The following is a 119,102-nucleotide window of genomic DNA, read 5'->3' as shown; positions in this document are numbered from 1 at the left end:
GACTAAGTAACTGCCTTAGGGAACACTGGGTTTCCTTTTGGGTTGATGGAAGATTCTGGAACTCCATGTAGGTATGGCTGCACCACATTATAAATGGACTACTTTCTACTGAAGTGCATACTTAAAATGGTTAGTTTTTAAAAACTGTGGTAAAATACACATTACAGAAAGTGACCATCATGCCAGGTATAGTGGCGCACGCCTGTAATCCCAGCGGATTGGGAGGCTGAGGCAGGAGGATCGCAAGTTCAAAGCCAGCCTCAGCAACATTGAGGCACTAAGGAACTCAGTGAGACCCTGTCTTTAACTAAAATACAAAATAGGGCTGGGGATGTGGCTCAGTGGCCAAGTGCCCCTGAGTTCAACCCCTGGTACCCACCCCCCCAAAAAAAAAAGAAAAAAAGAAAAAGGACCTGGGGTATAAATTGGTGGTAGAGCCCCTGTATTTAATCCCCAGGACTTAAGAAAGAGAGAGAGGGGAAAAAAAGAAAAGTTACAGTCACTACTGTTTTTATTTATTTATTTTGGATACTGGGGATTGAACCCAGGGGTACTTAGCCATTGAGCCACATCCCAGCACTTTTTATTTTATATTTGATACAGAGTCTTGCTGAGTTGTTTAGGGCCTCACTGAGTTGCTGAGGCTGACCTCCAACTTGCAGTCCTCCTGCCTCAGCCTCCCAAGTCACTGAGGATCACAAGCATGCACCACCATGCCTCCCTTCGCTCCCATTTTTAAGTGGACTGTTCAGTAGTGGGAAACACATTCTCCTTGCTGTGCAGCTGTCATCACCCTTGGTCTCTAGAACTTTTTCATCTGGCAAAACTGAAACTCTGTGCCCATTAAACAACACTCCATTTCCTCGTGCTTTCATGTTTCTAGATCTGACAACTCCAGGAACTCACAGAAATGGAATCACACGATTGATCCCTCTGTGTCTGGCTATTTGACTGAGTATCAAGTCCTTAAGATTTGACCATGTATTAGCATTTGTCAGCCTCTGCTTTTTTGGGGTGGGGGTGGATAAATTCTACTCCGTGTGTACACCACAGTTAGCTTTTTTCCCCTCTCTTTCAGTACGGGGGACTGAACCCAGGGGCACTTTATGACTGAGTCACATCCTCAGCCCTTTTTATATTTTGAAGTTGCTGAGGCTGGCCTCAAACTTGTGATCCTCCTGCCTCAGCCTCCCAAGCTGCTGGGATTACAGGTGTGCACCACAGTTTCTTTATTCACTCATCATAGGTCGACCCTTGAGTGGTTTCTGCCTTCAGGCAGTGATCATAGGTGACTAATTAATTATCTCTTTGAGACCCTCCTTTTAATTATTTTGGGTGTAGACCCAGAAGTTGGGATTGCTGGATGCTATGGTCCTATGGTAATTATGCTTATTGTATTTTTAATTGATAGTATGTGGGGGGGGTACTGGGGACTGAACCCAGGGATTCTCTACCACTGGGAACATTCCCAGCCCTTTTTATTTTGAGACAGGGTCTCACTTAGTTGCCTAAGCCAGGCTCAACCTTGGGATCCTCCCAGGTAGCTCTGATTACAGGTGTACACCATCGAATTTGGCATGTTTTTAATTGTCTGAGGAAATGCCATACTGGTTTCCATAGTGACTGTATCTTTGAACATTCTCATAAAATGGTTAATTATATGTCACATGGATTTTACCTAAATTGAAAAACAATGAAGTAAAAAGAGGGCAGAGGTCATTGAAGGTCACAGTCAGGCCTTGGGCTTCTCCTGGGAGCCCCCATAGGTTGGGTGCGGAATGATTGGACCTGCCCAGCTGCCGTACTACCTGGGGGAATCCGAAGGCTAATTTGCAGGGAGGCCAGGCCAGCTGTGTGGGGCCACTGTAATCCAGCCAGGGCTGAGAGTGGCTTGGGTTGGGTTAGCAGCCGAGGGCAGACAAGATCCTGGATCTGTTTTCAAGGTAGAGTCAGCACATCACCCAAGGGTGTATGTGACAAAGGGAGGGACCAAGGGGACCTCAGGGCTTTGGGCTCAGGAAAAGAAGGAACAGGTTGTCCTTGACTGATGTGAGGAAGGAAGACTTGGGAAGGCCTCACTTGAGTGAGGCCAGGAATTCCAATTTGGACATGTCAAGCTGGAGATGCCACGAGATACCCCAAGAGCAGGTAGGAGACATTTGTATCTGGGGTTCAGGGACATCCACCTCTGGTGGTGGGAGGGACAGAAGGATCCTGAGAAGAAGTCACAAAGATTCCAAGAAAAAAAAAAAAAACAACAAAACAAAAAACAAAACAAAAAAGAAGTCACAAAGAAGCCAGGGACAGGTGGAGATTCAGATACGGCCAGGGTCAAATGCCAAAAGTTAAGGGACGCCGGGGCCTGAGAACTAGCCCCCAACTTCGTTAGTGGGAGCTGCCTCCCCAAGTGAGTGATTTCTGCAGTGTGGCGAGGATGGGCTCAGGCAGAAGAGACTGGGTGGAGGGAGGGAGTGCAGAAAGCTGAGAAAACCTTCTCAGTTGCTGAAGAAAAAAGAGCAAGCGGGTTTACTTAGTGCAGAACTCAGGGGCAGGATGTCTCTTTGTTAAACACCTGTAGTAAGTTGAACAGTGGCCCCCAAAAGACAGAGCATCTGAATGTGAACTCACTTGGGATGAGGGTTTTTGCAGATGTAATTAAGGTAGAGATCTCAGAATGAGCTCATCCTGGTGTAGGGTGGGCCTTAAATCTAATGACAAGTGTCCTTTAGTAAAAGGAGAAATGAAGAAAGAGGAGACACTGAGACCCAGTGAGAGCCCGGCAAAGACTGACCTCTGTGTGCTATGGCCGCAGACCTAGGAACGCCTGGAGCCTCCAGAAACTGAGAGGGAAAACCCTTCCTGGAGTCTCTCCAGGTCCTGCCACCTAAGGTGAGTCCCTCTCACAAAGCTCTGCACCGAAGGGACATACCCCACCTGTGGGAACGAGGACTGTTCTCATCTTGAGCAACGCTTTTGGCAGTAGTTGTAGGGATGCAGGGCAAGCCAAAACAGAGAGGAACCCTTGTTGGTAGTGACCTTTGGTGTAAGAATTCTGGATTTTGGAAAAGCTGGCTAAGGGAGGTCATCTCACCTCCCGGCCTAGTTCTTTTACCACTCTCTAAGGACTTCCACGCCCCAAACCACAGCAGGACTAGGAGCCTCCCCCGCTAGCCGCAGGGCACAACCACCAGGGACAGAGACCATTTCCTCTGTGGTGTTAAAGCAGGAACCAGAAGCCAGAAGGCTGAGGACCAGCACGTGGAGAAGCCCAATTGTTTCCTTAAGAGGAAGGGATTTCAGGAGCCTGAGGGTCGAGGGTCAGCTGCTTTATTTTCCTTCACCCAATTCTCTGCTGGCCCTGCCCCCTGATCCTTGTGCAGCACCCTAAGCCAGATGGCACGAAGCCTCCGGGCTCAGGTTTCCCATCCTGACCTTACCCCTCTCTCAGGAATCGGGTTCTGTTTACAACTGAAAGGCAGAAATGCTGCCAAGTCTGAGGTGTGAGATCACCGAGAAATAAACATTCCTGCCTCCTGGGAGCTTAGCAAAACAAGCCTGGCTGCCCCGGGCCCTGCAGCAGACAGTGGCCTTGATGACAGAGAGCCCTGCCTGGCCACAAAGTCCCTGTGCCAGTCTCACTCCAGACAGGCTGCTATCTGAGCCTGCTTCAGTTTCCCTTGCTGAGAAACAGGAATGGCCATACCACTTGTCCTGCTAGACATCGTAGGGCAGATGGGAGCACAGTGTGCAGCCAGTGTCTTCCTCTGAAGTGAGGCTGTCCAGGCACAGAAACCCAGACCAAGGTTCGTGGACACAGTGCCCCCCCAAACCTCCTGTTTCTTCCTTGTTCAGTCTGGGTGCATGCTGGCCAGCACTCTCAGGGGTGAAGCCTAGGATTTGAATGTCTGTCATCTCTAGTAAGAGACTCCGTAGTGGACTCTGGTTGCAGGATACAACCGTGTGTCAAAATCTCTCCCCTATGGATTAGATTGAACAAGAGATATAATCTAGGGTTGGAACAGTAACGTACATGCAGCTGAAACAAATGCACTACTAAAAAAAGTCAAATTTTGTATATCCAAACTATTATCAAGAGAAAAGTAGGGAACAGATAATAAACCTAGAGAACCAAGAGAAATGTCCATATGAGAAATGTCTATCTGTGAAGGGATTTATGGAGGCTTCTATCATAATAGTCCCAAGCTGGAAAAAACCCAGATGTCCACCAACAGACTATAGCCACAGGGCCTTGTGGAGCCAGCCAGCCGCCTGTGGTGAAGTTTCCCTGGCACATAACTGTGTGCACCTACTTTCCCTAATGTGGACTTGAACATTTGCTATGGAGACCACATGGCCCATAATGCCTCAAATGTCTACCAACTGGCCCTTTGCAAACCTGTCAACTACTAAATGGGACAGATCAACAAACTGTAGAATACTAGTGCATAAGGGGGACAGATACGTGCAACATGGATGAGGTTCAAAAGTTGCCCACAAGAGCAACTGCTTGTTGTCCCAGCTGCTTAGGAGGGTGAGAGGAGCTAGCTGCTTGAGCCCAGGAGTTGGAGGCCAGCCTGGAGACAGCCCACTTCAAAAGAAGAAGGGGGAAAAAAAAAAGGTTCAGGTTAAGTAAAAGAAACCATGTTTAAGGTATTCCATTGGCAACACCTTCTGAAAGGCAGGGACAGAGGACAGAAGACAGTGGGTGGGTTGGGCAGAGGGCAGTGACCCCAAGGGGAGGAGGGAACTTTTTGGAGTGAGGAAAATGTCCCATATTTCTATTATGGCATCAGACAAATACAACTACATGTATTTGTCAAAAGAAATCAAGGAAAGCACTGTAAAAAGGTTAACGTATGGTGTCTATAAATTATATTTCAATTAAAAAATGCAGACAACCAACCCATATCTGCCCATGCGCGTAGGAAAGGGCACTAGTGAAAATCCAAGGGCAGACCTACAATTCTTAGCCGTCAGCCGCCCCCACCCGCCACCATCCATGTCCCTCACGCAGCCAAGAGAGAAACCAAAAGGAGGTTCACGTTGTCTCCAGTAGGTACCAGCCTCTTGGGGTGCTTGTCCCGCCGAAGGCAGACACCAGATACACTGTCCCAAAGCGGCACAGTTCAGGGAGCCCCTGACCCCGGCAGAGGCACGGGGATGGAGCTCAGGGAAGCTGCACAGGGAGAGTCACAGCGCGGGGTGCAGCAAGAACCCTCTGGCTGGGTGGATCTGAAAGGGCTTGGCTGCAGCGGGGCAGGGGGACCGAGGAGTGACGCCGGCAGGGCCAGGAGGGGAGTAGGGCTCCTAGGGAGCACCGCAGAGGAGGGGCGCCCCTTCTGGGGAGAGACCTCGTTCGGGACCTGAGACCCTGGCCGAAGATAAGACCCTTCCCCAAAAGACCCGTGACTAGAATGAAAGACCCGGAGGTAAAACCCCTCCTCCGATGCGACCCCCCGGGGAAATGTGACCCTCCTACAAGACATCTCAACACCCGAAACGCGAACACCGCCCTCCCCCGCCCACTTTCGAGGCGCGCCTACCCCGCCCCGCAACGCAATCCGGGTCCCGCCCTTCCCTCCTGCCCTTCCCTAGCGCCGGCCCGGCCCTTGCGTCCGCTGCCCGCAGCTGTCTCTTCATTGGCTGGGAGCTTTAGGTGGAGGGCTCAGGATTGGCTAACGTTCGCATTGCTCCCGTCCCTGGCCCCGGCGCAGCGCGCGATTGGCTGGCACGGCGGGATCCTTCGGGACTGGCCTGGGCGGCGCGGACCAGGCCTGAGGCGGCGGCGCGAGGCAGGTGAGCTCCGCTGGGTTGGCCGGGGCGGGGGCGGGGGCGGGGGCAGGGTCCCCCCCCTCGGGGTTGCACCTGTGCCCGGGGCGACCCTCACAGTGGGCGGAGACGGTGGCTGCAGGACCGAACTGCAGAGCCGCCAACGGTCTCTGTCCCGGCCCGCCCTTCGCCCCTGCTCGCGGCCAGGCCGCGGCGCCCTTGTACCCCCCTTCCCCCCGGTGCCCGAGGCGTGCTGGTGCCGGAGTCCGGCCCCTGGTGCCCAAGCCCGGCCCCCAAGCGCGCTGGTGCCTGACCCGGGTCCTCGGTTTTCTGAGCGTCCTGGTTCTGGAGCCTGGTCCCTGGTTCCCCTTGAGCGCGCTGGTGACCAAGCCTGGCCCCCAAGCTCCCAGTGTCCTAGAGCACCCGAACCCGACCCGGGTTTCCCCGGGAGCCCTGGTGCCCAAGCCCCGCTCCAGAACCCGGACCCCGGTTCCCCGAGCTCCCAAGCCCGGTGTGACCCCCCGCCGGAGCCCGGCGCTGTGGCACAGACCCACGGTCGCAGGTGCTTGGCGGGGCGCTGAGCGGGCTGGGTCGCCTGTCCCGGCTGCCTGCCTTCGCGCGCGCCCTAGCTCGCGGGCCTTGGCCCGCGTTGTCCATGGTCGCTGTCCGTCGTTGGATGCTTCCAAGTGGCGGTGAGTCTGAACACTCGTGGCCGTTAGTTTTGGGGAGTGTCTTCTGGCCTGTCTACTGTGGGATTTCTTTTCCTTTATTTTTTTGGGGGCGGGGTACTGGGTATTGAACCCAGGTGTGCTTTACCACTGAGCTACACTTCCGCCCTCTTGAAAAGATTTTTTTCCTTTCCTTTTTTTTTTTTTTTTGGACAGGGTTTTGCAAAATTGCCTAGATTTGCCTTGAACTCGCGATCCTCCGGCCTTTCAGGGCGCTGGGATTTTAGGCGTGCGCCACCGAGCTAGGCTTCTTGGTGCAAGAGCCCTAATTTATGTTCTGTTTTCCCGGCTAGATTACCTCGGTCTTTTCGAACAGGTGTGCACCTGCTTGTATTTTAGTTTGGCTACTCTATTTTAAATTCTCTTGAGCGTTTTTCCCTTTTGAACGGTGACCTTGTGGTCTATTCATAGACTCCCTGCCCGATCTTATCAACTGGGGGTGATGGCTGGTCAGTGAGTCCCTAGGAACCTTCCCTGTCATCCTTTTTGGTCTTTTCACCGGGTTTTATATTCTCAGGGAAGGGCACTCGAATCTGCCTCACTTGAGAGTTGAGGGGAAGAGTTGTCAATGCAGAGAAGCATTGAGTCTAGAGGAACCTCAGTTTACCCTTCATTTTGGGGGGGTGAGAGCAGAAAGGGGATAGGCATGGTAGCTCGCAGTTTTTTTTCTGTATTTTGGTAAAATGCACATAAAATTTACCATCTTAAACATTTTGAATTGTGCAATTAGTTGGTATTAAGTACATTCATGGTGTTGTGCAATCAACACCACTATCTATTTAGTTCCAAAACTTTGCATCACCCTAAATGGAAACCCTGTAGCCATTAAGCAGTCAGGCCCCATTTTTCTTTCTTCCCACCCCTTGGCAGCCACTAATCTGTTTATTGCCTTTGGATTTGCCTGTTCTGGACATTTCTTATCATTGGAATAATGCAGCATGTGGCCCTTTGTGTCTGCCTTTTTTTGAATTAACATAATGTCTTTGAGGTTCATCATGCTGTAGCACTTATCAATATTTCCTTCCTTTCTATGGCTAAATAATTTTACACTGTATATATATACCCAATTTTATTTACCTAACCTCTGTTGATGGACATTTGGGTTGTTTCTACGTGGTGGCTCTTAAGAATTAGTGCTGCTGTGAACATTTGTGTGCAAGATTTTATTTGAGCACCTGTTTCCACTTTTTGGAGTATATTCCTAGGAGTAGAGTTTTTAGGTCATATGGTAATTCTCTGTTTAACTTTTTGAGAAACAGCTCTACCTTGGAGCCCACAGAAAGTTTTTCAAAGTGGCTGCACTATTTTACATTCTCACCAATAACACATATGAGAGTTCCACTTTCTCTACATTCTTGCCAGCATTTGTTATTTTCCTTTTTTAAAATTGTGGACATTCTAGTGGGTGTGAAATGGCATCTCATTTTGTTTTGATCAGCATTTCCCAAATGACACTGTGCTGTTGAATATTATTTCATGTGTTTTTGTATATCTTTGGAGAATGTTTGTTTCTTTTTCCTGTGTTTTAATTGGATTATTTATCTTCTTGTTAAATTGTAGGAATTATTTCGTATTCTGGACACCAAACTCTTACCAGATATATGAGGCTGTCTCTTAGTGCTCAAATTGATGGAGTTCAAATATCTATGTTTCCTTTGTTGCTTATAATTTTGGTATCACATCTGAGAAACCTTTGCTAAATCCTAGGTCACAAAGACTTAGCTGTTTTCTTTTGTGTTTTATAGTTTTGATTCTGACATATGGGACTTTGGTCCATTTTTAAATGACTTGGGGCATGATGTGTGTGTGATAGGGTCCTAACTTCATCCTTGTGCTTGTGGAAAGCACCATTTGTTGACCCCCTACTGAGTGGTCTTGGCACTCTTGTCAAAATCAGTTAGCCATAGATGTAGGATGGTTGTTTCTGGGTTCTGAATTCTCCTGCTCTGTTGGTCTATATGTCTGTCCTTTTGCTAGGGCCATGTTATTGTGTAGTGAGTTTTGAAATCGGAAAGTGTGCTTCCTCCAACTTTATTCTTTTTCCAAGATTGTTTTTTACTGTTTAGGACCCATCACTGTTCCATGTGAATTTAAGGATTAGATTTTCCATATCTGCAGAAAAGGCCATTGGGATTTTGATAAGGATCATAGTGAATCTGAAGATTACTTTGGGAATATTGCCATCATCATAATATTAAGTCTTCCATCCTTCAGTTTGGAAGGTGGGACTTTTAAAATTTCTTTGAACAGTGTTTTGTGGTATTCAGTGTACAAGTATTATACTTGCTTGGTTAAATTCATTTCTGAGAGTTTTGTTTATTATTTGCAGTACCGGGGAGCTCTACCTCGGAGCCTACTTCCCCAGCCCCACCTGCGCTTTTCTTATTACTATTATTTTATTTTGAGACAGGATCTTGCTAAGTTGCCCAGGCTGGCCTTGCAGTTTTTGATCTTCCTGTATCTCTGGAATTATAGGTGTGTACCACCATACCAGCTTCTAAGGTTTTTATTCTTTTTGATGCTCTTGTAAAAGGAATTGTCTTAAATTCACTTTCTGATTTTTCAGTGATAGAGTTTAAAAGTACAACTGTTTTTGTGTGTGGATTGTGTATCTTATACCTTTGCTGCTTTTGGTTATTAGCTCTAGTAATTTTTTAAAGGGTTTTCTATATATGAGATCATATCATCTGAGAATGAAGGTGGTTTTATTTATTTTTTTCAGTTTGTTTGCTTTCTCCCAACCCCCTTTTTCTTGACTAATAATTACTCTGTCTATAACTTCTAGGACAGTATTGGACTGCAGTGGTGACGTGACAGTGGGCATCCCTGTCTAAATCCTTATCTTAGGGGGGATCTTTTGACCTTTCACTTTTGAGTGTAATATTAACTGTGGGCTTTTCAGGGATGCCCCTATATCGTTGAGAAAGTTCCCTTCCATTCCTGGTTTGTTGAGGGGTTTTATCATGAAGGAGTGTGGGATTCTTAAGTGTATTTTCTGCACCTGTTAAGATGATCATGTGGTTTTGCCTAATTACGTCTTAAATAGTCTTTGAGGATTTAATTCTTCCTGTATTTTGGTTCCATCCTCCACCCTGGCTTCCAAATGTAAATAAGTGCAACAGTTCTTGAATCTTGGGGGGGTGGGAATGGGTCCTGTGGTGAAAATCAGATATTTTTCAGCATTCCCCATTGCAAGTTTATTATACAGCTTATTCTCTGGCTTAAGTTTTTTGGTTTTTTTTAATGTTCATTTTTTAGTTGTAGTTGGACACAATATCTTTATTTTTTTTTATGTGGTGCTGAGGGCCTCACAAGTGCTAGGTGATCGCTTTACCACTGAGCCACAACCCCAGCCCCTAAGTTAATTTTTATTCATCTAATTTCCAAAAGTTTCTTTGTTGTGGCTCTTTGCTTTTTGTTTCCATGGATATATGTCTTTTAAAAAACAGCCCTCTTTTGAAAGGGTGGTGGAAGAGAGTAGAATCTGACATCTGTGTTCATCACATTTTTAACTGGAAATTCCTGGTGACCTATTTTCAAAGAATGCTGGTATTTAATGGCGTATGTTGTCAGCTCATAACCATTGTCTCTTGGTTCTGAGTTTATGACAGTCGAATGGCCTCCTAAATAATCTGCCTATAGCCTTTCCAGATCCTGGAAACAAGCCAACCTGAATTTGCTCACAATAAATGCAGGCACATTGTTAGGAGAAGTTGGGGTTGGGGTTAGTGGTGCCTGAGGAGGCCTCCATTCAACCTTGTGGCTCGGCTCACTCTTCCCTGGTCTTCTCACAGGAGGCAAATCCAGGGAACTATAGGGATTTCCTAAGGTCATGGGCATGTGGTCCTGAGCCCTCCAGAATTCTGTGAAGTTTCAGAGCAGGAGGTTGTGGCCCTTTGTTCCCTGTAAGAGGGTTTTTGATATTTAGTTTTTTGAAATCGGCTCTTATCTTTTTTTCCCCCCTTGCTCCCTAAATTTGGAACTCACTGCTTTTGGGGACTACTTGCACACTCAAATTCAGGTAGAGAATCTGGGAATGCTAGCTCTGCATGTGAACAGTTTACTTCATTGGCCAAAATAAATGAGGAGGTGACAGATGAAAAATACGGAACATGGTACTGCTGCCTATAAGGCTGTTTATTATGTTATAGGTTATAATTTGCTCTATTTCATTAAGCAGCTTGTATAACACAATAACCAGTTTTGCTGCTCAACTTTAGCTGTAAGTAAGCACACTTCACGTGGTCCATGGTTTTCATTTGGTTGCTAGAGGCACCAGTGAATGACTATAGATTGCAAATTTCAGTGTAGGAGATAAGATCTCTGTGAATGGTGCTCTTTGACCTTTGTGCAAAATTAAATTTCAGGTTATAAGTTGGTAAAGGTGCTCATTCTAGACCAGTGGCTGCCAGTGGAAGTGAGAGGGTTCCCTTGGGGCGCCGTGTGGGGTTTAAAAGGAAAGCAGCCCATTGTCTGGCTGCTTTTTTCTTAGTCATTCTGTTTACTCTGATTTTCATGATTGGAATATGGGAGCTATATCTGGAATATGAAAAACATCAATTTCTGATTGCTTTATTTGCCATTTATATTCATGCTGCAAACCTCTTCAGTACTAGAGAGTACTCACCTTTAGCCTGGTGCTTCCTGTTTGGAAAGACAGAACAGCAAAAGGGAAGGGTGATCTAAAAAAGGTATGAATGGATGAGCTGTGTTCATGAGACAAATAAAATCCTGTGGTTGCTGTTCTTGTTACCATTCCCAGTTATGGTTGGAAATGAAATGGCTGACCCACCAGTTTGGGCTGCATGAATCCATTAGGAGGAGGAATAAAGAGGCCCCTGTGCACATGACCGTTCTGCTTTCATAAGTTCTTATAGCACTTTGAACAAGATTTTCCCAGAGTGTAATCAGATAAGAAGCAGAGAGTGGTGGGGGAGGTGAGTCTCCTCAGCTTAATGGCAAAGCAAGTCAAGTGCATAATGATGAGTACTCCTGCTTTGTAGGCACTTACACTGTTTCCCACCACTTGGTGTTAGACCTGCAGGAAAACAGTGCACAATTCCTGCCCTTGGAGTTCAGAGTCTAGTTGGAGATACTCATTACTCAATAGTGGTTAGGGTTTGTGTTAATGAACAGAAATGCTGGGAAGCATTAGCTAGGCACTTCACTGGGCTGGAGGCTGGGGTCCAAGGGGCTTCCTGAAGGTGATGTCACTACTGAGCCTTTAGGGTGAAGAGGTAAGCCATCACTTGGGCATAGCTAGACCCAGGGATGGGAAATAAAGCGGCTAGAAAATATTTCTTTATTAGAAAATAAAGCAGCTCTTTGTAGGTCAACTATTCAGGTAAGTTTATAAAGGATTGGCTTAAGGGGGAAATACTGGAGCTAGGAAGTCAGTCTGAGTGCATATAAGGGGCTGGCCAGAGATGGCAGGTTGAGGGGCAGGATGAAGAGGAAGAAGCAGGCTTTTAGGGTGATGAGACAGGGGATGAGTGGCTTGTTGGCAAGCCTGGTGGAAAGGTCCAACAGGAAATAAAACCAGATGCAATCCTCCCTGTACAAACTTGAATTACAGATGAATCAAATAAATTATAAATGGCTTAACATGGACAAGTCAGAGCACTGAGTAGGAAACTGTGTTATAGATCATCCCTTTGCTCTTGGCTTAGAGCACCTTTCTAGAAGCAGTACATGAGCCAGGGAAGACCAGGCCAAGACAGTGACAAGGGGCATCCCTGGCATGTGTCATGTGGAAAGGGCTAATACCTTACATGTATCGTGGTCCTCTAAGGAAATGGGAATTAGAAACCCCTAAGAGCATAAGAAATGCAGTAGGCCCAGAAACACAAAAGGAAGATTCAAGTCATTGATAATTAACACACGCTATCAGACTGGTGGCATAGGCTCATGGATTTAGTGGCCTCATGGCAGTCCCATATGCAAGGCTACTCCCCTAGATGGGGTCCTTGCAGTAGAAATTTTGTGGGTAGTCCTTCTAATTGCACTGTTCCTGAGGGAATTCATTACACTCTAGGTTTCTGTCTAAACTATGAAATATTTCTGTATTCCAAAAGGCCCTTGAACTTAACATGTACAAATCTGGAATAATTTGATCTTGGGCCCTTTGTCATTGTAAGAGGAAGTGGGGTTTTATTAGAAAGTTTGGAGCCCTTATCATTAGGAGATGCACACATGTGATAATGCCTCTTCATACTAAAGCTCTCTTCTTATACCTAGAGCTGTTTTCTTGATGCCAACAGCCCATATAGCTTAGCCTCTTCCTGTTGGTTCATCATTTCCAAAAGTGTGTAGAAACGGTACAGCATGGTGAGAGGTTATCTGCCACTGATGATGACTCATTTTTTGTTCTTGTTCCATGTACTGAGGTGGGCAGTGCTAAGCAGGTTGAGTGTTAAAGGGCTCCTTTGGCTGCACCCTGAGTTGAGCTGCAATTTGTGTTTGCAGTGGCATTAGAGGTGAAGGCACTGTTGCTGTCTGGCTCATAACTAGAGCCCTGGCCTTGCCTTGGGGAGAGTAAAAGAACCAAGGGGTCTGGCTGCCCCACATCCCTTAACATGGGAAGATGGATTTATCACAAATTCGATATGATACATTTCTAAAGGTTTTGTTTTTTATTTTTGGTGCTGGAGAACCCTGGGGCACTGTACCACTTAGCTGCAGTCCCAGCCTTTTTTTTTTTTTTTTTTTTTTTTTGTAATTATAGATGGACAGCATGCCTTTATTTTGTTTATTTTTATGTGGCGCTGAGGATCAAACTCCAGAATTGTGCACCACTGATCCTGACTTAATACTGATTTTACTTAAAGGGCTGCTCAGAATTTTAGTGTATCTTTGTAAAGGACATAATTAATGAATTGCCTGATAGCAGTCTAGCTGCTATAGAAAACCAAGCCCTGCAGAGGTTAAGGATTTATGAGGATGGAGTTACAAGCGTGTACTCACGGATGTGTGTGTGTTGTACTTGTGTGTATGTCGGTGTTTCTTCAGAAGATTAAGTATCTGCCTAGCAGGGTCAAGTGAGCATCCACTGTAGGCTGTGGTGGGGATCAGGAGCTCATCCCCCCCTGAGGGATGGGGCCTATGGCAGATACCACTGCCTGGGGAGCTGGGAGTAGGGCCTGGGTTTTGTGCCTTGGATTACAGTGAGGACTAAGAATGCTATTATCTTGGAGAAGCTCTAGACTTGAGCCTCAGGGTTAGATCTGATCAGGGAAGAACTAATGTCACTGAATCTCACCCCCAAGCGTTCAGATGTGTCTGTGAGGAGCCAGTGCTGTGCGTCTGCCTGAGCTGTGTGCACTAACTGATGTGCTTATTTAGAGCAGCAGCGAGTTAATCTTCCACTTTGAGGATTGCTGAACTAGGAGGGAAATGTCATCGTTGTTGTTGTTGTTTTTTAATTTAAAGCATAGATTATTTAACGTTATTCCATTGTATGATTATGGTTAGCATTTGAGTATTTGGCCTCTATCAAGTACTGCCTTACATGCATTATGTCATTTAGTCCTTTAAAATTTTATTTCATTTTATTTTATCCTACAGTTTAATGTTCAGTCTTATACAACACTGAAAATGAAAATATTCTGAGTCCTTATCATGATGTGTTTAGAGGGAAAGAAGACAGGAAAGGAAAGAAGCTGGGGAGAGAACGGTAAGAAGGAAGGACCAAGGATGTGGGGAGAGTTTAGTTCTGTCTGGCACTTGAGAGATGATGTGCTGGTCACCCTCCCTCCTGGATTCTGAGCCCACACCTCCTCCTTTGTATGAGTTTGTTCTTTTTGTCCTGGAGGGGTGTGTGTGTGTGTGCGCACATGTACGTGTTCTGGGATATGAAGGGTAGCCAGAACATCTCCTTACGCCTCAGGTCTGGTCGGGCTAGGCCAGGTCAGGTGGGCCAGGCTCTATGTTCTCATTTACAAGTGTTAGGAAATAAAGTGATGGACTCTGTACATAGTGTTATGCTTTGATGTGTTTCATGGGAGAATGTAAACCCAAGATCCATGTGATCCAGGTGGAGTTGGAATAATGAAGAAAGAGTAAGTCGTGATCACATGCAACAACTGCTGAGCCGTGAGTGTGAGGTCTCTTCTCCACAGTTACCTTCTTATTCTCGCTGTCCTGCCCTAGGCCTGGCTGCCTGAGTCACCACATGTCCACGCTGGTTCTCTGTGGTGATGTGGGCTTTGTCATATTTGTAGTTCCATTAATCAAACTTTTTCCAAACTTCTACCAACTGCATCTTGCCCAACTGTGGGTCCTTTTCTGCCTCCCTCTTCTGTAGGCTATTGTGTCCCAAATAGGAAGTAGAACTCATGACACGTGGCTGCTTTGGTTCTTCAACAGATTTGATTCAGAGTTGGCAGTTACATTTCTCCTTAGATTGTGGGATGGGGCTCTGCTGTATGTGGCCCAGGTTGATCACACATCCCACTGACTGCAGGAACCTTGGTGGTTGCTGATCCTGTGTGTCGCCAGATGCTCAGGTTCCTTTGTTACCCTGGGTCTCTCATATGGCCACACATGTGAGAACATGTGATGTATGTGGGTACTTTTGTCCCTGGCACCCATCTTCTAAGAGCTACACACTCTCCTGTGCATGTCTTAGCCTGAGCCACGCCCACCCCACTTGCCTCACCCAGGGAGCCTACAGGCAGGGTTGTCAGCAACAGGGCAGAGGAGGAGTCCAAGTCCATGCCTGCACACATGTGTCTGCATCACCCAAATGTTGGGACACCTCCAGTGCCTCCATCTCATGGTCTTAGGGCTTACAGGCATCTGCATTCATTTGCTTATGACATTGTTCTCAGATTTCAGGCATGTGAAGCCAGTCCCGTTCACTAGTACCAGTGGACTCTTGATTAGAAGACACTTGGTCGGAATCAGTAAACTTTTATCCTTAGGTTAATGGTGGGAAACAGTGCGGGCACAGTGAAATATGAAAGTGAAAATCACTTTGGGAAATGAAGCAGGAAGTTTGGTTTTGATGGTGAATAAGAAGGGATGAAAACAAATCAGTTGGCCACCTACCCTAAAGGATGAAGTGGTAATGGGATATGATATCATTACTCATCCCAGTGTTATGGTTGCCTAGTGAATCATTACCAAACACAAGGGCAGCCAGAAGCCATTATTACATTGCTACTGGGGTGTGGCTCTGTTCCGAAGGGCAGCGGGAGTGGGGCTCTCTTAACAGCTCAGAGCAAGTGTAGAGGCAGAACACTCTGTACCTTGACATTCTCTAGGTGTTGATTAAAGTAGGAAAGGGGAGATTGAGGCAGTTAAACAGGTATTAAACCTTACATGAATTAAGTAAGGATAGTTAATTTTACTTGCAAAAAAAATTATTGTGTAAATGAATAGAAAGCCAACTAAGAGTGGTGCACTGTGCTCGTCTAGTGTGTTCTGGTAGCATTGGTGGGCCAGGTGCCCCAAGAAGAACCCAAGAGTTACCAGGTGTTCTTCATGTGCAGGAGTTTTGTGATATTTGTTGAAATTAGTAGATGTGCTGGGCACAATGTTGGCACCTATAGTCTCAGGTCCTCGAGAGACTTTGGCCTCTTGAACCTGGTTCTCTTGAACCAGGAGTTGGAGGCCAGCCTGGGCAGCATTGTGAGACCCTGTTTCGAAAAAGAAATTAGGAGATGCAGTAACATTTATACACACATTCGCATACACACACGGTGTTCTTTATTTGTATATGAGTGTTTAATTTTCAAAAGTATATTTGTTGGGCTAGAGGTGTAGCTCAGTGGTAGAGTGCTTGCCTTGTGTACAGGAGGCCCTGGGTTTGATCCCCACGACTGTAAAAGAAAGGAAGGCGGGTGGTGGTGGGGAGTTTGGGTAATATTTTTTTAAAAATTATACACATTAAAGAAGTTTTGTCTTAGTTTATAGAGTTCAGTCATTTATATATAAATACTTTCTTGCCTAAGATATTATTTAGATTTGTTTTTTTTCTTCTTCCTTAGATTTTTCAACAACAGGTTTTTGATTTACATTACTACTATGAGGGCTCTTAAATTCAGAGAGAGGGAGGGAGAAAGAGAGAGAGAGAGAAAGAGAGTGTGTGTGTGTGTGTGTGTGTTTGTGTTTTGCATGTGTGTTCTCTTGAGTGAATATTTTTAGCCAGTGGAAAGTTTGAGTCATTCCAAAGAAATTAAAATGGCAACCTGAAGAACAATGTGCTCACACACACACACCCTGCCTTTTCTTTTTAAGGGATTAGTCCCAAGGCCCTGTGAGCTACTCCCCAGCCCTTTTTATTTTTATTTTGAAATTGGGGTCTTACTAAGTTGCTGGTGCTGACTTTAAACTTGTGATCCGCCTGCCTTGGCCTCCTGAGTCACTGGGATTACAGGAATGTGTCACTGTGCCCATCTCACTACCCTTTAATTAAAAATAATCTGTTTTATGAGGGGAGTATAATCAATGTCCTAAATTTTTTTTTTTAATTCATCCCATAGTTTGTTTTCTGATTCTGAGGTGCTTGTGAAAACTTCAGCTATCTAGTAAATAAAGTATTATAATGCTGCTTTCTGACCGTGGAATAATTAGTTCTATCTTAGATAATAACAATAAAACTTTATTCCAGAAGACTAAGAACATTTTGACACCTTCAGGAATTTAAAAATCTATTTCAAAAAAGGGTTCTGAGTACTTTGAATATTTCTTTGAAAGTGCCAAGTTTTCTAAGTCCTGCCCAGTATTTCTCCCATGACTTTTCTGTGGGTGTAGTGGGGAATAGATATGGCAGAAGCTCTGGGCTTGTAACGGAGAAAACTTGTCTCCTTTGTTAGAAATCAAAAACCACTCATGGCTCATGTCATCAGAGTTCTTACCACCCTTTCTCTGCCTCTGCAGCATGATCTGAGACGGCGAACATGGACTTCTCTCGGCTGCACACATATACCCCACCCCAGTGTGTGCCGGAGAACACCGGCTACACCTACGCACTCAGGTGAGGTGCATCGCCCACTGGGGCCTGGCTATGAGGCCACATGTTGCTTAAGTTGGTGGAGATATAGAGACTGGAGAGCACCGCCAGCTATGGGTTAGAAGGTGAAACTGAAGAAACCTGCAGCCTTCACGTCTCATTAGATTACAGAACTGACGTGTTGACACAGAGGCTGAGTTAGCTTTGCCTGTGCATGAGCACCCAGTCATTACAAGTGACCAGCAGATTTAGGCCCTACCTGAGGGCTGCGATCTCAGGAATAAGTCTGTGGCTGTGACCAGTGTTTGGGGATTTATACAGATGGGGTGGTGTATGTGATAACCTGGAATAGGGTTTGCCTTTAGAGAGCCCACAGTTTGAAGAGTGTGACTTTTGTTGGGTGCTATTTCTTTTTAATTCATGTCTGATATTCTAAAGTTTGACAGTTGAGTCTTCAAAGTTGCCCATCCGCCCTGGCTAGTTTGGTGAGGATCTGACTAGCAGGAAGGAAATCTGGGCACCTGGCAAGATGCATCAGGCTCATGGGGAAAGTGCTTTTATATCATTATTCAGTGGCTTGTTAAGAATATATGAAAAAGGGTGAAAATGTGAAGGAAACCTTAAGAAAATTAGCAAGTGTTGTAAGAAAAATACTTCTTAACAGTGTTGGTTAAAGCTCACATTTGACAATCGAGCTTTTGTTCACAATTCCAGGTCTCAGTGTGTTCACATGAAGCCTGTCGTGTGCCAGCTCAAGTTAAACTGTTCTCTATTCCTGTAGTGGAGCATAGAAAGTTATTCTTGGTAATTTATTTTTAGCTCTTAGGACCTATTCTAAAGACAGTTTTAGAAGGTGCTATGTGTAGGGTCTCTACATTGGGAAAGCTACCCTTACTTTCCGTTAAATTTACAGCCTTTCTTCAGTTAGACCTTCGGGTAAACTTGTGGCCAGGTGGAGTGAGAAATGGAGGAAAGGTAGGCAGGGGCTGGCCAGGTGTGGCCAGCCCAATTGGTGAAGGGGAGGGGTGTGGCACTGAGTGGAAATTGTTTTATCCACAGGATTGGCTGAGAGTCTGTGTAGATACTGATGGTAAGGAGAGTTGGAGATTCTGGAGAGAGGGCAATAAATGACAGAAGGAGGGAAGGTTCTTCGAGAGTGGAAAACTTGGTTCAGAGCACACAGGCTTGGTTGTAGGATTCTCCTTCCATTGCAGAAGGAAGGAAGAGTATGTGAGTCAGGTTCCCTAGAGGAACCAAACCAGGGTAACGTGTGCGTGCGGGTGTGTGGAGATAGACTGAGGACAAGGAACTGGCAATCCTGAGATATACAGGTGAGTCAGCAGCTATGATGGAGAGCCAAAGGTGCAGCTGCAGTTTGAAGGCAAACAGACTAGCAGCCCCAGAAAAACTCATGTTCCAGGTTGAAGGCTTAGGGCTGAGAGGACTCCCTTCTGCTTTGGGAGTGTCTGCCTTGTGTTCTGCTCAGGCCTTCACCTGATTGGATGAACCCACCATGTTGAGAGGTCCTGCTGCTTTCTGGGTGTTCTGATTCAGATGTTAATCTCATCCAGAAGCCCCCTCCTAGTCACACAGAAATTTTACGACCAAATATTTGGGTACCTCATTGCCAGTCAAGACAGCACACAAAACTAACTACCACAAAGATTTGGAAGCACCCTGAGACTGGCTGTTGTGTGGATCTGGTGGGGGTGAGATAGCATTCTTCCAGTGTTTGGCATTTCTGGGAAGGAAGAAGCGGGTCTTCCAGATGGAAGGGAGGAGATGGTGACATCGGAGAGTGGTGGAGAACAGGTAGCCAACAGATAGCTAGGTGCTAAGAAGCTCTACAGAGTGGACATGGGGATGGGGTGCCTGCCTGGTGGGGAACTTTTGAGACACAATTCAGAATATAGGGGTCTCCCCTGCCAGGGCTCTGTGTGTGCAGCTTCCTCCTTAGACAATTGTAGCTCCTCTTTTGATTGTGCAGGGGTGGTCTCCACTATTGGGCACCTTGGCATGTGTAACACCTGTCTTCCCCAGGGACACAGATTACTCGGTCACTGTTTTGACTTGGGAAACTTGCTAGCCACACAGGACAACGTATCTCTCTATTTAACTGCATTGGCCTAATGGCCACATGGCAGGTACTGGAAGTTACTTTGTCGTGGACTCACAGTTTTGCTTTCATCTCTAGCTTTAGTGTTAGACCCAGTGTACTGTGGATGGCTCTGGGGCAGGCCTTCCCTTTTCTTCTCATGTTGACTCATTCAGTGACATCCTGGCCTACTGGGTTAAATTTCATGCCATGGTCACTCCTATTATTGCTCTGTCAGGCCTGGTGTCTACTAGCATGTGTCCACTGATTTCCATACTGTCAACATAATTCCCCACAGATGGGGATTCTTATGGATAGCTCGTCCTCAGGGAGCTTCTGGCCATGAAACCTAGACATCTGCACCTGAAGGAGGAGTGGTGAGGATGTACGTATCAGGCCCCTGTTTGCTGGTTTTGTGCCACCCGCCTTTTACTCTCTAATGAAGTTGTTATATGATAAAATACATGATAGATCATGTATTATTTGTTCAGTTTGTTTCAGCCCTGGGGCTATAAACTTATTTATCTCTGGCACATTTTGTTCCTTCCAGTTCAAGTTATTCTTCTGATGCTCTGGATTTTGAGATTGAGCACAAATTGGACCCTGTATTTGATTCTCCAAGGATGTCCCGTCGTAGTTTGCGCCTAGTCACCACAACCTACAGCAGCGGGGATGGCCAGGCTGTGGACCTGCACTCCTGCACCAGCAGGGCTGCCTCCCTCCAGGGTGGAGCTGCCAGGTGAGCACTGCTTGTCTTGTCTTCATATGACTTCCAACACCAGTTAAATAAAACCAAGCTTATAAGTTCTTTTGGTCTGTGAAATCATGCAGTCCCTCTTGAATTTAACAGTATGTGTGTGTCACATATACAAGCTCAAGTGCATCCTACAAAGTCATATCTTTGCTATGAATAAAGACTGAAACTAATTCTGGAATATGTGAGTGTGTCTGGGATGGATATTTTGCAGAATAAAGCTGGTGTGGTAGAGCTCTGGAGAGGCAGCTCACCCCCTGTGGCACAGATGTGCTCCATGTCCTCCAGGGAAGGCCACTTTGTCCTTTGAATGAGCTGCACTTCATCTGCACGCCAAATGTTGAAGGGAAGGAGGCTTGCAGAGCATCATGGGCTCCACAGCTGGTTTCTGTTGTTAAGATGTGTTTATTAAGACGTGTGAGTTGATGGTGAGAGGTACAGTTTGGGTACTTTCCTGTGTTTGATTGTCAAGTGCATTTGCCTCTGAACTTTCTGTCCCATCACAGCTCCTGTTCCAAGAAGGAGCAAAGTTTGCAGAATCTGTGCCACTTAGAGACAGTGAACCTTTATGTTGATCACAGGAGGGTGATGGGACTACTGGCACCTCACCATGCTGCCCAGGGACCTGTTAGTGCTCCCCATGGCTTGTCTGAGGCTGTTCTCTTGAGGAGTCAGAGGCCTCTGTAGAGCCCAGTCAGCAGGTGCTTGGCAGCAGCTGAGAGCCAGTTGACTACAGTGTAACCCTCAGTGCCAGGCTCTTCCAGCTGCACTACAGCCTTCAGAAGCCATTGGGGTTTCTGTGACAGGAGACCAAGCTGTGGCTTTACTGTGCTCAGGCCGTAATTCTTGGACGCTGCTGTCAGTGCTGGTTTTTTGTCCACCACTAAGTCTCAGGAGGGAAGAATCTTGTTCCATTGGCCTGTATGTCCCCACTGCTAACTCAGTGCCCCAAGGGTTTGTACGCTATTTTATTTTAAGGGCTTACTCTTTTTGTCATTTGTGGTTAATATGAATGCAGAAATTATCTTAGGTTACAACTTATTTTTGCTGTACTTAGTTCAATCTTTACTAATGACAAAAAAACAGGAGGGGATATTTGTATACAGTTGCTTTTTTAGAAAAGGAAAGGGTTTGAACTTATAAATCATATATTTTTAGGTCATTTTTATTTTTAGGTTATTTTATGTTTAAATTACTTTGGATCACTGGGTCTAAAACCATCTGAATTGTTTTGTGTTTATGACTTTAGAGGCACTTCTTGGGCTCTGCTTACAAATCTTTTTTTAGGTGAATAGATATTTCATGCAGCAGGAAAGGCATAAGAAAATGGTTTAACCTTAAATGCTGTCTTTATTCTTGGCCACAGATTTTGTGTTGGTAAACTAATCATTTTGTGTTTATTAGAAAAGGTCTATAAACTTGTTTTTTATTCCTTTCTGTTTAGAACAGCCAAGCAGCGCAGAAGTGCAAGCAAGCCAGCATTTAGTATCAACCACCTGTCAGGGAAGGCCACATCCTCAGGCGCCATCCAGGGCAGCTCTCGCAATCTGCGAAGCACTACAGCCCCGCGGCCACCCGTGCTGGACGAGTCTCTGATTCGTGAACAGACCAAAGTGGACCACTTCTGGGGTGAGTCACTGCGAGGCATTATGGGCTGTGATTGTTTGGGGAAGAAGGCAAAGTATGGCCAGGTGGTTAGTTTGCTGTGCTCCAGGGGAGCATTGGTGAGGTCAGACTTGCTCCAGACTCAAGTAGGAATGCACTGGGCACTGTCCCATCTGTTGCCAGATGCTTAGTGAGGGTGTAATTGCTTATTATGATGTGGAAGATTACGTGATCAGTCAGAGTAATCCGATAACTTTTTCTAAATGCATGCTTTTGTAGGATGTTTAAGCAAAGGCAGTATAAAAATCGTGACCAGCATATTTCTAGAAAGCTCTAAGCAACAAATCAGCCGGGTTATTTTCTGAGTCATAAGAGTTCTGGTGTGGAGAAAATGGCACTGAGAAGGAGCTGGATGCTCTGACGATGCTCACCCCATGGGGGGCTACAGTGCCTCTGGGGCTGAGCAGGGGGTGGACCTTTTGGTGAGGAATGAGGAGCTGCTTGTCAAGTGCAGCTTGTGTTCTGCTTGACCCTTTTGAGGCAGTGGAGGACCAGATCAGTCCCAGGAGTGCTGTGTGCTGATGTAGAGAGCATGGGGTTGATGTTCACTCCTTTGCTCAGCTACTGAGGCCAGGCAAGAGAGATACAGTGTTGATGGTTAGTTAGGAGGCTGTGCTTCCTGGGTGGGTCACTGAGAGTGACCTTACCAGTCTGTTCTGCACTTCCTGCCCCCTCTTTGGGTCAGAGTATGTGTTGGTATGTGTGGGCCTTGAGGCAAGCCTCCACCTGCTTGCATCCAGAGAAATCTCTGTCACTGTAGGAGATGAATCTTGACCTGGGCCATGATGCTGGCTTAGCACCCATCTTAGGCTTTACTTAAGTTTAACACCCCCACCCCCACCCCTATGGGTTTTGTTCTATTCAACAGTGAAAAAATGTGTTTTTTTCAGGTCTTGATGATGATGGTGATCTTAAAGGTAATTATTTTAGATCTTCTCTCTGTATACTTTTCAGAATAGAAGTTGTAGTTAGTAATTTCTCAATTGTGATAAACAGGTTCCATCTACTTTTTGAAAACTTTAGGTGGAACTAAAGCTGCCACTCAGGGAAATGGCGACCTGGCAACAGACGCAACCACCCACAACGGGTACATCTGCAGGGACTGCAGCATGCTCTCCCAGCGCACAGAAGCTCTCACAGCACACCCCGCCTCCCAAGGACTCTCGTCAAGAGTTTATTCTAGGGATAGGAACCCAAAACGTAAGTCTCACTCTTAAAGTTAGAAAAAGGTTCAGTGACCACAAGTTTCCTTGTTCTAAAATTGACTTCATGAAATCTCGGTATCTGCACTATTTCTGTTGTAGACTTGACCTGAAATTATCCTCTGTAAATGTAAAGAAATACACCCAAAGTTAGCTTTGTCGTACTTATCCTCTTTTAGCCTGCACTTCATGTGGTTTGTATTTATACCTAGAAGGATTTAAAATTCTGTAAGTTGGGACTTTAGGTAAGCAAAGGGAAATTCCTACTTCAGTGAACTCTAACAAGCCACTTCCAGATGTATTCCTTCTTTTTTAGGAAGTGTGCAGATGTTCAGATGTGCTTGAGTAATAGCACTTTCACCTCTGCTGCCAGAGTGTCTGTGCCACTGTTGACAGAGGAGGTGCTTTCTATGGTCACTGGTCTGGTGGTCATGACAGTGGTTGGGGTTGTGGTGTCGGGACAGTGGGGCTTTCTGGGCTCGTAGGGAGACAGCCATAGACCCCCTTTCCAGGTTACAGGTGTAACTGTGGTGTCGCAGGAAGCTTGGGGACTCTATACCTTTCATGACCCTGTCCTGAGGTCACACCTATGGCAGGAAGAGACAAGCCCTGATTGGTGGGAGCTGTCTCCTTCTGAATTCTTGTGCCTGTCTGTGGAGCCCCAGCCTGGCAGCCTGGAGAAGCAGGATGGCCCAGAGGTGGGCATGTCTGCCTGTGCACCGCCCCAATGCTCAGTTTGTACTTTCCAGTGACTAGACATAATGAAGGATGGTAGTAGGACGAAGAATATAGTCCTCATTTATTTCTAGTGTCTTTTAAGTTATTTTTCAGGTCTTATTCTGCTGTGGCATTGTGGACACTGTCAGCATTAATAGAACAAAATAAGAAAGCATGAAAGGGCAAGGAGTAGATGGCAGAATCAAAATGATATGTGAGTTTCCTAATAATAATTTGAGGACCACGTAGGCTCAAATACGTCAGCACACGTTACTTGAGTGCTTGTGCTGGGCCCGCACTCTGCACAGGTAATCACAACAGGTGGGCCGACAGGTGCGGTCAGCTTAGGAAGCCTGCTGTAGGTGAAGGAGCTTGGCCCTGAGCCTCCAGTGTCTCTAGGAGTGCCTGGGGTATCAAGCACATGAGCTAACTTAGGTTGTCTCCTTTTCTAAGCGGATTCTTTTGCTTTTTTAAAATGACTTAACATTCATATAACATAAAATTAACCATTAACCATCCTAAAGGTACAATCAAATGGAATTTAGTGTATTCAGAGAGTTGTGCAGCCAACACCTCAGTTCTGCTTTTATGTACTATGAAGAGAGATACCCTGTGTCTTCACTTAAATGCTGTCATAGTATGTATGTCATTTCATAACCATTTTCATCTTACATATGTTAGTTGAGATTAGCTTCATTTTGGGGGGGTACTTATCACAATGTTTGTGGTTGTGTCTAAATTTATTCAGTTCCTGAGAATTTTTTTAAGCTTTTTTTTTATTTATATGTGGTGCTAAGGATCAAACTCAGGGTCTCGCACATACAAGGCGAGCGATCTACCGCTGAGCCACAACCCCAGCCCCAGGTTTACTTTTCTATACCATTAAAAACATTGTTTCTTCAGTGTGTTTGTTTGTACATGTGTATTTGTGTGTAAGCCTCTCCTGTAGACAAGCTGGAAGTAGCAAGAATATGTTATTGATTATGTGCAATTTTAATTTAAATACAGTTTTCCAAGCGAGGCGTGGTGCCACACGCCTGTAATCCCTATGACTCAGGAGGCTGAGCCAGGAGGAGCACAGGTTTGAAGCCAGCTTTGACAAGACCCTGTCTGAAAATAAAAAATAAAAAGGAGGATGTAACTTAGTGGCAGAATGCCGCTAAGTTCAACCCCCCAGTGACACTAAATAGACATTTTTATATTTACTTTCATTGAAGGCCAGCCCAGGTTCCTACTATGGAATAAGGGTCCCACTGCACTTCTTTTGCTTTTGGTGCTGGGGTTAGAAGCCAGGCCTTGCACATGCTGAGCATGTACCCTGCAGTGAGCTGCACCCGCTGTACTTATGCCAATTTTCATATTTTTGTCCTGTTTGAATCTTGACAATTGATGGAAGAAAAATGAAGTTTAATGTTTTTGATTATCAATAAGAGTGACATGCATTACCTCTAATTAAATTTTTGTCATTTTTGCCAGTGGGGTATGCCTATAATTCCAGCAACTCTAGCTGAGGCAAGAGATTTACTACGTCAAGGCCAGCCTTGGCAAGACCCTGTCTCAACATGAAAAATAAAAGGCTGAGGAGCGCTTGGTGATAGAGCACCCTGGACTCAATTTCTGTTAGTGAAAAAGAAAATAAGTTTTTTTGTTGTTATTTTTGCCCACTCCTTTTTTTTTCAAAACTTTTTTTTTTAAGAGAGAGAGAATTTTTTAATATTTATTTTTTAGTTCTCGGTGGACACAACATCTTTGTTGTATGTGGTGCTGAGGATCGAACCTGGGCCGCACGCATGCCAGGCGAGCGCGCTACCGCTTGAGCCATATCCCCAGCCCTGCCTACTTTTTTTTTAAGTTTGTACGTCTATGTAAAACAATATTGGCCTGGGGCTAGTTGACCCAGGTTTATGTTTTCTCACAAGATTCCAGCTCACAAATATAATTCTTTTGAAAATTATAAAACCATATTTTATTTATTTATTTATTTTTTTTTTTTTTAAAGAAAGAGTGAGAGGAGAGAGAGAGAGAGAGAGAGAGAGAGAGAGGGAGAATTTTTTTTTTTAATATTTATTTTTTTTAGTTCTCGGCAGACACAACATCTTTGTTGGTATGTGGTGCTGAGGATCGAACCCGGGCCGCACGCATCCCAGGCGAGCGCGCTACCGCTTGAGCCACATCCCCAGCCCCATAAAACCCTATTTTAAATTTTGCTTTAAAATCACTCTAGAGACTGGTAGGGCAGAGGTCATGGCAGAGGCAGTTGTGTGGCAACATGTAAATGTCGTGTTGTGTGTGTAGACAGTGCTGAATGGGATGGTCCCACAGTGGATACCTTATGGAAGAGACTGGACCAACCAACGACTCCTTTTTCAGCTCTGTCTCTGATCAGGATACTCCTCATAGGTGGTCCTCTCTGGTGTCCATTTAAAAAGTGTTTTGTTTATGTTTTTCCTGAAATTAGTGATTTAGCTCTTTGGCCAGTCAGGGGAGAAAATGCTGGCTTTGTGGGAAGAAATAACGTGTGTTCACGGTTTTTTAATAGGCGGTGCTTCTCTCTACGTGGATAGTATTTTGTGGCTGGCCAAATACACTTCATCATCTTTTTCATCATTCTTAGTTCAACTTTTTCAAGTGGTTTTAATGAAGCTCAATTATGCATCAGAAAATTACAAATTGAAAAGTTATGAATCAAAAGATTATGAATCAGAAAGCTGTAAGTCAAAAAGCCATGAATCAAGAGGTATTTAAATATTTATTCCTCCCTTCTCCACCAAATTCGCTTTCAAGGTGGAGAAGACGCTGCTCCTCTGCAAGCTCTTTCTGGTTCTGTCTCTGCACTGCCCCCTCACAGCTGCTTTTAGTGATCTTTTATCGTGGGAGCTTGTGGGAGTGTTAATGTGCTATGTGTAGCTCACCTTCCTGAAAGGTGGCCACTATTTAAATATTTTAAAAGTTCCTTTTCTTTAAATAAAGAGTTAATATACTCAGCCTTTGATTTTGATGATTACCTTTTGAAAGCAAAACCAGTTTCTTTGAATGTCATTTAGAATCATGTTTCAAGAAATTTTTAGGCAAGCCAGTCTTTGTTTGGTATTGTCCATGCTTATTATTAAGCTGGAGGCTTTACAGTCTCTTGTCATATCCAAAGCCTTGTCGCCTGTGTTCATCCACATTGTGACTCTGAATCCCTGGGAAGCCTCTCTGTTGCTATGGCTTTGTGGGGCATAGGAAGCATTTGAGCTTGTGCAGTGAGCTTCCTAAGCCTCTTGCACATGTGTTGCAGCTCATCGCAGTTACCTCGGGAGGATGGCTGTCAGAGAGCTTTCCAGAGAGGATGGCCACACCAGTGTGCATGGGGAGTCCCAGTGTGAGTACGACTCCCCTCCCACACAAGCAGTTGGTCTTGGAAGTGCCTCCTCCCCCATTGTAATATGGAGCCATTAACCATGGAGAATGAGCAGCCTGCAGGAGCTTGGTGGCTTCAAAATTAGGACATGCTGTTAAAGTTATTGCTAAACCCCAGTTATTGCTAAATCACCACAGGCTGCATTTGCTATCATTTTTTTGGGAAATCAAGTCTCCTGGCTTTTCCAGCTATTGTAATTGACAGGGTTTGCATATTAATCTGTCACTCCACTGCTTGTCCCCACACCCACAGGCGACGACTGTAAGGGAAAGAAGCACCTTGAGACCCACACAGCCGCCCACTTGCAGCTGTCCAGGCCACGCAGGGTGGCAGGGGCCGTGGGGCGCCTCTTCACCCATGCAGGTTGTGTTTCGTACCTTGTTTGTGTTGTTTGTCTCATGCTGTGACAGGGCCACTGTTTTTGTTTAATTTGTTTGCAATTCAAAAGTTCTAAAGCATTTTAAAAAGTGGCAGAAGTAACATCAACTGTGTTTTTTAAAAAAAATGGAGACTCTTTGTTGAAAAGCTTCTTTGTAAGTTTATTTAGGATGAGTTAGACGTATGGAAAGCAGTTTATTAAAAGTGACAACACAAGTTCAGAAAAGGCCTGCTGCCTCCTGTGTTGGAGTCTGTGCTTGTAGCTGCTGGCTGCCCCTCACTGCATGGCCATCTCACTGTGTCCAGGAAGTGTACACAAAGAAGGGTACCTCAACCTAGAGTGGTGACACGCACCTATAATCCCAGAAGCTTGGGAAGCTGAGGCAGGAGGATTGCAAGGTCAAAGCCAACCTCACAACTTCACCCGTAAGGAATTTAGAGTCAAAATAAAATATCAAAAGGGCTGGGGATATGGCTTAGTGGTTAAGACCTCTGGGTTCAATCTCTGGTACCAAAAAATAATAATAAAAATTAAAAAATTATAATTGTCTCATAGCAGTTAATAAACATGAAACAGTGAAGCTATATTTCTTTGTGTATCAGCACACTGAAATGGCTTAGTAGTTTCAGGAGTCAACATGCAGATATTAAGTTATTATGAGGGTAAGACCTCCAACAATTGCTCTTGAAAAAATGGAACAAAATTGATTTTATGAGTTTTCTGCCTTATATAGCATGTGTTGTTCATGGCTAAATTTACTGGGCCCAGTCCATCATTCCAAAATACTTTTTTTTTTTTTTACTGGAAAATATTTGCCTCTTAGATAATTTTCATTGTGGTCTTTGAGTAATCATTTGCTCAACCAGCACACGTGACTGCTGGTGTCTGGAATTTCAATATCTCTCCAAGATTGCATTATCTTTCCAACATAAAATTCTGCTTTCACTAACTGCCAGCATTTATAGGACAGCTTCTAGTTCTGTCCTGGGTCTTAAAAAGGGGATGTATACATCTTACCTTTTCAGTATCTGCAGTCAGGAGTAAATGACAAATTATTTAAAAATAGCAGGGGTTTCATTAGTTAATTTCATTGAATATCTTGCTTAGACTTGAAAGGTTGCTTTACCCTTGAGGAGAGACCTCTGACTTACTTCAACGAGAGCATATATTGCAGTGTATTTCTTGTTGAGCTGTCAACGTGTAGGCAGGCGCTCTGCTTCCTATCTCAGGTGCCTCCTGCTCCTGTCTCATCTATCGCAGGTCACTTCCTGGTGCAGATGCTGCGAAGGGTTGGAGCTGCTGGATGGCTTGTGTCCGAGGCAGTGCGGTCGGTCCTTTGGTTGGCTGTTGTTGCTCCAGGTGGTTATTTTGGGTTTCCATGTTAGCATTCTCGCCAAAGTTTTTGGCAGCTAAGAACCTGCAATAAGTAATTCACCTAACCAAATAAAAATTTCATTGTAGATTCCCATGCTTTGATCCTCAATGTAACATATTCCATTCTTCTTACTTAGAGATGTTAACATCTTATACTTGGGGTTGCATGGGCATTCTTTTTGCTCTGACATGTTGGGTTGTGTGTAAGTCTGCTGCTCAGCTTTCATGTACACAAGGTGCATGGACGTGATGCCTCCTTGGGACTCTCATCTGTGTGCTTGTCAACATTGAACCTTGCTCTCCTATTGTGGCCCCAGCATCGTTCTGTGCACTCCCTCCCTCACTGACTCATCTTAACACACTCCCAGAAAACCTATGAGCAAGTTTCCTCTGCTTCTCGTTCTGTCTTCACAGCCTACCTGGGAGCTCAGCTCCTTATACACATTTCCTCAGAATGTTTAATCTTTTCTCTCTCTCAGGGAAGGCAGCCTCCGGAATGCTTTGGTGGCTAGGGATTGGATGGTACCAGTTTGTTACTTTGATTTCCTGGCTGAATGTGTTTCTTCTTACAAGGTAAGGAAACTAATACCACACCAGCATCGTGTTCTAAGAACCAATTCTGTCCAGGCATGATGGCACACACTTGTAATGCCAGTGGCTCAGGAGGCTGAAGCAGGAGGATTGCGAGTTCAAAGCCAGCCTCAGCAACCTAGCAAGGCCCTAAGCAACTCAGTGAGACCCTATCTCTAAATAAAATACCAAAAAGGGCTGAGGATGTGGCTCAGTAGTTAAGTGCCCCTGGATTCACTCCGCAGTACCAAAAAAAGGAAGTAGTTCTATGCCAGTTGCAGGCTGTTGTTTGAGTTGTTATTTTTATAGTGATTTAGCTTATATTTACATTGTTTTGTTATTTGGTATGTTTATTTCTTAAATTTATTTATGAATAATTACAAATTATATGTGTATTTGTCCTGGGGATTGCCTTTCACATGCTAGGCAAATGCTCAGCCTCTGAGCTAGATTCCCAGCTCATTTTGTATTTTACAGTGTTTTCATGTTCATACTTGATTTTTCCAACCCACTTGTGAGAGGGAAGGGTGGGTATTATTGTAAAGGAGAGGAACAGTGTGAGTGGCACCCAGCTAGAGGTCTAGTCAGTCTGGAGCCCGAACCAGCACACCTGCTCACCTCAGCTTGCAGTGACTAGGCTTAGCGATGTGGGCACTTGGACTCTAGCCTGGGACCTCCACTGCAGATGATCTGAGTGTTTTGTAGGAATAGTCTCCTGTAGGTATATCCAAGCCTTGGAGATAAAACTATCATGCGTTTCTAATGTTGTTTGGGGGTAGGTTGCATAAAATTATTGAGAGACAGAAATAGAATAGTGAACCCTGCCTTTTTCTTTTCCCAAGTTAAATGTTTTTATTTCTATTCCCAGGTGCCTTCGAAATATTTGCAAGTTTTTAATTCTGCTCATTCCACTATTACTTTTACTAGGTAAGTAAAATTTGCTTCACTGCCTTAGATGATCCTCATGGGCACACAGGTGACTTGGTGTGGGAATCGCTCATTTCAGTGCATGGGAAGCTATGTGCATATGTGTTCATAACTGTTTTCTCTTTCAAGGTGCAGGCATCTCCCTGTGGGGCCAGGGTGACTTCCTTTCACTCCTGCCTATATTAAACTGGACAAATGTGCATTCAGCACACAGGACCAATGACCCTAAGGACATGTTCAGACCTGGGGCTTCTTACCTGAACCAGCCTCTGCAGGTAACAGTGTGGATATTCTTGCTGACATCGCTAAGTATATGCTGTTCAGTGTAAGTTGCATAATGGCCTGTGAACAGAGTGGCTTAGTTGGGGGCCCGTATAGAAAGTATTGTTAAATGTCAAATAAGCAAATTGTATAGTTCCTAAAATGTTCTGAAGTAGCTCAGATAATGTGTATTTAAATAATCTCATAATCAATTAGTTTTAAAGAATATCTACTGTTTTCTATCAGAATATCTATTTCTATTCAGAATATCTATTTCTGCAGAACCGTATGAAGAATGAAATGATGATCACTTGTAGTCATCATGTGAGGGTAGTTCCCAGCAATCAAGGCTTGGCATGTTTCCCTCCTGTGTGGATGCCCTGTTGTTGGCATCTTGCTAGAATGGCTATCAGTGTTGACTGAGAATACCTGGTTTTGTCTTAGGCTGATGACAGGGCTTCCCAGTGGCATCAAGAGAGTGACATGGGGCATCAGGTGGCCTCTCTGACTGCACAGTGCCACAACCATGACCAGAAACTCAAAGAGCTGACAGTCTTGCTCCAGAAGCTGCAGGTGCAAGTGAACCAGATGGACGACGGCAGGGAAGGGCTGTCATCCTGGGTTAAGGACACAGTCAGACAGCACCTGCGAGAGATGGGCCTTGCTGGGCTGCCAAGCACTGAGGTAAGACTCAGAAGTTCCTGGGAGAAACTTGGCTTCCTGTCCTAGGAATTACCACCGCCCTTGTCAGCTTTTACAAACAAAGAAATCTTGTTCACACTTTTACTTATTCTGCTAGCACTGGTTTGATTTGCATTTATTTCCCTGTCACCACTAGTTTAAAAGTTCAGGTTGGTGAGCTGAATGAAAGCTTCTCAAGACTATGAGGTTGATAGTTAAGAGTCGCTGCTGTTCCATGTGGAACCATAGGCCTGTGGCAGATGAGAATGGGTTGCCACTTTCACAAAAACATTTGTCAGTCCATTTCCTTAAATTTCTCAACTTTGGCTTGGCATGAGGTGTTTGAATTATTGATGTGCTGACTCCAAGGGGCCCTGAGTCCCCCAGAGTGTTCCCACCTACTTTGAGTAGTCCCAGAATGTCTTTCCTGGAGTTTTTGTATCAACTCAAAGAATAACTGGGTGTCATACTTGGTTCCTCCCTATTTACTTATTTTTAGTTTCTCAACCATAAATTTGAAAAGATTTCAGTAAGATCCAATTGGCATAGTATTGTTCTGTTCCTGTTGGCCATTTTCAAGCCTTGTAGACAGAAGGGAGAAAGAAAACCACAAATCTGAATTTTGCTGCTGCTTTGCAGATGTGGTAAAAGTATAGAAAGGGTTGAGACTAGCTCAGCTTAGAAACAGGTGCTGGTGAAGAGCCAGCAGTGGGATCCTCTTGGTACAGGTGGCTGAGTGCAGTCCCTGAAGGCATGCAGTGGCTTGGCAGTGACTTCCCAGAGAGAGTGTTGGTGGGGCAGCCCGAGGCACTAGGCCCTCAGAATGGCTCAAAGTGGTCTGGTGACCTTTGGTTACAGGGTAGCCCTTTCCTGTGAAGAAACAGTTGTTCAGAAAACCCAAGGCAGGGCTGGGGATGTGGCTCAAGCCGTAGCGCACTCGCCTGGCATGCGTGCGGCCCGGGTTCGATCCTCAGCATTACATACAAACAAAGATGTTGTGTCTGCCGAAAACTAAAAAAAAATAAATATTAAAATTAAAAAAAAAAAAGAAAGAAAACCCAAGGCAGCCAGTCACTGTGGTGCATGCCTTTAATCCCAGCAACCTGAGAGGTGGAGGTAGGAGGATCACAAGTTCAGGGCCAGCCTCAGCAACTCAGTGAGGCCCTAAGCAACTAGCAAGACCCTTTCTCAAAATAAAAAATAATAAGGGCTGGCCGGGTAACTCAATGTTTAAATGCCCCTGGGTTCAATCCCCAGTTTGGGAAAAAAAAAAAAAAAAAAAAGAAGAAGAAAATCAATTTATCTGGTGTTTCAGAAAATAAATTATATAGATTTGGGGCTTATTTTCATACTGAATTTCCATACAGAATTAGCCCATTCTATTCATGTTGTCCCCTGTCCATGGGTGCAATTGTGATAGCAATCCTCATGCAGCCAGCTTATGTGTGTACAGTTTTCTAATTATCTGATAATTGGTGCCCTGCAAGCTTTCCCGTGGACCTCTGCACACATTTACCTCATGTTTGGTTTATCTGATAGGTATGCCACTAGCTGCATGTGGCTGTGTAAATTTTTTGATATGTTTTTATATTCAATTTGCCAGAATTTTATTGAGAATTTTGCATCTATATTCATTAGAGATATTGGTCTGAAAGTTACTTTCTTTGGTGTGTCTTTGTCTGGTTTTGGAATCAGGGTGATATTGGCCTATAGAATGAGTTTGGAAGTGTTCCCTCTTTTTCTATTTCATGAAATAGTTTGAGGAGTATTAGTATTAATTCTTCTTTGAAGGTCTTATAGAACTCAGCTGTGTACCCATCCGGTCCTGGGCTTTTCTTGGTGGTAGGCTTCTGATGGTGTCTTCTATTTCATTACTTGAAATTGATCTTGTGTATATCATCCTGATTCAGTTTGTGCAAATCATATGACTGTAGAAATTTATCGATGCCTTTGACATTTTCTATTTTATTGGAAGTACAAATTTTCAAAATACTTTCTAATTATTTTCTGTATTTCTGCAGTGTCTGTTGTGATATTTCCTTTTTCATCACAGATGTTAGTAATTTGAATTTTCTGTTTTTCTCTTCGTTAGCATGGCTGAGGGTTTATCAATTTTTTTCAAAGAACCAACTTTTTAAAAAATATTTTTAATTGTAGATGGACAATGCCTTTATTTTATTTTATTTTATTATTTTATGTGGTGCTGAGAATCCAACCCAGTGCCTCACATGTGCTAGGCACAAGTGTAGTTTCTCAGGTGCACTGGCTACTGTGCTCAATGGCCATACATTGCAGGTGGCTGCTGCCTTGTACAGCTCAGCCACAGGATGGTTCATCCTGGCTCACAGATCTATGGACAGAATCTCAGGAGATTCTGAGAACCAAGCTGGGGCCAGGCTTCATGTGTGTCTGCACCTGGAGTCATCTCTTTAGCTGGCCTTCATCCCTTTGCTCTGGTTTGTCCCATTTCTTCTTAGATTTCAGTCACTTTGGTTGTTTTCCTTCCTCCATTTTTGTCTTGTGTCCGAGGCCATGGTCATTCTGAATGCATGATGCTTCTGTTATTGCTGCTCTCTGTTGTCACTGCCCTTTTTCCTGTGGCTCAATGCTGTGTCTATACCTTCTCAGGGAGTGTCCCTGATGGTCTCAAATATTTTACTTTCCTAAAAGTTTCCACAGATGCTGGTGGAAACCAACCACTATTTTTAGCAGTTAGCTAATATTTAGAAAACTTTGTTCTTTGCCTTTTGGTGCTCTGATTTATTAAATGACTCACTGAGCCTGAAAAGCCACCTGCCTGGTCACCTTCTTGGGTTCCTTTAGTCGCCTGGTAGGTTCTGTGGGGGACACTCTAATAGGTTGTTCCTAGTAAGTGTGAATATATTACAAGTTTTATTTGAAAGTGAGACGCTCAAGGGAAAACAAGTGTATCACAGATCTCTGTCTAGGGTTCCTTTCTTTGAATCATTAAACATGGTGGTGCCTAGTGAGCTTTGCTGAATGAGGACTGTTGATTTGTTTTCTGCATCGAGTGTCTTCTGGTCTTCATTAACACTCTCATGTCACCAGAAGAGCATCTATGCTGTTGGGCTTGGGCTGGATATCTTGAGTCAGATAGAGGATGCCATCAGGTGATGCCTTTCCCAGGTGTCAAGCCATGCAGCAACCCCAGAGCCTTAAAATCTGGCTGAAGTGACTTGGCCTAACTGGCTAGCTTTTGTTTATTGCTTAACTTTAAAATTGTTCATTCATTTTTCTTTCTCAGACCAACATCGTGACTTTCAACCATGATCATGAAGTGCGTCTCTCAAACTTAGAAGATATTCTGGGAAAACTGAGAGAAACATCTGAGGTATTTATTCTTGACCTTATAATTGTGACTTCTAACAAACTGGCTTTCTTACTAAAAAAAAAATCAACTACCACTAATGTTTTCAAAAGTCCCCCAGCCATGAATGTGCTTCCTGGAGGGTATTTGCCATGGTCTTTTATAAAATGTGAACATTTGTTTCTGACCTGTCCTTTTCCTGTGGCGGTCTACTTTATTGCTGGAGTGCTTGACCAGGATTCCTGGTTCCTGGTGACTCTTGGGAATGGAGCCAGCCTGCAAGTAAGAGGAGGCAGTTGGTTCTGGGGGCACATCCAGCCATCCTTGCTCTTCCTGGTACCATGCAGCTTTTGCAAGATCTGCTTGTCTGGAGCGGGGCACGATTAATTTTGGGTGGGATATATGTCACTGTGTGATGTAGGGAAGGCCAGGGATTTTTGCACCAGTCTGAGACGTGGAGATTTTGGGCACTGAGAGTCAGGTTCTTGGCATCGCTAGGGCCTAGCACGAAGCCTGGAGCCTGGCGTTGTAGATACTCATGTGTTAACTAAATTGAAACTCATTTTATCTTGGGGTCAGTGGAGTACAGCCCTGTGGAGGTCTTGGGGCCAGCTCCTGTCACTGAGAGAGCCAGGCAAGTTCAGCAGGATAGGGGACTCACCTTCCCAGGGAGCTGCAAGCATGTGTCCCTTGGGGTAGCCTGAACACCATCTCTGATCAACCTGGAATGCAGGCTGCTGTCTTCCTGGCATGTGCTGAAATCTGGATGCCTCTGTACAGCCCATGTGAAGTTGCATCCTCAGGTGTGACCGCCCTTTCCTTAGCCTTCCACTTTGGCAGCTTTCTTCTCTCGACCTGGGTGCCAGTTAAAGGAGCTTTATGTTTGGAAGGTTTACCAGGCTATTTTCAGGTGATTTCACACCTCTCTGAGTTCAATGTCTTTTAAAATTTACATTGAAAAATAAAATAAATATTCCTCTCCATTAGGTAGATCTGGGCTTTGAATTAAGGCTGGGGTTGGGGAAATTCCAAATAGACATAGTTTAAGTTCTTCATATAATCATTTTATGAAGTTTGTTTATGACATGTGTTGAAACAGATTGTTTCTCATACTTTTCAGGCCATCCAGAAGGAATTAGAACACATCAAGCAGAGAACAATTAGGTAGGATGATTGCAAACGATTCTATAGCTTGACCCTTGTGTTTTTCTTTCTGGTTGCTAGATGACAGCAGTGTTCCTGATGTACCCACTTGCATGTCACCTGAAGTCACTGGCTTGTGTGTCTTTCTGGGTGTCCCTTTGGGGCCATGGGAGGGCAGAGGGCCCTGAGGATCTTGGACATAGCATGAATAGGGCCTCTCAGAGGGCCACCCTTAGGGAGTAGACCAAGGGACCTGGGTTGGAGCTCCTGTGAGAGGGATGCATGACAAAGCCTCCACTGGCACCATTAGTGTCTCAGTGAGTAGCCACTGTCCCTGCTGCTCACAGTCCTCAGGTGGGTGGGACACCTGCCTGCTGGGCAACACTTCACACACTGGGATCTGCTCATGTGGTCCAAGCCTTTTCACAGCTGCAGCTTTTACACTTAAAGTTGGTGGCTCTGAACCATTCCCAGTTATCTCCACAGCCCTGGCCCCCTGCTGTTCTTGGGGGTCTGGTGCTTATTCCCACCACCAGCTTGCTTTCTCCTGCAGGTTTCAGTTTGCCTGAGGCCCTTAGAGTGAATGTTCCTTTCTTTGATGTTCCCAGAGTTGCATCTTCCCATACATGCCTCCAGCCAGCTGTCTGCCCTCCTGGGTCTGCATGTGACAGCCTTTGCAATCCTGTTGTCCTGAAACCATTTGGAGGGCTTTAGCTGATGAAAGGGCAGCTCACATGCATCCCCCACGTCTGCTCCTCTGTGCTCCTACAGTGCTGGGCCCTGTGTGGGGGATGCAAGTGCTAGGCACACTTTATCCCTACAGCTTTGGTTTCAATGGGAAATGGTTTTGATATGCCAGGATGCAGATTTCATTGTTTTTCTGAAAGGAGTATGGTTGTAAGATAGGAATTGTTAGTATCTCAGCAAATATGACGTTAAATATTTATGTTGTAATTACATTACCTCCCTAAAGTAAAATTGTCAAATTCTCAAGCCATTTGTTTTTAGTGCAGTTGTTCATTCCATTAGCTTGAAAATGTAGATTCAATTTATAATAACTGTTGATAAATTTTGTCTCATTTCTGAAGTTTTATTTATAATTTTAAGGAATTAGTTTTTGAATACTGGTTTTCAGAAAGAATTTTTTCCTCATGAGCATATAACCATTGCTAATAGCATTCTGGTAGGTGTGATGCATACATGAATTGAGCAGAAAAGAAATCCTGTGTGATTCTGATAAGTGCTGCTTATTTGTTGACCGCGCTGTCTGGGCCATGGTCGGGCAGGTTCCTCCTGAGTGTGTCTGGGTTCCTGACTTGCTTCTCCTCCCTGGTTGCTGGTTTACAGTGTAGCTGAGGAGCAGCCCCTCCTGCCCCGAATTCAGCGCCTGGAGCTGGAACTGGGCCTGCTGAGAACACAGCTGTCAGACTGGCAGCATCAGAAGGCCAGCTGTGAGGAGGTAAGGGTAGTTCCAGGAATGGCCAGGCCAACTCCAAGAACAGGCAGTTGTACTGGTTCCAGCCTTTTGCTTTGTAACAAAGTAGAAGAAAGTTATGACCTATGTTTATCAAGGTGTTTAATTTCGACTGCCTTTAAAAACTTCTTTCACTATATTTGAAGTTCTTTTGTTTCTCTTGTGGTGCTGGGGATGGAATGTACTCTATCACTGAGCCCTCTATTTGACATTTTTAAACATTTCAAAGTAACAAATTCAAGGCTCCTTGAATTTCCCCTATTCTAGTGATGTAACATAAGAAGGAGCATGTAACTTTCCATGCATACTTCTGTGCACACAACCACATGCTGATGTATGGTGCATTTGTGTATTATCTTACCACAGCACTGGGCTGCCTGTGCACACAGGTGGTGCTGCGGATGTGGCTTCAGGCCCACTTGCCTTGTCCTTGGGCAGAAAATATCCAGATGCTTATGGTTGCTGGGAATGAAAACAGACATTAGACTGACAGAAGTCCTCAGAAGTCCCAGATGATCAGAGTTACTTGTGACAAGAGTGGTTAAGTTGTCTCTGCAGAAAGCTCTCAGAACTGGTAGAAGAAATAGTGAAGAGGACAGAGCATGTAGGCAGGGTGCAGACTCGTGGCTGATGAGCAAATAAAAGTACGTGGCTGCCTCCAGCCACGTGTGGACAGTGGCCACCACTAGTCTAGCCATGCCGTGAGCATTCTTGCGTGTGTACAGCTTTGGGGGTGAATTTTATGTTGTTAGCCAATTATAAATATGCATACTGTTTGAAACTTGCACCCACACTCTTCAGAAAGAGAGGCAGAGCAGAGTCTGAGAGAGGAGTGGGCAGGGCTCAGGGTAGCACTGGAGAGGGTAAGGGCAGGGGAGTACAGTACATGGTACAGTCACTCATGGGGTGCCAGAGAGAAGCAGAGGGATGAGGCAGGCCTGTAGGTATGTAAAGGAAGGTATGTCGCTGGGTGCAGTGGGTACATTTTGTTGATGAAGACAGCCTTGGTACATGTGTAATTCCAGCTGAGGCGGGAGGATTGCAAGTTCAAATCCAGCCTCAGCAACTTAGTGAGACCATCTCAGTGTTTAAATGCCTCTGGGTTCAATCCCTGGTACAAAAAATAAAAAATAAAATAATAAGGAAGAGTGGTATGTCTTGTGCAGCTAGCTGCCATATTCTGTTCCTTAGAAAGTAAAAAATTCACATGCACAGGTGTGTGTAGAAATGATATACATGGACAAGTCAGCATTCGTGATATTACATTCAAAGCTTTATATTGACATTTTGTTGTTGTTGTTTGTTTGTTTGTTTTTGATACAGAGCACTGAGCCACATCCCCAGACCATTTTATTCTTTATTTGGAGATGGGGTCTCCCTAAGTTGCTAGGGCCTTGCTAAATTGCTGAGGCTGGCTTTGAACTTGTTTTCTTTCCGCCTCAGCCTTCCAAACCACTGGGATTACAAGTGTGCGCCACTATTCCAGGCTTGACCTGTTTTTTTCATTCAGGCCCAGTTTGTTGAAGAGGATGAGTTCTGTCATTCACGTTGGTGCCTCACCTATGGGGCTGCTGGCAGAGGCTTATTGAGCGCAAACAATGGCTGAATGAGGACTCCACCCGCTTTTTTTAGTTCATGTTTATGTAATACTGGATTCCTGTTCTCATTAAAGTGTTAGCTGGACTTGGTGGCACATGCCTGTAATCCCAGTGACTTGGGAGGCTGAGGCAGGAGGATGCCAATTTTGAGGCCAGCCTGAGCAATTTAGCAAGACTCTGTTTTAAAATAAAAATGAAGAAAGGGTTTGGGTATAGCTCAGTGCCACAATACCCCTGGGTTCAATCTCCTGGACCCCCAAAAAGAAAATATTTCAGCATTTTTGGAAGGGGTCTTAAATTTAATATGAAGGGAAAAAATGTGTCACTTTTATATTACATACTTTAGAAAGTTATGTGATACTTCTGAGGCATCTATATTGTGTTGATATGGTTTAGTTAAAACAGTAAATTCACTGTATATTTACTAATGACTGCCACCAGGTGGATACCCAGGTCAGAGAAACCATCAAACTCCTATTTTCTGAGGACCAGCAAGGTGGCTCCCTCGAGTGGCTGCTGCAGAAATTTTCCTCTCAGTTTGTGAGCAAGGATGACCTGCAGGTTTTGTTGCAAGACCTGGAGCTGCAGGTGCTGAAGAACATCACCCACCACATTACAGTGACAGGACAGGCCCCAACGTCAGAGGCTGTCGTGTCTGCCATGAGCGACGCTGGTGTCTCTGGAATCACAGAGGAGGTGAGCAGTGGTGAGACAAGGTTCAGCCTGCATTTGTTGTGAGACTGGATATCTGGGTGTCATGCAGGCAGGCTGTGAAGCCTCATCCTGAGAATGGTTTCCAGGGTTGGGCCAGGTTCAGTGAGGGGAGGCAGAGGTGCAGGTGCAATACCAGAGCCTATGAAAGCATGCTGTAGGCAGTGTCACATCCAGCTGCTCCCTGAAGCACTTTATACGCTGAAACTTTTCATTCCAAAGATCCCATCCACCTGTGCTGTGGTATACTTTCTGAGATTTATTAGAGTTTTCAGTCATACACAAATTTCCCAGATTCCCATGTTAATAGCTCCAAAATCTAATCCCTGTTTCACTCTCCTTGATGGCATCCTGGGAACGATATATCTGAGCCCTAGTAAAGAGGGTCTAGCTCTTCTGCCCTTCTGACATGGCCCTCAGGTATAGGACAGGAGCATCCCCTGCCTGTCACCCAAGTGTATTGCACCTCTGGTCTTCGTTCACATCACTAATGTGACTTTTTTCTCTTGCACTCGTGTTTGGGCTTCCCTTGCACATGTGTTTGTCCAGCAAGTGCGTGTCCTTGTGAACAAGGCTTTAAAGCTGTATTCTCAAGATAAGACTGGGATGGTGGACTTTGCCCTGGAATCTGGTGGTGAGTACACAGATATTTGAATCATTAAATACGATGTTCACCTGCTAGCAGGCTGGGAGCTCGAAGTATTAAGGGACTTGGTGGAACATTGACCAGTCTGAGTGCAATTCTAGGCGAGTCCCTTGTGCTTTTTTGTCTCTAGACAATTACCTTTTGGACAGAAGGACTGGAACACTGGGCCTACATGCTCACAGGGCACATCCTAGAAGGGCAGTAATGTGCTGGGCCCACATGCTTGCAGGGCGCACCCCAGAAGGGCTGGAACACCATGCCTATGCATTCGCAGAACACACCTGAGGTTGGTCAGTGTTGCTGATCATGAGTGTGGTGACTCTGCCCTCAGGAAAGATGATGAATAGGGCAGACAGTAGGAAAGCAGCTGAGAGTAGAAGGACATGGGTGTTATTTTGGTCCCCCAAAGTCATGATCCATTATATCTGGGAAATCAGAACTGTGGTTCCATATACCCTGGCAGTGAGTTTGGGATTGCATACCAGGTCAGCACACCAGCACTCTACAGATACCACTTGGACAGCATTGGTGAGTTCAGGTATGGTTTCGCCTCCATGGGTAGGTAGTAAAGAAAATCTTGGTCTTCTGATACTTTTTTTCTTTTTTTGCAATACAGGGGATTGAACCCAGGGCCTCACACATACTATATAAGCCCTGTACTACTGAGCTGTGTCCCCAGCCCTCTTTGTTTTATTTTTGGACAGGGTCATGCTGAATTGCCCAGATTAGCTTCAAACTTGTGATCCTGCTGCTTTAGACTCCCGAGTAGCTAGGACTATTGGTGTGTACCACGAAACTTACCTTAAATTTTTAAATTTTAGGAATTGCAGATGGGGCTGGTGGACTAACATTTCTTGGGAGATAAGGAGATTTTGAATATTCACTAGTGTACAGAAGGGTTGTTGAGCCTGCAGAGGGAATGGGGATTTTTACAACCCACAATCTGTTTGCTTTGGCTTATCTCAGGTTAGGAAACCTGGCAATGGAGGTCATGCACGTAACCCCATTGTTGCTGGAACAGCTGGGTTTTGAGTCTGGATGTTACCCTCTCCTGGGCTCTGGATGTGGTGGTGGGTGAGCCCCAGGGCTGCCAAGGACAGTAGGTCCTTCATGTGCTAGCTAGAAGCCAGCACTAATGTTCACATTCTCTGTATTTTCTAAAATGTCTTTCTTTAGGGCATAAATTTTAGTTACACCTCTGAAATTCAACAATTTAGAAGTTACTTTGAGTTCAGTGGCATCAAGTGACATTTTAACCAAATGGTTGGGCCAGTAGTCATCCTTCATTCTTATGGTCCTCGCAGATTTGTGTATAATTAATTCAGAACCCTGGTGACCTGCAATGCCTGGCCGGGTTCCATCTGTCAGCTCTCAGCACTGTTTTTATGAAGACTCTTGTTTTTATTGATAGTGGGACTTTTTTTTTTTTTTTAAAGAGAGAGAGAGAGAATTTTACTATTTATTTTTTAGTTCTCAGCGGACTGGTGCTGAGGGCCTCACGCATGCCAGGGGAGCGCTATACCACTTGAGCCACATCCCCAGCCCCATAGTGGGACATTTTTAAAAGGCATTTCAGTGGTTCTGAAAATCAGATAGCCATCAGAACTTTGAACACCTTGTTTAAATGTAAAATCATACCCCTCCCATCTCTTCCTAGAGGAGAATCACTGAGTTGAGGTCCTGCTGTGTAGTCTCATAAGGGCAGAGGGCCAGGGCTGATGCAGCTCTGTGGGAATCTTGAGTTCTTTTTTTTTTTTTTTTAAGTTTTATTTTTATTTATTTATTTATTTTTATTGGTTGTTCACAACATTACAAAGCTCTTGACATATCATATTTCATACATTAGATTGAAGTGGGTTATGAACCCCCAATTTTACCCCAAATGCAGATTGCAGAATCACTTCGGTTACACATCCACAATTTTACATAATGCCCTATTAGTAATTGTTGTATTCTGCTACCTTTCCTATCCCCTACTATCCCCCCTCCCCTCCCCTCCCATCTTCTCTCTCTACCCCATCTACTGTAATTCATTTCTCTCCTTGTTTATTTTCCCATTCCCCTCACAACCTCTTATATGTAATTTTGTATAGCAATGAGGGTCTCCCTTCATTTCCATGCAATTTCCCTTTTCTCTCCCTTTCCCTCCCATCTCATGTCTCTGTTTAATGTTACTCTTTTCTTCCTACTCTTCCTCCCTGCTCTGTTCATAGTTGCTCTCATTATATCAAAGAAGACATTTGGTATTTGTTTTTTAGGGATTGGCTAGCTTCACTAAGCATAATCTGCTCTAGTGCCATCCATTTCCCTGCAAATTCTATGATTTTGTCATTTTTATTGCTGCATAGTACTCCATTGTGTATAGATGCCACATTTTTTTTATCCATTCATCTATTGAAGGGCATCTGGGTTGGTTCCACAGTCTAGCTATTGTGAATTGTGCTGCTATGAACATCGATGTGGCAGTATCCCTGTAGCATGCTCTTTTAAGGTCTTCAGGGAATAGTCCGAGAAGGGCAATAGCAGGGTCAAATGGTGGTTCCATTCCCAGCTTTCCCAGGAATCTCCAAACTGCTTTCCAAATTGGCCGCACCAATTTGCAGTCCCACCAGCAATGTACAAGTGTACCCTTTTCTCCACATCCTCGCCAGCACTTGTTGTTGTTTGACTTCATAGTGCCTGCCAATCTTACTGGAGTGAGATGGTATCTTAGGGTGGTTTTGATTTGCATTTCTCTGACTGCTAGAGATGGTGAGCATTTTTTCATGTACTTGTTGATTGATTGTATATCCTCCTCTGAGAAGTGTCTGTTCAGGTCCTTGGCCCATTTGTTGATTGGGTTATTTGTTATCTTATTGTCTAATTTTTTGAGTTCTTTGTATACTCTGGATATTAGGGCTCTATCTGAAGTGTGAGGAGTAAAAATTTGTTCCCAGGATGTAGGCTCCCTATTTACCTCTCTTATTGTTTCTCTTGCTGAGAAAAAACTTTTTAGTTTAAGTAAGTCTCATTTGTTGATACTTGTTATTAACTCTTGTGCTATGGGTGTCCTATTAAGGAATTTGGAGCCCAACCCCACAATATGTAGATCGGAGCCAACTTTTTCTTCTGTCAGACGCAGAGTCTCTGATTTGATATCAAGCTCTTTGATCCATTTTGAGTTAACTTTTGTGCATGGCCAGAGAAAGGGATTCAGTTTCATTTTGTTGCATATGGATTTCCAGTTTTCCCAACACCATTTGTTGATATCCTTCCTCCATTGCATGCTTTTAGCCCCTTTATCAAATATAAGATAGTTGTAACTTTGTGGATTAGTCTCTGTGTCCTCTATTCTATACCATAGGTCCACCCGCCTGTTTTGGTACCAGTACCATGCTGTTTTTGTCACTATTGCTCTGTAATACAGTGTGAAATCTGTATCGCTATACCGCCTGATTCACACTTCCTGCTTAGAATTGCTTTTGCTATTCTGGGTCTTTTATTTTTCCATATGAATTTCATGATTGCTTTATCTATTTCTGCAAGAAATGCCGTTGGGATATTGATTGGCATTGCATTAAACCTATAGAGAACTTTTGGTAATATTGCCATTTTGATAATGTTAGTTCTGCCTATCCATGAACAGGGTATATTTTTCCATCTTCTAAGATCTTCTTCTACTTCTCTCTTTAGGGTTCTGTAGTTTTCATTGTATAAATCTTTCACCTCTTTTGTTAGGTTGATTCCCAAGTATTTTATTTTTTTTGAGGATATTGTGAATGGAGTGTTTTTCCTCATTTCCGTTTCAGAAGTTTTGTCGCTGATATACAGAAATGCCTTTGATTTATGCGTGTTGATTTTATATCCTGCCACTTTGCTGAATTCATTTATTAGTTCTAGTAGTTTCTTTGTAGACCCTTTTGGGTCTTCTAGGTATAGAATCATGTCATCTGCAAATAGTGATAATTTAAGTTCTTCTTTTCCTATTTTTATGCCTTTAATTTCTTTCGTCTGTCTAATTGCTCTGGCCAGTGTTTCGAGAACTATATTGAATAGAAGTGGTGATAGAGGGCATCCCTGTCTTGTTCCGGATTTTAGAGGGAATGCCTTCAACTTTTGTCCATTCAGAATGATGCTAGCCTGAGGCTTAGCATAGATAGCTTTTACAATGTCAAGGTAAGTTCCTGTTATCCCTAGTTTTTCTAATGTTTTGAACATAAAGGATGCTGTACTTTGTCGAATGCTTTCTCTGCATCTATCGAGATGATCATATGGTTCTTATCTTTAAGTCTATTGATGTGGTGAATAACATTTATTGATTTCCGTATATTGAACCATCCTTGCATCCCAGGGATGAATCCTACTTGATCATGGTGCACAATTTTTTTGATGTGTTTTTGTGTTCTATTTGCCAGAATTTTATTGAGGATTTTTGCATCTAGGTTCATTAGAGATATTGGTCTGTAGTTTTCTTTCTTTGAGGTGTCTTTGCCTAATTTCGGAATCAGGGTGATGTTGGCCTCATAGAATGAATTTGGAAGAGCTCCCTCTTTTTCTATTTCCTGAAATAACTTGAAAAGTATTGGTATTAATTCTTCTTTAAAGGTTTTGTAAAACTCCGCTGTATACCCATCCGGTCCTGGGCTTTTCTTGGTTGGTAGTCTTTTGATCGCTTCTTCAATTTCATCCATTGATATTGGTCTGTTCAAATTGTGTGTATCCTCCTGACTCAGTCTGGGCAAATCATATGACTTAAGAAATTTATCGATGTCTTCACTATCTTCTATTTTATTGGAATATAGGTTTTCAAAATAATTTCTAATTGTCTTCTGTATTTCTGTAGCATCTGTTGTGATATTGCCTTTTTCATCCCGTATGTTAGTAATTTGAGTTCTCTCTCTTCTTCTCTTCGTTAGCATGGCTAAAGGTCTGTCAATCTTATTTATTTTTTCGAAGAACCAACTTTTAGTTTTGCTAATTTTTTCAATAGTTTCTTTTGTTTCAATTTCATTGATTTCCGCTCTGATTTTAATTATTTCTTGCCTTCTGCTACATTTGATGTTGTTTTGCTCTTCCTTTTCTAGGGCTTTGAGATGAAGTGTGAGCTCATTTATTTGTTGGTTTTTTCTTTTTTTGAGGAATGACAACCAGGCGATGAATTTTCCTCTTAAAACTGCTTTCATTGTGTCCCATAGATTCCGATATGTTGTGTCTGTATTTTCATTTATCTCTAAGAATTTTTTGATTTCCTCCTTTATGTCTTCTGTAACCCATTGATCATTCAGTAACATATTGTACATTTTCCATGTGATGTAGGATTTTTCCTTCCTTCTTTTATCATTGATTTCCAGTTTCATTCCATTATGATCAGATAAAATGCGTGGTATTATCTCCACCCCTTTATATTTACTGAGGGTTGCCCTATGGCATAATATATGGTCTATTTTTGAGAAGGATCCATGTGCTGCTGAGAAAAAAGTATATCCATTTGATGATGGTTGATATATTCTATATATGTCAGTTAAGTCTAGGTTATTGATTGTGATATTGAGTTCTATAGTTTCTTTATTCAACTTTTGTTTGGAGGATCTGTCCAATGGTGAGAGAGGTGTGTTGAAGTCACCCATAATTATTTTGTTGTGGTCTATTTGATTCTTGAACTTGAGGAGAATTTGTTTTATGAATGTCGCAGCACCATTATTTGGTGCATAAATATTGATAATTGTTATGTCTTGTTGGTGAATGGTTCCTTTTAACAGTATATAATGACCTTCTTTATCCCTTTTGATTAACTTAGTCTTGAAGTCGATTTTATTCGCTATGAGGATGGCCACCCCTGCTTGCTTACAAGGACCGTGTGCGTGGTATATTTTTTCCCATCCTTTCACCTTCAGCCTGTGTATGTCTTTTCCAATCAGATGTGTCTCCTGGAGGCAGCATATTGTTGGATTTGTTTTTTTAATCCATGATACCAGCCTGTGTCACTTTATTGGAGAGTTTAAGCCATTAACATTCAGAGTTACTATTGATATATGGTTTGTACTTCCATCCATGTTTGATTGTTTATCCTTTTTTTAAAAAATTTAGTTTGTTTCTCCATGATTATCTTTCCCCTCGCCCTCTGTCTTTACTGAGGCACTTCCCACTGATGGTTTTGGTTATTGTTTTCATTTCTTCCTCGTGTAGTGTTTTGCTCAAAATGCTTTGCAATGCTGGTTTTCTGGCTGCAAATTCTTTTAACTTTTGTTTATCATGAAAGATTTTTATTTTGTTGTCATACCTGAAGCTTAATTTTGCTGGATACAGAATTCTTGGTTGGCATCCATTGTCTTTCAGTGTTTGAAATACATTGTTCCATGACCTTCTTGCTTTCAGTGTCTGTGATGAAAAATCCGTTGTTAACCTTATTGGTTTACCCCTGAATGTAATCTGTCTCCTTTCTCTTGTAGCTCTTAATATTTTCTCTTTGTTCTGTATATTGGATATCTTCATAACAATGTGTCTTGGCATTGGTCTACTGTGATTTTGTGTGCTCGGTGTCCTGTATGCATCTTCAATATGTATATCTGTTTCCTTTTTTATTTCTGGAAAGTTTTCTGTAATTATTTCATTCAGCAGGTTACTCATTCCCTTGGTTTGAATCTCTGTACCTTCTTCTATCCCGATGACTCATAAGTTTGTTTTTTTTATGTTATCCCATAACTCTTGGATGTTTTTCTCGTGATTTTTTACCAGCCTTTCTGAGTTGGCTAGACTCTTTTCAAGATGATATATTTTGTCTTCATTATCTGACGTTCTGGCTTCTACTTGCTCCACTCTGTTAGTGATACTCTCAATTGAGTTTTTAATTTGGTTTATCGTTTCCTTCATTTCTAGAATTATTGTTTGATTATTTTTTATAATCTCTATCTCCTGATAAAGATGCTTAACTTCTTCTTTTATCTGTTTATGTAATTCATTCTCAATGTGTTCTTTCGCTGCTTGAATTTGCTGTCTTGTATCCTCTTTAAGGTTCCATTCCATCTGTCTAAGGTGTTCCTTGAGTTCTTTATATGACCATTTTTCTGATGACTCTAGGTCCTCCTGAATATTTAGGCTGTCCTGCATTGTTTGTACTCCTTTTCTTCCTTGCTTTTTGAAGCTGCTCATGTTACTTCTTGTTGTGTTTGACTGCTGAGTTACTGTTTACTCCTATAAATTTATTTGATGCTTGGGAGGAAAGGTATTAGAAGGGAAGGGAAGAAGTCACTAAAGAGAATGAGAGTAAGCAGGTAGAATTCAAGGAAGGGGGGATAAGAGAAATGAAAAGACAAAAGAAGAAAAAAATAGGAAATAAAAAAAAATTTTTAAAAATAATAATAAAAAAATTAAAATTAGAAGAAAAAAAATTTTAAAAAGTTGTAAAAAAAATTTAAAAAACAAGAAAGAAAAATGAAAATGAAAGAAAAACCCAAATCAAAAAAAAAGGGAAAAGAAAAAAAGAAAAAAAAACTAATAAATGCAGTCTTAGAGTTTGATTAACTTCTCTTCCAGTAGGTGGCGCTGTGCCCACCAGGCCAAGTTTCTCCTGTCAATACGCGGGAACCAATCACTGTGCAGCAGCTCCTCCCAGACTGGGCGAGTCTCCAATCCTGAGTGCCTAGGGCCTCCTCTCGTGTCTAGTCACTTCCCACTTTTCCTCTAGCCAGGCCCCTCTCACAGGTGTCGCTCATCACAATACTGGCTACACGCCAGGTCTGCTGCTCCTGGGAGCCCTGTTTTCATGAACGACTGGGCACACTCTTCCAGTTTGCCATTCCCTCAGACCCTAAGTTTGTAGAGCTTGGGGCTGAGAATCCTCAGCGAATTTTACTTGCCCTCCGGTAGCCACGCCCCCGGTAGCTGGTGCAAGAGACCTCAGCTGTCAGCCCTGGTGGGAGCGGTAGTTCCGCGCCGCGGGTCCCACGCCACCTCTGATTCCCTCGGGCTGGCTATCGCGCTCATGGGAGAGCTGGGAGGGGCCCTTAAGGTTTCCCCGATGTGTGGAGAGGGAAGGCTAGGGAATTACACACCTGTAGTCGCAGGTTTCAATGAAGTTATCTCCTCCGCCGCAGTCTGATGACGTCAGTTCTCTGCCATGGTGGTGTCTCTTGCAAATGGCGACAGTTCGTTTCCCTTTGCCGGGCGACCAATGCAACGGGTGGGTCCTTACTGTCTCTCCCAAGCCCCGTTTCAAACCTGTGGCCACTACCTATGAAGGCTCGGTAGGCATTTACCTCCGTAGGATGAGAAGGGCTGACCAGTTGTTTCAGCCGGATGGATTAGTGCTGAGTCACAGCTGTTTGCGGGAAGCAGGCGAACGGGAGCTTGAATTCAGCCGATCTGGGCTCAGAGTGTGTTCTGAGAGGCCCAGACTGTTGGCCCCAGATCCACGTCAGCTCAGCATTGCCTAGTGATCCTGAGCAAACAGATTTAGGTTGTTTACGACTCCCTATGCCTGCACAGCTGAAGAGGTCAGAGACTTGATCTCTCCGCGCCCGCCGCCATGTTGGAATCCGAATCTTGAGTTCTTATCTGCTTGTTTGTTGCTGATTCCAGTGTCTTGTCTGCGCTCTTCCATAGGAAGAGCAGACTGGAACTTCTTTTGCTACTCTGAGATTAGAGGTCATGTGACATAAGCATCTTAATTAAAAGTATGCAGCTAGGGCTGGAGTCATGGCTCAGAGGTAGAGCGTAGCATGCATGAAGCACTGGGTTTGATCCTGAAGACCATGTAAAAGTAAAGTAAAGACATGGTGTGTACCTATAACTTAAAAAAAAAAAAAAGTATGCAGCTCAGTGGTTGTGAGTATAACCCAGTGCTATGTAGTCATCACCACCAATTCTGGAATTTTCCTGTTACCCCAAACAAAAACTTATACCTCTTTGGTCACTACTGGCCCCCAGGGCTTTGGTTTTAATTGAGGATTGGCATAGCATTACCTCGCCCCTTAAGTAGTCCTTTGAAAACTCACCTACCACTAGGACTGGTGCTTGCTAGAATTCTTGATTCTTTATCTAGAAAAATTTAAAAGGAAAGGAATAGGGCTGATCTTAAAGCTAAAGGCTCTTTGTGCGAGTGGAAACTTGAGAAGATCAAAGCACTCTGGGTAGTGCTTAACAGGCAGCAGTCTTTGCTGGGGGCAGTAGTAGAGTCAGATGATGAAATGAACTTTACTTTGTTCCAGGTGGCAGCATTCTGAGCACTCGATGCTCTGAAACATATGAAACCAAGACAGCCTTGCTAAGCCTGTTTGGAATCCCCCTGTGGTACTTCTCACAGTCACCCCGTGTGGTGATTCAGGTGAGTAGATGCTGTCTGTCTCTATGGTGGCTGAGGTCCTCCACCCAGCCTGGGCCCTGTGCAGCGGCTGGAGAAGTGCAGGGATCATGGGTAGGCAGCTCAGTGGGAGCTCATGAGGGAGTTCATGCCTGAGGGACTGGCCCCAGCACTTCCTTACTGTTTTTGTCAGCTTTTTCACTGCTGTGACTAAAAGGACCCAACCAGAACAACTGTAGAGGAGGAAAAGTTTATTTATGGGCTCACGGTTTTAGAGGTCTTCGTCTATAGAAGGCCAGCTCCATTCTTCAGGGCTCAAGGTGAGGCTGAACATCATGGTGGAAGAGTGTAGCAGACAGAAGCAGCTCCATGATGATCCGGCAGAGAAAGACTCCATTCTCTAGATAAAAAATACACCCCATCGCCACACTCCCAATGAACCACTTCCCTCCAGCCACACCCTACCCTTCAGACACCACCCAGTTAATCCTGTCAGGGGATTAATCACTGATTGGATTAGACTTTCACAACCCAATCGTTTTTCCTTTGAACTTTCTTGCATTGTCCCACACTTGAGCTTTTGGGGGACACCACACATCCAAACCTTAACACATTGATTCCTTTGTGCCACCACCTAGGCACCTCCCTGTGTTCAGCTGTCCTGAGGCTCCTCTGAACTTTTGGCCATTGGGGAATTTTTGGCTGCTTCATCACACAGGCATAATTGATTACATCTTTGGTGATTATCGACCAACTCAATCATCAGCACTTCCCCTTTCCAGGGGAAAAGGAAGGGACCCTTTATAGGCACACACTGAGCCACCTTTCTTTCCCTGTTTCTCTTCTGATTTGTTCATGACATTTTTTACCATGCAAAAGTCCTTATTATTTTTATTTTAGTATTAGCATTGTTTTTTCTTAATGCTTCTGTTTTTTAAGAGGTTAAAGGCTGATTCAGACTCTGAGTTCTCGTGTTTTGCCTTTCCCTAGCCTGACATATATCCAGGTAATTGCTGGGCATTTAAAGGCTCCCAGGGGTATCTGGTAGTTCGGCTGTCAATGAAGATCCATCCCACCACATTCACAGTGGAGCACATACCAAAGACACTGTCACCAACTGGCAACATCTCCAGTGCCCCCAAGGACTTCGCAGTCTACGTAAGTGCACCCCGCTGCTGGGGCATTTCCCTCTCTGGAAATTTCCCAAAGATGAATGACCCAAAGACTGATGGCAGCTCTCCTCTGCCTTCTCCCTCTGCCCTTCAGAAGAATTAGTACATTCAGTGTTTTGGGAACATTCTGACACTTTTCCAGGGAGGGGCACTCATGAGTAGCACAGCAGTCAATGTCCAGTTCACATGCCGGGTTCATCTGACTGGGTTAGATGTGCCTGCCTTTGAGAGTGGGGTTCTCCAAGTGTCTGTTCACCTAAGAAGGAAGTTCGTGAAAGAAGCCTCCATGCAAGACAATTTGCCAGGGAGAGTTCCACTTTATTGCAAAAGGCTGTGTGCTGGGCTGGGGATGTGGCTCAAGCGGGAGCGCGTTCGCCTGGCATGCGTGCGGCCCGGGTTCGATCCTCAGCACCACATACCAACGAAGATGTTGTGTCCGCCGAGAACTAAAAAATAAATATTAAAAATTCTCTCTCTCTCTCCTCTCTCACTCTCTCTTTAAAAAAAAAAAAAAAGGCTGTGTGCTTTTATAGATCTAAGGAGAGATGGCAGGGCTTAGATAAATGGCAGGCCACCCGTTTATTGGCAAGTTCTTCCAGATATCAGTTCCAGAGCCCAGGAATTAGTTCTTATTGGGGCTAAGGTTCCCTGCCAGCGAGATTTGAAATATTGGCACCAGCGGGAGAGTTCACACCCGCAGGAATGGAAAAAGGGGAAAGTAGGAAGAGAAGGTCCTTAGGCGCCATGTTAGGGTTTTTTTCTGGGGTGCCGCTGCCGTTATACTTTTCCTAACAGTTCGGACCATGATGTGGTGTTGAAGCAAGTGAATGATGAACAATAAAGCAAATTTTCTTTCTTTACTTTTAAAATTTATAGAAATAAATGATATAGAATTTGGAAAAAAGCCTGATGTATTGGCCCACACTGTAATCACAGTGAGTCAGGAGGCTTGCAAGTTCAAGGCCAGCCTCAGAAACTTAGTGAGACCCTCTCAACATAAATAGGCTGGGATATAGTTCAGTGGTAGAGCACCTCTGGGTTCAATCCCCAGTACAAAAAAAAAAAAAAAAAAAATTCAAAAAGGGTACCCACAACTCCAGCACCTAGAGAAAGCCACCATTACCATTGTGACTTCCTCCCCTTAAAAATATATATATATATATATTTTAGACATTACTATTCATAAACTTTTGTTTTCTGCCATAAAAAAAAAATCAAAATTTTGTCACAAGCATCTCTCTATGACAATTAAGAGTCTCCAGGCATCTATAAGTACAGGAGAATGCTGCCCCAGCTGAGCCCATGGACTAACCCTTTGGTGGCATGAGTGCAGTGGCTTCTGTCTGCACTTGTCCTCACATTAGATGCTCAGGGCTTAGTAAGAGTGCAGTCAAGGTATGGGGAAACTGCACCAGCCCGTCTCCTGTCTCTGCCAGCCCTGAGCAGAGGTGTGTTCTTCTGGTAACTCCATTCTGGAGATCACACCCTCTCCTTAGTCACTATGTCACAGGTAAGACTCCTATTATCACTCTCAGTTTTTATGTAGTTGCTCATGGCCTGTAATTTCTTTCATGGCATTTTTTTATACCTACAAAATCCTTCCTCATTATGAAACAGACATCAAATAGTCATTTATATTTTTTTATTTTTTATTGTGATAGAATGTATATAAACTTATCCTTAAATTGGTGTCTCCTTGGGCTCATGGGAGCCTAGAGTTCCCACTGGTGAGGGCAGCTGTGAGTGTGGTCTGTGTCATTGGACAGTCACATCTCTGCTACCTGCAAACGCCTCCTGCTGGCCTCAATCTTCCCCATCTGTATTATGGGAGCAGTCACACCTGGCTCGGAGGGTGGCTCTGGTTGAAAGCCCATGACAAAAGCTTCTAGATAGGGCTTCAGTACTGCTTATGGAGGTGAAGTGACACAGTCACTTCTGTTGATGACTGCTGTTTCTGTTGATGACTACCTGGTCTTGTTTTCAGGGTTTAGAAAATGAGTATCAAGAAGAAGGGCAGCCTTTGGGACAGTTCACATATGACCAAGAAGGGGAGTCACTGCAGATGTTCCATGCTCCGGTAAGGACTGGTGCCATGTCCCCTCACCGTCTCTGTCACTGGGAACAGTCTTGTTCAGGGGCACATAAGGATCAGCTTTGGCAGGAAATCAACCTGTACCTCCCAGCTGTAGTGAGCTGTGTGCAGGTGCAGGTATTGGTGGTGACAGCAAGACAGTCTGTGGCTGGTTGGTTCTGAGAATCTCCCTGAATTTATGATTTAGAAAGTTCATACTGAGAATTCTAATTTCCAAAGGCTGTTTCCTGTCAGATAGCATACTAGGAGAAGTGTTGGTGTCAGGGCTCTTAATCTGAAGTAAATGTGTTTTTTCCCATTTCAGGAAAGACCTGACAAAGCCTTCCAAATACTGGAACTCCGCATCCTCTCAAACTGGGGCCACCCTGAGTATACCTGCCTGTATCGGTTCAGAGTTCACGGAGAACCCACAAAATAAAGGATTCCCTAGTTTTGTATATGCTTGTATATACCAGAACTGCCAGAAACACTGGATCCTTGGGGTGAGGGCATGCATAGAACAGTAACATGTCAGCCCTACAATCAGCATATGCAGTGGCAAAGGACCTGCATGGTGAGTCCTCGAAAGCACTGCATGCCATGTGCGTGGTCCACGAAGACTCCGTGGTGGGTTCTCTGGAAACTCATTTGAATGTATGGTTCTCAAAGACACTCATTTTATTTGGGGGATTTGTTTTTTAATATAAGCCCTTTAAATTCTTGATATCAGGAGCAAAGCAGGTGGAGTTGACAGGTTTGTTGGACCTTTAGGAGTGCAGACACAGTCCATCTGTCAAACCCACACATGTTCTTTCAGGGAAAACCATCTCCTAGTTTTTGGATTCTGAAACTTCCACCAGGTGGGTTCCTTGTTTCAGCACTTGGGTTCCCCAGTTGCATAGGGGCCGAGACGTGTCCTGTGCCTCCTTGGTGCTGAGCAAGACAGAGTGTTTTTCTGCTGAGGGTGGGAGCGTGACCAGAAGGGGGGCAATTTGGGTCCCAACCAACATCATAAATGGAAGAGCTCAGGAGGATGTTGCAGTTGAAATTCACAGCATGGACAGCAACTAAAAGATCTCACCTTCTATTGTCCTTGGGCTGTGTTTTGAGTTCTGCTGAAGGGGCAACACTAAGGCCCCTGACCCTCCAGGGCATGTCACCATTGCTGTGGAGTCCAGTCTTTCCTATGGCAGCACTGTTTACTGGCTCTCAGTGGGGTTTGCCTTTTATCCAACTGTCAGCTATTCTCACTTGATTCTTGTGAGACTTCTTTTGGTTATAATTAATATTTAATACTACAGACTATTTTATGAGCAGACTTTATAATGGAGATATGTACAAGGCACTTCAAGTGTTAGATGTTTTACTTTAAGAATTATTTACATTTTGTTGGTCAAGACAGCCTTGGCACACCATAAATGCTGTACTTTCAGAAAAAGCATGGCGGTGCTCACTGGTCTCTGGAGTTATGTGAGGGCTGTACAGTCCTCAAGTACTTCAGCCACATAGATCTGTGCTTCTCCGAGAGTTGAACCAATGCCCATGCAGCTAGGTTGGGTGAAATGTGTACAGATGTTTCCTATATTATAGGTACATATATAAGTCAAATTTCCTATATAAAGCTAAATTTGGAAGTTGGGGTGGAGATATTTTGAATATTTATTTTTAAAGATGCAAGATAGGACTTTGTGCAATGTATTTTTGTAAATGCTTTTCAAAATATTTGTTTTTGGTAGTGTTTCTTTTGCTGCCACCAAATTGATAAGATGCTATTGAGATGTTTAAAGAGTTTAAATTTTTTAAAGTGCATGTGATATTTCAAATGAGTAATAAACAGTATATTTCCTTTCTCAGTTTGCTTTCTCTCTACCCATGAGGTGTGGGAAGGGTCTGTGTGCTGAGAGTGAGAGCTCGGGTGCTGCAAGCACTGGCTGTGTCCTTCAAGGCCTTTAGTCTACAGGTTCTCAGGGCACCTCTTCCTGCTTAGGGGAGTCCAGCTGGAAAGCAGATACAGGGTAGATAAGAAGGTGCTTAGGCACTGGGGTATGGCTCTGGTGGCACAAATGCCTAGGCTGTCTGAGACCCTGGGTTCCATACTTAGCACCACAAAGAGATACTCAAGTGAGATCATTGGGAAAAGAGGGCTTGCTCTCCCCGAGAAGCGACCTGCCACTCAAGGTGCGTGCTGCAAGTGACCCTGGGGACTCATCTCTTGCTTTTACACAAGTGGCAGCATACTCACCACACTGTTTGCACCTTGCTTTCTTCCAGTTATCAAATATACTTTGGAGATCATGTACCAGTGAAGAATTTGTTTTAACAAGTTCTTTGAAACCTTTTGGTTTCATTGTATATATTGTGTTGATTCTACTATTCAACTTATGGATATCAGTTTCCATTTCCTTGCTATTATAAACAATAATACAGTAGCTTTGATTTTCACTTCCAATTACCCATGGCTAATTGAATGAGTAACTGGGGTTAAGCAATTCTGGTTCTTTTAAGGATCTATAGAAAGTAGTTCTCACATTGTACACACTGTCCTGAGGTAAGGACCCATTCCATTTAGTCCCATCCAGACCCAGTTGTCCCTTGTTCCATTTCCCCACACTGTGACTGCTTCTGGCTGATTGGTTATGGAGTGATTATCAGGAGTGTTGTCACATCACAGTGCTTGTGTTCAGGTGATCTTTAGGTAGTGGTGCCACATCACAACAAGCCTGTATCACGGCTCCTTGCTTTCACCTTGCTGGCACTGCATCATCCCATATCCCCACAAGAAGGGTGAGGACAGCACAAGCAGACACATGAGAGTGAGCCCACATTCATGTACCTAACTCCCAGTGCATTACTGTAATTGAGCTCTTTTGTTAGTAATCTTTTACTGTGCGTAATTTTAAAAAAATTAGTTGTAAATGGACACAATGTATTTTCATGTATTTTTTAATGTGGTGCTGAGGATCGAACCCAGTGCCTCACAAATGTGAGGCAAGTGCTCTACCACTGAGCTACAGCCCCACCCATAGGAGAAAGAGAGAGAGAGAGAGAGAGAGAGAGAGAGAGAGAGAGAGTGTGTGTGTGTGTGTGTGTGTGTGTAAAAACAGTTATTATGCTGGGCGCAGTAGCACATGCCTGTAATCCCAGTGGCTGGGGAGGCTGATTGCAGGATTGTGAGTTCAAAGCTAGCCTCAGCAAAAGTGAGGTACTAAGCAACTCAGTGAGACCCTGTCTCTAAAGAAAGCACAAAATAGGGTTTGGGGATGTGGGTCAGTTGTCAAGTGCCCCTGAGTTCAATCTCCTGTACCCACCTACCCCCTCAAAAGAAAGCACAGTTCTTGTATAGGGTTCTGCCTGCATTCCAGCACCCCCAAGTCTTGAGCCAGCCCCACAGTAAAAGGCTCATGTACAGCTAAAGGTCCCGCTGGACCCTTCACCACACAGCTTAACCCATGGCCAAGCCACCCTATCCCATCTGCCTCTGCTCTAATCCATACCTAGGTCATCCTGTCTCAGCTGTCAACCACTGTAATGCCTGGCCAGGGCACCGTGTCTGGCTGTATCACCAGGAATCGCCAGTGCACCTCAGACAGACCCTTGCATCCCCTCTGGAGCAGGTGTGAAGGCTGTTCATCTTGGTCCCCGAATAATAGATTTCCTAGCAGGAAAGCCCAAGACAACCTCTCAAATATTCCAAAAAGGTTTTAAATCACTGTCAACATGTTTGAAACGCCCCCTGCCCAGGACCGATGAAGGGCGACTGCTTGGCTCCACCACGGGAAGCTGGGGTTGGACCTATCGCGCTGCAGAGGCCACCACCCGGCCAGTGACCATGCCGCGGTTCGCGCGCATTGTGTAGTGAGCAGCGCCCCGCCCGGACACGTGGCCACCCTGGGCACATGGCAGAGGTTCTGGCCCCACCCCGCTTGCGTAGCACCGCCAGCGGTCACGTGGCCACCTGCAGCCCCGCCCAGGGCACATAGCACGAACCTAGGCCCCCGCCTCGCGATCACGTGGTTGCCTACAGCTCCACCCAGGACACGTAGCCCCGCCCTGCTCACGCGGCCGCCCGTAGGCTCCGCGGCCCCTCCTCAGTCACGTGTCGCCCGCAGCCGTCGACCCGCGCGGCTCCTCGCGGCCACCGTAGAGGGCGTCGGGCGGGCTCAGGGACGGAAGCCGAGAGGCGCCGCCGACCGCGCCTGCGACAGCGTCAGCCCTGCGCGGAACGCCGGCCCATGGCGGCGGCGGCGGCAATGGCGGAGCAGGAGGGGGCCCGCAACGGCGCCCGAAACCGCGGCGGCGTCCAGCGCGTGGAGGGCAAGCTGCGCGCCAGCGTCGAGAAGGGCGACTACTACGAGGCGCACCAGATGTACCGGACCCTCTTCTTCAGGTGGGCGCGGGCGGCGGCTTGCCGCCGAGGCCCCGCCCCCGCCACCCATTGGCCGTCCCGCGGCGCCCCGCTCCTCGATTGGCCGGCTCAGCTGCCTGTCGCGACGGCTGGAGAGGGGGCGGCGGGCTCCGGGCTCCGGGCTGCGCGGCGCGGCCTGCCCTGTGCCGCCTCCTTTTCCCTTCCCTGGCCTTCGCTTCTCTTCTTCCCCTTCAGAGCCCTACGTCTTCCTTCCTGGGTTTCCCTGTCCGCTTCCCCCGTGTGGTTTACCCACTTCGGTCTCCGCCTTCCCTGGCTTTCTCCTTCCCGGTCTCTTTCCCTTCTCTGGCCTCCTTCTCGGGTCTTCTCTTCCCCAGCCTCCTCATTCCCTTTCCCTGCCCTCTTCCCCAACCTCCCCCTTCCCCTTTCTCGGTCTCTCTTTCCTGGGCCCAGCCTCTCTTTCCTGGCCTCCCCTTCAGAGCCTCCTTTTCCCTCCTTCCCATACCCTTTCCGTCCTCATTTTCCCCAGTCTCCTTCCCTTCCCAGCTTTCTCCTCCCCTTCCCCCAGCCTCTAGCCTGGCCCTGCACCCTGTCCTTGTCACCCTGTTCCTTTTCATAGATAGGTTGTGTCCTAGAGCTGTTTCTCTAGAGCGGGCCTCTCAGGCAGCCTTCTCTGCGGGCAATCACGGCCAGGATTGCCTCACAGAGAACAGAGGCCCTGGTGACCCGACGTGTGGTTAGGCCGGTGCTGTTGAGACAGTAACCACTTCCTGTTTGGGGGACTCCCAGTTGTACATTCCTCTGCTATTGGACTGGTCATTAGGCCTGGGCATGTTTGTTGATAGCCTTGGCCTGAGCCTGCCATGTGCTGTGGCTTTATTACTAACTTCAGGGCAGGACTGCCCTGTCCAGTAGTGAAGGCTGTGGGTCTAGCCTTGACACTTCTTAGGCCTGCAATTTTCTTTTAATAGACTTTGCATCTTAGAGCAGTTTTAGATTCATAGCGAAATTGAGCAGAAAGTGGTTTCTACTGCCCACCCCTCAGGCCAGAGCTGCCACAGTGGGGTGTTTTCCAGTTACCCCTCCTGTTCTGTGGGTTGAACAAAGGTGCTGGGACAGTGGTTCCTCAGCCTAGTGCCTTCTTTTGGTCCTGGGATCATCTTAAGGGCTCTCTGGGACCTTTCTCTTACATTTGGGTGCACTCAGTTTTGCACCACCCAGCAAGTGGGTGGACACAGTGGGAGAAGACAAGATCCAGGCCAAGTGTGGGAGTCCTCCGCCCTGGGCCTTGCCCTGTGCCCCAGGATAGAGCCCTGCCTCTCTGTCTGCCCACCAGCTTGCAGTCTGGGTGAGGCCCTGGCACCTTGTTTTCAAAGATTTTTTCATTTGTTTCTATCCTGTGTTGCCAGGATCAGAGGCCTTGAGTTTAATTGATTTCTCTAGGCTTAGGGAGAAATATTGGCCTCTCCTCTATGATCTCAAATGGCCTGAAAGACAGTCTTGTTCTGGAATTTTCTGGGTATTAAACCCTGACACACTATAAATACAGACCAGTCAGGTTGCATCTAGTTTTGTAATTGTGCTATGAATGCCTTGCTTTTTGAAATCTGTTGTTTGCTTTAGGAAGAGACTTGTTCTTCCCTTTAGTTTTACCATGGTAAATTCTACCAAAATGAGACCTGCACGCTTGGTAGTCACAGGGGCAAGTTTAACAAAGTTGAGCTGTCACTAACTGCATTTCCAAAAGCTCTGAGTTGTCACAGCCCCTTTAATCTGACTGTTGAAGGATCAGCCAAAAGCAGCAGGTGCTAGCATTGACTGGGGCCTTCTACGCTGATGGTCAGTTCCAGCCACACATCTGTGCACACTCATAGCACTTAGAATTCACCCTGACCTTTGGTTTTGGGGGGAATTTGTGTATGAATATTTGCCCAGTGACTAATAAGTAAAAATGGGTCTTTTCAAAAATAGGCACTGCATTCCTTTGTTCTGAACCAGCCCTGCCTGTGACTAGAGATTTGTTTAACTTAGTGTTTATTCCATGAACCTCTTGGTCCAGGGTGTGTCTCGGTGACAAGATGGTGACAGGTGAGCTCTGCAACCTTGCTGCCTCTGGGATGCTCCTTCTGGGACCAACCTGCTAGGAATGGTGAGGCAGTGCAGTGAGTGAGTGCCAAGCCCAGGGCCACCCTTCCTCTGGGGCCCAGGGAGTGTTACAGAGCCTCCCTGAGCCTTGGCCTCCCTGGGTCACTCCATTAACCCCACCCAGGAGGCCCAAGCTGGGAAGACTATGGGTATTTGGCTGTGGGAGAAGTCAGAATCCCCAAATCATGGGTTGGGGTTGTGGCTCAGTGGTAGAGTGCTTGTCCCTCTACAACTGGAGAAAAAAGAATCACAAAATTATACTAGTTTTTCAGTGTCTAGTAAATGTCTGCATATTTACATTTAAGTATTTACATTACAATTGGATGAACTTTGACATTTGAACCAACCCAGGATGCTTCCAGGAGCAAGCTGTCAGTAGTTTCTCCTCTGCCTTTGTGAGGCCTTTCTCCCCACCCCCACTCCCATCCCCTGGGGCAGCTCCCCTCTAGTCTCTGCAGGTGAAATTGCATTTTCTGAATTCTATGGAAGTGGATTCATAGTACACACTCTTTTTTCTTTTTTTTTTTTTTTTTTTTTCTGGTGTTTGTATATATATGCACACAATTTTTTAAATTTACTCAGCATAATTGCTTTGAGACTGACCTGGGTTGTAGGTCTTTGGTATTGCTTTATGATATTCCTCTGTGGATGTCAACACACTGTTTTGATTCAGTTAGAGCCTACATCAGGTGCGAGGATCGGGAAGAATAGGCAGCCCAGCAGATGGTGTCTGTCCAGCAGATATTGGGTGGTTCACCTGGGCACCTTGAAGCAGTTTCTTTCTAACTCAGTTTCATGTGGGGCTGTTGGGGGCAGCTCCCTGTGTCTCTTCAGACCTCTCTGCCTGGTGAGAGGGGGAGTAAATTTTGCAGGCCTCTTGGATTATTAGCACCTGCAAAGTCAGGAAATTGTGTCTTTGAGGACAGCTTTCCCAGAGTGCGGCCTTCCTGTGTCTAGGATCTTCACTGCGGCCTCAGTGCTTGTAGATTTGCTTTCAGGTTGTGGTTGAGAGGCTGACCGGAGGCCATGACCTTCAGTTGCATCCCACCTGTGTGGTTCCTGTCTCCCCTTGGCCTCAAGGAAAGTGGGCCGTCCTTCTGCCATTTTTCCTGAGAGTTGTTTGGATTGCTAATTGTGGCCTGTAGCCCTCCTGTGTTGCCTCTTAAATCACATAAATGTTGAAAATGGAAATCCAGAGTGAACGTCTGCACACACAACCTCATGCGGGAGGCAGCTGCACCCTGGCAGTTCAGGTGTTGGGCTTTGGGGCTTCTGGGCTGCCAGCAGGCGCTGGCGGTGCTTCCTTCTGCTCTCCGGTGAGCATTTTGGGGGCTGGGCAAACCATGAGTTCCACCTGTATTTACTGATACCCACAGGTGTTTATCCCTAGTGTTAATGCTTGAATTTCTGTGTACTGCTTTTTTAAATAATAAGAGCAAAATGAAACAGTTCTTGCACAGCTCTGTTGGTCTTTGGATAAGATGCTGCTGTTCATTTTTGACTGACAGAACACACCAAGATGGACCAGCTTGGAGTGTTCACCAACAATGCCAAGTCCACCTCTAGCGTGGGGTGGTGTTCTTGGCATTTGTGTGATGTCAACATTGCTCAGCGTGTAGAGGGCAGGGCTGTGTGGCATGCATCCTGGGAAGGCCAGCTGCTCTCAGCAATCCGTGGCCTAGGGGGCCCCCACCCTACTCAGTCACGCAGACACAAAAATCCCTCTCAGTTCCCAGCATTCTGCAGTGGAGAAAGACCTTCATTCTTTTTTTTTTTTTTTTTTTTAATTTTTTATTTTTTAGCTATAGGTGGACACAATATTTTATTTTATTTTTATGTGGTGCTGAGGATTGAACCTGGCGCCTCACGCATGGTAGGCGAGCGCTCTACCTCTGAGCCACAACCCCAGCCCAAGACCCTCATTCTTAAGGTTGACTGAGACTTTGTTTTTTTTTTTTTTTACCAGGTTTCCTTGACGTGGCAACAGGTGATTTCTGCGGGATGGGGGTGATGGTGGATGGTTCTGATCCTGTGCACACAGATCCCTGTTACCTGGTCACCTCTGCCCTCCATGAGTTCCTGGAAGGCAGGTGGCTGCAAGAGCCCAGGCTGCTGCAGGCCAGGCCAGGCCAGCCAAGGAATGCTGCTATGGTCACCAGCAGCCCCGAGAGGCAGACAGACTCCTTTATCTCAGGAACTTGGCTCGTTTGCCTCTCAGGGAACTCTTCATCTGCATTTCCAAGAGGTCATCTCTTGTTGGGCCTCAGAAGAGTCTAGAAGGCTGTAGACCAGTGTCTGCCATGTGGTTGATGGGGTTTCATGTCCCTGCAGATGGCCGTGCAAGGCTGCTGCTTTTGACCACAGAACATGTTTTCTGAAATGCTCTGTAGCTTTCCTAATCAAGGAAGGTCTGGGTGCTGGAAGGCTCATGACTTCTCTGCTCAGGGAACACCTGGAAGGGTGACCACACTTGGGAGTAGCACTGATAAGACAGATATGTGTGGCCGGTGGGCTGACTGAAGGCTTCCTTGTGGGGAGTAGGCTTTGCCTGCTGGCCCCACCCCAGCCCTGCAAGGTGGGGTCTCCTGCTGGGACCTGTCCCCTAAGAACTGTGGTGTGCTAGCTAGGGTTTGGCTATGGGCCTTTTTTCCTGTGGCTGATGGATAGCAGACTATGCACTCCGACTCCTCTGTACTGGGGATGGTGAAGTCACACTCCCAGACAGGAGCACTGCTTGTCTCTCCTGTCTGAGGCCCTTCACTACTGCTTGAGGATCTTGTATAATTTGGATTGGTTTTGAACACAGCTTTATCCCAGGGGGCTTGGGCTGAGAGGCAGTGTGTTGACTCGTCCTGTTGTTTTCTGATGATAAGACACTGATGGCAAGGAAGTGAGATGTCCCAGCATCACCTGGCTCAGGCTATCTGTGTCCCTCCACACCATCCAGTGTACAGACCCCTTCACCCTCTCTGTTGACAGCATCATTCTGGCCACTCTGTCCTCTGTCCCCTGTCCCTGTACAGTGAAGAAACCAGCTCTTCCCAACCTCCTGCACTGTGAGAGGGCATGTGCTCACAGCAGGTTGAGGACACCCACACCATGTGACACATGGGCGGTGGGATGCCACCAAGCAGGCTTTTGAGGACGCTGGGCTGGCCCGTGACTGGATCTGAGTGGGGGCAGATGTTGGTGCAGTCACAGTTGTTATTTTCCCCAATAGGACCCTGTCCTGGAGCCCCACTGTCCCTCAGCTTTCAGATGAATGGCATCTGTCTCCCCTACTTTGTGGAGCCCCTGCACAGGCAGGCCTGCACTAGAAGATGGAGTCAGGCCCTGCCTCCACCCTCACTGGGTCCCTCTGCCAAAACTCCTAGCTGCTTGAAGGAGGGGCTGCTTTTTGCCTCTTGCCAGGGGGCCTGCTGTGCCCCTCTACTGGCAGCCTGTGCTGTTGGAGGAGAAGCAGCTGGGCCAGGGCACAGCTCCCTCTGGGGAGGGCCTGCCTGGTTTCCCTTCTCCATGGATGATTGGGCAAACCTCAGCATAAACGTCCACAGCCCACCAGTGAGCACGCATCTGTAGGGTTCACATCCTAGGCTCCCTGCTCACGCTTTCCTTCTCTTTGCAGGTACATGTCCCAGAGCAAACACGCAGAGGCCCGAGAGCTCATGTACTCAGGAGCACTGCTCTTCTTCAGTCACGGCCAGGTAAGGGGTTTCGCCCCTTCCTATGTGCTCTGCTCTTCGTGGGAGAGTTGAGGGGGGAATGGCCAAAAAAAGGCCTCGGGACATCCTTGGCTCTGGCTGCAAGTAGAAGAGGGTCCTCTGCCCCTGACTGCAGATGCTTTACACTCGGGCCTGTTACTATGGGCCACTCGTGGCTGGGTGCAAACCTCTGGATTTGTGGGTGTTGGGGTGCTACGCTGTACATGTAATTTTTTTAAAAAAAAATTAGTAGTAGATGGACACAATATCTTTATTTTATTTATTTATGTGTTTATTCTTTATGTGGTGCTGAGGATTGAACCCAGTGCTTTCATGTGTGCTAGGCAAGCAGTCTACCACTGAGCTACAACCCTAGCCCTGCACATGTGATTTTGATCTAAACAGCTCTCTCCATTTTTTTATGTGCTTCTGGGCTGAGAGCTCTATGACTGGGCTGCATGGCTGAGTGGTCTGTTCCTGTTGGTGCTGGTGTGTTCACGACTGTAGTGCGTTCATGTCTGTAGGAGGAGCACCACCAACCAATCAGCCTTGTCTGTACTGTTCTGAATGACTCAGGTCTGTTTCTAACTTTGTGAGTCTTGCTCATTTGTTTTGTAGCAAAACAGTGCTGCAGACTTATCTATGTTAGTCTTGGAGTCCCTGGAGAAGGCAGAAGTGGAAGTGGCTGATGAACTGCTGGGTGAGGACCCCTCTTTCAGGCTGCCCCATTGTTCTGATGTAGCCCCTCCCTAGGCACTTCATCCCCTTCAGTGCCCACGTGTGGGTCTCTGGTGTTCTGGGGCTTATCTTGTTGTGGAGGTAGCTCCTGCCCAGTTGCAGTGGCCATGCCCACCCAGCTGGCCTGCTCCACATGCATGGGCACATAGCAGGACATGTAGAGCATGATGAGGTCCTGACCCTGCTGTGGCAGTCAGAGAGGTGGGTGCCCTGTGACCAGAGACCAGGCTTGTTGGTCTGCCCTATGGGTGAGCGTGCAGTTGGTAAAGCCCTTCTGGGACCTTATGGAAGATGAGAGAGACCCCACTGCCTCTCCTGCTCACATGGCTGGAGGAGGGGACACTGGACCCCTGTCTGCTGCAAAAGCCCCTCCCTAGCTTGTTTCAGGGCTAGCTCTTCACCACAGCCCACCCTTCCTAGCATGACCCAAGTAGATCACGAAGATGCAGCCCACCCTTCCTAGCATGACCCAGGTAGGTCACGAAGATGAAAGGTACTTGTCCTTCCTTGTGGCATTCTGGGGCATGCAGCATTAGCAGACAGGGGTCAGTTGGAGTGGCTCTGGGTAGCCCTAGAACCCACAGGACACACATGGTGGACATCATCAACTCATCAGTGGCCTCTTTGCTTTCTTTCAGGTTTTTTTTTTTTTTTTTTTTTAGTTGTTGATGGACCTTTCTTTTATTCATTTGTGGTGCTGAGAATCAAACCCCATGCCTCACACATGTGAGGCAAGCACTCTACCACTGACCACAACCCCTGCCCTTCTTTGCTTTCTTTTGAAGTTATAAATAAGTTATGTTATTTTTTTGGTACCAGGGATTAAACCCAGGGACATTAACCACTGAGCCACATCCCCAGCACCCTGCCCCCTTTTTTTTAATCTTAAGACAGTCTCATTAAGTTGCTTATTAGTGCCTTGCTAAATTGATAAGGCTGGCCTCAAACTTGAAATCCTCCTTCCTCAGACTCTTGAGTTGCTGCCATTATAGGCATGAGCCTCTGCATCCAGCTGGAGTTAAATAGTTTTTTTAAATTTGTTTTTCCAAGATGCATAATACAAAGAACAGCATTATGTTCCCTCTGTTTTTTGAGGGTTTTGGTTTTTTTATTTTGTTTTATTTTTGTCCTGGGGATTAAACCCAGGAGCATTCTGCCACTGTGCCATACCCCCAGTCCTTTGTATTTTTTATTTTGAGACAGGGTCTGGCTAAATTGCCCATACTGGCCTCAAACTTGGAATCCTTTTGCCTCAGCCTCCCATATCACTGAATTACGGTTGTGGCCGCTGCCCAGTTCCCTCATGTTCCTTGGGATGAGGATCTGTTTGTGTTGTTTTCAGAAAATCTGGCTAAAGTATTTAGTCTGATGGATCCAAATTCTCCGGAGCGAGTGGCTTTTGTGTCCAGAGCCCTGAAGTGGTCCAGTGGAGGGTCCGGGAAACTGGGCCATCCCCGGCTCCACCAGCTGCTGGCCCTCACGCTGTGGAAAGGTAGGCCTGGGGTCCTCCACCATCAAGGGGTAGGCAGCTCTGCAGCAAGGCTGGCCACTTGCCTCCCCTGGCTAGGCCAGTCGTTTCTGCCCTGTACTGAGCTGCCCAGTGGAGCTGCACTGCTCCGGGCAGCAGCAGGACACTAGGCCTGCTCTGCCATCTTTTCACGCTCTAATCTCCAGCCCCTACAAACACTCAGATCCTTGCTTAGACCGCCTGTCCCTCCCACTCTTTCTCCTGCAGCAGCCCTCCATGGCCTCATTCTTTGGTTCTTTTCTCAACAGTTCTTTTTCTGATGAAGTGTTTGTGGCATTATTTGGCCCGTAGGGTGGGATCTTGGGTGTTTTCTTTCGGGCGGTCAGTGTCTGTGCTCCAAGTCTCTGCTCAGGTACTGGAAGAAGCCCTCAGTAAAGGTTTTCTGTGATCTGAATGACAAATTTGCCAGGTTATGACAGGCTTCCTCCTCGGTGGTGTTCCTGGGGACAACTGGTATCTAGGGCCCTGGTGCTTTGGCTCTCTAGGCCTTGGCCTGTGACTGTCGACATATGGGAAGGCTACACTGGCCGGCAGTGGAGATGGCAGGGTACAGAGCAGCTCTTCTGAAGCCCTGGGGATTCAGGGCCTCTTGGGAACAGCTGCAGTCTAGTGAGTGGCACAATCATTGGATAGGTGGGTGTCAACCACCTGGGCTGCATTCTGCCCTTTCATCTACCAAGCAGACAAATCTGAGTGTTCACCATGGGCCAGGTCCTATTGGGAAAGGGAATTGGCAGCCCCTGCCTGCCAGGCACTGGTAGCCCTGGCTGGAGGAGGCACCAGTGTCCCCTGTGTGGCAGGGGGAAGCAGAGTCTAGAGACCCGCCTGAGAACAAGCCAGTGTTGGTGACTTCCTCTGGTGGTGGGGTGAGGTGCTTGTCCCTAGGTCATGGTGGCTCTGCAGTATACTCAGCACTTGCTGGGAACAGGACCAGCTCAGTGGGGCTGCTGTCCCCACAGTAAGCAGCGTCACTATGTTAACAAGAATTGACTTCAGTGCTTGGGCTTCGGTATGCAGTAATCTTCTCATGTGGATGTCCAAATCCAAAAGGTCACCTTGGAAGATTGCTCGGGGGTCCAACAAGGGACAGTAGAAACCTGACTCCTCCTAGTTCTGACTTCCGTGAAGGCAGCTTGGGGGGATAGGGATCCAGAGTCAGTCCCTTTGAGGTGGGTGGGAGAGTGGCTCTTAGGATGGTACCAGGTCAGAGGTGGGAAGGGGGCTCTTATGAGTCGAGGTTAGTAAGCCCAGAGTGGAGTGGAAGGGAGTGTGAGCAGGTGTTAGAATTGGGTAACCCAACCGGTGTGGTGGGGCATGCCTGTAATCCCAGCAGCTTGGGAGGCTGAAGCAGGAGAATCACAAATTCAAAGCCAGACTCAGCAATTTAGTGAGGCCCTAAGCAATTTAGTGAGATCCTGTCTCAAACAAATAAAAAGGGCTGGGGATGTGGCTCAGTGGTTAGGCACTCTTGGGTTCAATCCCTGGTACAAAAAAAGAAAAAAAGAATCAGGTGACCCACAGGGTCTTTTGTGGTATCAGGGATCTATGGGAGAGAAGGGCTTCAATGTTCTATTTTGTAAGGGCTCAACTTTCAGGGTGTTTTTTTTTTTTTTAAAAGGTTTTTTTAAGTTGCTAGTTTGGTTTTGTTTTGTACTGGGGATTGAACCCATGGGGCACTTAACCACTGATCCATATCCCCAGACCTTTTTATTTATTTTGAGACAGGGTCTCACTAAGTTGCTGAGGCTGGCCTCGAACTTGGGATACTCCTGCCTCAGCCTCCTGAGTCACTGGAATTACAGGTGTGCACCACTGCGCCCGTCTTAAGGTGCTTGTTTATAAAAGAAAAGCAGTGCGTTGGCAATCTTCACAGTGCCTACCCAGAAGCATCCGTCAATCAGGCACCTTCAAGTAATCAGATGGATCAAATATTAGTCATTTTTATTGTCCCACCTCATGTGCATCTATGTTGATGGGAGCAGCTTCACACAGCTTGGAGAAATGAGGTCTTGCTGGGGCAGCCTTCTGCTCTTCAGCTTTCTGCATTTGTTCTTTGAGCACAAGGAAGTTGGGGTGTTGGTGTGAGTAGCCCTGTTGTGGTCCGATGAGCCTTATCACTGGTGTTCACCTGGGTCGCTGTGCGTTGGGGTGTGCACGTGGAGCACATTTGGGGAGCAGGGAAAGTGGAGCCTTCAGCAGTCTCTGTGACATGTCTGTCTCCCTTTTTTTCTTTCCGCTTTGCAGAACAAAACTACTGCGAGTCTCGGTATCACTTCCTGCACTCTACTGACGGCGAGGGCTGCGCTAACATGTTAGTGGAGTACTCCACTGCCCGGGGCTTCCGCAGTGAGGTGGACATGTTCGTGGCCCAGGCGGTGCTTCAGTAGGTATTCAGTATGGCTTTGTGGTGTCGGTACCCTGCTTCCAGAGGTGGCCTCAAGTGGGCCACAACATCCTCTGACTGTAACATGCCTAGAGGGAGTGTAGGGTTTGCAGGAGCTGACCACTGAGCTCACTTGTCACCTGTGACCACTGTGTATAGGAGTTGTTGAGGTGTCATAAACTTGGAGAAGCAGGAGCACGCTTTCAGGGGCTGTCTTCACGGCTGTTTCCTTGAGTCTCAATCCCTTTAGCGTGTGGACAGGCTGCACCCTCCTCTGCCAGGAGGGCCTGTCATCTGCTCTGCCAGGCCTGCCTGTCCCATCGCTGATCTTGAAAGTATTGAAACTTGTACTAGAGCTGACAGAGCCTTCCAGCTGCTCACTGACACAGGACACGTCAGCCAGGAACTGTCCCTTCCAGACTCTCCCTGTGATCAAGTTCAACTGCATCTCCGCACAGGTGGCTCAGAGGCCCACAGGTGCTTTAACGTCATCCACAGCTGCAGAGCCCTGCCATGCACTTGTCATTGTTGACATCTATGACTTTAAAATGAGTCGTTTAGAATCTAAGATTCCCTGACCCAGCTTGGCCGGGCATGGCGCAGTATCCTCTCGGGGCTGGGCTTGACCCTGGTTCACTGCCTCTGAGTTCTTTCTCCCTGACCTCTCGGGAGCTGCCTGAGGGGTGTCCTTCTTGAGTGGAATCCAGGTGTGTCCGACACCCCACGAAGCATCAGACTGTGGGCCACTTGGGACCTGGGTGCTTACACATGCTCTGATGCACAGGTGTAAAGAGGCCACGCTCCACTGGGTTCAGCAGATGTGGGCTCAGGTTCTGGCCCCATTTCTTAGCCTTTTGACCTTCAGCAGCTGAGTCTCCTTCCCAGGCTTAATATGCTTCCCGCATAAGTGTAAAAACCCATGGCGTTGGTGAACTTGAGGAACAGCACCAGGATGCAGTCCTGCCTGACCCCTTGGCCACAGCTGTGGTGCCCTCTAGATCCTGCCAAGCTGTACCCTTGCTGGTGAGGACCGAGGTAGCAGCGCACGGGATGCACGCCCTCCTAAGCATCCATAGAAACCAGTCTTCCTGCAGTATTCCCACCCACCAGCATGTTCTCATTTCCAGGTTTCTCTGTTTGAAAAACAAGACTAGTGCACTGGTGGTCTTCACAACGTACACGCAGAAGCACCCGTCGATCGAGGATGGACCGCCATTCGTTCAGCCCCTGCTCAATTTCATCTGGTTCCTGCTGTTGGCCCTGGAAGGGTGAGTCTGGCTGCCGTGTGCACGGGTGGGGCCTGGGCAGGGCTGCACGTGCTGCTCACTGGGACACACATCTGGTTGTCTGGTGTCGTTGTAGCGGCAAGCTGGCCGTGTTCACGGTGCTGTGTGAGCAGTATCAGCCGTCCCTCCGGAGGGACCCAATGTACAACGAGGTAAGGACTCTTCACTGTCAGGCTTGAGGCAGCTGCCGAGAGGAGGGAGCCTTAGTGCGTGGGTGGCCCCTGGGGACCTCGAGGGCTGGGGTGGCTCTGCCAGGCCTACAGGCTCAGTGACCCACTACTGCTCTGCCTCTTGCAGTACCTCGACAGGATAGGCCAACTCTTCTTTGGCGTGCCGCCCAAGCAGACATCCTCCTACGGAGGCTTGCTAGGTAAGCTCTGCGGCCTGCAGTGGGCTCCTCGCCGGCCCCCTGCTGGCCTGCTTCTGAGTCCTTGGCATAATTTCACAATTGAGCTGTGAATGGCTATCTGCAGGGCACCCTCTCCAAGGGCTGCAGTGGAGGCCACCTCCTGACTTGCCACTGAAAGTCGGGCAGTCTGCACCCAGGCAGGCTGGACTTGTGAGTGCGCCTGTGGGGCGAGGCCGTTCAGTGCTCTGTCAGAGCGTGGCTTATAATCCTGATACTGGAAGTGTTTTAATTTTACTTGAAGAGTGAATCACATTTCACAGGGTTCAGAAGTACAGAGTGCCCGCGTCCCTTCGGCTCCGTGTTTGGTCTCCTGCCGGCAGGCAGCCCGGCCATTTCACTCCCGGCAGAGGCAGCTGTGCAGGTGCCGGGACACACACCTGCTGTCACTCACCTCGCAGGTGGCCGCAGGCCGCACCTCACATGTTCTACTTGCCAAAGCGCGCACCACATGATGGTTAGGCCCCATGTGCACATAACTGTGTCGGGCAGCATTCCTATGTGACTGTGTGACCATCATGCCACATGCGCTGGCCAGCACACGTGTGGCTCGGATGGAGACTGCCTAACTGCTCCAGGGCCAGGGCTTCTTGGGAGACGCCGCTTCATGTTCGTTTTCCCTCCATGACGGGCGCGCTTTTCTCCTTCCCCTTGGCTCTCGTCTGTCTGGAGTGGAGTTCTGCCTTTCCCTCTGGCCTTCAGCCGTGTGTGTTGACCATGGCGCGTGGGAGGCAGAGCCCTGCTGTCCATGCTGGGCCCCTGTGGCATGGCACCACGTTGCCCATCGTGGCCTGGGCCAGGAGGTAGCATGTCACATGCACGTGTCTCAGCTTGGGAGCACAGTGTGGTTCCCTGTCCCTCAGGCTGTTTCTGCTGCACTCCTGGCTCCACACTGTCCCCAGCCACGCAGTCAGTGTGCAGTCCTGCCGAGGCGGAGCTGGAGGTGCGAGGAGCCTGCCTTAGGCTGTGGTTCACTGAGGACTGCAGAACCTCTGGTTTGCACTTTGCCCCTCATGGGGTTGAGGGGACTTCTCAGACTGAGTTTGCAGTTAGATGTGGCACCTGTTGGTAGTGATGGCATGTGCAGGTGACTGAGAGTAGCCTTTGAGGCTCTGCTTTGTTTCTGGGGTGCAGTGTGTGGCCACTGCGCAGCTTTCTCCTGGCTGAACAGTCAGCCCATGACGTCGCTGGCGGACTGCTGTTCCCCGTTGGTGGATGCTTCGGGTTTCCCATCACAGTTCACACGCAGGCCTGAGCACTGTCACTGCACATCAGCACTGCGTCCTTGGGGAACCTTCATGGGGTTCCTGGGCACAGGCTCACCAGGCTCTGCTTGTCCCCCACAGCATGCTGGAGGCCTGGCACAGCCAAAGGCTTCTGGGGGCAGGGCCAGCAGCCGCGTGAACCCGTGCCACTGTTGCCACACTGTCTCTCCTTCCAGGGAACTTGCTGAGCAGCCTCATGGGCTCCTCGGAGCAGGAGGAGGGGGAGGAAAGCCAGGATGACAGCAGCCCCATCGAGCTGGACTGAGCTGCCGGCCTGCATGGAGACGCCCACGGTCAGCACCACCGGACAGTTTCAGGAGCCAGGCCCAGAACGTGGCTCCTCACACCCAGCAGGCTCCTGTTCTGTGGTTGGCGGGGCTGCCTGTGTGGCGTCTGTCCCTATTTATGTAAGGTGGCTGAGGGCTGCACAGTCCGCCTGATGCTGCGTGGCCAGGACTTGAGACTGAGGCCCAGGCTTCTGCGGGCGGCCGTGTCCCTTCAGCTCAATCACAATAAAGCGCAGGCCTTGCTGCGGCGTCCCTCTGCCATCCTTGTCTGTGGTTCCTTGGGGAGGGCTGCGGGATGACAGGCAGCCTATCGTCAGTGACTAGACCGATTGCGCCCAGCATCCCCTCTCCGGGCGCCCAGCACAGCCTGTGGCATGCAGAGGAGGCAGTGGCCACCAAGACGGGGACTGAGTCAGCCTCCTGAGGGCCTGTAAACGTGCGCGGGTTTCTCGTATATCTTTTATTGTTTTGAACACGGGGTAGTTTTGCAATCATGGTGTACTTGCCCCTCACAGATGGGACGGGTGAGCTGTGGGCTCCTTGCAGCTTGGGTAGCAGCTGGCCATACCGATGCTTGCATGGTCCTTGGCCGTGGCTGTGGCCCTGGTGGTGCCCTGACATGGCCAGCAAAGCTCCTCTGTGCAAGTCCCGAGCCACAGCCCTGCTGTTCTCGCAGGCACCGTGCTGCCTCTCCAGAAACGCCCTTTTAAAGAGGGGCGCTGAGAACTTTCCACGTCCTTTGTGATGCAGTATTTATTTTTATTGGATGATGGATTTCTTTGACCTAACGTTTCAGGTTTTAACCAAATAAGCAGTCCAGGAATGAGCAAGTCTGTCCTTTATCACTTATAATATTTCACATGTTACCAGTATAATTATAAAGGGAAACACTTTATTTTTTCACGATTAAGAGTTGTAGATTAATACACAGTGATCCTGCATGGGAAGAAGGGAGATGTACGTTATTTACTGTAAAAATGGAATTTAAAGGAAGGCTTGTCAATTGTTGAGTATAAATAAATCCTTTATACTGGGCTTTGCAGCGCTGGTCCTTTCTGAATGAGCTCTGGGGGCCGGTCATGGGGCTTGCTGTGGGGTCTCGGAGTCCAGCCCCCCACCTGCTGGTGTAGGGCCTTGGGTGGGGTGGGGTGGGTCCACTGTGGCCCTTTGCTGCTCCTGGCCCTCCCCTGCCTTGGGTTGTCCAGAGCCTTTGTGGCTCTTGATGTCTGAGCCAGGCCTGTGAGCCCCCCCCCCCCCAGGGGGCGGGGTGGTGGCGTGTGCCGTCCGAGCACCTGCCTGGGTTAGTCCAGGGCCTGTGTGCAGAAGTGGCCAGTATCAGGAAAGTGTCAGAATCCACAGGCTCTGACTGTAGATGTAAACGTGTGGTTTTATGAAGTCACGCGCACCAGGTGTGGGCCCCACAGCTTCAGTGAGCAGGCCCCTTGGTGGCAGGGAAGTGGACTGTGCTGTTCCACTGGAGCCCATTGCTACAGGTACCAGGAGGGAAACACCAGGGGTTGTCAGTGGGGGCAATCCTGAGGGAGTCCCAGAGGTCGGGAAGGAAGTCACAAGATTGGCATGTGATTGACGATTTGGAAACAGTTTGAGCACAATTCAGATTTTGTTTTAGGTGAATCCGGAGAATGCCCAAGGTGTGCACCTGTACACACCTTTGCTATGCCACCCACCTCCCGTGGGCCTCCTTCACACAGACCTCAGGACCGACCAAAGTAGTGTGCTGTGCTTACTGTGGCATTTGCTGTATGCCCATGACACTCTGGCCGGGGATATGGCACCATTTCTACAGCCCTTGGTTAGACTTAGCTGTGCTGGGCAGCTCTGTCCCCACCAAGGGACAGCCTGTGGAGCCAGTGACTGTCCTTCCATTGCTGTAGATTTCCTTCCATGTTTGGAAAACTTTCCTCACCAACTGTAAAGTTGTTCTGTGATTTCTCATAAAAACGTGCAGGTTTTCTTGGTAGAACACACGCCACACGTGCACGCAGCACAGACACCCACAGGAGCACTCTCATGAGCTCCCGTGAACCTGGACACACGGCAAACACAGCATGTGCACGTGTCCATAGTGGAAGTAGGTCCAGATCCCCCAGGAGGGCTGGCCAGGGCTGGCCCTACAGTGGACTGTGCTGTTCCACTGGAGCCCAGGACCAGTGCTGTGGTGTCAGGGCCCAGTCTCCACCTCTGGGAACCCAGGTGTCTGCAGCTCCGCAGGGCAGTGAGCAGTGACTCTTGTGGTGGGATGAGGGAGGGAGGGGACTCCAGGCAGAGTGGCTCCTGCCTCCCCAAGGCCTCAGTTTCCTCATTTAGAAGTGGGAGGGGGTGGGGGGAGCCCAGGCTGGGTGCAGGGTGGCCCAGGCCAGGGTGGACCTTACCAGAGGTACCCGCAGACAAGTTGGAGGGGGGCTGGGCCCTGGAGGACCTGCTGGGAAGGGGCACCTCGGGGCCTCCGCTGCAGGCCGAGACCTAGCCTGGGGCAGGTGTGGGAGCAGAGGTGTTGAGGAAGGGGCCCCTGGGAAGACACAGAGACTGGGCCTCAGTGAGCCCAGGGTGGGCCACCAGCCTTTTCTGGATGTGCCAGCTCAGACCATCTGAACCTGGCCTGGGGGCTGGGGTCAAACGGGCTGACGCCCATGGGCCTGTTACAGGGAGTCGTCCATCTGCGCCGATGGAGGGCAGGTGTTCCCAGCTCAGCCCCCTCTCACCCCAGCCTTCAACACATAGATGGGACCACACCAGAGCCACACTTTATTCCAGGATGTGACACAGGGCAGCAGGGTGCCCGGCCTTAGGAACCCTCCCCCATCTCCTCCGGGGCATGACTCTGCTAGAAAGGGCTGGAGTCACCCAGGTCACCCCTGGATGCATCTACCACCAAAGAGCTCCACCAAGCCCGTCCAGCTGGCCAGGACCTGCCCTGTAGGGGTCCCATGGAAAGGGAGCCCAGCTGTCCTGCACGGCCAGAGTGCAGCACGGAAGGAGACGAGGTGAGAAATAAATATGAGGTGGCTTTAACTGCTGGCCAGCCAGCAGCAAGCAGGGCCCCAGGGGCAGAGGGGTACAGGGTCACCCCTGCCTCTGGGGGCCTCTTGGTGGCGCCAGCCATCGTCCTCAAAGGTCAGGGCCGGTGGGCATGGATCACTGGTCAAGGCTGAGCACCAAGCTGGGCACAGATGCCCATGAGCAGATGGTGTGGCTAGGTCCCCTCATGGCACGTGGCAGCCCCTGGTGAACCCCTCCGGCCTCCTGCCCGAAGCCAGGGCCCCAGCTGGCAGGGCCAGGATCCGCACACACCATTCTCCTGGGAAACTGCCCCTGAGGACAAGGGCCACATGCCTCTGCTGGCCCCAGACCCATGGCTGACACACAGCAGATACCCAATAAATACTTGTCACAACGGGGGAAGGGAGGGGGGCATGCGGCAGGTCCGAGAGTCCCCAGTGACCCAGCCAGCCCACTGCTACCACTGCTGCCCACAGCCACCCAGCACACAGGGTCCACTTCAGAGGCCCAGAAGTCCCTTCAGGTTGGGCAGGTATCCAGGAGTTCATAGGGGCTGCTCCTGAGCTGGGAGACCCTGCAGGGCCATCAGGAGAGGCGTCCAGGGGCAGGGAGAGGAACAGGTCAGCCGGTGTGGTCAGCAGCAGCAGCATGGCTGGGCTGGGACAGGCAGATGGGCCTTTGATGAGGTTCAAGTGCCTCCTAGTGGTTAAAGCTCAGGCTCCACCCAGCTGAGCCCAGGGCTGCCCCAGAGAAGGCCTCCCCGTCCAGCTGCATCCTTGGCCAACACGTCCCGAGTCCAGTGTCCTCAGGCCTCTGGATGGACCGTCTCTCGCTAGGGTTTATGCTTGAAGTGGGCTTCCACTGGAGATGGGACAGACAGCCTGGTCAAGCTGGTCAGCTCAGCCCAAGCCTTCCCCGCACGACCCACCTGGGGGGTTCCGTCCAGCCAGAGGCCATCCCACAGTGTGGACACAGGGCCTGGGGCCTCACCTCAGTGGCCAGCCCTCACCTGCGTACTCCTGGGGTAGCATGGGCCTGTCCACCACCTTCTGGAAGGCCTCCACCCACTCCCTCCGGTCCAACTCCGTCTCGCAGGTGAACAAGAACTTGCGGTCAGGTGTGACAATGGTGATGCCATGTGGCCAGTGGTGGCCCTGGGTGGACGGTGGGAGTCCCTCCAGCACTGTGTAGCCACTCTCCTTGCTGCCAATGAAGACCTCTCCTCGGGCAAAGGCGTCCTACAGCGGGGACCAAGCTGGAGCTGGCCACCCTCCCTGCCCCGAGCCCCACCTTACCCAGAACTGGGCAAGGTTGAGGCCAGGACCCTGGGAGCCACCCCCATCAACACTGCCATGGCCGAACTGGGAAGCAGCCGGTCAGCCGGTTCTGTGGGTGGCTGCCAGCTGGACCCTCCTTACCAGGGGATCTTTGAAGTACATGAGCCTCCGGTCATCCATGGTGAACCAGCGCTTCCGGAAGCCCTCTGTTTGCTGTCAGGGAGGACTGGTGACCAGCTGGCCAGCCCCACCAGGCCCCTGCCCTGGCTGGCCACAGTTCACACAGGGGGCTGGGGCCATTCACTGTCCACTTATACATGTGTCCAGCGGGGCCCTGCTCTGCCCACCGACCAGAGGCATGAAGTCCTCACCATTGCTCCTCTTTCCCTGGCCCTCCTACCTACATGTCCCCACTGAGAATTTGTCCCACCTCGGGGGCCACCAGAGTCCTCCATCCCCAGGCAGCAGGAAATGGCATGAAGGGACCTGGGGCCAGAAGGCTGAGGTTGACCCAGAGCTCCAGCACCCAAAGCCCAGGGTGGTCCTGGGTTGGCTGGAACTCCCACCCAGCAAAGGGCCAAGAGGACCGACCTGTGCCTAATAGCACTCGGGAGGCACCTGGCAGGTCCTGCCCCACTGTGCCCTGTGCCGGGTCCCTGCCCACCCAGGCAACAGGGAGAAGCAGCTGACCTTGGAGTGTGCCCGGCAACACCCCACCCGCCTGCAGACCCACCTTGGGCCCCGTCTTCTCCATGTAGCCTTCCTTCAGGTAGTTTCTGGAGAGCTTCGGCACCAGCTGGGGCAGAAACGGGTGGGTCAGGCACCCAGGCTGGCCCCACAGAAGCCTGGCCCAGCCTCCAGGCCAGGGACCCCACCACACACCTGGGGTGAGGTCGCCCCTACTCCCCTGTCTCTCCTTCCTCTCCTCCTCCCCTACACGTTCGGTCCACTCTGAGCTAAAATTCCCCAGGGAGCTGTGGTCACTTTGGGGCTGGCCTTAAACCAGTCTGCAGGAGGACCTTTCTGGGGGCCCGTGCAAGCCTTTGGTCAGTCCTGTGACCCACCCTGGGGCCCAAAGCCATCCCAGACTAGGGGGCATGAGGGCTGAGATGTCCACCACTAGGTGTCCCCCAACCCTGGGAGGTGGCCATGGGACAGCACTCACGTCTGCATCGCTGGCCCCTGGAAAGGCCACCTGCAGGTAGTGGAAGCGGGCAGCTCGCAGTGCGTTGAACCAGTCCACGATCTCCTAGGGGCCAAAGGCTGTGTGAGCTGTAGCCCAGGGGCCTCCCAAGGCCACCAGACACACCCTGCCCTCTTCTGGGGCTGACACAGGCTCCTGGCAGCCTCACTGGGGGATGGGCTGTGTCCCCACTTGGGCCACCATCCCCCCACGGGTCTCGTGCCCACCTGTCGGCTGCTCCCCAGGTGCAGGGCTCCCACCCCAACACCCCCACCTCTCCTCTCCCAAGCCCTCCACCTCCTGTGTCCCTCGGTCCTGCAAGGCCACCACCAAGCCAGTGTGGGGGCCACCTGCACTACCTCAGCCCCGCCCCTTAAGGCTCCCCCACCTGCCCCTCCTCAACCCTCAGGCCCTGCCCATCACCCAACCCCGTCTGTGGAACCCGTGCTGCAGACCCACTTGACGGGCCACATACTGCCCGTGACCCTCACCCCAGGGTTGCAATGGCTCACACTGACCCTGACATCAGATCAGTCCTGCCCATTCCCAAGTCCTGGCCACCTCAGTTCTCAAGGCACTGCCCTTCAGGACCCCTCCAGGGTCACAGGCCTGGCCTGCCCCGAAGCCTCCGCTCCCCGGCCGCAGCACTTCCTGGTTGATGGCAAACCAGGTCCTGCCACCTTCCCACAGTTCTCCCACTGCAGGCCTTGGAAGGGCCCGGGACGGTACCTCTGCAAGGCCAAGTGCCCTCCTCTCCGTACCTCCCCTGGCCTTGCAGCTCAAGCGCGTCCCCCTCCTCCTGCCCCGGGGCCTTCACATGCCACTCTCTCCCGAAGCTCTGCCCTCCACCTTGGCTCTCAGCCTGGCGCAGCTGGGATTCTGGCCCTCTCGGCCCCACGGACGGTGCCCGAGGGCAGGGCAGGCCAATGAGTCCTCTCTGCCCCCCCCCACAGGACCCAGCACAGAGCAGACACCACAGCTGTCCCTGGAGGGTGGGACACTAGGGTCCCAGAAGAGACTCACTGAGGAAAAAAAAAAGTCTCTCTTGTCCCTGGGCCACAGCCCCAGAGGACAGTGAAGTCAGAGACCCCTGGGTAAAGTGGACATCCACTCACCCCCTGAGCCAGGCTCCCTCCCACCACCTGCTGGTTGACACAAGTGTTGGAGACGGACATTCCAAGAACCCAAGGGGTGAGCAATTTGAGAGCAAGTGAGCCCCTGACAAAGAGCTGGAAGACAAGTTGGAGAAATTCCCCAATTAAAAAAAGAAGAAAAATGAGGGAGAGAGCGAGTCTCAGAGCACAGACCTTGGGATAACAGGGTCCTGGGAAAAGAACAGATGGAGAAAATTATTCAAGGAAATGCTCCCTAGCCTCCTGGACAGGAGTCGCTGGACTGAAAGGGCCAGCACAACCGAGGGGACAGGCCCAGGAGGAGGCGTGTCACCAGAAACCATGAAAACCTCGGGGTGATGCTGGGCAGAAAACTCAGCACGCGGGCCTTCAGAATGAGGGAGAAATCCTCCAGCCTAGAACCGTCCAGCCAGCCAGGCTGCAGGCAGGGGAAGGCAGGGCTCCCCGTGTGCGGGATGTGGCACTTTTCTCAGGAAGCTACATAAGGGTGTGCTCCACCAAAACGAGGGTGTAAGCCACAGTGAACTGGGGCCCAGGCTGCAGAACCATGAGGTGAGTCTGCAATCGTTAGGATGCCTGGTGCCTCAACAGTCCCAGGCCACCTCGGGAAGCCCGGCTGTTTACCCAGGGAGACAAGACAGCGCGCAGGAGGGAAGAGCCGTGGAGGCCGGCCCGGGGCGCAGGTTCGATGTCATTTTCAAGTTGTCAGGATGGTGTGGGCAGACTGCAGGAGAGTCAGGAGGGGGATTTGCAGGCCCCAGGGGAGCCCTCCTCAGCAGGAGTCCCCAGAAGGTACAGAAAGTGACAGATCAGGCCAAAGGATCTGCCAGAGACCTGGGAAGGTGGCCACCTGGGGAGAGGGCGCCTCCGGCCTGCGGAACACTCACGATGTGCACACGGGTGAAAATGGAAGTGAAAAGCAGAATAAGAGAGAGTCTGGGTTCACCTCTGAGGTCCTGCCGTCTGGCCCAGGGACCAAAGGACAGACTCTGGGGAGCTCTGCTGGTGGGGCCCTGCCACACCCCTCCAGAGATGCGGGTGGGACAGCCATGGGGGGGGAGTGGCACTGCCCTCCCCCTGCAGGGCCAGTGGGAGCTCAGGAGACCTGACTGAGCCAGAGCCACCCCTGCTGTCCCACAGGGGCCCAGGCCAGGCTCCCCCCTATGCACGAGGGTGGGTGACGGATGCTGCTGGGTGAGCTGCAGACCCCTGCAGGGGACAGGAGCATCCCTGCTGAGACAGTAAGGGCCCCCTCAGTGGCCCATGCCCAGCCCCCATAACCCAGCCCACATGGTGACCCATGCCCAACCCCCACCACCCAGCCCACATGCCCCACCTTCCCATCCTCATGATAGATAAAGATGTTGCGGGTGCTGTTGTCCTTCAGGTAGGTGACTTGCAGGCCATGGGGGTGGCCAATCTTGGCCGGCTGGAAGGTGGCATTCAGGTGCTCAATCTTCATGACAGCCTTGGGCTCCTTGGCCTGCAGAATGAGACTGATCTGAGCATCAGGCAAGGGCCATTGTCTAAGCTCAGCTAGAAGGAAGGAGAGGGTAGGCTGTATATGGATGCAGATGGCATATCTCTGTGCTGTGTGACCTTGGGCAAGTTACTTAACCTCTCTGAGCCTTGCCTCCTGGTCTGTAAATCAAAGGTAATAGTATCTCCCTCCCTGGACATAAAGACTAAATGTCACTCTGTAGGGGGCACTCAGTGTCACACCCCTTCCCTTTACCTTCCCCTGTCATCTGGATTGTCCCCTGAGAGCTACTGGCTTGAACCCCAGTTCCTTCCCCCCTTTGTACTGGGGGCCTGCAGCCATGACGGTGCCCATGGTAGGGGTGGCCAGGCAGTGGGCAGGGAGCTGTGCCCTCCCCACACCTGGGCCCCAAGCCCTGTCCTCTCCCAGGCAGCATCCTCAGAGGCCATTGGGGGGTGTCCCACAGGGGTGAGTCCTTGGGCTGTATCCTCAAGGTCTGTCCCTTGGAACTGGCCTCGTGGCCATGGGGGTGGCCCCTTCACGGGAGACAGGCCATGGCCATGGGGGTGGCCCCTTCACGGGAGACAGGCGCCCCACCCTGGCCCGCACCCCACTCACGTCATTCCTGTTGAAGTACTTCAGGGCCCCCTCGCGCTCCGTCAGCACGAACTTCCGACTTAGAAACTGCCCGTTGTCCCGGCCACGCTTCCAGAGAAAGCCCTCGCGGTACCCTGGGTGGAGAGGAGACAGAGGGTCACAGTGAACCAGGCCCTGAGCAGACGGACCCCAGCCTGAGGAGGGGACGAGTAACTGGGCCTTTAGCCAGCTGTCCTTGTAGGTACCTGTCCCCAGGGTCCCTCCACCTCCCTGACCTTGGCTGACTGCCAAGACGCCACAGGTGCTGGGGCTCAGGCCCCCTCCCCGTCCCCACCAGGACGTAGGCTGCCACCTGCTGCCCTTTGGGAGGCCCAGCTTGCATAGGGGAAGGAGAACCAGCACCCAGTCCCACCCCGTCGCATGGGTGCACACCCACGGGCCACCCGTGCCCACAGTGGTGGCCCCAGTGTCCACTGGTCTCCCCACACCTAGGTGACAGAAGGATCTGCAGAGGTGGCTGAGGACCATGGGATGGGAGGTGTCCTGGGGGGCCAGGGGGGACGTGGTCACCACACGGAGGCAAGGCAGGGAGACGAGAGGGAAGAGGTGGAGAGATGCCAAGCAAGGCCTGGGCCACACAGAGTCCCCGACAGCACGCCGCACACTTGCTCAAGCCCTGGAGAGTCACCTTGCAGTTCTGACACCAGGTGTCACTTACAAGAATAAGTGTGGGTGGTTTTTGGTCACTGAGCCGTGGTAAATGACTCCCATACCACCCAACTCCAAAGCATCTGTTCCCCTCCCTACACCACTAGGCTTCACTTTACCATCATTCCCACCCCCCCACCTACCCACCCATCCCGTCCCACCCACCCACGCACCAACCCACCCACTCACCACCCATCTCACCTATCCATCCCATTCATTTACCCACTCATCCATCTTCCCACCACCCTCCAACCTATCCACCCACCCATCCACCTACCCACCCATCCTGTCCCACCCATCCATGCAACAACCCACCTACCCATCCATCCACCCATCCACCCATCTCATCTATCCATCCCACTCACCCACCCACTCATTCATCTTCCCACCCCACCCTCCAACCCATCCATCCACCCATCCCACCCATCCATGTGCCAATCTACCTACCCACCCACCCACTCATCCATCCACCCGTCTCACCTATCCATCCCACTCACCTACCCACTCATCCATCTTTCCACCCCACCCTCCAACCCATCCACACACCCATCCCCCTCACCCATCCCCCTATCCACCCATCCCATCCACCCACCCATCCCATCTATCCACCATCCACCTACCCACCCAGCCCAGCCCACTCATCTGTCTGTCTACCCATCCATTCATCCCCCTATCCATTTTCCCATCCTTCCATCCGTCCCTCTGGAACTTCATGGAATCAGGTAGCCTGCCACTTCCCCTCCCCGGGATGTTCTCTGGAGCTGCCCCTGAGCTGCCATATGCAATAGATTCCTTTGTGAGTTGCCCATGGCCCCACATGTCCCATGTGCTGATGGACATCTGGGTTGCTTCCACTTTGGGGCTGTCCTGGGCTCTACTGCACAGTAGGGACATGTCCTCCCACCCAGTGGACACAGCCCTGTGCTTCTCAGGGTCTTTCTTGGGCAGACACGGTGGGCTTGCTGGGTTTCAGAGCAGCTCTCTTTTGAGAACAGGGTCCTGCTGCCCCCAGGGTCTGGAAGCTCCATGAGGTGTCACCGGAGGGGCTCGAGGGGAACGTCACCTGGATGCAGGGAAGGGCTGGCGGCACCACTGTGGGAGGGCAGCCCCTGCGCGTGCTCATCACCATCCAGCAGCCGCGGAGCCAGACCCTGACGGCTGGGATGCCTCACGGTTCAGACACCGCTCAACCCGACCACCAAGTCCCCCATCACGTCCCCTCAGCTGCTGGGCAGCCTCATCCCCAACAACAGAGACAAAGGGCTGTTTCTCTGCTCCCTGAGACACAGGGCCATAAAAGGCAGAAGCCTGTGTCAGGAGGGGGTGGTCAGCTCTGTCTCCGGACAGAGCCGGGCATGGCCCACTGCCACCCCTACAACTTCAGGGGCCCCGTGAGAATCTCTGAAGCCTGTGGAGATGCTGACCTGCCCTTGCCCCCCCCCACCATATCCCCAGTGCCCAAGCAGGACATGCTCAGAACATGCGCTGACCAACTGAGTGGGCACCAGGCCAGGCAGGGTGTAGGGCCACTTGGTCCTCTTCAGCGGCAGGTCCACCCCAGCTGCTGAGCAGGACTCCAAAGAGTGCTGGATAGTGCCTTCCCAAGCAGGCCAGAGTAAGGATGTTGGCAGCAAAGTGTCCCCCAGCCTCAGAGTGGCCCAGCCCCTGGCAGGCACTTCACACCCCCACCTCACTTATGCCCAGAACTTCCCAGGTACATGTGCTGGCCCCAGCCCACCAGCCGCCTTTCTGCTTGCCATACCGGCAGTGCCCAGCAGGTGGCAGCAGTGCCTCAGGAGCCGGCAGGCCACGGGGCAGGGCAGGCTCTGGGCTCCTGCTGACCAGCTGCCCCCCACAGCTGCTGCTGCTGCCAAGGGCTGAGCACAGAGGCGGCTCTGTGGATGCTCGTGGTCCAGCACACATTCGAGGCCACAGGGCGAGGGATGCACTTAGAGTCCATGTGGCGAGACAGCAGGAGGCCTCATCTAGACATGAGGGTGTTTTCAGATGGGTGCTGGCCAGGGTCCCTGCACCCAAGTCCAAACCTCCAGAGCCTCTGCTTCCTTCTCAGGAACAGGGTCATCCCAGGGATGAAAAGTGTCCAGGCTCTGTCCTGACCCCGAACAACCTGGCTAGAGGACCTGCCCACCCTAGACTGGGCCCTTGGCCAGCGATACAGCCAGCAGGGCCTGCACCTCTGCTGCTCGGGCCCTTGTTCCATGCTCCCGGCCCCCCCACTCCAGGATGTACTCACAGGCACCGACACAACTGTCCTCCTGCCCACACTCAAAGCTGGTGGACCCAGCAACCAACTTCTCTGGAAGTTGCGGTCCCAAGGCACAGGCTGTCAACTTGCTCAGCACTAATTGAGTACCTACTGCATGCTGAACCCAGCACCCCAGGAAGCGGCCTCTGCTCCAGAGTAAAGAAGCTTCTGGGGCCGACCGCAGTAGGCGCACTGGAGCATGCTGCGCTTCCGTCATGAGGGGACTGCATGCACTCAAGGACAGCAAACCCAGCTAGACACAGAGCGGCAGGCCTGCTACAGTGCCCTGGGGACATGAACGGCAGACCACCTGCAAAGCAGGTTGGAGGCTTCTTCTATGGGAAACACACGTGCATGTGACCAGAGAGCCGTGAAAGTCCAGGAGAAATGACAAGGATGTGCACGGGTGATGGCTTTACTCTCTCAAGAGTCACAAACCGGACACAACCCGAATCCGTCAGCAGGAACAGAGCACACCCACCGTGGTGCACCTTGCCACAGAGCCACCCTGGACCTGCAGCAATGCGAGGAGCCTCCTGTGTGCCCAGGGAGGGAGCCAGGCACACTCTGCCCGTCTCCACCCAGCGACACAGGAGGGCAGAGCTACAGGCAGAAGGCAGGGCAGTGGCCACAGGGGCTGCAGGGACAGGCAAGAGGTCTGCGGGGTTCTCAGGTGAAGTCGGGGTTCTGTACATCACGTCTGCCGCAGCTCTGAGAACTGTGCTCCAAAACGGATATGCAAAGTGTACGTCAATCATGCCACGTAAATATAAATTGTGTGTGGGTATTTTTTTTTTTTTAATTGGGGCAGGGAACTGTATGGCCTTGCTCTGAGGGTGACAGCCAGGATTGCTGAGTGGTGGGTGGGTGGCTGGGCATTCTGTGCCTGGGCCTCTAGGTGGGGCCCTCTCCCACTGTCAGGGGTCTCCTGCTAGGGTGTTGCCTCAATGAAAGGTGAGCCTAGAGCTGGGACTGTGGTGGGGGGGGACGGCATCAGAGAAACTGAGGCCCCTTCACCCAACCCTGCCCAACCCAGGCCCAGGACCAGGTCTCTGGACTTTCGAGTCCATGTGGGCCAGCCACACCTTGGAGAGCTCAACCCAGAGCCAAAGGCCACATCTGTGAAACTTCTCAGGACTCTGCCTCTCCCTGCCCACTGCCCGAGGCACCTGGGCTCTGTCCCCAAACTCCCTGGGTCCTTGCTGGCCTGTCACCTGGGCAGGACCTCTGGGCACCTTCTAAGTTGATAGAGGAGGCAGGAACCAGCACCCACACTCTGGGGGCCTCACAGCTGCCTGCTGGGGTCTCACACTGGGAATTAACTCCAGAGGGGAGAGGGGGCCACGTGGAGGCAGGTGGAGCGAGGCTTCGGGTCCATCCATCCTGAGTGGGCTCAAGGTGCAGAGGCCTACCCGGTGCGTGTGGCCCCCACTGGCCCCTGCTCCCAAGCTACATAGGGCCCAGAGACACTGCCTGGTGCTGCAGGGCTGCACAGTGACCAGCAGGGTAGCTGGCACTGAGTCAGGGCCTCACCAGCTGCCCGTGAGACCTCTACCACCCCCTTCTGGCTCTATCAAAGGGACAGGGCTGAGGCGAGGTCTGCTAGACCACCATGGTCCCTGAGAGCCAGTGAGACCACTGGACTTATCCAGAACATTCGGCACAGCTGGACACAGGGCCCCTGATGTGACTTCAGCCATCACAGGCAGGAACAGTGGCCACAGATACTAAGGTGAGGCCAAAGGGTGGGGCTGGTAGCTCCTGAGCCATTGTGCACCTCTTGTCCTGGGTGTACCCCACAGCAAAGGGCACACACTAGCCCGGAAGAGGCCCGGGCACTCCTAAATGGCTGGCCAGCAGCCACAGTCCCTAGAGGGGTCGCGTGAACAATAACCCCAGGCCCAGGCCGCCTGCACAGAGCTGCTGGGGCCACCCCTCGGGGGTATCTGAGAGCCCCTCCCCACTGCACAGCACCCAAACCCTGAGGCACCCCTGGGGGGAAATGCTGCCAGGAGGTAAGGCCAACAGTCCTAAGACCCACAAGTATCCTGCCCCAGGGAGGGACAGGCAGCCCCACCCGCCTCCCACCAAACCCCACAAACATGTCACCTCAAGGTATTTGGCATCCTCCCCCAGGGATACCCACACTGAGCAAGTGCCCAGTAACTCTCTGTGCTGGGCACCAGGCTGACCCCACCACACACCAGGTAAGCCAAGGCTGGGCGAGGCCTGTCACTCAGGAAGTCCCAGCCCACTGTACCTCTCCATCTCCCTAAGACAGGACAAAGGTTGAGGGTGGTGGCAGCCCTGGGACATCCCTGCCTGGTACAACCAGGCATCCTAGGAGGGCCACCACTCAGCCCCAGGAAGGGAGGCGGAGGAGGCGGGGCCATTCCCGGAGGGACCCAGTCTTAAGGGAAGGAAGCGGGTCTGCTGGCGAGCAGTGGCCTGGCCCCTGGACAACATGGGGCATTGTGTGGGCCCATCAAAGGCCACCATTGAGGCTCGGCTGGAGGCAGGGACAGCTATCACGGGGTCAATCCAAGAGCAGGGGCCTGGGAGGGGCAGGCATGAGGACACACCCATAATGCCCCACATCTCCACATACTGGGAAGGCTTGGGCATTTCCCACACACCAGTGGCCCTGGACAAGCAGGGCCACTCAGAGGGTGGGGGGACAGGGCTCTGCTGCTGTGAGGGGATCTGTACCCCAGTGTCCCAAGCCCCTGGCTCCAGGACATTGAGACACAAGCGAGGGCCTGCCAAGTCAGCTGACACCTGGGGACAAGCCTGTCACCAAAGAGAGCTTGCAGGCTCCCCACCCCTGCACCCACCCGAGGAGCCCCATCTGCTCCCTCAGCACCCTGAGCCAGGAGTGGCCCTTGTTCCTGAGCACTCTCAGCCCCCCAGGTGTCCTGGGGACGGGGGTCTCATTCCCAGCTGCTCCCTCATGAGCGGGCAAAGTTGGGGGCCACAAGCACCTGCCTGACCCTGGGTCTGGGACCTGCCTTCCCTCACTCTCCCTGGACAGTGAGACCACTCCCAAACCCCACTCCAGGAGAGGATATGCCTGGGGGCCCCCAGGCCTGCCCTGCCCCCTACTCCTGTGGGGGGCAGAGCCAGACACCCAAGAGTGCTGGTGGCCAGCAGGCCCTGGGGACATCCGAGCTGGAAGGGACACTTGGTCTCTGCCTCCACAGAGTTCCCCCCGGGGGAAGGGTCCAGATGGGGACCCGCAGGGTGGGGGACAAGACGCAGGGCTGGTGGGCGCCAGGGTACCTGGAGACCCCGCTGTTGGGCACCTCCGGCTCCCAGCACAGCCAGTCCCGGCTGACTTCTTCTTTTGAACTAATTTTAGACTTCAAGGAAAGTTGCAAAAAATAGTCCATGCAACAGCGAGGACGAGCGGCGCCCTGTGACAAGCCAACCCAGACGGCCACATGGCTCACGATTCCGCTTATGTGCAACATCCCGAGCAGGAAAACCCACGGGGACAGAGCAGCTGCTGGACGCCAGGGCTGGAGGGGGTGGCAGCGGCTGCCCGGGGACAAGTCTCCCCCAGGGGGAAACTGTTTTGAAGCGCTGGCTGCCGGACTCTGAGCGCAGGACCACGAGTTGGACGCTGGGCCTTCCTGCTGCAGCACCCACTGGCCAGGCGCACAGCGTCCCTCCTGCGTTTCTCCCCGCCCCACTCTCGGGCTTGACTGGAGTGGATGACCTTGCCCGAGGGCAGAGGGCGGGTCCGTCATTTCCTTCAGTTTCTTTGAGTAGGTGAGAGTGAGATTCCACCTTTCCAACAAGAATGTTGCAGGACCTGGCTTCTCAGTGCACTGGGCCAGGTGCCCACATCACCCGTGACCCCACTAAGTGTCAACCTGCGGTGAGGGGCATCCAGGTCCCCCCCTTCCTGGATGTCCCCCACCACCTGGCCTTTGCTTGCTGACCAGCCTTGGGGAAGACACTCTGAGCCTGTGGCTCCTCTGCTCTGGCCCACTGAGTCCTGCACCGGCCCTTGGTGGAAACTGTCCTCTCCGCAGCAGCCCTGGGAGCCACAGTTCTGGCTCATTCCAGGGCAGGTCTGAGGTCACTTCTTGGTGCAGAGTCCCAGGCCTCACCCCATTTCCCCTTTCTCCACCGGGAGGGACTTCTGCATTTCACCATGGCCTCAGGGAGGGGCCCACCTGCCCTCATGAGAAAGTCCTCTGTGGCAAATGAGGGGCGGAGCCAGAGGGGCCTGGGAATCTCCTGGGGCAGCCTGAAGGGGCTCCCTGCCCACCCAGGGAGGCTCCCGTCCACTCCACCCACCTGGGCACTGCAGGAAGAGGGGGATCTGGAGGGGGACCCTGGCTCCACCTGAGCACTTGGGACCTATCGTCCACCCAGCAGAGCTCCAGGTTGGGGTTTGGGGGGCAGGACTCGGGACCAGCCTGTGGTCCCCGGACACTTGCTCTGCCCCCAGAGACAGGTGGGGAGACTCTCACAGGGCATGGCACCCCACAAGCAGAGACAGTGGCCGGGGGCTTCCGTACTCTGAGCCCAGCTGGCAGAGATGGCCAGGAGAGGCAGACACTCTGCCAGAGCAGGTGGGGGGCAGAGGTGGCTTCGGGGGACCTGAGCACAGGATCCCAGGGGACCCCAGCGGCTCCCCACCACTGGGGCTTCATAGGTCCAAGCTCTGGCCCGTGGCCTGGTCCCTCCCATGTGGCCCTGGGGTGCTGTGTGGGGGGTGGCTTAGTGGAGGAAGGGTGGACTGATGACCCCAGGTCCTGCCCACACCCAGGGTTCAGCCAGGAAGGGCCACCCAAGGGTGGAGTGTTCAGGCCCGGTGTCGTCATTGTGGTGGCAACGCTTTAAGGGGAGAGAATATAAATGTGGTGGGTCCCTGTGGTGGTCTGTAATCCATCCCTCTGTGCAGGCAGCACCCGAGGGTCCTAGGGTCTTATTTCCTCCTCGAGGGGAGCCTGATCTGAGCCCCTTTGGGGGCCGATGCTGGGAGCAGCTCCCGGGCAGAGATGCCAAAGGTGGGAGGGAGAAGACCAGCTGCAGAAAGGACAGGAAGGCCCCCCGACAGTCCTCCAGGGTCAGAGCTATTTCTCATCTGGGGAGGGCCGCACCCAATCCCTCCTGGGCCAATGGCCCCAGAGGCAGAGGAGGAAGTGGCTGGAATAAGGGACCATGAGGTCTCCCTCCAGCTCGCTCCTCCTGGCCAGTGGGATCCTTCCCCTGGGTGGACGGCCCTACCCCCGCTCCTGCTCTGTGCCCCCCAGCCAAGCTCCAGGTGTGTCTGGAATCTCGTGGGCTCAGCTGAACTCTGCCCCTCACAATTGCATTTAGAAAGATGACGTGCTCACCCAAGCCCTCACCTAGCCCAGAGGGCCCCTGCCCTCCCACCCTATGAACACCGCAATGGCCGTGCAGCCAGGACACAGATGCATTCAGATGGCCAGCCCTACGTGAGCAAATCCCAGCCCGGGTCTGAAGACCATGATGCCTTCACTAGATCGGGCAGGACATCTCCTGCTTAGCCGTGGCCCACCAAGGCCCATGCCAGGCCCAGGCTCCGCCCTGCCAGTGTGCACCCTGGAATATCTGAGCCTCTGGAGTCTGTCCTCTGGGAGGCCTCTGCTGCCCAATGGCCCAGCGAGTGCCTTTAGCTGCATCTCAAACACTCCACAGCTGGCATCGGTCTCAAGTCAGTAATGGGATTCCGGGGGATCCTTGGGCCTGGGGAGGCCTCCTGACTTACAGTGGTGTCCCCACTTCTTGAGCCCTGCTTATGAGCTGGGAGAGACCAGGTCCCTGGTGACCTAAGCACCAGGAACTGACACCCCAAATGCACCCACAGGATGCTTCACCCTCCAACCTGCTGGGGTGCTACCTCTTGATTTTGTTGCCAGCATGCACCCCACTTCTGGAACCTGGACCCCACTTCTTCTCAGGAAGACCACTGTGGTTCCAGAGGCAAGCATACAACCCAGGGCCCTCTGTCACCCTGGTTATAGTGACAGGATCACACAACCTGGACTAGTCAGACCAGCCAAGATGTTCCTGGCCCCTCTGTGCATTCCACTCACCTCTACCTTGAAGCCCCAACAAGAGGGATGTGAAATCCAACTCTGCTAGAGTCAAGGTGCCCTCAGCAGTTTGGTGCTAGGCCAGAGAAGCACAACTGGAAGGTGGTGACCCTAAAACCAAGTCCTGACAGAACACCACTTAAACCCCTAGATCAAGCTAAGCCTGAAGCTAGACCCAATTATGTGAGCCAATCCATTTCTAGATTTGCTCCTCCCCAGTTGATTTTCTGTCACTTACAACAAGGGAGTTCTAGGAAGAGACATCACATTCAGGGATATGGTTACATCAGCCCGGCCTGCACCTGCCTCTGACACAAGGTCATACACCACTTTGTGATAAATTGCTAAGGTTCTTATGCCAAAGACAAGGAGCTCTGGGTGATCCTCCTGGGCTCCGTCATCAGTGGGCTGGAGCGCCCAGGGCTGAGGTGGGACAGGGGACCACTGCTCTTCATCGCATCTGCTCTGAAGTCTGGGACCCTAGAAGAGGCAGGACTGGATACCTGGGGCCGACGGTAACTGAATCAGAGGGTCTGGTGATGGGGTGGGGTCCTCCTCCAGAACCTGCCACACGGCCGTCTCAGCTCCAGGCTCTGCCCTGGGCACGAGGCCACTGTCCTCTCTCCAAGCAGAGATGGAAGCCATCCTTCTTTCACTGAGCGCCTCAGACATCGTCTTGAAGCAGAGGACAGAGTCCTTTAGCCCACTCACGACATTGAACACCCCCCACCTCTGCTGGTTCCAGAACATCCCCAGCACCCTGCAAGAGAGCCTGGCACCCATGAGCAGGAACTCACACGCACCACCACTACTGACCTGCTTCCCCCTTGAGATGAGCCTGCCCTGGACGCGTCCTGTGGGGCCTGCCCTGGACGCACCACGAAAACAGAACACGACACGTGCTTTCAGGTCTGGCTTCTCTGGCTCAGCATCACAAGGTCCATGTCCGTCCCCCCCACCCCACCCCCGCCCCATTGTGGCTGAGCAATGTCCCTCTGGGCAGAAGGCCACACTGCCCATCCCTTTGTTGGCTGATGGCATCTGGGCTGCCCCCCCAACTTCTGGAGGAGGCTGCTGTGGACATTTGTGCCCAAGAACTTGCTCAGTCCCCATCTCTGGGGCAGATGCCGAGAAGCAGAGCCTCTGGGTCTCACAGCAGCCTGTGCCCCGCAGCTGGGGGCTGCCTGTCTTGGATGCGAGGTGGACATGGCGCTGGCAGCAGGGCAGTGCTGTGTCAAAGGTGTCAAAGGTGAGGCCTGCCCAGGGCTCTGTCTCCGCACAGAAGGGACCTGGCATCTCCAGACAGCTCTTGCTGCTCTCGGTTCAGCCTTCTAGAACCCACCGGATGTTGGCTATGTCAAAACCAGGCCCACAGCTGCCCTTTCTTGCCTTGGCTGCCCCTCTGTCAACTGCAGGCACAGGAGACGGGGGAGGCTTACAAAGCCAGGGCTTGGGATGTGCAGGTCTCAGTTGGGTGGTACCCGCCTGCCAGCCCGGCCCAGGGGCCAGCTGTCCAGCAGAGGCCCAGCTTCTCCAGAAGCCCTGGAGACTGGGCTTCTGAAGGGTCCTCCCCTGGAGTGGCGTGGAACTACCTCCCCTGCCCTGGGGAAACAGCTGTCAGCCCACCCACCACACATAGAATAGTGAGCAGGAGGAAGCCCTGCACATCCAGGCTGGGGACCTACTGGGGCACCCGGTGTTTTACTTATTTATTTATTTGGGTACCAGGGATTGAACTCAAGGGCACCTGACCACTGAGCCCCATCCCCAGCCCTATTTTGTATTTTATTTAGAGACAGGGTCTCCCTGAGTTGCTTAGGGCCTCACTTGGCTGAGGCTGGCTTTGAACTCGCGATCCTCTGTCTCAGCCTCCCGAGCCTCTGGGATTACAGGTGTGCGCCACCACAGCTAGCAGCACTTGGGGTTTTAAATGAGATGCATGATGTTCACAGCTGCAGGGCCACCTGCGGAGGGTGTGGCCTGAAGCCAGGGCCACCTACTATGTGATGAGACTGAGGCCAGGATTGGGGGCCCCGGCCCACAGCCCTCCTGTGGCCCCTTCAGAGGAATGGGCAACCAGCCTGTGGCCCTCACGGGCACCACACACAGAGGGGATTCAGCTCCATGCTGTAAAGCAAAGCACGTCAGGACGCCGCAGGCTCCAGCCAATGAGCCGGTTACCAGAACAAGATCCTCATGGTGCTCTGGGGAGGGGGGCAGAGACGGAGGCCCAGACCCAGAGGCCGGGCAGCTCACCTGCAGAGTACGGCTCCTGCTTCTCGGGGATGATGAATTCCTGCCGCTCGTACTTGGCTCGGATCCACTGCTCTCGCAGGAGCCTGGGAGACAGGAGGGGACTCAGCCGGGGCCCTGATCCCACCCTGCGGTGGAGAGAGCCCTTCCTGAGAGGCTCCAGACTCGGGGCCAGCCTGGGCCAAGGCCCCGGAAGTAACCAGTGGGTCAGAAGCTCCAGAGGTGGGCATGTGCTGGTGGCCCCACCTGAGGAGAGGTGCTTAGGTGGAGGTTGGTCCCTTGTTCCTCTTCCCTCCACCACATTAGTGGATCCTGATGGCCCGGCCTCACCCTGCCCTGCCCTGGAGGTGACTCTTCTTGGTCCCCTGCTGCCCCAGGTCCTGGTCTCCCTGTGCAGCCAGGTCATCAGGTGAGGGACCTGAGCCCTGTGCTCAGCCCCCTCCAGGGTCCTTCAGGGACAGCATGCTCTTCTGCAAGCCCCCAGGGCTTGGCCTCAGCTCCCCCAGCTCCGCCCCTCCAGGGCCTCAACTCCCACCTGTGGGGCTGTCCCACCCCCTGAGCCCCTCCTCAGTCTTCAGGCCACAGCCCTCCCTGCCCCATGACACTCTGCAGCAGCCACACTGGCAGGAGGCTCACTCATTATGTGATTTCTCTGTGTGTCCACCTCTGAGTCCCCGAGTGGTGGCACTTCCTGGTGGGAGGCCAACCAGGTCCCGTCTCCTTCCTGCCTTGGTCCAGCCTCCACCCATCAGGGTTGTGTTCAGGACAACAGAGCCCGCAGCCAGAGGCCTGGGCCCTCCCTGCCTCTCCCCGGCCTCGCTGCTCAGACTGGGGATGTGGCCTCCCTGCCCAGAGCTTGCAGGTGGCTCTCGGTCCCTGACAGCAGCTCACTGGAGACACAGATGCCCCCTGGCCAGCTGGGAGTCCCTAGGGACCAATCAGGGCCGAGACTGAAGAAAGGCTGCCAAGGGCGGAGCGGGGTGGAGGTGGCCACCACGGCAGGTGAGCCAGGGCCTTCCTGTCCCTGTGTGGCCACCACGGTGTCTCTGCCTCTCCTGACACACGTGAGGTCAAACCATTACATTCCAGGCCAGGCGGGGCCAGGGGCCTCAGGTTTGGGGTTTTTCCATTTCCGGTCAACTACATGGAACAGACTAGGAAACCTGGGTTCACATGGGGGGTCCCGGAGTCAGCCTTGAAGCGGGGAGTCACATCCCTGTCCATGGGGACCCCTGGTGTCTCTGGCTGCAGCCCACTTCTACGGTGTCTCTGGGGGTGGAGGAGGTCCTCAGTTGCCATAACAAACTACCCCAAACTGGGGGGCTTAAAATAGCAGGAATACACTCCCTATGGTCAGGGGCCTGAAGTCCAAGGTCAGGGTGTGGAAGTGCCTAGGACACTTGTGCTCCTAGACCTTCCTTGCCTTGTGCTCTGTCTCTGTTGTCACGAGGCCTCCTCCCCTGTGTCTCTCAGTGGCCCTCTCCTTCCTCTCACGGGGACACCAGCCAGGCCCACCGATGGCAGGATGACCTCACTCAGCCTGAAGACATCTGCAGAGGCCCTCTCTACACGCCAGCCTGCACAGGTGCCCTGGGTCAGGACTGGAGGCAGCATGGCAGGTCACATTCAGCCCTGAGGGGGCCTAGCCAGGGAGCCAGCTCCCCTGCTGACCCCAGCACTTAACCTGGGGGTGTGCGACAGGAGACCCCATGCTGTGCGAGGGGCAGCTATGGGGGGGGCGCTTTGAAACATCACAAACAGCCGTTGCAGGATCTCAGGGTCTTGTGCCCATCACCATGGGCCCCAGTCCAGGAGAGCCAGGTGCCCAGCTGGGCCTGCCTCCCCTGGGGTTCTGGCCTTGGCCCCTGAGGCTCTCTGCATTGGGAGAACTGGTATGGACAGATCCTTCACCCTCACAGCCCAGGGCCGGTGATGAGGCAGTAGGCAGACGGCACCTGGGGGGCCAGAACGGAGCCCCAGCCTAAGGCTCCAAAGGTCCCTGCCCACCCATTCCTTGGGGTCAATCCTGTGTTAGGGAAATCGGAACCCAGGCTGCACAGCCCCCCACGACTCAGTCCCTGGGGTGGGGATGGGTCACCTCAACCTGCAGCAGACTCTGGGCTGGGTCACGGCTGGGCCAGAGCAAGGGGGACTGAGGGTTGGGCAGGTGCTTGGGGTGACTCCTTCCCTAGGACCCCCACCCCCACAATCCTCCTGTGCATCAGGGTTGGCTGCTGGCTGTGCACACCCTTGGTCCCCTGCTGCCAGGCTCTGGGTCCCCTGCTGCTCCAGCATCCCCCTCCCCACTGCTTACGTGGGTGAGGATCCTTCTCCCTCAGTGCTGTGGATTTAGGACATCATAAAACCCTGCCCGAGGTGGGAAAGGCCAGGCTGTGCCTCTTCTAAAAGTCTCCTCCTCCCCCCAGCTCACCCTCGACTCTCGGCACCCCCCCAGGTGGCTTCTGTTCTTCCTTTGTATTTTGGGGACAAAGACAGTGACCCAAGCCCATGGACCCCTGCCACTCACAGACCCCAGACACCGGGTAAACTCTGAGGCCGCTCTGGGCTGAACCGCCTTCCTCCCCTCAAGTTCTGAAGCTGGAGTCCTAACCCCCGAACCTCAGAGGCAGCCTTATTTGGAAAAAGGTGAGTGCAGATTTGTCAAATTAAGATGAGGTCATGCTGCCGCTGTTGATCCCTCATCCAATAGAACTAGAGTCCTAAAAGGGGAAATTTGGACCCAGACACACAAGAGGGGCAACCACATGGGGACATCACAAAAAGGGGGCCACCTTGGCCTCAGGAGGAGCCAGCCTCCGCCTGTACCTGCAGCCTCCAGAGCCGTACCAGGTTCTGGGGACTGGTCTTTGGTGCTCTGTGAGTGGCCCTGGGGAGCCAGGACAGAGCAGGCAAGTTGGAGGGGACACCTGCCCATCTGTGGTGCCCTGGAGCCTCCGCAGAGAGGAGAGGCCAGCACTGGTGCTCAGCCCCAGAGCTGCGCAGGCCTCCCGCCCATAGGGAAGCAGCTCAGCAGACTCCCTGTCAGGAGAGCCTGGGGGCCCTACAGGGCGTCCTGCTGGTCTCGGCTAAGTCATGGCCTTCCCGCCACCAAGGACGACACACCTGGGACCCTCAGATCTCCTGTGGCTCCACACTTCAGAAAGGAGGGAGGGAAGCCGCTGACCTGAGACACCTCCTCCTGACAGCCCTGGGCAGGGGCCAACAGCCCGTCCTGTGCTGGGGAACACGGGCCTCTGGAAGCCATGCGGCGCCTGTCCTGCCTGGAGGTGACGGTCAACAGACACTGGGAAGCCATGGCGGCAGGGTTTGAATCCTGGGATTCCCAGAATTGTTTGTCCTTCCCAGTGTCCCTGCTGATGCTCTGTATGTCTGCAAAGATGCCACCGAGGCACCTGAACAGTGCTTAGCCGGGCACAAACCTCCACCCTGACCTGTCGGGGGCTATGGGCTCCAGGGGACAGAGGGAAACACCAAGCCTCCCGGGGTCCTCACTATGCTGGGTCACCTGGGCCTACCATTTGGTACAGCACCGTTTCCATGAAGCTGAGGGTGGCCTGAGTGCCACAGCCTGGGGCAGGCCGGAGGAACAGCACCCACAAACCCCCAGAATGGGAGGCACTGGCTGGGCCCCCCAGAGCCACAAGGTACAGAAGCCAAACCTGCAGCCATGGCAGTGGGCAGGGACCACCTCAGGCTCACTATCCTGGCGGGGCCCTACCTGTGAGGCTGTCCTGGACACGGGCTCTGACAAGGTCTGGGGACTCAGGGGCCAAGAACCCTAGCAGGCTGGGGCCTTCCTATACCCGCCTGGTGACACCAGAGGACACAGGGCCGCTTCCAGTTCCTCGGCACCTACAGTTGACACAGGAATTCCCCCTCCGGCTTTCCAGGGCTCCGTGTCACCTTACAGTTGACAGAGCTCCTCCCACCACTTCCTCCAGCACGCTGCAAACATCCCCACCTCCTGCCCCTCCACGGTTCACACAGCACGTTCCACTCCGTTCCGTCCACGTTACAGCACTCCACAGTTTACACAGGGTTTCACACAGCCTCTTGGGGAAGTGTCAGCCCCAGAGACCCTGCCTAGGACCCTGGGTCCCTGAAAAGGCCCCAGAGCTAAACACAGCCCAAGGAGGAGGAAGTGGAGGGGCTTCCCCTGTCGCCAGGGGGCGCCTGAGGCACACATGCAAATAACCTAGCCACCAAGCAGCCTCCGGGTGACAAAATCATGCTCAAAATAGCTGCTCACAGTCTGGGCTCCTGGCTCACACTGAGGACCCAGCAGGACCTAGGTGGCAGATTTCCCTGTGAGCGTGAGGGCTGGGGAGAGGTGGCTCCTGCAGGTGTCCCCTGAAGAATCAGGCTGAGCTGCCGGCTTGCCTTCTCTCTGACGGGGTCCCAACAGGACCTGCCTCCCAGGCCCCAGTGAAACTCACAAATACCTGCCAAGAGCCTGGCGGGGCCTGGCACATGGTGACCCGGTATCAATCACAAACACAACACCAGACACCAAGTCACCTGCCGCCAGGACACGCCCCCAGCTCCTCCTGCCCTAACAAGGCCCCAAACAGGCCCTGACCACAAACAAGGGTGGGCTGGGATTACAGCCAGGAAACCCACCCCCTCCCACCCGCACCCCTACATTCCCGGCAGATCCCATGAGAGTCCCCTCCCAACTCGCTGTGCTGGGATCCACCCCAACAGGACCCTGATACGGGTCCATGGCACCCCAGGGATAACTCCTGAGGGACAGACCAGGGCAGCAGGGGAGGCCCTGGCCTGCTGACCCCTAACCCCAACCCACTGGGGCAGCAGCACCCTGGGAACCCCACTGGGGAACCTGGGGCCCAGACGTTTGGGGACATCCCTCTAAGGGGTGTCAGGGAACACATGAGCCTGCACCCCGCCTGCGATTCCGCAGGTGTCCCTGTGGGTGGGTCCAAGAGTTTGGGGTCATGGAGAAGTCAACCAGAGAAAAACGCTGAGCAAACAGGAGGCTGGGTGGGGCTCAGCTGTGCAGAACTGAATCCAACAACGGGACCTGGAGAGCGGGGTCTCACGGCAGCCTGGGGGTGGGGGGCGCAGGGCCCGGTACTGACTCCTTTTCCAACAAAGGGCAAGTTCCAGGAAGTGAGGCAACTCGGCCAGTGTGCACTTCTGAGCACCAACCGGCCCTCCCACCTGCCAGCCTGCCCCCTGTCATCCCTGTCGGGTGACCCCCTGACTGTAATGAAGATATCTGGGCTGGGATCCCCAGTTCTGTGTCCTCTGGGAAGTGTACTCAGGACCCTGGGCCTCAGAAGTACCCAGTTAGGCCCAGGCCCCCTTGTCATCCCAGGAGGCTGAGGCAGGAAGATGGTGAGTTCAGAGCCAGCCTCAGCAACTCAGTGAGACCCCGTCTCTAAATAAAATATGACAAACGGCTGGGATGTGGCTCAGTGGTTAACGCCCCTGAGTTCCATCCCTGGTACGGGGGTGGGGGTGGGGCGAGGGGAAGTACTGAGTTAGGAGGGGGTCCTTTGCCCCAACCTGTGGCCAGCAGGGGAGGGGCTCCAGCTGACCCAGGGACCCTTCCTGCCTTGGGAAGACAAGGGGACATGGGTGTCCTACTGGACACCGACACTTCCCCACCAGGGCAGGGACAGGAAGGGAGGTGGGCCAGGAGCTCTCAGCAGGGGACATCCAGCCTCAGGAGATGCCTGGAGTAGGGAGGGCCTCCTGTGCCTCACAGATACAGCAGCTCGTGGTGCTGGGCCCAGTTTCCTCAGCCCCAGACCCCTGAGGCCCTGCCCCTGACCAACTGGGCAAGGCCACAGGAGAACCAGGGAGGTGCTCGGCCCCACCCAGCTCAAGGGAGGGCGGGGACCCCAGGATGCAGTGGCAGCCAATCAGAGCCAGTTCGAGGCGCTGGTCAGGGCCAGGCAGAGCCAGGAGGACACTCCAGGTAGGGAACAGCAGGCCAAAGGTCAGGGTGAGGCAGAAGGCGCAAGGTGGGTGTGGGAAAGGGAAGACCCAGCTGGACAAGCAGGCCTGGGGACCTGGATGAGGCTAGCGGGCCACACTGTCCCTCCCTGGGTGGGGCAAGAGGAGGGCACTGGTACAGTTGAAGCTGTCACCTCCTCACGGCTCCCGCTGGCTGGACAGATGTGGAGCCTGAGGCTCAGGGAGGTAGGTGAGTGGTCGCAGGGGGCCCCTGAGAGCCACACCCATGCCAGTGGCATCGAGAGACCCCCTGAGACCCCCGAGGAGAAGGCCCTGCCGTGGCCCACCCAGATTGACTGAGCCCTGCCCGCCCTCCACCATCCATCCACCATACCAGGAACCCAAGCCAGAAAAAGGGGTCTGGACCTTGGCTGGTTGGCTCCCTCCAACCTGCTCAGGACCCAGTCCCAGCCCAGAAAGGAGATGAGGCCCAGGGACCAAGCAGCACAGGGACGGGGACATGCTCTCGTGGGCCGAGGGCCTCTCTGCTGGGCAATGGGACCCGGGCATGGCTGACCTTCCCCCAGACTCTGGATCCTCCCTGCGCGCCCCCCCCCGCCCGCGGGGCCCAGGCTGTTGACCAGAGGCCCTGACCAGGCCCAGTACTCACTGGCAGTCGGAGAACGTGGGCCGGTAGTAGAAAGACGGGACTTTGGACTCGAAGGTGACTCTGGCGGCTTCATTCCCATGGGACGCCATGAACTGCAAGAGAGGGGGCCAGGGTCAGCGCCCTGGAGTCCCAGGTCAGGGGCAGGCTGACCCCAGGCACCGAGGGCTTGGCCGGCAAGGGGACGGGAACTCCATGGCCCTCCTGTCCCAGGCACTGTCTGAGTGTGGAGGGAAGAGACTACTTTCCATGGCCCATGGAGGAGCTTCCTGAAGAACGGCCCAGCCAGGGTAGCCGAGAGCAGAGCCCCCTCCTGATGGCCCTGACTCCACAGACACGTCACTCAGTTTGAAGCCCACAGCCTCCTGCAGGCCGGGTGCAGAGATGCCCCATCTCTACTAGCCAAGGTCCAGACCAGAAACCAAAGGCAAGGTCCAGACCACAGTCCACAGTGGTCTGGAGGACAAGGGTGGGTCTGCTCCAAGTCACAGGGAAGCTTCTGTGGCCTTCAGAGCTGAGGCTGATGGAGGACCCTCCTGGGATATGGATATGGCCTCCAGGTACACATAGACAAAAGTCCTGTCCTCAAGGGGTCACTGTGGTCTCAGGACCATGTGGTCATGAACATGAAGGATCAGAGGGATCAACTAAAGGAAATCACAGACAATGAGACCAGCCCACGACAGGCCAGTACCACATGAAAATTCTGAAGTCCAAGGCTTTTTTTTTTTTAATGAAATGTCAGTTCTTTAGGGAGCTATATGGATATCAGAGCTGTCCACTCAGCTAACCATTGAGAAAATGCCCAAGGTGCAGCTCAGGAAAATAGGTGCAAAAATGGGGCTGGGGATGTGGCTCAAGCGGTAGCGCGCTCGCCTGGCATGCGTGCAACCCGGGTTCGATCCTCAGCACCACATACCAACGAAGATGTTGTGTCCGCCGAGAACTAAAAAATAAATATTAAAAATTCTCTCTCTCTCTCTCTCCTCTCTCACTCTCTCTTTAAAAAAAAAAAAGAAAGAAAGAAAAAAAAGAAAATAGGTGCAAAGTTTCTGGAAAAAAAAATCACATGCTCTTTTTTTCTTCTTTTTTCTTTTCTCCTCCTCCCCTTCCTCCCCCTCCCCCATCCCCTCTCCCACCCCCTCCCTCTCCCTTCTTCTTCTCTTTTGTTATTGTTGCAATGCTGGGAATAGAACCCAGGGTCTCACACATGCTAGGCAAGTGTTAACCACTAAGCAACACCTCCAGACCTTTTATTTTCATTTAGAAACAGGGTCTTGCTAAGTCGTCCCGGGGGGGCCCTGAACTTGCAACGCTCCTGCCTCAGCCTCCCACATCACTGGGATTACAGGTGGGCTCCAAGCACCCCGTTCTTAAAGGATGAAGGAGAAACTTTGAACAAAGACCTGGGAAGATGGAAAGCCCTCCTCTCCTCTGTTAGTCTATGTATTATTTTATACAATTCACCCAAAAAGTAGGAATTGAAAATTTCCAAGCTAGCAATGATTCTAAAGTTTATTTTAAAAATTAACAAGCAGCCTGGCCTGGAATCCCGGCCACTCAGGAAGCGAAGCAGGAGGACTACAACTTCCAGGCCAGCCTCAGCAACTTAGCGAGATCCTGTCTCAAAATAAAAAGTGAGCTGGGCACGGTGGCAGTGGTGCACGCCTGTAATCCCAGCGGCTTGGGAGGCTGAGGCAAGAGGATCGCAAATTCAAAGCCAGACTCAGTAATTTATCGAGGCCTTATGCAACGTAATGAAACCCTATCTCAAAATACAAAATAAAGGGGCTGGGACTGTGGCTTAGTGGTAAAGCACCCCTGGGTTCAATCCCCAGGTCCAAATTAAATAAATATAAATTAAATAAAAATAGAAAAGAAAGGGCTGGGGGTGTGGTTCACATGGGCTGAGCATCCCAGTTCCATTCCCAGTACTCTCTATATTAATGATAATAATAATATAGTTAATTTTATGATGTAAATGTCTCCTCAAAAATAAAAAATAGGGCTGGGGATGTGGCTCAAGCAGTAGCGTGCTTGTCTGGCGTGCATGCAGCCTGGGTTCGATCCTCAGCACCACATACAAATAAAGATGTTGTGTCTGCCGAGAAACTAAAAAATAAATATTAAATCTTTCCCTGGTAAAGAATGTGAATGGACGTTGATCCAAAGAAGACCCACAGCTGGCCGGTCAGCACATGGGAAGGCGCGGGGCCAGCACCACTCACCAAGGAGATGCCAGTCAAAGCCGCGGTGAGCCACACCCTCACCACAAAGATGGCTGTGACCCCAGCAGGACCTGGCAATGTGAGACTCTCCAGCCTCCTGGGCTGCAGGTGAGCATGTGAGCTGGACAGTGTCCCCCAGAGGACCAGCTGACTCATCTCACTCCGGGGAGAGGAGATGTGCTCCTGGCAATATACTCAAAATAGCAGAATATGGAAACAACCCAGGTCCCATCAACTGGCCACTGGACAGACTGTGGCCCAAACGCTCATGGTGGTGCCATTGTGAGTCCTGATAAGGGCCAACGTGGTGAGCTCAGGGACCCCCGCCAGACTCAAAGGCCCTCGCTGCATGTGAGCCGGGCAGGCACAGGCAGTGGCCAGGACAGGCAGACCTGGAGCCTGGGCGGGTCTGTCCCGCTGGGGAGGGGTGGGACATGGGGCTCTGCTGTGGGGTAGGGAAGTGCTCTGGAATTAGATGGTGGTCAGGGCTGCCCAGCGCAGAGGCCACTCTTGACCTGTCCACCTCACCATGATGAATTGGAAGTGTGTGGATGAGATCTCAGCAGAGGTGCTATTAAACAATAACGCTGGGACTGGGTGTGCCTCGCGAAGTGTGCGATAAACCCTCAAACCACAAAAGAAAAGGATCGGTTTGACTAAGGTCAACGGAGAAAAATTTCCACACTAAAACCACCATGAGCAACGCTGAAAGAAAACCCCGAAAACACGGTTTTCCACACATTTCTCAGAGGGTGAAAAGAAACCAAGATGAGGGACACAGCCAAGATGAGACGGGTGGGAAGAACGGTCCTGAGGGGAAGCATCTCTGAGGGTCCCTTCCTCGCAAGATAAGAAATCCCAAGTTCAGACCCGCCCCGAGAGCCTCTGCACTATCCCATTAGCACAAAAGCCACCAGGGGCCACCTGTGGGCAGGGGTGGCCACACTCACGCTGGGTGGGGCGTGTACCTAGCCAAGGTGCGGTGGGGCAAAACCCCTCCCAAATACCAAGCTATGTGACCTTTGACCTTGAACTTCCACCACTAGGAATTTAGGCCCTCCCTCCCCCCTCTCCATTCCCACACACGCAGAGTCACCCACACAATGCACACAATGAGGCAGTTCATCTACCCAAACGTCACGGCAGAGAAAGATTGGAAACAACCTGAATGTCTGTGGGGGCGGCCGGGGGCGGAGCGGCGATGGGTGAGGAACTTGTGGTTCACCCACTTGAGGGACAATGTCACAACCATGGACTGGATAAGAAGGTCCCCAGTACTGATTATAAGATGCACACACACTTGTACCCATAAAGGATGGTGTCCCAGAAAGATGCACAAAACCCTGGCCCTGGTTGTCTCCAGGGGTTGGGGGAGGCTGGAGTCAAGGGCAGGAGGGGCTTGTGTCCCACTCATGCCCTGCTGAAGCTGTTGGATGTGTGACATGTGCAAATGCTACCAAGTTGTTAAAATATACTGAACAAGCCAGGCACGATGGTGCACGCCTGTGATCCCAGCAGCTTGAGAGGCTGAGGCAGGAAGATCTCAAGTTCAAGGTCAGCCCCAGCTACTTAGTGAGACTCTAAGCAACTTGGTGAGACCCTGTCTCAAAATATATATATATATATATTTTTTTTTTTTTTGTTAAATGTCTGGGATGTGGCTCAGGGGTAAAGCGCCCCTGACTTCAATCCCTGGTACAAAAAAAAAAAAAACCAAAACAATAAATAAAACACTAAACAGGTGGAGCCAGCCAGGGTCCCTCGGGGGTTGGACCAACATGCTGTGGGCATCCATACAATGGAACATCAGCCACAGGAGGGAGCGTGGCACCAACACAGCGGAACACGGAGGGCCTGGCATTGAAGGCCTCCTGGCATGCGATTCTATTTTTGTCAAATATCCAAAATAGGCAGATCTATAGAGAGGCTGCTTAGGGCTCGGGAGGTCGTCACACCCAAAAGAAAAGGGGTATGTTTCTGAGGTGATGAAGATGTCTAAAATCGGCTGGGATGTTGGCGGCACAACTCAGAATACGTTAAAACCACTGAGCCGTGCGCTCCAAGTGGACGAATTGTCTGGTACGTGAATTTAGTCAGTGAGATGTTTGTTTAAAAAGACGTTCTAGGGCTGGGGTGTGGCTCAGCAGTGGAGTGCCTGCCTAGCATGCAGGAGGCACCAGGTTCCATCCCCAGTATTGAAAAAAAAAGAAAGAAAGAAATATGAAGTGGAAACATGTTATAGAAGAATATAAAGTTAAAAAGAGAACCATGCACGAAATGTGAAGAAAAGAGGAGAGGCGCACACCTATGATCCTGGCAGCTGAGGAGGCTGAGGCAGGAGGATCAGAAGTTCAAGGCCAGCCTCGGATGCTTAGTGAGACACTGTGCAACTTATGAGATCCTGCATCATCATCATCATCATCATCATCATCATAATATTAGAGGGGGGTTGGGGATGTGGCTCAAGCAGTAGCGCGCTCGCCTGGCATGCGTGCGGCCCGGGTTTGATCCTCAGCACCACATACAAACAAAGATGTTGTGTCTGCCAAAAGCTAAAAAATAAATATTAAAAAACTCAAATAATAATAATAATAATAATATTAGAGGACTGGGGATTGAATGCAGGGGTGCTTTATCACCAAACTACACCCTAGCCCTTTTTATTTTTTCAGACAGGGCCTCCCTAAGTTGCCAAAGTGGCCTCAAACTTGTGATCCTCCTGCCTCAGCCTCCCAGGTTGCTGGGATTATAGATGTGTGCCACTGCACCCCCTTGACATTGATCTTGATTCTCACTAGAGACGGGGACAATCTAAGGACCATTCTACTTATTTTTCAGAGAGGGAAACTGAGGCTGCCAACCAAAAGATACCACAAACCAAATGTCTATCCAGGGGTCCACAGCAAGGAGCCCCAGGAGGCCCAAGGCCTCACCCTGCTAGGGTCCTACAGGTATTCACAGGGCAAGGGACACCTTTTGCTGCACAGCACGCAGGACAGCCTTGGTGCCTGCAGTCTGCAGGCCACACAGGCCTGGACTGCATTTCCAACAAGCTCCAGGATTATAAATCGCTGTTCCCAGGTGTGTGGGGGGGGAGTGCCACCAGACCCACCCCATCCCCCCAGAGGCCTCCTGGCCCCACCTGCTCTCACCTGGGTAGCCTCCTATACCCTAGTCATGGGCAGCCGAGGCAGGGTGGGGCTGGGCTTTCAGATCTGTCATCAAGGTTCAAAGACCCTGTCTCCATAGCTCCCATCAAGGGTTAGAGCAAACCCCTCACCCTGTGACGGACAGCTATCCCCCAGTCACGTCCCCTCTACTCTGTGTGGGGTGTCCCTCTGTGGCCCCCACAAGGGTCAGCAATAAAAGCCTCAATCCTGGGCCAGCCCGAGCCCCCTGGGGGCAGGAAGAGCCTCTCACCAGTCATGGCCAAGCTGCCTGGAGCCCCAGATTGGAGGGACCTCAGAGGTGTCTGAAGCCCAGAGAGATGGGGTCTGGGGTCCCCCAGCATGTGATCCCTCTGCCCTCCGCCCACGTCCCTTGTCCCTCTTCAGCCCCATACCTCCACTTGGGCCTCATCCCAGGCATCCAGGCGGACCGACTTCACCTTGCTGATCTGGGGAATGTTCCGGTGGATTCCAGAGCAGCTCAGACAGATGAACACGCCCAGGGTGTAGGAAGCCCAGTCAGGGTCTGGAATGGAAAGGTGGATGTCAGGGAGGCTCGGACGGGGACACTGGAAGGTGGACAGAACATCAGATCAGGGTCTCAAGGGCCCCTGGATGGAAGCCTCGACCCCCCTCTGTTCAAGGGGAGGCTGCGGGAATGACCCCTGGGGCCACCCGACTCTGGGCCCAAGCGGGGCTCCCTGCCTCCCCCAGAGGAGGCTGTCCTGGATGCCCCCTAATGTGGACGGTGCTCCCCTCAGAAACTCCAGAGATCTGCTGAGAGTCCATCCACCCAGGGGCCATGGCGAGTGCTGGGCCCCAGGGCTGGACCAGCACCCAGCATTCCAGAGATCCCAGCAGGGCTGGACACACACACACACACACACACAGGGTGGCTGCCCTGGGGACATTTGCCTGCAGAAGTCATCCCAGAGCAAAGGGGCTGAGGTTGGAAGAGAAAACCCCGAGAGGGTTTTGAGTCTAAGAGAGACCTCACACCAACGCAGGACATGGCCACGGGTCCCACCACAGTCATGAGGGACGCAGCAGATGGACAGTGCATGGGGGGCGGCAATCGGGGGTTGTCAGGGGCGATGACGGCCTTGTGGCCCGACTTGGCACTGACATACTTAGAGATTACGCGTCTTGGTATCTAGTTTATTTTATAAAATTCAACAAAGCTGCAATGGCACACACCTGTGATCCTAGCGACCTGGGAGGTTGGGGAAGGATGATGATAAATTCAAGGCCAGCTTGGGTGACTTAGCAAGACCCTGTCTCCAAATAAAATAAAAAGGTCTGGCAATGTAGCTCGGTGGTGGAACACCCCTGAGTTCAACCCCCAGTACCAAAAAAATAAAAAACAAGGTCAATTAGGGGCTGGGGTTGTGGCTCAGGGGTAGAGCGCTTACCTAGCACACGTGAGGCACTGGGTTTGATCCTCAGCACCACATAAAAATGAAATAACGATATTGTGTGTCCACCTACAACTAAAAAATAAATATTAAAAAAATCTACTGTACATAACGAATGATTCAAATATGATAAAATGCTAATGATGGTCGGATCTAAATGGAGTGTGGGCAAGTGTGGTGGAATAACCACGTTTGAAAATTTTCATGTTGAACATGGGGACGAGAGGCTTGTTAAATTGGGTGAGAGTGCTTGTTGGGAGACTTGGTTATTTTCCTTCCCATCTTGTACACCCCATCATAATAACTGAGCAAAGGGGGCTTTGGGGGCTGAAAGGAGTCCTCAAAAGAGCAATCTCCCTAAAAAGGGGAACTGCTTTTTTTTTTTTTTTTTTTTGCAAAGGCTCTCCTGGGTGAGGTCCATTGAGATCAAGATATTTGCCAGCAGTTGGGTACAGCCATCAACCAAATTCTGGCCAGTGAAATACGAGCAGAGCCGACTTCAGTTCCTCCAGATCTGACTGAGAACATCCCCTGGTCCCTGACTGATGGGGGGTGCTCTAATAAAGGAGGGGTGGGGCTCAGGGTTAGGAGGGTCCTGGGCCCTGAGTCAGTGCCCAGAGGAGACCCGCCCAGGAGAGCCCAAGTGGGCATCGTGGCAGGACTGTGCCAAGAGTAAAAGATCACATGCTCCGTGTCTGAGGGGTGGGAGCTTCTTGTCACAGCAGCCAGGCCCCCTGACTGAGCCAGGGGTGGCTTCCCACCACTAAGTCTCTGGCCCAGGCCAGGTCTGGGTGAGCATCTGCAAGTGAATGACCACCTGAGAGTCCCTCTTCGACAGAGCCCCTGGGTTGCTCTCACCCTCACTCACTAGAGCGGCACCCAGGCTAGTGCCAGGAGCTTTGTTCATGCAGCAGAACAGAGCTGACGTCACATGCTTTCCTGGAGAGCACATGGGGAAGGACTGATGTCCCAGAAAGGAGAGACCCAGTTCCCTTCCTGAGCTCCATCTCCCCCAGAAACCCTCACCAAGCGGCTCACAGTCACTTGGCCAACGGCTGCACATGAGGTCCCCAGCTGGTGCACAGCCTTAGACAATCTCCAGCCCATCTGTGGCCTTGGCTTCCCCATTTGTAAGATGGGACAGTAGCATCCAACTGCAAGGGGCAGTGGGTACAAGAAGCCAACTAGGACAATCTCTGGGCTCCCGGGGACACCACTTCTCACTGCATGGTGATACTGCAGGATTCTGCTCTGACCAGTGTGTCTCCATGACCAGGGCTTTGCTTCTTGTGGCCTCATCTACCCATCTGGAAATTGCTCCATGACTGAACTAAGGTGCCAAAAGTTCCTGCCCAGCCAAGGGCTGGGGTGCCTGTGCCTACCCACCGTCCAGCTTCACAGAAGCTATGGGGCAAGGCTGTCCAGGTCCTCCAGCAGCCGCCGCCACACTAGGCCCCTGGGCCCACTGCCTCCTTCTGCACCAGAGTTTCCCATGAACATGCCATGCCTGTCCTCCTACAGGGCGAGCTCTGTGACATGACTGAAGCCCTCAGGTCATCTGGCTTTTAAGAAAAAGTCTGCCAACCCCTGCTTAGAGGGAGAGATAAGCAGGCCCGGACAAGTGGACACAAGAGGCTACAGCCACCTCTAGTGCTACCACCTCTAACAAGTTAGCAGGCAGGGCTGGATGAGGAGACGGATATCTCTCTATATACATATCCCATATAATCCAGCCATTCTACTGTTAGGTATTTCTCCAAGGAATTCAAAACATGTCCATATAAATTTGTACATATCCAATAATACTTAAAAAGAATAGCCCAGTATGGTGGTGCATGCCTATAATCCCAGCTACTCAGGAGGTTGAGGCAGGAGGATTGCAAGTTCAAGGTCATCCTAGGCAACTTAGTCAGACCCTGTCTAAAAATGGATGGGGATATATCTCAGTGACAGGGTATCCCTTAGTTCAATCCCTAGAACTGTGAAGGAGAAGGAGAAGAAAAAGAGGAGGAGGAGGAGGAGGAAGAGGAGGAGGAGGAGGAGGAAGAGGAGGAGGAGGAGGAGGAGGAGGAGGAGGAGGAGAGAACAAGAGAGAAAAGGAGAAGAAAAAGAAAGAAAGGAAGGAAGGAAGGAAGGAAGGAAGGAAGGAAGGAAGGAAGGAAGGAAGGAAGGAAGGAAGAAAATATCATGATCAACAGAGTTTGTACCAGGAATGCAAGGCTGGTTTGATATTTGATAGTAAAATCAGTGTCATCATATTTACAGATTTAAAAGAGAAAAGCGACATGATCATCTCAATAAGAGCAGAAATAGCATTGGACAAAATGCAACATCCTGATAAAAACTCTCAGAAACCTAAGTATAGAAGGAAACATGCCCACAGAATACCTCACAAAACATCTACAGTGAACTTTTCACTTCCTTGAGAGAGACTATTTTCAGTCAGGTGCAGTGGCCACCTCTATAATCCCAGATACTCAGGAGGCTAAGCCAGGAGGCTCACAAGTTCAAGGTAGGTGTGGGAAATTTAGTAAGATCTTGTCTCAAAATAAAAAAAAAAAAAGAAAAGAAAAAGGGCTTGGGACATAGTCAGTGGTAGAGTGCCCCTAGATTCAATCCCCTGTATTACAAAAAGAAAAAAGAGAAAAGATAAAGACTGAATGTTTTCATTCTAAGATCAATAATAAAACAAGACTGGGCTGGGGTTGTGGCTCAGTGGCAGAGCACTTGCCTGGCATGTGTGAGGCATTGCGTTCAATTCTCAGCACCACATAAAAATAAATATAAATAAATAAATGCTCATTGACAACTAAATATATTTTTAAAAAAACAAACAAGACCACACTATTCAACATTGAACTGAAGGTTCTAATCAGTGCAATGAGGCAAAAAAGAGGACTAGGGATATAGCTCAGTTGGTAGAGTGCTTGCCTCACATGTACTAGGCTCTGCGTTCATCACCTGCACCATCAAATAATAATAATAATAATAATAATAATAATAATAATACAAAAAAGAAAAATAAATAACAAGCATCTAGGCTGAGAAGGGAGAGATATAAAATGGTCTTTATTCACAGACAACATAATCATCTATGTAGAGAATCCAGTGGACTCTATTTTAAAAACCCTTAGAACTAATAAGTGTTCTAGGAAGGTTTCAGAATACAAGAAAAACATACAAAAATCACTGTAGTTCCATATACTAACAATAAGCAATCCGAAAATGAAATATTTTAACTATCTTTTTTTCTAGTTGTTTATGGACCTTTATTTTATGTATTTACATGTGGTGCTGAGAATTGAACCCAGTGCCTCACCCATGCTAGGCAAGTGCTCTACCACTGAGCCACAACTCCAACCCTCAAAATTGAATTTTTTTTTTAAATTCTCATAAGTGTCCCATCAAAAACATAACAGCAATGCAGAAAACGGTTTTGACAGCTCCATTTATTATATAAATCATGAATCATTTACTCAGAATAACCCAACAAGGCTATGATGGCTTGATTCGTTTTTCAATTATTAATCTAATTGGAAGAGGCCTTGAAGTAAACAACTCTTTGTTGCTTTCTTTTATTAGTGCATTATAGTTATAACAGTTGGGTTCTTTTGACAAAATCATACTTGTATGGGATTTGATTTACTCCAATCAGTCCTGGGTGCCCCGCCACCTCTCTCACCTAGTCTCCTTCCTCCACCTGTCCTCTTTTCCCTCTCTGCACCCCTACTTTACAGCTATTCTTCTGATGAGGTGACAACCTCTGAACCACTAGACAAACCAAATCAAATCGCTAGTATAATTTAAAACTTCATTCACTTTTTATGCTATAAAACTAGAACTGCTTTAATATCAAATTGTGTAAGACCTTCCAGGAAATCTATTTCAATCTGCTTCCTCTGACAGGTTACGTGGCAAACACTTCATCTGCCTGAGTTTTAAGAGGACATTTCCTTTGCCCCACTTGAATGACCAATAAAGACATCAGCCCATTTGGCAAAGTGAAAGGGGGACACCAAAATTGAAATTTTTGAAACACCACTTATAATCACAAAATACATGAAATGCCTAGGGATAGAGGACAAAAGATAACGAAACATAGTACACAGAAAACTGAAAAATACTGCTCAGAGAAATTAAAGAGGATCTATAGATATGAAGGGAGAGCCTGCTTTCATGACACACAAACTTTCTCCAAATTAATCTATTGGTTCAGCTGGGCCTGGTGGCACACACCTGTGATCCCAGCAACTCAGGAGGCTGAAGCAGGAGGATCTCAAGTTCTAGGCGAGCCTCAGCAATTCAGAGAGGCCCTAAGGAACTTTGTGAGACCCTGTCCCAAGATAAAACATAAAAAGGGCAAGGGATGTAGCTCAGTGGTAAAGCACCCCTGGGTTTAATACCTGGTACCCCCCCAAAATTAATTAATTAATTAATCTATAAGTTGAATGCAGACCTATCCGATTTCTAACAGTACTTTAAAAGCAGAACTTAAGCTGGTTCTAAAATGCAAGACAGAATAGTGAAAATGGCTTAGAAAAAGGACGAAGATGGAGAACACCACATGTTTTCAGAACCTGTGATCAAATGACAATTATCAGGGCTGGGATTGTGGCTCAGCGATAGAGCGCTCGCCTAGCACGTGTGAGGCCCTGGGTTCGATCCTCAGCACCACATAAAAATAAATAAATAAAATAAAGATATTGTGTCCAACTACAACTAAAAAATAAATATTAAGAAAAACCTGAAAAATGACAATTATCAGGACAGTGTGGCATTGACATGAAAATGGATAAGTAGATCAATGGTTCAGAACAGTGAATCCAAAAAACAGACCCACCCCTAGGCAGAAATTTAATTACTGACAAAGATATCAATGCAAATCAGTAGAAAAAGAATACTTTCCCACCAGCTAGATATCATCTGCAAAACAATAAACTTCAATCTCCAGCACACCACATACAAGATATAACTCCAATTAACTTCTAAAATACAACACAGAAGAAATTTTTCTGTGATCTTGGGTTAGGCAAAGATTTTCTTAGATACAGCACCAAAATCAGAATTGAGGGGTGGGAGGAGATAAAATGGCTTGATAAGAATTTTTTTTTAATTTTTGATTATTTATTTATTTGGCACCAGAGATTAAACTTAGGGGTACTTAACCACTAAGCTACATCCCCAGGCCTTTTAAAATTTTTTTTTATTTTGATACAGGTTCTTGATAAGTTCCTTAGGGCCTCACTAAGTTGCTGAGGTTGGCCTTGAACTTTTGATATTCCTGCCACAGCCCCCAAAGCCACTAAGATTACAGGTGTGCACCACCAAACCCAGCCCAGAACTTTTTTTTTTTTAATCTGCTCTTTGAAAGCCACTGTTGAAGAAGTGAAAGGCCACACCAGAAAAAAAAAAATATTTGCAGATCATTTATCTGATAAAACAATTTGTATGCAAAGCCGATAAAGAACTATTCAAGCTCAGTGATAGGAAAACAACCCAATCAAAAAGTGGGCAAAAGACTTCAACACACTCTACCAAGACGCAAGAAAGATGCCCAGCACCCTCAGTCACCAGGGGCAGGGCTGGCTGCGAAGGGTCCTGAGGACATTCTGGGAATGAGAAAATGTCCCGTACCTGAAGTGTGACTGTGGTCACTTTTTCCAACTCTGTGTCTAAGGTGGGTGTGTGGTGGGTGTCAGCTCCATCCTAGCAGAGATGAACTTCAAACAGAACTGGTGCATCTCTGAGCCCACCTATCCCAGAAGATGGGCCCCCTACCATGCATTCACGGTCTTCAGACCTCAGGCCTCCCAGACCCAGGGTGGCCAGGGTCTCCAGGTGCTGTGAGAAACCCTGGTCACCCTGTGCTCCTGGCCTTGGTGGGGGAAGCCGTGCTGTGACCCCACTGCCGGCTCCCCCCAGCTCCCCTCCTCCCAGCTCCATCCACCCTCCTTCTGACCTCCTGGCCCTGCCTCTCCCTGAGGTGACTCAGCCCCTCACCATTTCCGGGAACTGGTCTGAGGCACCCGGCAGGTGAGGCACATCTTGGGGCTGAGCTGGGTGGAGCAGGTGTGTCCTTGGCTGGGGCCCAGGCCGTGTGGAAAGGGGGTGCAGAGGACCCTGTTGCTGGAAACTGGTGTGGCCTAGCCTTGGTCTGGAGAACTTTGTCCTTTCCACTGCTAACTCACAGGTTAGCACTGTGTGACAGTGAGTCCACCTGGCTCTGGGCGGGGCAGATGGGCAGCTCAGGTGAGAGCCAAGCTCCTCAGGGCCAGCCTCAGGGGAGGGGTTCTGGCGCCGACCACCCTTTACAGTGGTCTCTATGGGTCTTAGACAGTAGGGCCCATATGGGGGGTGTGCATAGCTGTCCCCCAATCCACAGCACCCCACCCCGCACTGAGACACAGGCTCCTCGAGGCTCCACCTTCCGGCCTGTGTGGTGGCACCTGCTCCAACACTCCATGTCACCAGGTGTCTGTCATTTTGCCCATCCTCCACTCCCTGCTGGAATCCACAAGACAGCCATGTTGCTTCAGGGCCCTGGCAGATTCCAGTGGCAAGGGGACACCTTGGACACAGTGGGCACCAGTGAACATCTGGGTCCTGGGTGGGCGAGGTGTTTGCACCCCTCCCCACCTGGCTCAGCCCTCAGCCCTTCTCCCACAAAGGCAGCACCCACCTGGCCTCCTGGGTCACTCCCATGAGACCCCCCCCACCGTTTGCCACAGTCCCTCTCTCCATCCCACCCCCGCAGCTGCTCCGATGGGCTCCCATGGCCTCTGCCTCCCACAGCCTCTGCCTCCCACGGCCTCTGCCTGCCCCACTGCGACTCCCACCCAGGGCAAGGCCTGGGCTCCCTCCTCTGCAAATCATCTGTGAAAGCCATATTTTTGGAACCAGCTAGAGGTGGTGGTTGCACAACACTGTGAATGTTCTAAATGCCACTGAGTTTTCACTTTTAAACGGTTAATTTTATCATATGTGGATTTTGCCTCAAGAATTTTTAAAAAGGAGAAAGAAACATTTAAATGTGGATGGCGCCCCAGTTCCACCACAGTCTCTCTCTTGCAGGGCTTCGCTGTGCCGCAGGCTCCAGTCTCCAGGCTGCCCATCACCCACCCCCAGGAACTCCCGTACCTCCACCGCCCTCCCCAGGGCTGTGGGCACCTCCGTCCTCCTGACCGTGGGGCTCCTGGCTCCTCCCTGCCCATCACACCCTATATCCCGGGTGCCAGCATACCCTGTTGCCTCTCAGGTCAAGGACATGCTGGCTGACCCACAGGCAGCCCGCAGTCACCCGTCTGGATTGATGAGTCCATCCATCTGTCCCACCAGCCCAGGGTCCTGCCACAAATCTCACTTCTCTTCTCACGTCTCTGCCCCGTGGCTCTCATGTGGCCGGGAGTAAAGGCAAGACCTACAGTGGCCCTGGTGGGTCCTCTGACCTCACCTGCCACAGGCTGGGACATGCTGGTCTCACCTCTTCAGGTTGTAAAGCAAGCCACCCGCCAGGCCCTGCCACGGCAGCCCCTCACTCTCACTCAGAGGCTGCCCAGGACCCTCCTCCCATCCCCTCACACTGCTCCCAGGTTTCAAGTCTGTGACAATGACACCTCTGGAGGTTCTCCACCCTAAACCCAGGCACCTGGCGGCCCACCGCCTGCATCCAGCGCTCCCTAGTCGCACCACTCTGTCTTACAGGGTCCCACACCTGCCTTCCCACGGGCCCACTCGAACCCTGCCCCCAGCCTCCAGAGACCCCATCCTCCCCTCCCCTCCCCCCATGTCTTTGCTTCCCCCTTATCCCACTGAGGTTCCCAGGTGGCAGTGGATCCTCAGCCCCTCCCTCTGTCACTCCATGCAGAGCCCTCCTCTCTCCCCACTGAGGCCTGTGCCCAAGATGCAGAACATTCTAGAGAAAGACACGTCCCTGTAGAAGGTACTCTGCAGGATTCAGGACCACAGACCCTGTGGGTGCTGCCGGGAGCTGCCACTCAGCCTCGCTCTCCCAGTTCCTTCTGACTCCCCGAAGTGGGCCTTCCTGCCCCCCAGCCCCCCTCTTGGCCACGAACACGGCCTCTTATTCAGGAGGAAACCACAGCATCCCTCCAGGCAGGCTGAGCCTCCCCAGCCCGGGTCCCCAGCTCCCCCCCAGGGGACCCCTCCCTTCCAGAGCAGAATCAGGACGCCTCCAAGTGCTGCCACCAGCTCCCAGGCTGCACCCCACGGAGCCCTGGGTGGCTTGCTGCTCCCTCGTCTCTCGGGCAGGCAGCACCCCCTTCCTGAGAGCCCAGCTCACTTGGCCAAGCTTCCAACCCCCTGTGTCTCCCTGCTGCCATCTCCTGCTGCTCCAGGCCACCTCCTTACCTGCCTTCCCCGGAAGCCCCTCCTGCCTTGAGTCATCTGCTGCAGCCTGAGATCAGGGAACCAGGACCCTCAGACATCACTGAACTTAAACCACCCTGCAGGAGGTGACACCTCTGCCCTGTGGTTCCAGAGCCGTCCCCAGCCTTCAACGTCACTTCTTCCTGTTCCTCAAACAGACCAGGGCAGAGAAGGGCCTCTGGACCAGATGTCCCAACAGCCAACATCCTTCCTGGAGACACCAACGGCCCAGCTCCTGTCTGTCCTCTGGCCTGACCGCTCCTGAGAGGGCAGCTGTCCGTCACCTGAGGCAGCGGGGCAGGTGGTGCCACCCTGACTGTGCGGTCACTTCTCTGCCTCAGTCTCCCCAGGCCCAGGCACGGCATGGAGGAAGGCGCTGGCTGAGGCTCCGCCACAGCACGGGAGCGCACAGTCCCCAGCCACACCGCACAGGCCACCTCCACCACCCCTGGCACTGCCAAAGCCCCTTCCTGTCTCCAAGCACAGGTCCTCTGGTTTTGAAGAGGGATTATTCAGTGGTCTCATAGGGAAGAGGTGACAGGCAGGTGACATACCTGCCCGACGGGCACCTGAGGCCGACCCAGGTGTAAATGAGCTGCAGCAGCCGGCAGGGCCTGAGGTCTGGGGAAAGTCGCCTGCATCTGAGCAGTGTGGGAGCCCAGTCACAGTGCCCACATTCAGAGAGAAACCAGTGGTCACCATGGTTGGCCCAGCAGCCTAAGAAATCCATTGTGGAGTGACCTCAGCCAGCAGCACAGACCAGGGTGCCCATGCGCCCAGGGGTGAAAAGAGAGAGGTGCCGTCCAGGAGGAAGGGAGAGGCTGGGGTCCCCAGTGCCTGAGCAGAGGCACAGGCCTCCAGCCCCTCCAGCACAGAACGGTTGCCAGCCCAGCCGCGGTGGGCAGGCATGTCGTAGGTCCTGTGGCTTGAGCAAAAGCCAGACGAGGAGACCTAGAGCTTCTGTGGTTCGAAGAAATACTGTATCCCTGTGTTTCACAATAATACTGACACTGTTGCCTAAAGGTGGATGGAGTAGCCACCCAGCAACCACACACCTATGGGTAGGTACGCACAAGCGGGCCATTCACACCGTGGAATATAATTCAGCCTGAAAAAGGAAGGACATTCTGACATCTGCTCAAAATGGTTGATCCCTGAGGACATGATGCCCCATGAAACCACCAGTCACAAAAACAGACACTGCAGTTCCACTCACAGGAGACCCCCTGAGTGGTGAAGTCCAGAGAGAAAGGAAGGAGCATGGTGGGTGCCAGGGGCAGGGGAGGGAGGGGAGTCAGTGTTTAGTGGGGACAGAGCTTCAGTGTGGGGGGATGAGGGGGACCTACAGGTGGAGGTGGGGACGGCTGCACAGCCCTGGGAATGTGATAATGCCACTGGGCCACAGACTCAGGCACGGTTAAGACGAAAAGTATTATATTTACAAAAAAACAAACAGGTGAGCTGCTGCCCAGGGGAGGGATGGGCCTGCCTGGAGTACCTCTTGGCAGCCCGCTGCCACCACACAGACCCCCTCCCAAACCAGGCCAAGTTCCTGAAACTCCTCCCACCCAGTGCCTCTGCTGGGCTGCCAGCAACGTCTGAGTCTGAATCGAAATCGAGGCCTCTGCCCTGAAGCCCTGGGGCTGAATGAGGACTTCACACTCTGAACCCACAGCTCCTGTCTCAGACCCTGAGGAACTTCAAGGACTGGGTCTCAGGGTGCCTTTCACCCAGTCCCTGCATGCATCCTGGCCCCCCAGAGCCTGGACCTGCCAGGGTCCTCAGGCTCAGGATGGCATGCACTTTACCTCCCTTGATGGTCTCAGACCACCTGGACTAGCTAGAAGCAAAGACTTCCTCTGTGAGCCAGACCTCCAAAACTGGAAGGCCAGGGGCTCCTGGGAGTGTCCAGGTGACCAGCATCACCTGGAATTATTGCCCACACCCCAACCCACCCAAAGAGCTCAGACTCCCAAGCCCTCCTGGCATGTGAAGCAGGAAACTGTTGCAATTAGAGCAGGCACTAGGGCACCTCCTCTCTCCTGAAACCCCTACCCGCAGAGGGACTCCAGGGCATCTCCCCAGGAGAAGGGGCCCAAGCACAGTTACCCACCCATCCCAGCCTGTGATAAGAAAAGTGACTCTGACAGTGGTGGGTGGGTCCAGGTTCAAGGTCAAGGAGCCTGCTACTGGGGAGAGAAGGGGAAGGGTGCAGGAGGAGTTTCTCTGGGGATGCAGAGACCCTCAGGCACAGCCAGCTGGTAGGGTCTGCCCAAGTACACCCCAGGGTCCCCAGCTGGTGGTCAAAGGTGGCTAGGACTGCCCTGCTGTCCTGCTTTCCAGAGACAGTGTTGTGGGGAGGGTGCCTTGCTCCTGCTGCCATGGTCAGGAAGCACAGCCATGAGCCCGCACGAAGCCCATGCTCTCTGCCCCCTGCAATTTCATCAACACCAGCATGGCCCCTGTTGCTATATCCCACAGTGACACAGAACAGGGACCCACACCTCAGCTTCAGCTGAAGAGCAGAGAGCCACGGGGGTCCCAGGCAGGAGCAGTGTGGTGGCCACAGCCTGGGACAAAGCAGAATGATGGGGAGTTGGCACAGACAGCATGAGCAGGCAAGGCCAGGAATCAGGAAGCCTGGTATGCTTGGGGGGCCCCAAGTTTTCAGGGCCTTGGTTCCCCTGGTTGTAAAGTAGAAACAACCTCAGGTCTTGCCTGCTCCACGGGGCTGCTGGTCAGATAAGGCAAGCTGCTGATGTCATGGACCAATTCTGAAAAACTGGTGGCTTGGCCCAATGTCAGGAAGTGCTGGGCCTTAAAAGGGCCAAGGCTGTGCTGCAGCATCAAGCAAGGCTGTTGCAGGGCCATGGCCATGGGACTGAGGGGCCTGGGACACTGAGTGGGCAGGCATGGCAGGCCAAGGAAGCCCCTCTTCCTCCTGCCAGGCTGGGAGGACCAGGTGGTGAGAGAGTGGATATGTGACCAGGGAGGCCAGGGAAAAGGCTCACTCCCCTTCCCCTGGGCATGGCCCCCCAAGGCAGGCCTGAGAGCTGACTGCCCTCCCCTCGCAGGCTCTCCCTGGCACAGCTCTCCTGAACATGTGGAACGCAGGTCTGGAGGAGGGAGGTGGGAAGTCGGTTGAGCCAGCCTGGCTGGCAGGGGCGCTGCACGCACGAGGAGCCTCCGCCCCACTGCGCCATCAGCAGGGCCCAGGAGGCCAGGGAAAAGGCCACTTCAGCCCCACACTCTGCCCAGCTTCCCAGGAAATCCAGTCATTGTGTCCCTTGAGGGACAATGGGCTCCTGGTGTGGCCTCTCCAAGCCAACCAACAGATCCCCAGGACCTTGGGGTGTCAGAGATCCTTCCCAGCCCAGAAGGTAGGGAGGTAGATACAGCCACAGAGCTCCTGTTCCCAGGGTGTCAGCAGGCTATGTCTCCAGCCAATATCCCAGGGATGGTGCAGGTGCCTTGGGGGCCCTTGGTGAGAGGTCTGTTCCAAGGGGCTTCAGCTGGTAGCCCCCAGGCTCCTGGTGTACCTGGGTGCCCTGAGTGGTCACCTCCCACTGGGGCAGGTGGCATAAGCAGGAAAACCTCTAGGGGCCACCCTCACTCCAAAGCCCAGGGCCTGCCTGGGCAGCTGCTCAGGAGCAGGCTCAGGCTGGTATGAAAGCACAACCAAACCTCTGGGCCCACTGGACCCTGGCGTCTTGGAAATCACCCAGACCACGGGTCACTAAGGGACAAAGTCTGGAGAAGTCTGGCAGGGAGGATGGAGTGTCAGGTGCACCAAAGGCCTATCTCCACGGCCTCACCTGTCCTGGTGCCCCATCTGGCCTGGCCGCCTGCCCTAGAGCAGCTAGGTGCAGGGAGCTGGATTGGAGTCTGGAGTCCTTCCCCACAGGGTCCCCGCGGCTGGACGGGGTTTCCTCTCCCCCGCCCTCCCCGCCTCACCCTCCGCCCTGGGCCAGTAATCAAAGGTGCCTCCTGTGCCATGACGTCACCTCCAGGTAGCTGGAAGCCAGGTGGACCCCACATCCCGGCAGAACCCCTGGGGCTGCTGGCGGTCCCTTTCCTGCAGACATCCGCCCCCAGCAATTTCCTCTTTCTTTGAGAAGCCCGAGGTTTCGCAAGGCGGCTGGCGGTCCGCGGGTGACAGCGAGACACGCAGCCTGGCGGGGGAGGGGAGGAGGCGGCACAGGGAGGGCGCGAGCGGGGAGGCGCCCCAGCCCGCCGCCCGCAGGTGCACTCGGGGCCGTGCCCCACCCTAGCGCGGTCCGAGCCAGGTGGCGACGCCCCCACCTCCAGAGGCGCCCTGGGTACCCCTCCCCGTCCCTGGGGCGGGCGGGCACCTGCCCTAGTCGCATCCGCCCGGCTCCATCCACCTGGATCTGCACCCACCCGCACCCAGGCGACCGGCCCGCACCTACCCGGGGCGCCGCAGTCAGCGCAGCGCGTGTTCCCCGGCCTCTGCAGCAGCTCCAGCACGGCCCTCCGCCGCTCCTTGGCCATGGCCGCGATGCCGCCCGCGATGCCGATGCCGGGCCGGGGCCAGGAGCGTTGTGTTCGCTAGGGCCGCGCGCAGGCCGCCCGCCGACGCCCCTGCGCCATCCCCGCGGCTCAGCCCGCGCGCGGGTTCCGCATTCCTGCTGCCCGCCCGGCTCCACAGCCGCCCGTGTGTCGCCGCCGGCCGCCGGGCGCGGAGCTGTGCGGCGGGGCCCAGGCGCACGGCGCGCTCTGGCCGGCTCGGCCCGCGGGCGGCCCCCAGCGGCGCGGGCGCACAGCTGCGTAGAGCGGCCTCCTCCCGCGTCCAGCCGCGCCCCGCAAGCACGCGGGACCCACCCCGCCCCACCTAGCACCCGAGGAGAGAACTGGCTGGTCTGGGTGGCACCGGCTGCAGTCGCCCGTGCTGGAAGTGTTCTGCACCCACCGTGGTCCGGCGCAGGGGACCCGGGCTCACAGGGCTCCAGATGAGCACCCCCACCCGGCGCGTGCACCGCCCTGACTGTATCCTAGGACACCCTGCCAATGTTCCTTAAAGGGAGGTGTGTGCCCAGCACTAGGGACAAGGGCGGCTCACACCCTCCCTCCTCAAGGAAGAGACAGCCAACTGGTGACAAACTCCAGGGTGACAAACTCCAGTGTGGGAGGGGACTCAGTCTGCGGCGAGCCTTCCACTCTCAGACTGTACCCAGTTCCCCACCCACCACCACCTACAAAAAATACAGGGGTAGCCAGAGGACCTAGACACATCCTTCCTGATCAGGGGTAACGCAGGCCGGGGAGGAGGAGGGTGGTGCGGATGTGTGTGTGACAGACCTGCCTGAGTAGGGTGGGTGTCTCTCCCTCTATGCATCCCAGCATCTTTTCAAATTCCTTCAATTTTTCTTAAATTATAAATGCAATCTGTTAGAAATAAAACATACCCAACTGAAAAATTAAAGGCTTTCCCCACCTGCCCTGCTGTGATTCTGAGGCCGCCCAGATTCTTAGAGCACAGCGGAGTAATCTGGTCCTTCAACCACGAAAACACCCAGTACTGCAGGTCTACCACTATGGGGTGTTGGCTGTGCTGTGGTTGGATCCTGAATGTGCCCCCAAAGGCCTGTGTTAAAGCTTTGTCCTCAAAGAGATGGGGCCTAGTGGGAAATCTTTGACCACTGCGGGATGTGCCCTCTAAGGGACTGTGGGACCCCTGCCCCTTCCTCTTTTTCTCTTTTGCTCCCTGACCAGAAGGTGGGTTTTGCAGCCCCACATGCCAGGGTCATGGTGTGCTGCCCCATGGCAGGCCCAAAGCAACAGGACCAATCAATCATAGACTGGAACCTGCAAAACTATGAGCCCAAATGAACTTTTTATCTATATAAGTTGATTGTCTCAGGTCTTTGTGATCATGGCAGAAAGGCTGATATTGTTTTTCACTTAACAAAACCTTCTGTGCCTCCAAGTTGATATGCACAGATCTACCTTTCTTTAATGGTTGCATCTATTCAAATATGCCACTGGAAAATGATTTGCTCACCCTGTCACCAGTGCAGGGGCATGTAAGGCGTCTTCAGTCTGTTGGAATCACAGACAGGCTGTACAATGTACCTTCATACCAACATGTCTGCAAGCACTTTGGGTGGATTCCCATCTGGTGGTGTCATTGGTGAGCATACAACAGGCACAAGCATTTAAAACATTGGCAGACCCTGCAAATGGCCCTCCATTGGTGTACCACAAGTACACCATTGGCACCCTCTCCCTCCTGTCCCTTTTTAAACTCTGCAGATCTGCAGGCAGAATGTAGCAACCCATGTTG

At 50.8% G+C, this 119,102-nt stretch overlaps 3 protein-coding genes across 15 annotated transcripts; 2 read left to right on the top strand and 1 right to left on the bottom strand.

Annotated features, from left to right (window-relative positions):
* The first annotated feature begins 5,717 nt into the window (after window positions 1-5,717).
* SUN1 (Sad1 and UNC84 domain containing 1) lies at window positions 5,718-54,752 on the top strand. 11 transcript variants are annotated; one of them, XM_081299268.1, is made up of 23 exons: window positions 5,718-5,796; window positions 17,379-17,475; window positions 20,097-20,285; window positions 21,745-21,929; window positions 22,856-22,882; window positions 22,989-23,165; window positions 26,424-26,594; window positions 27,165-27,248; window positions 27,540-27,650; window positions 28,927-29,025; window positions 29,520-29,613; window positions 30,479-30,537; window positions 30,667-30,812; window positions 31,243-31,482; window positions 34,745-34,831; window positions 35,928-35,971; window positions 37,298-37,409; window positions 39,464-39,718; window positions 40,283-40,367; window positions 49,565-49,680; window positions 50,647-50,814; window positions 52,813-52,905; window positions 53,225-54,752. In XM_081299268.1, exons 2-23 carry the CDS (start codon window positions 17,399-17,401, stop codon window positions 53,336-53,338), a joined length of 2,733 nt encoding a protein of 910 aa, XP_081155394.1. In that variant the 5' UTR covers window positions 5,718-5,796; window positions 17,379-17,398; the 3' UTR covers window positions 53,339-54,752. The 11 variants fall into 11 exon arrangements, with proteins under 11 accessions (XP_081155394.1, XP_081155391.1, XP_081155399.1 ...); XM_081299265.1 differs by having other exon boundaries at window positions 26,424-26,621; XM_081299273.1 differs by lacking the exon at window positions 26,424-26,594.
* Window positions 54,753-57,031: 2,279 nt separating this feature from the next.
* Window positions 57,032-72,036, top strand: GET4 (guided entry of tail-anchored proteins factor 4). 2 transcript variants are annotated; one of them, XM_081298421.1, is made up of 9 exons: window positions 57,032-57,286; window positions 63,033-63,111; window positions 63,727-63,808; window positions 65,189-65,338; window positions 67,619-67,757; window positions 68,885-69,025; window positions 69,120-69,195; window positions 69,341-69,413; window positions 70,313-70,855. In XM_081298421.1, exons 1-9 carry the CDS (start codon window positions 57,132-57,134, stop codon window positions 70,519-70,521), a joined length of 1,104 nt encoding a protein of 367 aa, XP_081154547.1. In that variant the 5' UTR covers window positions 57,032-57,131; the 3' UTR covers window positions 70,522-70,855. The 2 variants fall into 2 exon arrangements, with proteins under 2 accessions (XP_081154547.1, XP_081154548.1); XM_081298422.1 differs by lacking the exon at window positions 70,313-70,855 and adding an exon at window positions 70,891-72,036 and having other exon boundaries at window positions 57,034-57,286.
* Window positions 72,037-73,195: 1,159 nt separating this feature from the next.
* ADAP1 (ArfGAP with dual PH domains 1) lies at window positions 73,196-117,535 on the bottom strand. 2 transcript variants are annotated; one of them, XM_081297478.1, is made up of 11 exons: window positions 117,229-117,535; window positions 103,394-103,524; window positions 97,607-97,698; window positions 90,997-91,079; window positions 79,714-79,826; window positions 78,952-79,098; window positions 76,465-76,548; window positions 76,033-76,095; window positions 75,441-75,505; window positions 75,032-75,260; window positions 73,196-74,883 (listed from the first exon to the last, which is right to left on the bottom strand). In XM_081297478.1, the coding sequence occupies exons 1-11, from the start codon at window positions 117,308-117,310 to the stop codon at window positions 74,722-74,724; spliced, it is 1,251 nt and encodes a 416-aa protein (XP_081153604.1). In that variant the 5' UTR covers window positions 117,311-117,535; the 3' UTR covers window positions 73,196-74,721. The 2 variants fall into 2 exon arrangements, with proteins under 2 accessions (XP_081153604.1, XP_081153605.1); XM_081297479.1 differs by having other exon boundaries at window positions 74,718-74,883; window positions 75,441-75,512; window positions 117,229-117,534.
* Between the last annotated feature and the right edge of the window lie 1,567 nt (window positions 117,536-119,102).

This window comes from Spermophilus citellus, assembly GCF_964194105.1.
Source record: "Spermophilus citellus genome assembly, chromosome: 6".
In the NCBI taxonomy this organism is placed as follows: Eukaryota; Metazoa; Chordata; class Mammalia; order Rodentia; family Sciuridae; genus Spermophilus; species Spermophilus citellus.
Note: the sequence above shows the minus strand (reverse complement) of the source record. Positions and strands in the feature narration are given on the sequence as shown.

Coding starts and splice junctions, on each gene's coding strand:
- GET4 (XM_081298421.1), top strand. CDS start 57,132: ATGGCGGCGGCGGCGGCAATGGCGGAGCAGGAGGGGGCCCGCAACGGC. Junction 63,809..65,188: donor AGTGGCTGATGAACTGCTGG/GTGAGGACCCCT, acceptor TGTTGTTTTCAG/AAAATCTGGCTAAAGTATTT. Junction 69,026..69,119: donor CTGCTGTTGGCCCTGGAAGG/GTGAGTCTGGCT, acceptor GTGTCGTTGTAG/CGGCAAGCTGGCCGTGTTCA.
- ADAP1 (XM_081297478.1), bottom strand. CDS start 117,310: ATGGCCAAGGAGCGGCGGAGGGCCGTGCTGGAGCTGCTGCAGAGGCCG. Junction 79,827..90,996: donor GCAGGAGCCGTACTCTGCAG/GTGAGCTGCCCG, acceptor CTCTCCACCCAG/GGTACCGCGAGGGCTTTCTC. Junction 74,884..75,031: donor GCTACCCCAGGAGTACGCAG/GTGAGGGCTGGC, acceptor TCCCATCTCCAG/TGGAAGCCCACTTCAAGCAT.
- SUN1 (XM_081299265.1), top strand. CDS start 17,399: ATGGACTTCTCTCGGCTGCACACATATACCCCACCCCAGTGTGTGCCG. Junction 39,719..40,282: donor TCTCTGGAATCACAGAGGAG/GTGAGCAGTGGT, acceptor GTGTTTGTCCAG/CAAGTGCGTGTCCTTGTGAA. Junction 49,681..50,646: donor CACCCCGTGTGGTGATTCAG/GTGAGTAGATGC, acceptor GCCTTTCCCTAG/CCTGACATATATCCAGGTAA.